The sequence below is a fragment of the Lithobates pipiens genome, unplaced genomic scaffold, assembly GCF_037356315.1.
Source record: "Lithobates pipiens isolate NorthernLeopardFrog02 unplaced genomic scaffold, aLitPip1_a1.2 Scaffold_8, whole genome shotgun sequence".
NCBI lineage: Eukaryota > Metazoa > Chordata > Amphibia > Anura > Ranidae > Lithobates > Lithobates pipiens.
This window is the reverse complement of record NW_027507903.1, coordinates 175,713,494-175,835,389: the sequence shown is the minus strand read 5'-3', so window position 1 is coordinate 175,835,389 and position 121,896 is coordinate 175,713,494. Positions and strand designations below refer to the sequence as shown.

At 42.1% G+C, this 121,896-nt stretch overlaps 1 protein-coding gene across 2 annotated transcripts; it reads right to left on the bottom strand.

Moving 5' to 3' along the window:
• Positions 1–14,055: 14,055 nt before the first annotated feature.
• PIK3CG (phosphatidylinositol-4,5-bisphosphate 3-kinase catalytic subunit gamma) lies at positions 14,056–98,872 on the bottom strand. 2 transcript variants are annotated; one of them, XM_077471656.1, is made up of 11 exons: positions 98,769–98,872; positions 67,743–69,761; positions 65,367–65,432; positions 61,047–61,272; positions 57,112–57,215; positions 49,906–50,052; positions 41,899–41,989; positions 37,693–37,823; positions 33,943–34,054; positions 30,917–31,074; positions 14,056–22,582 (listed from the first exon to the last, which is right to left on the bottom strand). In XM_077471656.1, exons 1-11 carry the CDS (start codon positions 98,769–98,771, stop codon positions 22,301–22,303), a joined length of 3,339 nt encoding a protein of 1,112 aa, XP_077327782.1. In that variant the 5' UTR covers positions 98,772–98,872; the 3' UTR covers positions 14,056–22,300. The 2 variants fall into 2 exon arrangements, with proteins under 2 accessions (XP_077327782.1, XP_077327783.1); XM_077471657.1 differs by lacking the exon at positions 98,769–98,872 and adding an exon at positions 79,808–79,952.
• Positions 98,873–121,896: the final 23,024 nt, after the last annotated feature.

Below are 121,896 nucleotides of genomic sequence, written 5' to 3'. Positions count from 1 at the left end.
CGTTTGAATTGGAAAGTGCTAATTTTAACGGCTACTATGCAAGATAGTGTCCTAAAAAGGGTTTGGCGACCTGCCTCCTGCCTCAGGGGACATGGGTCACTGCAAAAAAAAGTTTTAAAAACTACCGTTTTGGTGGGAGTACTGATTTTAATGACGATTAAAGTGAAAAAAAAAAAGTGAAATATTCCTTTAAATATGGTGCCTGGTGGGTGTCTGTAGTATGCCTGTGAAGTGCCACGTGTTTCCCGTGTTTAGAACAGTCCCTGCACAAAATGACATTAAGCGGAAATAACACCATTTAAAACTGCTTGCGGTTTTAATGTTATATCTGGTTCCTGCAATATGGTTGAAAATCATTCAGAAAAATGGCATGGGTAGCCCTCCCTGCCCATTACCAGCCTATTTGGGTCTTGTACGCATATTAAGGGGAACCCTGTACCCATATTAAAAAAAGGAAATGCGTGTGGCCCCCAGGCCCTATATACTCAGAACAGCAGTATACAGGCGGTGCAAACAAGACTGGGACTGTGTAGGTTTGTTGTGTTAAGTTGAATCTGTTTGTAATTTTCAACTGGTACATTTTTAAAGTGTAGCTCCAGTCAAAAAAAATATTTTTAAGCTTTTTGGAAAACATAGGGAAGGGTTATCACCCCTGTATAATTTGTTTTGTCGTCCATCTTTTTTCATCTCACTTGCTGTTGTCTCCTTCCGTTTGCAAGTAGGAGATGTTTGTAAGTTGGATGTTTGAAAGTAGGGGCCTGCCCTATATGCTCTGCAGAAATGGCGGAACAAGGTGTTGGTTTTGCAACAACATTGTAAGCCCTCAAAGTGACTCTTGGTGGGCGCTGGAGCGCCCTGCTGTGAACGATTATATCAAGAAGAATTGTAATTACATGCCATTGTTGAACAGTGGTAGAAAAATTGACCTTTGGTGGTTGTGGTGCTGGTGCCACAACACTATAAGTCCTCACAGTTACTCTGGGTGGGCACAGGAAGGGGCCCTCCTGTGAAATATTATATCAAGAATTGTAATTACATGTCCCTGTTAAACAGGGGCAGAAAAATTGGGCCTTAGGCACTGGTGCCATCACACTGCAACCTCTGCCATACACTCTAGTTTTATTGCAGGAATTAGCCCTGCTGCAAAGCATTGCATCAAAAATTTTACTTAAACGCCCCTGTTAAACAGGGGCAGAAAAATTGGGCCTTAGGCACTGGTGCCATCACACTGCAACCTCTGCCATACACTCTAGTTTTATTGCAGGAATTAGCCCTGCTGCAAAGCATTGCATCAAAAATTTTACTTAAACGCCCCTGTTAAACAGGGGCAGAAAAATTGGGCCTTAGGCACTGGTGCCATCACACTGCAACCTCTGCCATACACTCTAGTTTTATTGCAGGAATTAGCCCTGCTGCAAAGCATTGCATCAAAAATTGTACTTAAACGCCCCTGTTAAACAGGGGCAGAAAAATTGGGCCTTAGGCACTGGTGCCATCACACTGCAACCTCTGCCATACACTCTAGTTTTATTGCAGGAATTAGCCCTGCTGCAAAGCATTGCATCAAAAATTTTACTTAAACGCCCCTGTTAAACAGGGGCAGAAAAATTGGGCCTTAGGCACTGGTGCCATCACACTGCAACCTCTGCCATACACTCTAGTTTTTTTGCAGGAATTAGCCCTGCTGCAAAGCATTGCATCAAAAATTGTACTTAAACGCCCCTGTTAAACAGGGGCAGAAAAATTGGGCCTTAGGCACTGGTGCCATCACACTGCAACCTCTGCCATACACTCTAGTTTTTTTGCAGGAATTAGCCCTGCTGCAAAGCATTGCATCAAAAATTGTACTTAAACGCCCCTGTTAAACAGGGGCAGAAAAATTGGGCTGCTGGCATCACCCAGAACCAAAAATGTTCTTCCAACATATCAGCGGAGGAGGAAGAGGATAGACAATCAACATAACAGGACAGTCACTCAGCATCAGCATAGGCAGTCTTGAAGGGATGTGGTATTTCAAAAAAAATTATTCGGTTACATCAGCTTCAGGTGCTTGGTAGCTGTGGGTGATCCAAGACTGATTCATCTTGATGAAGGTCAGTCGATCAACTGATTCGGTGGACAGGCGCACCCTGTGATCGGTAACGAAGCCACCAGCAGCACTGAAGGTGCGTTCCGAAAGAACGCTGGATGCAGGACAGGCCAGTAGCTCAATTGCATACTGTGCAAGCTCTGGCCAGTGATCCATCCTCAAGACCCAGTAAGCCAGAGGATTTTCAGTGGGAAAGGTGTCCAAGTCTGACCTTGCCCCTAGGTATTCCTGCACCATGTAAATTAGACGCTGGCGATGGGTGCTGGAACCAATCATACCTTGGGGCTGCGGACTAAAAAATTGTCTGAAAGCATCAGTCAGACGGCCACCTTCTCCACCGCTCCTTCTGACTGATGCCTCAGCAACACGTTGTCCAGGACCAGGAGTTTGTGACCTCCCAGTCTCTGGGAACGCGTTGCACAGAGCTTTCTGCAAGGCCTCCCGGAGATGTCTCATCCTCTGCTCCCTCTGCGATGGCAAGATAAGGTCGGCAACCTTACCCTTGTACCGTGGATCAAGGAGAGTGGCCAGCCAGTAATGGTCCCTCTCCTTGATCCGAAGAATACAAGGATCCTTCCGCAGGCTTTGCAGGATCAGGGAGGCCATGCAGCGTAGGTTAGCTGAGGCATTCGGTCCGGAGTCCTCTGGGTCACTAAGGACAACATGATCCGCAGCTACCTCCTCCCAGCCACGTACAAGTCCACGTGTTTCTTGGGACTGTAAATCATCCCTATAAGACTGCTGCTGCTGATGCTGAGTGCCAGCCTCCACCTCCATGCTGACACAATCATCCTCCTCCTCCTCTTCCTCCTCCTCACCCTCTTCCTGTGTGATGGGTGGCACAGCAGGAACACTGTCTGGATAAAGGGGGCCTTGAGAGGCAAGGAAGTCCTCCTCTTCCTGCCTCTGTTATGCCTCAAGTGCCCTGTCCATTATTCCACGCAGCGTATGCTCCAAGAGGTGGACAAGAGGTATAGTGTCACTGATGCATGCACTGTCACTGCTCACCATCCTTGTGGCCTCCTCAAACGGTGACAGGACAGTGCATGCATCCCTGATCATGCCCCACTGGCGTGGTGAGAAAAAACCAAGCTCCCCTGACCCTGTCCTGGTGCCGTAGTCGCACAGGTACTCATTGATGGCCCTCTGCTGCGTGTGCAGCCGCTGCAGCATGGCCAACGTGGAGTTCCACCTGGTGGGCATGTCACATATAAGGCGGTTCTTGGGCAGGTTCAACTCCTTTTGGAGCTCAGCCAGCCGAGCACAGGCATTAAATGATTGGCGGAAATGCACACAGACTCTCCTGGCCTGTTTCAGGACATCCTGTAAGCCGGGGTACCTGCCCAAGAACCGCTGCACCACCAGGTTAAGGACGTGAGCTACACAGGGCACATGGGTCAGTTGTCCCTGTCGGAGGGCGGAGAGGAGGTTGGTGCCATTGTCGCAAACCACCATTCCTGGCTTAAGCTGGCGTGGCGTCAACCACCTCTCGGCCTGCCCCTGCAGAGCTGACAAAACATCCGCCCCAGTGTGGCTCCTGTCCCCCAAACAAACCAGCGCAAGCACGGCATGGCATCGTTTTGTCTGCGTACTTGCGTAGCCCCTGCAACGCCTACGGAGCACCGCTGGTTCTGAGGACAGAGCACTGGAAGAGGCCATGGAGGAAGAAGAAGAGGAGGGGGTGGAGGAGAGAGGTGTGTCACAACCAATAGTAGCATTTTGGAGGCGTGGTGGCGGAACAACCTCCAATACTACTGCACCTTGTCCTGCATCCTTCCCAGCAGCCAGAAGAGTGACCCAATGGGCCGTGAAAGACAGGTAACGTCCCTGTCCATGCCTGCTGGACCATGAGTCAGCGGTAATATGCACCTTACCGCTGACCGCCCTGTCCAGCAAGGCAAGGACATTGCCTTCCACATGTCGGTAGAGAGCCGGAATTGCCTTCCGTGAGAAAAAGTGGCGTTTGGGGACCTGCCACTGAGGAACCGCACATTGTACAAACTCACGGAAGGGGGCCGAGTCTACCAACTGAAAAGGCAGCAGTTGAAGTGCTAGCAATTTAGCCAAGCTAGCATTCAACCGCTGGGCATGTGGATGGCTGGGAGTAAATTTCTTCCGCCGGTCCAGCAGCTGGGGCAGGGACATTTGTCTGCTATAATCGGACGTGGATGTACCACTAGCAGAGTTCCCGGAAGCACTTGGCTGTGACACACCTAATTCTACACCTTCATTCCTCTCAGAGCAGGTTTCAGAGAGGACTGAAGGTCTAGTGGGGTTGGAGATGCCAGCTGATGAGGAGCAAGGAGAGGTCCGCTTTGTTCTTTGGTGTGGGTCTTTGAGGTATGCTTGCCAACGAGCTGCATGGCAGGTCAACATATGTCTGGTCAAGCATGTGGTGCCCAAGCGGCTGATGTTTTGGCCACGTGAGATACGCTTGAGACATATGTTGCAAATAGCAGCGGTGCGATCTGATGCACTCGTCTCAAAAAAGGCCCACACCAAAGAACTTTTAGAATAACGCGCAGAGGAAGCGCTCTGCGCAGAGGAAGCGCTCTCCTCGCAGGCGGAGCTCTGCGGTGTGATTCAGTCGGTGTGCTGCCCCTAAGCTGGCCCCCGGAGGGCATCCTGCCTCGTTGGACATGTGCCTCCTCCTCCTCCTCCTCCCTCCTTCCAGGCACCCACGTGGAGTCAGTGCCCTCATCATCCCCTCCCTCTTCATCGCTGTAGCAAACATGGCAGTATGCTGCAGCTTGTGGAACATGACTGCCAGATTGCTGTCCTTCTTGAGCATCCCCTCTCTCTGTGCTCACGCTACTGCCTTCCTCTAGCTGAGTGTCATCATCAGAGCCCACCAAACACTGGGCATCCTCCTGGAGCATGTACCCAACACTGTGCTCAAAGAGTTCAGGAGACTCCTCAGGAGGACGTGGTGGGTCTAGGGAAGGAGTCACTGATTATGACATTGAGAGGAGGGACGACGATGTGTTGGCAGCTGCTTTTCTACTACCCTGAGACTGGGTGAGAGAGGATGAGGAGGATGAAGAGGGCTTGGTCATCCACTCTACCAAGTCGTTGGCATGTTGCGGTTCAACATGTCCAGCTGCAGAAAAGAAGGACAAGCATGTCCCATGGCCACGTGCTGATGACAATGCACCGCGTCCACGACCAGCACTGTTGTCTCTAGACACAGAGCCTGCTTGCCCTCTTTTATCGGCTCGCGCCTGTCTGCCTCTCCTTGCTGGCCTTCCAGACATGGTAATGGCCTGAAGGGAGTTGGGTAAAACAGTAGTTGGGTAGTTTATATTGTGCTGGAGGCACACAACACCCACTAACTCCTGCAGATGCCTTTTTTATAGAACAGCAGAGTTAAAGGGGTATATACAGATGTATACTGTGCTGTGCTGGAAGCACACACAACTTCCAATAACTCCAGCAGATGCCAATCGGGCCCAAATAGAGAACAGCTATGTAGGTGGATAATAGCGGTATGTACTGGGTACAGAGCAGGCACACAGCACGCACTATCTCCTGAGTGACACTACTGACTGCAAGCTCTATTGTTAAAGATGGACCACTAGCTATATAGGTGAGGTGAATATCACGGTGTATACTGCGGTCAGGGCACGCAGACAATAACCAGAAAACAGCAGAGTTAAAGGGGTATATACAGATGTATACTGTGCTGTGCTGGAAGCACACACAACTTCCAATAACTCCAGCAGATGTCAATCGGGCCCAAATAGAGAACAGCTATGTAGGTGGATAATAGCGGTATGTACTGGGTACAGAGCAGGCACACAGCACGCACTATCTCCTGAGTGACACTGCTGACTGCAAGCTCTATTGTTAAAGATGGACCACTAGCTATATAGGTGAGGTGAATATCACGGTGTATACTGCGGTCAGGGCACGCAGACAATAACAAGAAAACAGCAGAGTTAAAGGGGTATATACAGATGTATACTGTGCTGTGCTGGAAGCACACACAACTTCCAATAACTCCAGCAGATGTCAATCGGGCCCAAATAGAGAACAGCTATGTAGGTGGATAATAGCGGTATGTACTGGGTACAGAGCAGGCACACAGCACGCACTATCTCCTGAGTGACACTGCTGACTGCAAGCTCTATTGTTAAAGATGGACCACTAGCTATATAGGTGAGGTGAATATCACGGTGTATACTGCGGTCAGGGCACGCAGACAATAACAAGAAAACAGCAGAGTTAAAGGGGTATATACAGATGTATACTGTGCTGTGCTGGAGGCACACACAACTTCCAATAACTCCAGCAAATGACAATCGGGCTCAAATAGAGAACAGCTTTGTAGGTGTATATAGTGGTATGTACTGGGTACAGAGCACGCAGACAGCACGCACTAACACTACTGACTGCAAGCTCTATTATTAAAGCTAGATCACTAGCTATATAGGTGAGGTGAATATAGTGGTGTATACTGCGGTCAGGGCACAGACAGTAACCACTACACAAGAGCAAAATAGTAAATCAGCCAAAAACGATTGGTGTGTAACTGTGTTGAAGGTACACAGAACACCCACTGCTTCAGATGCTAACAAACACTACACGAGGCCGCCTGAAAGGCAGCTTTATATAGTGTGGGGCGTGCACTACACAGTCTGAGCTATGATTGGCCACAGGCAGGATGCCTGTGGCCAACCATTGCTCTCCTCGCTACTGGCGCTGCGATTGGCCAAGCATGCGGGGTCACAGTGCATGCTTGGCCAATCGTGAGACAGCAATGCATTGCGCCATCGCAGTGCATTGTGGGCCACACGAATTTTGCCGCGAACGGCCCAAACGTTCGGAATTCGGCGAACGCACGAACGACCGATGTTCGAGTCGAACATGCGTTCGACTCGAACACGAAGCTCATCCCTACTATGGAGTCACCTGGGCCACCGGTGGCTCAGACACGGTGGTCACTCAATGGTGTCCCATGGACCCTGTATGACAGTGAAGCACATAGGACCAAACATACTGCTCCTGGATTGGAGATCTGTGATGCCTATACCCGGACTGTGACTCCATCGTCCTCTATACGGTCAGGTGAGCGGACTTCTGGTCCTCTATGTGCCTCTTGCATTTTGCCCTACTACAGCCTGTGTTAGCCTGTCTTCATTAACAGTGTTTACTGGTCACTGCTGCTTAACAGCGGGATCCCCAGTGGAATCAATAATTAATCCCTGGACTATTGTATACCTGTGCTTATGGACTGGGTATTTAATGTGGATTTCCACCACCTTTCCATATTTGATTTAATACCAGGTTACAATTTAGTCAATCCACTTCAACTCCAGTATCTTCTGAGGGATTAGTAAACAGTTTCAACTAACCACCCCCTATACAATTTATCTGACCAAATTATTGACAAAGTAGAGAATAATGGAGGGCCGGGCATGACTAAGAGGAGAAGTAGAGGAAACAAGGGGTTAAAGATTTAGGAGGAAGGAAGGGAGGAGAAAAGTGGGCGGGAGGTAATGTGGTGGAGGAGGAGAGCTATAAAGAGGGAAGGCGGGGAGCAGTGAGTGATGAGCGAAGGAAGCGATGGGAGTTTCCCACCCATCCTCCCGATATTGGGGGGATTGTCTTGATAGTTTTTCGTTTGTTCATTGTTTGTGTTCTTTTCTTACAGGTTTCTGGAATTCGGGTTCGTCATAGCAGTGGTAGCGGTGGTGTCTTTGGTCTTTGATGGTGGCAAGAAAACTGATGTGATGTAATGGTGGGGGGCTCATAGGTGGTATGTGCCCCCTTTTGGTGTATTCCAGCGAAAGGGTAGGCTGGAATACGGGAATGGTTGCACTGCGGGAAAGGGGGTTGTCTCCGGGATGATAAACGGCCGGAGGCCTGTTATGTCCCGCAGTGTACTGGTGGAAATTGTTTAAGTGGAAAAGGGGAAGTTCGGGGTGCCGTCAAAGACCAGCAGACTGTGAGTAAGATACTGTCGTAAAAAGGTTGTATATATATTAATTGAGGTTAATTTTATATTGGATTAAATATTTGTTAATAAAAGGCTGCTTTGGCCAGTTACACTTCAAAACTCTTGTGTTGCCAATTTATTTGGGAAAGAAGGTAAAGTAAATGGAAAAGGTGGAAGGGTTGGTTTTTGACAAAGGATGTTAAAGGGGAAATGAGGATATCTTGGATACATTGGTCAAGTGACAGGATGGACATTTTTTTCTTTATGGTGCTTGTCACCAGGATCTGGAATCCAGCTCAATAATTAAAACTGTATTTTGTTACTAACTTGTTTGGGATATTGGTGTGTGTATGCATGTTGTCAGTGTGACACAGCTGATCTTACCAGACAATGTTATCTAATTTTAACATGATTCTGGTGTTGGTGATGGGTATCAGATTTTGGCTTTCTTGTACTTTTTGTAATAAAAGTATCCCTTTTTAAGCAGCTTGGTCCACCCATGTCCCATTTCAGTGGGTTCTTTCTCCCTGTATTACCCTTTTGCAGTTGCCCTATTTAGACACGGAGACCGCACCACCTTACTGATGAGTCTGCACATTTAGGGACACTACACCGGTATGCTCAACATTACCCAGCGTGGTGGTAACAAATAAGTGACTGTTTGTCACTTATAGCAATAGCAATCAGTGCTATTGAAATGCAGTGATTCCTGTGTAAATGACACTGGCAGTGAAGGGGTTAACCACTAGGGGGCGGGAGGGGTTAAGTGTGTGTGTGGTTTTTTTTAACTGTAGGGGGGCGTGGCTTGGCGTCTGATGTCACTGATCGTCTTTCCCTATAACAGGGAACAGACGATCAGTGACAGGCTCAGTAGGAAGCACGGGGAGAGGCTTGTTTACACAGACCTCTCCTCGTTTGCGATCGGGTCCGCTGGTCCCGCGGCCACAGAGCTCAGGACCGGGCTAGGCACTTAAAGAGCAACGTACTTGTACATGCTTGTGCCCAGCCGTACCATTCTGCCGATGTAAATGTGCAGGAGGCGGTCCTTAAGTGGTTAAACCTATCATCAGCCTGTTCTGCAGGGCAAGCAAATTGGAGGTGGAACCCTTTTTCAAAATAACATGGTGTCACAGAACCATGAATTGTGGTGCATGTGAATACGCAACATCTCAGCAGATGCGTGGGGGTGTCATTAACAATTAATGGCACTGCTATGTATCTGCTAAAGAGCAGCATGTTTCCGTGGTGTCAGGAAAGCGATTTTGCATGCGTTCCCGACACACACAAATGTGAAAGTAGGCTAAATGTCTCATTGGTGGTCAGTGTAAATATTCTCATTACATTGGGGCTTGGTGTACAATCCTTTGATTCACACTAATGGCAAGTGTGAAGGTCCCCTTTACATTGGTGGTCAATGTAAATCCCTCCTTACATTAGTGGTATCTGTGAATGCTCCTATTACATTAGATTACATTGGAGTTTTCTGTCTATTGATGGGTTCCCTCACCTCCACAGTCCATGGTGTGCAGACAGTAAGGAGATGATGCACATTAACCTTTAGCAACCAATCAGTGAGCAGTAATGATGTGCACAAACCTCTTGCAACCAATCATTGAGTGGTAAGGATATGCAGTGACCGCTAACAACCAATTAGTAAGCAGTAATAATGTGCAGTAACCTCTAGCAACCAATTTGGGAGTGGTAAGGACTTTCAGTAACCACTAGCAACCAATCAGTGAGCAGTATTGATGTACAGTAATCTCTAGCAACCAATCAACAACAAGCATAAGTCATGTGCCTTAACCTCTAGCAAATAATAAGTCAGCTATAATGTGTGCTGTAACCTCAAGCAGCTAGTCAGTGAGTGGTAGTGATATACTGTAACCTCTAGCAACTAATCGCAATCACTGCCTGATCTCATTCAGGAAATCTGATTTTGAGTCTAGCAGCTATTTATTGTAGTCTCAGAGCAGGCGGAGAGCACTTTTTTGGCTGTAGGCAGAGTTGCATTATAATTAGGGGGTGGGGCATGCATTTATAGTCGTGGCATAGGAAAAGGTGAAAATGTGGCGAGCTGCGCATGCCGCAGCTAACGGTTGGCGGGGTTTACGTAAAATAGTGGGCGTGGCTTAAATGGGCGTGGTTCAAATGGGTGTGGTTAGAGTCTGAGATGAATGCTGGATGGAGAGGGAGAGGGAAAGGGGGGGAGGGATGGAGGGACAGCAGCCCCAGATCCTACACCACAATAGCAATATGTGTTTTCCAGAGTTTGACAATCAGCAGATAAAGATACTCCAAATACCTGGTGTTAGCGCTTTAATCATCCCGGTGCCATCATTGTTATGGTGTCAGGATGATTGAAGCGCATTATTTCTATTATTACATTGTTATATAAAATGAATTCATTCAACTCACCATAATGCATAATCATTGGGAGCCCTGAGCGTGTCACTAGCCACGTTGCCTGCCACCAAATGCAATCAGGTGCCCCCAGCAAAGTCCCTCCTTACATCAGGTGCCCCATCAGCGGAACTTTCCTCACATCTGTGTCCCCGGCAACAGAAACCCCTCCTTACATCTGTGTCTCCATCAGCGAAGCCCCTCCTTACATCTGTGTCTCCATCAACGGAGCCCCTCCTTACATCTATGTCTCCATCAGCGGAGCCCCTCCTTACATCTGGTGTCCCCATCAGTCCTCCTTACATCTGGTGTCCCCATCAGTCCTCCTTACATCTGGTGTTCCCATCAGTCCTCCTTACATCTGTTGTCCCCATCAGTCCTCCTTACATCTGGTGTCCCCATCAGTCCTCCTAACATCTGGTGTCCCCCGTGACATCCAGATTGCCTCCCAGTGGCCCCCCCTGACATCCAGACTGCCCCCCGTGACATCCAGACTGCCTCCGTGGCCCCCCTGACATGCAGACTGCCCCCCTTTGACATTCAGACTGGCCTCCTCCTGTGCCCTCCCGACATCCAGACTGCCCCCCGTGACATCCAGACTGGCCACCCCACTGACATCCAGATTGGCTGCCCTGTGCCCCCCGTGACATCCAGACTGGCTTCCCCGGACATCCAGACTGCCCCCCGTGGCCCCCCCGACATCCAGACTGGCCCCCCGACAATAATACAGCCTTCTACCTCTCCCAGTAGCTCCTTCCCCCATGGTGTCCCCAACACGCAGGCAGCATGGCATAGGGCAGGATCAGAGCAGCAGTGACGCTTATGGCCTGTCTCCCTGAGTCCCACAGCATGCATGTGCCGAGATGATCCGCCTATTAGCATAGCGTCATGAAACACTGTGTATCATGACGCTATGCTAATGGACTTATCATCTCAGCTGGCCATTCCCCTCACTGACCAATCTGCAGTACTTTATGGAGGAGGTGGGGGAATGACAGAGCGGCCCGGGGGTGGGACTAAAGCCAATTTTCGGGAAAAATGCCAGAACAATAAAAAATCGGGACATAGGTCGGATTTTCGGGATTGTCCCAGCAAATTCGTGATTATTGGCAAGTATGGGAGATCAAAATTGCATTGGGGGTTGGGGGTAAGAAAATGTTTTTCCAGGGTCCAATCAATATTAAAGAAGGCCCTGACCGATACCACTCTTTTAAGACTGAGTACAAGTACTGATACTTTTTTCAAATACTCGCTGATACCAATAATTTTTGTGTACCCAACAGAGTGGATTGTGGGATGAATAGTTCTCCTTCAAATAGTTGCTTTGCAACAATGTACGCTAAGCCCTTGTACACACGGTCGGAGATTCCGTCGGAATGTGTCTGATCGGAGCGTTTTGTCGGATATTCCGACTGTGTGTGGTATGCATCGGACTGTTTCCATCGGAATATCCGTCGGACCAAATTTTCCAACTTGCCGGAAATATTTTCCGACAAACTGCTCCGATCGGACATACTCCGATCATGTGTAGAGAATTCCGATCGGACAAAGTGCCACGCATGCTCAGATCAAATTCCTACATCAAAGCTATTGGCTACTAGCCTGAACGTAGTCCCATTGTAACGAAATTACATCATCACGTTCTGAAAGATCGGATTTTCCGACAACTTTGTCCGACCGTGTGTATGCAACAGTTTCGGAAAAGATCCGTCTGACAAAATCCGTCGGACAAAATCCGACGGATTTGGTTGTCGGAATGTCCGACCGTGTGTACAAGGGCTAAGACTACACATCCCAGGGATCTTTGCTGTAACCTGAAGCTTGCTGGTAGTAGCTATAAAGGGAGCGGAAAGCCCCCGCAAATCTTTCTTTTCCTCCTGGGCCTAACACAAGACGGACCTCTCTGTGCAACAGGGAGAGAGGTCGCGGACCACCATGTTTTGCATATATTTACAGTGCATTATACAAGTGGTCACCAAACACCTGGGGGCCAAATGTGTCTCTTTGCTTCCCTTTATCTCTCTCTTGAGACAGTATTCCTTCCACTGACACCAATGATGGGGCACCATTTCTTGCACTCACATCAATGATGGGGCACTATTCCTTCCACTGACACCAATGATGGGGCCCTATTCCTTCCACTGATGCCAATGATAGGGCACCATTTTTTAGACTGACACCAATGATGGTGCCTTATTTCTTTGACTGACACCAATGATGGGGCGCCATTCCTTCGACTGACATCAATGATGGGGCACCATTCCTTCAACTGACATCAATGATAGGGCACCATTCCTTACACTGAGACCAATGATGGGGCACATTTCTTCCACTTACACCAATGACAGGGCACGATTCCTTCTATTGACACCAATGATGGGGCACTATTCCATCCACTGACACCAATGATGGAGCCCTATTCTTTCCACTGATTCCAATGATAGGGCACCATTCCTTCGACTGACACCAATGATGGGACCCCATTCCTTCGACTGACACCAATGATGGGGCACCATTCCTTCGACTGACACCAACAATGATCTATTCTTTCCACTGACACCAATGGTGGTGCCTTATGCCTTCGAATGACACCAATGATGGGGCACCATTCCTTCCACTGACACCAATGATGGGGCACCATTCCTTAGACTGACATCAATGATGGGGCACATTTTCTTCCACTTACACCAATGACAGGGCATGATTCTTTCCATTGACACCAATGATGGGGCCTTTTTCCTTCGACTGACCCCAATGATAAGGCACTATTCCTTACACTGACACCAATGATGGGGTCCTTTCCCTTCGACTGCCACCATTGATAGGGGACTATTCCTTTCACTGATGCCAATGATGGGGCACCATTACTTCCACTGACACAAATGATGGGGCACTATTTCTTCCACTGACACCAATGATGGGGCCCTATTCTTTCCACTGACGCCAATGATTGGGCCCTATTCCTTCCACTGATGCCACTGATGGGGCACCATTCCTTCCACTGACACCAGTGACGGGGCACCATTCCTTCCACTGATACCAATGATGGGACCCTTTTCCTGCGACTGACACCAATGATAAGGCACCATTCCTTCCACTGACACCAATGATACGGTACCATTACTTCCACTGACACCAATGATGGGACACCATTACTTCCACTGACACCAATGATGGGGCCCTTTTTCTTCGACTGACACCAATGATGGGGCCCTATGCCTTCCACTGACAACAATGATAGGGCACCATTCCTTCCACTGACACCAATGATGGGGCACTATTCCTTCAACTGATACCAATGATCGGGCACCATTCCTTCCACTGACACCAATGATGGGGCACCATTCCTTTCACTAAAACCAAGGATGGAGCACCATTCTTTACACTGACACCAATGATGGAACACCATTCCTTATACTGACACCAATGATAGGGCACCATTCCTTTCACTAAAACCAAGGAAGGGGCATTGTTAAATCCCACTGGCCACAGTCTGGCCTCCCTAAAGCCAAAAGGACATAAAAGTGGACCTTTGTTTATAAGGTTTGGAGACCCCTGCATTATACCATGAACTTTTTTTATGTTGAAGATTTGTGATATGAGAAAAATGAGGCTCAACTCTAATATATATTGTTTAACCTTTTATTATGCAGCAAAACAATACAAATTTATACTAAAGTAGCGGCACAACTTCAGGGCAGGAGCCTAATCGCCTGGCAGCACAGCTCCTCCCACCCTCACCAGCATCCGCCAGGACTGTGACATCATGAGGGGCGGGGTCACCATGTGACATCACCCGGTGATCCCGCCCATTGTCCCTATATAAGTCACCGCACAACGCGTCCCTGTCATTGCGGCCAGAGAGAGCATCAAGTCAACATCTCAAGGAAGAAGAAGAGAAGAAGAACAGAAGGCGATGACAGCGACAGAAGACCAGGCCACCGCTAGTAAAAGAGCTAGCAGAAGATAGCGGAGGAGTCCAGCGAGAAGACCCCCCCAAGACGGAAGACCACCGGAGCTGTGCAATAAATTATTTTAAAAACGTGTTGTGGTTTTTTCTTTACACTTTTTTTCACCAGGTGAATGGGTAGGGGTATATGGTACACCAATACTCATTCACATAGGGTGGGCGGCCAGTATCTGGGGCCCCCCTTATTAAAGGGGGCTCCTGGATTCCGATAAGCCCCCATGACCCTGACAACCAATGGCCAGGGTTGTCGGGAAGAGGCCCTTGTCCTCATCAATATGGTGACAAGGTGCTTTGGGGTGGGGGGCCGCAGGGCCCCCCCTTCCCCAAAGCAATCCCCCATGTTGAGGGCACGCGGTCTGGTATGGCTCAGGAGGGGGGCCACTCGCTCATCCCCACCCCCTTTCCTGACCGGCTGGGCTGCATGCTTGGATAAGGGTCTGATATGGACCTGGGGGGACCCCCACGCCGTTTTTTTGGTGTACGGCTTCCCCTTTAAGTCCATACCAGGTGACGGGGCCAGCGATGTGTCAAACATTGACTTCCTTCGCTAGTCCCGTCTACCTGGAGCCGTGTTTAAAATGAACGGACTTTCCTCCATGTGTGGGCAAGTCCATTCATTTCAAAAGTCCGGCGGAAAAGTTCAGTCGTGTGTGGGCAGGACCGCTCGTTTGGAAAGTCCGGCTGACCTCCGCTTCAAAGTCCGGTGGTTTGTCCGCCGGATAGTCCAATCGTGTGTACTGAATATGACTGAATATGATGATGTATTCCCTTTAACTAATAATACTCTCCTGGTGGACCTATCCAGAGAGCTTGGGGAAAGCAGGGTGCAAAAAAAGAGGATACAAGTCATCTCTCTTGATCCAATGCTGTTTGCAATGGACTTAGGGTCCATGCACACTGGACTTAAAAAATGCCAGTTCCCTCAAAATGGAAACCAGAAGGGTTTTCTTTTCTGCCTCTAAACGCGGAGCTTAAAATGTGATTCTAATGGGCATGGACACATAGAAGAACATTGAGCTGCTTTTCAGGCAAAACACAGAACACCTGTAGAAGCAGCATTTTTTAAGCCAGTGTGCAAGGACCTTAATGGCATGAATAAAACTCATAGATGCATGTTCAGCATCTTTGTGTTACTGCTGCACTACATATCTCACCGACTAATTCTGGGTATTTTAGGAAATGCATCAGTCATCTTCAATGTGTGCGACATCATTTCTTTTGAATTAGCTCATGGTTCACTATTTTTGTATGCAAAGTTCAAGTTATTTTTAATGCATCTAATTGCACAATATAATAGTTCCTGACTAAGGGGGGAAATATATGTATTCTTCTTTGCAGTCCGTGTTCCCTCTCAAACCATAGTTCATATTAATGTTTTCAATACTGTACGTGTTTTCTTATACATCACTGTAAACTGCTTAAAGCCCAATTCAAGCTTCAGCAAAAATGACAAAAATTCAAAAGAATAAAAATATTTTTTTTTTAATTAAAATAACAAACATATTATACTTACCTGCCCTGTGCAATAATATTGCATACAGCTGCCCCAAACCTCCTCTTCTGGAATTTCCTGACAACGCTCTAGGCTCCTCCTCTTTGCTGAGTGCTACGACATGTTGCTTGCTATAAAAGCGGGCTTGATCCTGAGCTGGGCTGTGTGCATCCAATGACACACACAGCTTGGCCACGCCCCCAGCTCATTTTTCACTGGATTTGACTGACAGCAGCAGGAACCAAGTGGTGTCAGATAAGTGTTTAGTGGGGGGGGGGGGGGAGAGGCACAAACAGTATAAGGATATTTACCTTGCATTAAAGTAAAAACCTTCTGCCTTTAGAACCACTTTAAATCACTATGCAGCACAAAATAGTTACTGTACTATGTTGTTTTATTTAAAATTAAGCACCAATAGCTCCAGCAGAATTGTCCATACCTGACAGTAAGTTGCAGAGAAGAAGCATGGCATTTTGTGTGATAGCATTGGTCTTTTTGCAGCAGTCCACTTGACTTTTTACTACTACGTTGTTACAATCCACATAACCTGCTCTTCACAGCTGCACATTGCAGTGCTGTATTGGTGACAAGGCAGCGGATATTTTGGATTGCTGCAGAGAGTGCAGGTTACTGTCAGGTAAAGAATTTTCTGATGGGAATGCTTTACAAACCTAACCAATGGTGAGACTGTGAACTGTTATTTTGCTGCATATTGATTACATTTTTGGCATTTGGGCTGAAACTTCAAATAGATTTTAAAACAGAGTAACTTTTTTGGAAAACAAATCCCATTACCCTCTGGGTGATCCATGTCCGTTGCAAAGATTTTAACAAACAGATTAATACCATATGTTATTCCTAAGAAATAGCTGTTTATCTGTGCTGATATGCAAAATGAATGTGAATAGGGGTGATTTTATAATTATCAATCTGCTGCTGCACTTGCAGGGTTTTAATGATGAAATGTTGCAGGGTCTGCATTTCTTTCGACATAATTAACCCTTTGGGAGTATCTCACCAAAATGGCATTTTTGTTGCCGGGAATGCCTAAAATCTGACTGTATCTTAGCGCAAACTTCTGGGAAAATCAGTAAGCCTAACACACAAGCAGGAAATTACATTTCTGGTGTGCATTCTGTACACCATCAGTGTAGAGAACGCCTCTAAGTAGCCATATTGCATTGCCTTTTACAGAAAATTACAGTGCTGCAGACTGAAAAGGAAAGGTAAGGTAATTTTTCATAACATTTAATTACAATATGACTTGTGCCACAAATGTATAGGCTATTATTATTTTTTTTAATTTGCTATTTTTTCCTCATGAAAATGGAATTACCCTTTAAATAACGATGCAATTCTTTCCTTAGTCAATGTCAAAAGACGTTATTGAAAGGCATTCGTCTGGCTAGGCTGGGGTTGGGGCCTCAGATGTTGTGCTGGATATCAGTACTCTATGCGTCTCCTGCTCAGGTCAAGGTGAATGGCTGTTTATCTTCAGAGTTCCCTATCCGGAACGGCACAAGACAAGGGTGTCCACTTTCCCCCCTATTGTTTGCTCTGGTCTTGGAACCTCTGCTCGAAAAAATACGAGCTAATTAAAACATCAGAAGGGTTACTGTAGGTTCTTCAGAATATAAACTTTCTGCATACGCGGATGGATAAAGTCCTATTTCATGTGGTAGATGCTATAGTCTCACCGCCGAACGAGATGGAGGAACTAGCAGCTTATAGCCGTTTCTAACTTTAAGATCAACTATACCAAATCAGAGATTGCCAATTACGATCCCTCCAGTCATGACTACCGCCCTGAAGGGAGCGTTCCCTTTTGCTTGGGTGTCCTCTTCAATGTGGAATCTGGGAATCCAGCTTACTAGTTGCGTGGAAGCTCTATTTACTCATAACTACACCCCATTACTAAAGAAGCTTTTCCTAGATCTACAATCTTGGGATAAGACCACTTCCACTTGGATTGGTTGCACAAATATCATAAAAATGACAATCCTTCCCTGCATATTGTTTCTCCTGCAGATGATACCTATCCACCTACACAGATACTTTTTATGGAGGTCCATAGTCTTTATATCAAGTTTGTGTGGAGAAACCAGAAGCCACAAGTAGCTATGGCCATACTGCAGCGGTCCAAGAGACATGGAGGTCTTGGTCTGCCTAATATCCTCCAATATTATCAGGCGATAGCTTTGCAGCATTTACTCAATTGGGAATTTCACACATCTCTAAACTTTGGGTCTCACTAGAAAAGACTATTGCTGGTCGCAACTTGTCGTCCACCCCCTGGGTTCTGATGGGAGACAGATGTCTCTCGGAGTGAGTGTCCCCGCTGACCGCCCATTCATTAACCGTATGGGATAGACTAAATAGATCCTTGGATCTAGCTTCCCCAGCATCTCCGCTGGCTCCAGTGGGGGATTCCCCTGGTCCACCCCTGGGGAGTGGCTGTCTTCCTTCGGATCCTGGGCAAGAGACTAAGTTAGCTTGGCATGTTTAGTATAGGCCACACCTTTATCCCTCTGGATGTACTCAGAGAGGTATGGGAGTTTCCCCATCGATTTCTGGAGGTACCGCCAGCTGGCAGATTTTGTTGCCTCTACACAATGCCCATGCCACCAAGGAGCCCCATCAGGGTTGCCAGCCTCAATAAAACCAGGGACAGTATGTTTGTGTGTTTTTTTTTAAATCCCGAGATTATAGCTGCCCCGCCTCTCCAGTACCTTTTCAGTGTGTGTATGTGTATTCTGTTTGTATATTGTGTGTCTGTGTGTGTATACTGTATGTGTGTTTGTGTATACTGTGTGGCCCCATAATATATTGCCTGGGGGCCCCATAATCTTCTCCTATTGCCCGAGGGCACCATAATCCTCTCCTATTGCCCGGGGGCCACATGAGTTGTCAGTCCGCCCCTGGTTACAAGCCATTGACCAGGTGGCATTTTGTTCCCACAACTCTAGCAAAAATTTACCCTTCACATTCAGATTTTTTGCTGGAGAGGCAGCGGGCAGAGAGGTACTTTCCTACATATATGGTGGGAATGCCCTCTGGTCCTACCTTTCTGGGAAATGATACGTAAACACGTGTTGGAGGGTCTCAGGGTAGACCTCCCTAATTCTCTGAAATGCTTTCTTTTTCCAGTTCCCCATATGCCTCTTTCTCTCTCTGTTGCTATAAACGTAGCGCTCTCCCCCACATACTCAGTGCTGCTAAGAGCCTCATACCAGTTCACTGGAAAAGCTCTCAAATCCCGGCTAAAATGGAGTGGCTGCTGAAGGTGAGGGAGATTATAGAGGCGGAGGAGTGGCTGGCCACATGTAAAGACAGATGGGAAAACTGGAAGGAACACATTGCCCGACTAATCTCAATCTCATCCAGCCTAGATAAAGCCTTATTGGCGTTGGCAGACCCCACATTTAAACCATTGGCCTTAGCTGACTGTTCCCCGTCCACTATCGCTCAACCAGGCACCACATCTCTGTAGCTTTGAACCTGGTGTGAAGGCCACAACCATATTCTTGGAGTGTGTGTAGGAGTTCAGTCTATGTTCTATTTTATGTGAGTTTTAGACACATTTTCATTTATTTTCCTGAGAGTGGTTCTCTTCGCTCCCCTGTTAGTTTAGAGAGGAGTTGTGTCGACTGGGACCGAAAATCCGAGACACAGGAGTGTCCCCTTGTATTTAATGGTGTCTGTTACATATGTTGTAACTGACGACTCCTGGGACTTCCGTATACTGTATACCTATTTTTTTTTTTACTGTCTTGTTTGTTTTCCTTGTTTTTGGTCCTTTACTTTTGATTTGTTCCCTCACAATGCTGAATAAAATAAAGATTATTGAAAAAAAAAAAAAAGTTGTTGAGATGTGTTGATAAGGCGACTACATACCCAACAGTGATGCTTATAGCTTTTGGTTTAATGCTTGTATTATCATTATTATATATTAATATTATTATTATTATACAGGATTTATATTGCGCCAACTGTTTGCTTAGCATTTTACAATATAAAGGGTGACAGTACACTTACAATATAAATCAATACAAGAGGGTTAGGAGGGTCCTGCGCATGAGAGCTTACAATCTAAAGGGGAGTATCAAATACAAAAGGTAATACCTATGGATTAGCTGATCAAGATGAACAAGTCAAAGTACAGTTTTTTTAGGTGGATGCGGTATAGGCTTCCCCGAAGAGATGAGAGCTCAGGAATTGCTTAAAGACACAGTGGGAGATAGCCAGACATATTGGGGTATTGAATTCAATAGGAAGGGAAAGGCTCTGGAGAAATCCTGCAGTCCCGCATGGAAGGAGGGAAGAAGCTAGACAGCAGGAGGCCTTTGAAGTGGAGGGATTGGCAAAGAATCAAGGGGAAAACCAAATGGCTAGTAAGGCTGATAAGTGTGACCAAAGAATTAATGAAAGCCTGAAGGGGGGATAGCCTGTGTAAATACAAGCCAGTAGTCAGGTGCACTTTCTAGGCAGCACAGCCTGGCAAACAATACATGAAAATATTCACAAATAGCACTGTTTCCAAACCTCAGTCCTCAAGTACCTTCAACAGGCCATGTTTTGAGAATTTCCCTTAGATGAAACAACTCTCATAATGACCAAGTAATTGACACTGCTGTAAAGCACCTGTGCAAGGTGAAGGAAATCCTGAAAACAAGACCTGTTGGAGGACAGAGATTGGGAACCACTGATATAGGATTAGCGTACACAGGTGTTTGCATTCTGCTTCTGATATGTTTGTGGAGCATTTTTGAAGGATCAGGAATGCAGTGCTTGAATTTAGAATTTGAAGTTCTACGTATACTGCGTAACAAGCCACTTATCCCTGGAAGCAGGCTGCATTTGTCTTACCTCTGAGCCCATGTAAACAAACACTTAAAATACTGGCCAGTTTCAGGTTTTAAGGTATTTTCTATCATAAAAACTGACTGAATGGATCAAGACACTAATAGAAAGCGGCTCATACATGTGGCTATTTGATAAAGCAAAAAGAAACACAAGGAGGCGCCAACTAAGTGCAATATTAGTACGTATTTATTCAGATAAAAATAAACTGACAAGTGCAATACAAACAAAGAGAGCTTATCTGCAACCATATTGGATCTAATGTAGCTGGTCGGCCTGGATAAGTCGTGTGTAGCATATAGAGTAGCCAGCGGCGTGTCTGTCAATAGAGAAGCTGGTTCAGCCGATAGCAGAAGTAGGAAGAACAACCCTGGCTTGCAGGAGCCGGATGTGGCATCCCGCTGCGGACCAGCCACATTATATCTATTATGGGTGCAGATAAGCTCTCTTTGTTTTTATCCTTGTGAGTTTGCATTTGGCGATTCATTTTTATCTCATTAAATACCCCCTTGTGTTTCTTTTGTGTTTACAGAGAACGGTTTCTGTCTCAGGTGGAGCTGCCTACTGAAAGAATAGTATTTTACGGAACTTTATGAACTTGAGATACTAAAAAAGTGGCTCCATATACCTTTGCACACTTCTTTAGACTGATATTTAGTAGTTGGATCCCCAGACCCTTTTTTGGGGCTATATGTGGCTAGTGTCTTTATATCCTTTTCTTGCGCCATAAACACACTTGCTATTTGATAAACCAATCAGATTTTTGATTTCATTTTTGTACTAATCGCAAAAGAAGCAAAGACAGTAGATTAGAGGTTTCAATAAACTACAAGATGAAGAGGTCAGAATTATCTCAATTAAACTTGGTGAAAAAATATGATTACTTTCAAAGACAATGCTATAGTTTTTCTCTGTTTTCAATTCAATCTTTCAATGAACAGATTTAAGCTGTCAATTTGTTGTCCAGTTTTTATTTCACAATCGACTGAATTTAAGTGGTCGATCAAACTTGAGGGTTGACCACTGTTTCTTTTCTAGCAATTACTTTTGATTGTATGTGTAATTCCTGGTTGCTAGAAAGTAGTTGAAATTGACTAAAAACAGCCTTGTGTACGGTTAGCTTTACAGTTTAATAAAGAATGTTGGTGGTAAGCTTTCTAGAGATGTTTGTTCATTTTGCAATTGAAATTTGGTGAAATTGCCTGAAAGCAGCAGTAGATGGCCAGCAATAATGAAATGTGCTATTATGTGCAAACCTGTATGATGTTTTTATAACAAGTCTGGCTATTACTACTGCTATTCTCAGGCTGAACAATGCAAGGGATTGGAAGATACAATTAGCAGTGCAAGTAAACTTAGTCATAAGTTTAGAAATTCTTCATTACCCCACTAAAATATTTACATATTAATGCCAGTCCATTACAGTCATGAATGTGCAATGATTTTTCTGGAATTTGTACTTACAGTACATATCTTAATACTTCATAACAACCTCTTTAGAGTGGCCATTCAAGTCATTTTAAATGTGTATTTAGAGGTTTCTGGATGGAATTAGGCTGAGTGTTTTTCCACCCCTTGTTTAATGCCTAATACAAGGTGCAGGAACCAATTGAACTGCACAGTCCAGCCTTTATCCCGACAGACCTCAATCTGGTCAAGAAAATGCTTTTTAGCACTGTCTTCACTCTTCCCAACAGTCAGTGAATCCCGAATGTACTCAATGTCCTCTTTGCTTGTTAGTTGAGGCATGCCTGTCATCAACATCATGGAGAAAAGGATGATCATAAGGTTGGTGTGATGTCGCAGGGTCATGTAAGCTTTCACGCAAACGTCCTAGAAAGAATGTTGGTATAATAGCTTATCATCATGTACAAAAACACTGAAAAAAACTTACTGTCAAAGAACCTATGAGGTTAAAAACTCAGCAGTAAATCAAAAAGCAGTATTGAGAGAAAAAAATAGTAACATTTAAAATACTGCTGATTACTGTGCTTGTACTGCACACAAGAGAGTAACATGTCTCAGCTGCACATAAAGGCCAGTCTCTAGTAATGTCCATGGGTTCCAGACTTCAGACAGTCATTGCCAGTAAAGGATTCTCAACAAAATATTAAAAATGAAAATTTTATTTATGATTATATTCATTTGTCCAATTGCATTTGAGCCCCTGAAAACGGGAGGACTGTGTATAAAAATGGTTGCAGTTCCTAAAATTTGTACTTGATATTTATGTTCAACCCCTTGAATTAAAGCTCAAAGTCTGCACTTCACATTCATTTGGATTGTTTTGTTTTAATTTTATTCTGGTGGAAAACAGAGCCAAAAGTATGGAAATGTAATTATATATATATATATATATATATATATATTGTGGCACCACGCAGGTAAAATCACCTGGTTGTATTCAGGATGGGAAATATGTGTGTCCTAGATTCAGGCTTTATGCAGACTTTTACAATTAGAGGGGAAGAGTTAATGAGCCCAGCTGTAGTAAGTGGGCTCATTAAGACCTCTACAAAAAACCCCAGCATGCATAGGGAGATGCTCCATCCTGGAACCAGTTTTGTGTGTATAGACTGGGGAGTCTGAGATCTGTTCTGTGCGGTGAGTTAACGCCTGTGTGGCAAACCCCTACAATAGAGACAGGGACTGGGGCAGCACAAGGCTGCACCCAGTTGTTAGACAGGGAGTCTACGTGTGTAGTTAGAGGTCAAGCTGACCAGGATTTATTTTCTTGTTTTATTTTGTTTGGCTGTTATATGTATCACTGCATGTAGCCTAAATAAACCGGATCTTTTGTTTTTTGCACCTACACCGCTGTCTGCTGTGCCTGACTTTGTGTTGTGAACCCATCCAGGGGGGTCACACACACCCGCTACCGAGCGAACCCCCTCACAGTTGGTGGAGAATGCGGGCAGTTTTTTTTTTTTTTTTGTTAAGGCCAGCATGGAGGAGATACTGAGACAGCTGGCTCTAGCAAATGCAAACCAGCAGCAAACAAATGCAGCTTTACAAAAGAGCCTTGCAGCTCAACAACAAGCCCAGCAGCAGGCAAATGCAAATCAGCAGCAGACAAATGCAACTTTGCAGCAGAGTTTGGAAGCTCAGCAACAAGCCCAGCAGCGATCTGAAGCCCGCTTCATAGACCTGTTGCAGAAGCAAGAGCAGAATTTTCAACAGCAAATAGAGACATTGATACAGCAACGTCCGCAGACCAATGAAGCAGGTGGTTACAATAATACCGCAACCTTTGGTGTGAGCCGTTTACTGACAAAAATGACTGGAGAGGATGATCCGGAGGTGTTTTTGACCATATTTGAAAGGACTGCTGAAAGGGAAAAGTGGCCTAAGGAGCAATGGGCTGGACTGGTGGCCCCTCTGTTAACTTGGGAATCGCAGAAAGCTTATTATGACCTAGAGCCTGACCAAGCAAAAGACTATGTGGTGCTAAAAGCAGAAATATTGGCACGGCTGGGTGTCACCCTGGCAGTCCGGGCTCGGCGTGTGCATAACTGGACTTTTCAGGTTGGAAAACCTCCCGGGTCTCAAATGTATGATCTCATTCACTTGAGCAGGAAGTGGCTGCAGCCAGAGATTTTGACCGCACCAAACATTGTGGAACGTGTGGTTATGGATCGTTTCCTGAGAGCTCTTCCTACTGCCATCCAAAAATGGGTAAGCCATGGAGACCCAGAAAATGCAGATAAACTTGTGGATCTGGTTGAGAGGTACTTGGCTACAGAGAACTTGACCACCTCTTCCAGGGACTCACGGACTTTCCCCCCTAAGACCAGATCAACCCCAGTGGCGGGTAAGATGACTCCAAGGGGTGAGGGTGGAGAGAGTGAGAGGATGGGAGTTCTACCTAAGGTCTGGCGGGAGCAGCCCAGGAAGCCCATGCTGCAAGAGGCAGCGGAAAAAATTATTTGCTACCGCTGCCGGCAAGAGGGACATATTGCAGCCAATTGCCCAGTTGTGGATGAGCCTATGCAATGTGACTTTATAAGGGAGAGACGTCAGTCGCTGTTTGCGACAGTTGCATGCACTGCCATTCGGGGACCTGAGAAACATTTATGTAAAATGTGTATTAATGGTAGACATGTTGATGTGTTGCTAGATTCAGGTAGCCTGGTAACATTGATAAAAGCTGAATTAGTTACTACAGAGGTCTCTGGGAAGAACAGGGTGGCTGTTATTTGTGTGCATGGGGACACCCGAGAGTATCCTGTAACTTCAGTGTTTTTTGAGACCCCCAAAGGTAACCTCTCTCATCAGGTGGGGTTAGTGTCTCAGTTACCACATGATGCTATTGTGGGAAGGGATTTTCCAAAATTCTGGGAACTCTGGGATTGTCCTGAGGCCCCCATTGGTGCCCCTATAAACCAGGAAGATGACCAGAATTCCTCTGGGAGTGGTGAGGACTCTCCTGAATTTCCCTTGTCGGTATTGGCGGGGGAAACTCGAGAAACTGGGGAGGAGCCAACATCCTCAGATGAAAACATGCCGTCTGTGGAGTTTTCGGATCTTGAGGTTCACAGGGAAAATTTTGCCACAGAACAGTTAAAAGACCACACCCTAATAAAGGCACGGGAAAATGTGGTGAAAATAGATGGCGAGTTAGTGAACCCAGATAAGACTTGCCCTTATCCTTACTTCACTATGGAAAGGGACCTGCTATATCGAGTGGCTCAAAGGGCAGAAGAAACCATTGAGCAACTTGTAGTGCCCAAACCTTACAGGAAGTTGGTGTTAGAATTGGCTCATGGACACATTCTGGGAGGTCATCTGGGGACAGAGAAAACCAGAGAGAGGGTATTGCAGAGATTCTATTGGCCTGGGGTCATGAAGGAAATAGAAAAGTATTGTTCCTCCTGCCCTGTGTGTCAGAAGTCGGCACCTATGCCACATTTCCGTAACCCACTGGTACCTCTTCCTATCATTGAGGTCCCCTTTGAGAGGATCGCAATGGATTTGGTAGGTCCGATAATGAAGTCTGCTAGGGGGCATCAGTACATTTTGGTTATATTGGACTATGCCACCCGTTATCCGGAAGCAATTCCTCTCCGAAATACCTCGGCCAAAACCATAGCCAAAGAGCTATCCCTTGTTTTTAGCCGCGTGGGTATTTGTAAGGAACTGCTTACGGACCAAGGTACACCCTTTATGTCCCGGGTTATGAAAGAATTATGCAAGTTGTACAAAGTGAAGCAATTGCGTACATCTGTGTATCACCCCCAAACAGATGGGTTGGTTGAAAGATTCAACAAAACCCTAAAACAAATGTTAAAGAAGGTGGTGGATAGAGATGGAAAGAATTGGGATTGTCTAATACCCTATCTGATGTTTGCCATTAGGGAGGTACCCCAATCCTCTACGGGTTTCTCACCCTTCGAGTTGCTCTATGGGAGACACCCAAGAAGGCTGCTGGATATCGCCAAGGAAACTTGGGAAAATGAGAGTTCTCCTCACAGGAGTGTGATTGAGCATGTCGCCCTGATGCAAGATAGAATTGCACAGGTAATGCCAATTGTAAAGGAACATTTAACCCAAGCGCAGTTAGCACAGCAGAGAGTGTACAACCGTGGGGCCAAGACACGTACTTTTTCCCCGGGGGATAGGGTCTTGGTGCTAGTCCCTACGGTTGAAAGCAAATTTCTGGCCAAATGGCAAGGTCCATATGAAGTAATTGAAAAAATTAGTGAGGTGAACTACAGGGTTAGACAGCCAGGAAGGCGAAAGCCGGAGCAGATCTATCACGTCAATCTGCTGAAAGCCTGGAGGGATAGGGAATCCCTAGTCGCAGAGACTTTGTCACAAGTACAGCCTGATTTCTTAGTTCCTGAGGTTGGAATAGCAGACACCTTATCGAAACCCCAACAACAGGAGGTTAAAGAGTTTGTACTTCGTAACAAAGAGATTTTCTCTGAGCTTCCGGGACAAACATCTGGCGTAGAGCATGACATTATCACCCCGCCAGGAGAAAGGGTAAAACTAAAACCTTATAGAATACCAGAGGCCCGACGGGAGGCAATACGTGGGGAGGTTCAAAGGATGCTGGAATTGGGTGTGATAGAGGAGTCCCAGAGTGACTGGTCCAGTCCTATTGTACTAGTGCCCAAACCTGATGGGAGCTGGCGGTTTTGTAACGATTTTAGACAATTAAATAAAGTTACAAAATTTGACACCTACACCATGCCACGTATAGATGAGTTGGTTGACCGGCTGGGAACAGCCCGATATATGACAACTCTTGATCTCACCAAAGGGTATTGGCAAATTCCCCTGGCCGAGTCGGCCAAGGAGAAAACTGCGTTTGTAACCCCAGATGGGGCATTCCAATATAAGAGAATGCCGTTTGGGTTACAGAATGCACCGGCAACATTCCAGCGGAAAATGGATAAGATTCTGAGGCCCCATCATAAATATGCTGCAGCTTACCTGGATGATGTGATTATCCATAGCACAGACTGGGTCTCACATTTGCCAAAAGTACAAGCAGTCCTAGACTCTATCCGGGAAGCTGGGTTTACGGCCAATCCAAAGAAGTGTACCATTGGACAGGAGGAGGCCAAATATCTTGGGTACACTATTGGGAGGGGGGTGATAAAACCCCAAGTCAATAAAGTCGAGGCCATACAGAGTTGGCCACGTCCCAACAGCAAGAAACAGGTACGAGCCTTTCTGGGAATTGCTGGCTATTATCGACGATTCATTCCCCATTTTGCTTCTCAGGCTGTGCCCCTCACCAACCTGACAAAAGGGAAAGAGTCGGTTATGGTTAAATGGTCCCCAGAGGCTGAGGAAGCATTTCAGTCCTTAAAAACAGCCTTATGTAGCCAGCCAGTGTTGTACTCACCAGACTTCTCTAAGGACTTTGTTGTACAAACTGATGCATCAGACGTTGGGTTAGGAGCAGTGTTATCCCAGGTCTGGAACGGGGAAGAGCACCCAGTCATTTACCTCAGCAGGAAGTTAAAGTCCCATGAGGTAAATTACTCCACGATTGAGAAGGAATGTTTAGCAGTGAAGTGGGCTCTAGATTCCCTTCGGTACTATCTGCTAGGTAGGCACTTTGACCTGGTGACTGATCACACTCCTTTAAAGTGGATGGCTCAAAACAAGGAGACCAATAGAAGGGTAAATAGGTGGTTCCTGGCCCTACAGGAATTTAACTTTACAGTTAAACATCGCCCTGGTGTTAAAATGGGGAATGTGGATGCTTTGTCTCGGATACATGCGTGTCTGGCTGCTTGTGTTACAACCCCAAGGTTGAAACAAGAGGGGGGGGTATGTGGCAGCACGCAGGTAAAATCACCTGGTTGTATTCAGGATGGGAAATATGTGTGTCCTAGATTCAGGCTTTATGCAGACTTTTACAATTAGAGGGGAAGAGTTAATGAGCCCAGCTGTAGTAAGTGGGCTCATTAAGACCTCTACAAAAAACCCCAGCATGCATAGGGAGATGCTCCATCCTGGAACCAGTTTTGTGTGTATAGACTGGGGAGTCTGAGATCTGTTCTGTGCGGTGAGTTAACGCCTGTGTGGCAAACCCCTACAATAGAGACAGGGACTGGGGCAGCACAAGGCTGCACCCAGTTGTTAGACAGGGAGTCTACGTGTGTAGTTAGAGGTCAAGCTGACCAGGATTTATTTTCTTGTTTTATTTTGTTTGGCTGTTATATGTATCACTGCATGTAGCCTAAATAAACCGGATCTTTTGTTTTTTGCACCTACACCGCTGTCTGCTGTGCCTGACTTTGTGTTGTGAACCCATCCAGGGGGGTCACACACACCCGCTACAGAGCGAACCCCCTCACAATATATATATATATATATATATATATATATATATATATATATATACAGTGGTGGGAAAAAGTGTTTGCCCCCTTCCTCATTTCCTGTTCCTTTGCATGTTTGTCACACTTAAGTGTTTCGGAACATCAAACCAATTTAAACAATAGTCAAGGACAACACAAGTAAACACAAAATGCAATTTGTAAATGAAGGTGTTTATTATTAAAGGTGAAAAAAAATCCAAACCATCATGGCCCTGTGTGAAAAAGTGATTGCCCCCTAAACCTAATAACTGGTTGGGCCACCCTTAGCAGCAACAACTGCAACCAAGCGTTTGCGATAACGTGCAATGAGGCTTTTACAGCGTCCTGGAGGAATTTTGCCCACTCATCTTTGCAGAATTGTCCTAATTCAGTTACATTAGAAGGTTTTCGAGCATGAACTGCCTTTTTAAGGTCATACCACAACATCTCAATAGGATTCAGGTCAGGACTTTGGCTAGGCCACTCCAAAGTCTTCATTTTGTTTTTCTTCAGCCATTCGGTGGTGGACTTGCTGGTGTGTTTAGGATCATTGTCCTGCTGCAGAACCCAAGTTCGTTTCAGCTTGAGTACACGAACAGATGGTCGGACATTCTCCTTCAGGATCTCTTGGTAGACAGCAGAATTCATAGTTCCTTTTATCACGGCAAGTCTTCCAGGTCCTGAAGCAGCAAAACAGCCCCAGACCATCACACTACCACCACCATATTTTACTATTGGTATAATATTCTTTTTATGAAATGTAGTGTTCCTTCTACGCCAGATATACTTGGACACACACCTTCCAAAGAGTTCCACTTTTGTCTCATCGGTCCACAGAATGTTGTCCCAAAAGTCTTGGGGATCATCAAGATGTGTTGTGGAGAAATTGAGACGAGCTTTGATGTTCTTTTTGCTCAACAGTGGTTTTCTCCTTGGAACTCTGCCATGCAGGCCATTTTTGCCCAGTCTTTTCCTGATGGTGGAGGCATGAACGCTGACCTTAACTGAGGCAAGTGAGGCCTGCAGTTCCTTGGACGTTGTTGTGGGGTCTTTTGTGACCTCTTGGATGAGTCGTCGCTGCGCTCTTGGGGTAATTTTGGGCGGCCGGCCACTCCTGGGAAGGTTCACCACTGTTCCATGTCTTCGCCATTTGTGGATAATGGCTCTCACTGTGGTTCGCTGGATTCCCAAAGCTTTGGAAATGGCTTTATAACCCTTTCCAGACTGATAGATCTCAATTACTTTCTTTCTCAATTGTTCCTGAATTTCTTTGGGTCTCGGCATGATGTGTAGCTTTTAAGGATCTTCTGGTGGACCTTACTGTGTCAAGCAGCTCCTATTTAAGTGATGCCTTGATTGTGAACAGGTGTGGCAATAATCAGGCCTGGGTGTGGCTATAGAAATTGAACTCAGGTGTGGACAACCACAGTTATAGTATGTTTTAACAAGGGGGGCAATCACTTTTTCACACAGGGCCATGATGGTTTGGATTTTTTTTCACCTTTAATAATAAACACCTTCATTTACAAATTGCATTTTGTGTTTACTTGTGTTGTCTTTGACTATTGTTTAAATTGGTTTGATGTTCCGAAACACTTAAGTGTGACAAACATGCAAAGGAACAGGAAATGAGGAAGGGGGCAAACACTTTTCCACACCACTGTATATATATATATATATACACACACACACACCATAGTTTGTAGGCACCATAACTTTCATGCAAACCAATCAATGAACATTTATTAGGATTTTTTTAGCAAAATAGTTGCAGAATACAATTTGGTCAATATTTATAAAGAAATTGTATTTTTTACATTTGCTGTATTGGATATGTTTTATAGCAGAAAGTAAAAAGTATTCCCCCCCCCCCCAAATTTTTGGTATTTTTTTGTTTATGTCGCAAAAAATAAAAAACCCAGAGGTGATAAAATACCACCAAAAGAAAGCTATATTTGTGTGAAATAGATTATATAAATGTTTGGGTACAGAATTGCATGATTGCGCATTCGCCGAGTAAAGTAGCGAAGTCCTTGAGCTGTGTGAACCATTGAGAGCCAGTCAATCGGCATCCGATTCGCACTAGTGTGAACCCAGCCTTAAAGATCAAAGACAGGGTCCACCAATTTGAAACCCTGGAGGATGGGATACATTACTAGAGAAAAGACAAGCTTGTGCGTTTGTGGTAGCCCACATCTCAAAACTATAACAGAGTATTTTCTTAATTGACAACCCAGGAAAGAGTTTTCTGTTTAACAAGGTATACATTTAGAAACAAAGTTCATTGTAATTACATAAATATAACTTTACAGCATGACAGATGTTTATTAATTGCATTATATAATACCTGAAATTTATGAAAGTACAAGCTTGACTTCTTCCCTGAGGTGCCCATCACATGCAGAAAATCTGGAGTCAACACAAAAGGTACCCGTTCCTTGTTAATGCCTAGGAAGCTTTTATAGTTGCCAAGAATGTGTCCAAAGTCAATGTGAAATAGATTGCCTAAAATAAATTAAATTAATATTTATTTATGATTTTGAATTCCCCCTTTTACTGACAGTGAAGATTCACAGACCACTTCAGTATTACAGTACCTGCATCACTACTGGTATATAATGTTGGGTTTCAGAAAGTTGGTATTTGGGCATCAGAGAGAGTTTGAAATTGTTTGAACACTTGGTTGTGAGAGCAAACAATAGTGCCATCATGTAATGACCGAATTTCAAACAATAAATTGTTCAATGGACATACATGAATACATTTTTTGTTCATTTTGTTATATATGGGCAGTGCAAACAGCTCAATTTTTAACAGGCAAGAAACACATTAGGCCCCTTTCACATGAACGTTCCTTATGTCCCTTTTTTCATCCATCCGTGGACGGATTAAAAATGGACATACATGTATCTGTATGGGATAACGGACTTAGTGGAAGATAATTCGCTGACATCAAGTAACATGCGTTTTCCCCTAAGCTCCGTCTTTTATGATGGAAGAAAACCCTATTTTTTCATCCGTAAAAAAAAATGAAACGGCTTACATCCGATCCTCTGACATCCATTTTTAACCCCTCCCTCCCACTTCTTTAAACAAACTGTATATAGCTGGTTGCTAAGGAGAGGGCTAGGAAGCAGGCTGCCACGTCTTTAACAACTGATGAGTCATCAGTTGTTTCCCGTTGACAGCTGAATGTAAGAAAAAAAAATTTCAGCACATTTTTCAGGTCTAGTATGGATTTGGAGGGGATCCCCATGCCCCAAAATCCATACCAGACCCTTATCCGAGCGTGCAGCGCGGCAGGTCAGGAAAGGGAGGGGATGAGCGAGCCCCCCCCCCCCCCACACAATTTTTGACAATTCCTTTGAAAAATGGTTCTGTCTTCTCACCTTCTCTTCCTGCCTCAGTCTCTCCCAGGACCTTTTCTCCTGCTGCCATCTTCTTCCTCACCACTGGTTACCTGCTAAAAAAATAAAAAAGCTGCTGTTCTTCTGTTGCCGTCTTCCACCATTGTGTTGTCGTGCGCTGTCTGGCATCTGTTATAAATCCATGGGGCTTGGCTATCCCATGACATCATACAGAGAGCCCACCCTTGTGACATCACAGAGGGTGGGCTCTCAAAAGGACATCATCTGATGGCCACGCCCTATGGCTATATAACAGAGCCAGACAGCAGATGACAACACAACGGAGGAAGATGGCAACAGAAGAACAGCGGCTTTATTTTTTTAGCGGATAACCGGCGTCGAAGAAGAAAATGCGGTGGCAGAGAAGGCACTGGGAGTGACGGTGGCAGGAGAAGATGGTGGCAAGAGAGAAGGCATCGGGAGGGACAGCAAGAGAAGATGGTGGCGGGAAGAGACGATGGCAGAAGTTGGCACCAGGAGAAGACAGAGCTATTAATAAAGGAATTATGTATGGTAGTATGTATGGTAGTATGTACCCGATAGGGGGGGCTGGGATCTGGGGGATATCTTGTTAAAGGGGCTCCCAGATTTCGATAAGCTCCCCACCCGCAGACCCAGACCCCACCGGCCAGGGTTGTTGGGAAGAGGCCCTTTTCCCCATCATGGGGGCAAGGTGCTTTGGGGTGGGGGGGGCGAAGAGCCCCCCTGCCCAAAGCACCCACTCTCCCATACTGAGGGGATGTGGCCTGGTATGGTTCAGAAGTAGGGGGGGGCACACGCTTGTCCCCTCCCTTTCCTGACCTACCAGGCTGCAAGGCTCAGAGAAGGGCCTGGTAAGGACCTGGGGAGGACATCACAGTTTTTTTGCATTTTTTTTTTGTGTTTATTTTTTTCCAGACCACCTCCTTAGCAATCAGCTATATATAGTGTTTGAAGTTCAGTTCAGTCACTTTTTTTTTTTGAAAAGACGGATATCAGTGGATATTAAAACGGATGTAAAAATTGACATACGTATCTGTCTTTAGCCTTTCAATTTATCATTTGTTCAGCAGAAGATTTCCAACCTGCTCCTTTGATTGTTTTTTGCTCCGAAAAGTCAAAATCTATTTTCTATTTGTGCCCATTAACTGGACGAAAAACAAAAACAAATCAACAGTCCAAATTGCAGATTTTCAAAAAAAAATTGTCTAGTGTATGCGGACAATATGGGGGATGCATTGACCCCAATTAGTAACAAACTGACCATAAGTATGTAGGATCTAGACATTTTGCATTCTTACTAACGTTGCAGATAAAAACAGGAACACTACAAGGGTTGGCACAACTAATTAAAAGACCATTTGCAGTTTTTGTACAACTTGATTTCTGATGCTGTCAACTATTTTTTTACTGAGCATAGAAATGCACAGGGCATAGGTAAAGCAGGTCTAAACACAACCCATATTTCTGCTAATGAGGCAGAATACGGATAACTAATGCTGATCATGAAAACGCACCACTGCTTAAGTTTAGCCAGCCAAAAAACGAAGGCACTGTGATGGTCAAACAGGAATTTGGGGACTCTGGGACAACACAGAGACTAAAAAGCTAATGTGTACAGCACATGCCAATATTTTGTGAATGATGTGAGCATGGCCTTATTTGGAATAATAAATTGAGCACTGATGTTTAGGGAAAAGCTGCAAAAGAACATTCCCGGTTTAAGCCTAATCCGTGTTTATTTCCCATGTCACTGAGCCATTATGAGTCGTTAAATATTTTAGTGGAGATTAAATATTTAAAGCAATCCTGTGTTGAAAGACAAAAATAAGACCCGTTCAGTACATGTTCATTTACAAATACAAACCGTATTTATTGTTTACTTCAATTGACTGTGCTAATCTGCAGTTGTGAAAAACAAATCACCAAAAATACGATGGCAAAAGAAATCATGAAAGAAATGATAAAATAACCAAAAACATCTTACCTGTTTCAGTTACCATTATATTATCATTATGTCTGTCCCCAATTCCAAGTACATAAGTTGCAACGCAGTAACCAGCACAGGAGTACACAAATCTCTCCACCGCTGCATTCAGCTATAGAGTGGGAAAGGTCAACAACAATGTGATAAATATGTTATTTTACCATATACATTACATATACTGTACAAACACGCAACCCTTATTCTAAAGCGGAGATCCCCAAATTTTCTAACTAAAGGTCTGATTTACTGCCCATCGTGCCCAAGTGTCAGTGGGTGTAGATAATGTCTCAGGTTTGGCGGACAATGGGAGAAAAAAATGTATACAGCGCCTGGCCAGTAGGAGGTGCCCCATTGTTGGCATTAGTGGGAGGATCAATTCCCCATCATTGATGTTAGTGGGAGGAATATTTCCTCATCATTGGTATTAGTGTTAGGAACAGTGCCCCACTATTGTTATCAGTAGGAGATTCAGTGAGCATTTGGCCTATTGGGTACAGTTTGAAGACCATGGTTCTAAAGCCATAGCTTCAGCCAGAACTTTATTCTAACATTTTAGGGAAGGGTTGCAGCCTTTGTCAGACTACTTATGCTATGTCCCTATCACCACAAAGAATGAGAAAAACCTCTATGACAGGGATACAGACAGCGACAAAAATCTGACAGCATTATTATCTCTTTCTATGTTCAAGGTGCTTTTATTGATAAATGGGTTATATCTAGGAATCATTGTTCTGCCTACTTGGCTTCAAAGTACCCAGTCTTTGGATTAAATATATCTCTTTTTTATAAATACAATTTTGGAGACACATCCCTATTTTTATTGCAACCTCCTCTAACACTATACACCTATTCATATATGGAATGCCTACATTTATAGAAATACTCATCTTAGGGCAAATCACGTACCTTTTTCCTTTGCTCTCCTATTAACAGACCCACGCTCAGTTAAGTCATACTATACTATTCTATGCTATAAGGTAAAAAACCTTGTGTGTAACAGAATTGTCCCCCTTTTACTTACCTGAGCCAATTCCCTATCCAGTGCTGTGGCATATGCGTGGTGGTGCCATTCAATTTTAATGATGGCCCCACAAATCTTGCAAACACATGCGTGTTCACACACACTAAAACATGTGGCATAGTAGTAGCATGTGTTTTGGTGCAGTGGGTTTTTTTTTTTTTTAAATGGAGCAGGCATCTTTCTGTGTGTTTCGCATGCATCGGGCAGCCCATTGAATTTAACAAGCTGCTGTTAATATGCTGTATGGAAATGCGCAAAAAAGTGTGTGTGCTCAGTTGAGCTTCTGTAGTGTTAACAGAGCCAGAGAGAGAGAGAGAATAGAACAGACTTCCACTAAGTGGATGTCAGCCGTGTAAAGGAAAAAACTTCACTGAAGGTCAGTATATTGTCTAAACCATTTTTTTCTTTTCAAAATTTTCGGCTGTTTTTCCTTTGTATAGTAAAAAATATATAAAAATATTGATGATTAAACACTAACAAAATAAAACTCTGTCTATATAAAAAAATATATATAAAAATGTAATTGAGTAATTGTTAGTCAAAGTATTACAGCACTGAAAACTTTGAAATGGTCTGGACAGGAATCAGGTTTAACCTTTCCGGTCTTCAAGTGTTTAGGTAACGACAAAATTATTCCCACTAAACAGGCAGAAATATAACAACTGCTCTGGTACACAGGGGGTGTAGAGATGTGACAGCCTAATTGGTTAAAGGCCATTATCCTTCTAAACACTATCCAACATTAACAATAAAATTGCTGGAGTTAGGTTTTAAAGTTACCTTTTATTATTATTTTATTTTTCCTAGATTATTCTATATTTAACAACTCTAATGTGAGCAGAGCATAACCAAAAAATGCCCTTCAGACTTCTATGTAGTTAAGTGCTTTAAAATGTAACGTATATGTAATGTATAGTTTATCATAACATAGGGCCAAATACTTCTCATCCTCAATACTACCTGCTCCACACAGGCCATATATATTAAATGACTATACAGGTCTGAATAATTTTGGAAGCTGTTTTGTTCTTTAACCTCCCTGGCGGTATGATTATTTCAAATTTTTGGTGCTGAAAGCGGTACATATATTTTGCATGGAAATTTGGCGTTTTATATAGTAGGCCTGTAATTCTTAGGCATAACTCACTTAAATCTGTCCAAACCAGAGTCTAGAAGACATCCCGGGTATGATAAAGTTTGAAAAATGAATCATAAATTATAATATAATAAATAATTATAAATATTTATAACAAATAATAAAAAAAATTATTCAATAATGTAATCAAATCAAAAACACTGAAATTTGCTCAGTTGCATAATTGTAGCTGTCATTAGATTTAGTGTTTGATGACCAATTTCCCCACAAATCATTCTTACTCAATTCTGCAAGTGATTCTAATTTATTATCATTGTTTTCTAGCTGGTCTAAAACCACTTTTGACATAAAGGGACACTTTGGTTGCTATCGACAATCTCCAGATTCCAGCCAGAAAAAACAGAATTTATAATATAAAAGTGCATGCAGGGCACTGCACAGACCACTAGGGACAAAGGGAGTGTGTAATTTTTTTTATACAGTAATGTAATCTGTAAGATTACAGTGTACTGTATGTGTACTGTGTTTTTACTTTTTTGAATTTGGCGGCGTTCTCCGTCCCCGTGCGTCACAACGCTCGCAGGGAACGAGCCCGGGGGAACTCGGTACTGTGTAAATCGAGCGAGGAGACATCTCGTACACACAGCGGAGAGACATCGCAGGATCCAGGGGACAAGGTAAGTAACTTTCCCTGTATCCTGCGATGCAATCCTGAGTCTGGCTCGGGGTTACCGCTAATGGTGCTGAAATCCACCCCGAGCCAGACTCGGGAATACCGCCAGGGAGGTTAATAATGTATAATTAAAAGCCTGGGCTCAATGTTATTTTCTATGATAGAAAGTTGCATACATGGATGGCTGGCTCAGAGAAGATGTAAAACACTGCACAGCATGGCATACACATAATCATTTCACCTAAGTTTTGTGTAGGGTTTATAGTAAAGATTGGGGTAGCGTAGAGAAGTAGTTGGCCCTAAGTTAGTTAAGCTATTGCTATACTTTAATGACTTTAAAATGTGTGACTTTTGTACAAAAATAGAATGAAATGATTGCCACTTTAATTTTGCTTTGTTGTCCTGGTACATTAGAGGTGGTAAAATAAGCATATATATTGATTTTTCTTTCATATCTGTATTTGTATTCTTTTTTTTATGTAAAAAATGTTTACTTTGCATTTGCAATACCTCTCACTCTAACAGAAACTCTTAGCACAGTTCTTTTGACCATTGGCTCTAAACAGCAGACAGTTTCAGAAGACATCATTAGCAAATAATAGGACATTATTTTGAAAGCCTCACACAGGTCGAAATATGCAACAGCTGGAAAACCCAGTCCATGATGTTGGACAAAACATTCCTTCTTTTTTAACCCTTTAGCTTTTAAAACATTATGGAAGGGGAAGGGGGGCGTAATTTTCACAACATCAGAGAATATGGCTTGGATCTCCTAACAATCTCGAATTTAGCTCAAATCTCATGATTTCTAGCAAGCAGATTTTACTTCTAATAACTAAAAGTTCCTACTAGATACCAGTCTGAATAGGATGTGCCAGCCTTAACCAAGTAATTTATAACATATATAATGTACATATCTAAAGCAAAGTAAAATAGAATAAAACAGAAATGGCAACCTACCTTGTCTTCAATTGGACATTTCTCTTTTAACCACTGACTCAGAACCTCATCTTTAAATGCTCCTGTATTGCCCACTATGCTCTGCTGTATTTGGGCAATAGTTGTGGCATCCTTCACAATCTGAATCATCCCTTTGGAACGACAAGAAAAGAAAACTAAAATAACTTCCTACAGAAAACATTGTTATAGTATAATGCAACAAGAAAGGCACACTTATTGCAAATGTTGACAATATTATCCCTAGGTGTATTAAATATAAGCAGCTGATTTTTTTTATTGTATTTTAATAATAATAATATCAAAGTAAACAGAATGGACCAAGCAAAATTTCTGCAATCAAAATACTGGGTCCAGTGAGTGGACACTAAACAGCAGTGCAACATTAGATTGAAAACTGCTATAGATGTAACCTGTTATAAAAAACAATTCTTGAAGTACACCGCTTTGTTTGCAATGTAATGTTTCTTCAGCCATTAATCGCCACAGTAGGATATCTGTCAAGTCCAACTTTAACCACTTGACCACTGGGCACTTAAACCCCCTTAATAACCAGACCAATTTTCAGCTTTCGGTGCTCTCACATTTTGAATGACAATTACTCAGTCATGCAACACTGGACCTATATGAAATTTTTGTCCTTTTTTCACACATATAGAGCTTTCTTTTGGTGGTATTTAATCACCGCTGGATTTTTTATTTTTTGCTCTATAAAAGAAAAAAAGACAGAAAAATTCTGTAAAAAAATGAATCTTTCTTCGTTTGTTATAAAATTTTGCAAATTAGTAATTTTTCTTCATATATTTTGGCCAAAATTCACGGAAGTTCTCGGGTGCGCACCCCAGGGGACGCGCAAGAGCGGAATTCTGGGAGGATGTCATAGTACGCCCTCCCAGAGTTAAGCAACCGCCCTGTAGCCGTCATTCAGCTATGGGCCAGTTGCTAAGTGGTTAATGAGGGTTACAAGCTTACATGGGGTGAGAGGAGTCTTTGCAGCCCCTCCAACAGGGTACCAAGTACACAGCTAAATGGACATTATGGGGTTGATTTACTAAAGCAAAACAAGCTGTTCACATTGCAATGGAATTTCCCCTTTAACTGGATCTGTTGTTGAAATTTCACTTAGCAAAAAATACCCAATCACGTAGAAGGAAAATAAAAAAAATCTTTTATGGGTATATTATTATCATTTTTTTAAACATTTGCTAACTGGGCCATAGATGAATGACGGCTTCAGTGTGGTCGGCTAGTTCTGGGAGGGCGTCCAGGGACGTCGTAAATGGAAATGTCCATGCTCACTGGGTTCACCGGACCCAGCGCGCCATGGATAGCGGTAAAGGGCCAATGACAGTGGTCACTTGTCAACAAACTGGTATATGTCTCTTTTAGCTCTCCCCTCTCCTCGCACAGATTGGTACAGTGTGTGAGGAGAGGAGGTGGCCGGTGCAGAAGCGCTGATGGGCTGGATCTGCAGTGCTCACAGCACTGATCTGTGCAGATTTAGCTTCATCCATGCCTCATTTATGCCCATTCAGCCCCATATATGCTCATTCATGCCAATCAATGCCTCTCCATGCCTCATTTATTCCTAACCATGCCTCATTCATGTTCTTCCATGTCTAATTTTTTGCTCAGCCATGCCTCACTCATTGAAAATTGCAAAACTTTATAACAGAAAAGAAGAAAAATAATTTAATTTAATTTTTTTTTTTTGGTCTTTTTTCATTTATAGTGCAAGAAATAAAAAACCTAGTGGTGATTGAATACCTACAAAAGAAAGCTCTATTTGTTTGAAAAAAAAGACAAAAATTTCATATGGGTACAGTGTTGTATGACTGAGTAATTGTCATTCAAAATGTGTACTGAAAGCTGAAAATTGGTCTGATTAGGAAGGGGGTATAAGTGTCCAGTGGGCAAGTGGTTAAACATTAGCGCAGTTCAATATTTTTTATGTTTACATGAATATATAGTGCCTTGAAAAAGTATTTATACCCTTTGAAATTTTCCACATTGTCTCATGTTCCAACCAAGAATGTAAATTAATTTTATTGGGATTTTATGTGATAGACCAACACAAAGTGGCACATGATTGTCAAGTGGAAGGAAAATGATAAATTGTTTCCAAAATGTTTTACAACTAAATATGTGAAGTGTGGCGTGCATTTGTATTCAGCCCCCTGAGTCAATACTTTATAGAACCACCTTTCGTTGCAATTACAGCTGCAAGTCTTTTTGGGGTGTCTCTATTAGCTTTGCACATCTAGAGAGTGAATTCTTGTCCATTCTTCTTTGCAAAATAGCTAAATCTGTCAGATTGGATGGAGAGCATTTGTGAACAGCATCGTTCAAGTCTTGCCACAGATTCCCAATTGGATATAGGTCTGGACTTTGAATGGGCCATTCTAACACATGAATATGCTTTGATCTAAACCATTCCATTGTAGCTCTGGCTGTATGTTTAGGGTCGTCCTGCTGAAAGGTGAACCTCCACCCCCGTCTCAAGTCTTTTGCAGACTGTAACAGGTTTTCTTCTAAGATTGCCCTGTATTTGGCCCCATCCACCTGCAGCTCTGACCAGCTTCCCTGTCCTTGCTGAAGAAAAGCATCCCCACAACATAATGCTGCCACCACTATGTTTCACAGTGGGGATGGTGTGTTCAGGGTGATGTGCAGTGTTAACTTTCCGCCAAACATAGCCTTTTGCTTTTAGCCCACAAAGTTCAATTTTGGTCTCATCTGACCAGAGCACCTTCTTCCACATGTTTGCTGTGTCCCCAACATGGCTTCAAGCAAACTGCAAATGGGAATTCTTATGGCTTTCTTTCAACAATGGCTTTCTTTTTGCCACGCTTCCATAAAGGCCAGATTTGTGGAGTGCACAACTAATAGTTGTCCTGTGGACAGATTTTCCCACCTCAACTGTGGACCTCTGCAGCTCCTCCATTGTTACCATGGGTCCTTGGCTGCTTCACTGATAAATGCTCTCCTTGCCCGGCCTGTCAGTTTAGGTGGCTGGCCATGTCTTCGTAGGTTTGCAGCCATGCCATGCTCTTTACATTTTCCCATGATGGATTGAACAGTGCCCCTTGAGATGTTCAAAGCTTGGGATATTTTTTTTTATAACCTAACCCTGCTTTAAACTTCTCCACAACTTTCTCCTTGACCTGTCTGGTGTGTTCCTTGGCCTTCATGATGCTGTCTGTTCACTAAGGTTCTTTACCAAACCTCTGAGGGCTTCACAGAACAGCTGTATTTATACTGAGAATAAATTACACACAGGTAGAACTCTATTTACTAATTAAATTACTTCTGAAGTCAATTGGTTCCACTACATTTTAGTTATCAGAGTAAAGTGGTGTGAATACAAATGCACACCACATTTTTCAGATATTTATTTGTAAAAAACTTTGAAAACCATTTATCATTTTCATTCTACTTCACATTATGTGCCACTTTGTGTTGGTCTATCACATACAATCCCAATAAAATACATTTACGTTTTTGGTTATAACATGCCAAAATGTGGAAAATGTCAATGGGGTATGAATACTTTTTCAAGGCACTGTAGGTACAGGCAGTCCCCAAGTTACATACATCCAACTTCCAGACTCATACAGCTCATACCTACAATCGGAGGGAGAAACACTATGAGATATTTTTCATAGATACAAATGTGGATAAAAAGTGTTGCACTTATAAATAAATAACAAAATGAAACACAATACCCACTAGTGTAAAAAGTAAATTTTAAAGTTAAGATAAATGCCCCAAAGATGTCACGTTTGACAAAACATGTAGGTAGGAGCCTCATGCCGACATCATCACGCCACCAGAAAAGACCCGAAAGCGAGTCTGTTTGGACTTTGATTGTTTTTTAGTGTGCAGTACTCTGTTCTTTGGATGTAAGTGCATTTTTTTTTCTTAATTTATACATCTAGTATATGGGATTGTACATGATGCAATTTGCTGAATTGTGTATTTTTTGGTCACTTGCATTTATATAAAGAATTATTAATTGATCACTTATATTGTTTCATCCAGATAGCGCCCTTTATACACACTTTTTCATGAATTATTAGTACACCACTAATTTTAGGTGCAGCACTGGGATATTTAGTCATTGGCGCTGTAACCGTTAATTTTTCACAAACATACAAAGCATACAAAAAATAAACCAGAGAAGCTACATTAATAAATGTTAAACCTAACCAATTTTGTTGCCTGTAGAAATGCAACCATACGGTAGCAAGCAAAGGTCCAATGATTCTGCTTCCCAAATTGATTCCATAATGCGAAGAATCTAAACACAAAAATAAAAAAATTAGATTTAAACATCCTGTTAATAAACATAAATACAATGCATATTGTTCATTAATGATTGAATACATTGATTGATAACCATAACAACTTGACAAAACCAAACATTCATCACAGTCATCTTTAGGGCATTGTCAAATGGGAGATTTTTGTTGCCCTAGAATTAACCACTTGCCAACTGTGCTATAGCAAAATGACAGCTACCGTCCAGTCAGCCAGTTCTGGGATGACATCATATGATGTCCTCTCGTGATCAAGCGCCACGCATGCCCACTGCAGCACGCTCTGTGATCACTGTGTCCTTCGTATACAGCTGATCACAAATCAGGGTAAAGAGCCAATCACAGTGGCGCTTCATGGCAAACTCAGTGAGTCGGGTTGCGGGTCTCACGGACACGATCACTGTGGGCATACCCGCGATTGCCTCACGGGGAGGAAGAACAGGGAGATGCTAATGTAAACAAGCATCTCCTCGTTTTGCCTAGTGACAGGGTCACTGATCTCTGCTCCCTGTGAGATCAGTGACGTGTCACACGTAGCCACGCCCCCCACAGAAACACTCCCCAGGACACACTTAACCCATACACTGCCCCCTAGTGGTTAACCCCTTCACTGCCAGTGTCATTTACACAGGAATCAGTGCATTTGTATAGCACGCTTATTGCATTTTTTTAACCAAAAATATGTAGAAGAATGCGTATCGGCCTAAACTGAGGAAAAAAACAATTTTAGATATATTTTTGGGGGATATTTATTATAGCAAAATGTAAAAAATTATGCGTTTTTTTTTCAAAATTTACGCTATTTTTGTTTATAGCGCAAAAATAAAAAACTGCTGGGGTGATCAAATACCACCAAAAGAAAGCTCTATTTGTGGGGAAAAAATGGATGTCAATTTTGTTTGGGAGCCACGTCGCACGACGCGCAATTGTCATTTAAAGTGACGCAGTGCCGAATCGCAAAAAGTGCTCTGGTCAGGAAGAGGGTAAATTCTTCCGGGGCTGAAGTGCTGAATTTTAGTGCCCATCAGTGCAGCCTCCTCAGTGCCTCCTCATCAGTGCCCACCAATGCTACCTCCTCAGTGCCCATCAGTGCAGCTTATCAGTGAAGGAGAATTACCTGTTTACAAAATTTTATTACATAAAACTAAGAAATTGTTTTTTTTTTTTTTTTTTTGTCTTTTTTCATTTGTTTAGCAAAAAATAAAAAATAAAAAGTGGTGGTTAAATACCACCAAAAGAAAGCTCTATTTGTGTGAAAAAAAAATTATAAAAAAATGTCATATGGGTACAGTGCTGCAATTGTCATTCAAAGTGCAACAGTGCTAAAAGCTGAAAATTGGCCTGGGCAGGAAGAAGGTAAATGTGCCCCATAAACAGCTGGTTAACTAGAAGAAGGGTGTTTACACTGTGACAATTTCTACATTTGTAATATAATGTCAGACAAATAAAAAATCTCTGCTGTTGTTTCACAAGAGCAAGGAAAGTAAAAAAACTGCCAGCTGCATTAGGTCTGTCTGTCTGGTTCGGTATACGTCCATCAGGCATCCACTATTTTGTGGGCACTTAGGCTATAAAAATAAGGTTAAGATATATGCAAACCCTTTTGGTCTGTTACGTATACCACTAAAATATTTGGTTATATCTATTTGATACCTGCAAAAAATACTTAACTCTGTCAGAAATTCAGAGATTTCATATACTGTGCACTCCACCTGTGTTAAAATAGAGCTGAAGGCAAATCTTTATTTTCATTTTAGATAGAGAATGGGGGGTTATAACTCTTTTTTTTTTTTTTGGCCATTTGTTTCCCATTGGGGATATTTCCTTTCATTTTCCTTTCTCAAAGCCACAGCAGAGATAAAATCCCCCCAAAGTGAGGGAATCCCTGTATGTCACCAGAGCCATCACAACTAGTGCCCCCATTGGAAGATTTCCCTTCTATTCCTGTTCTGAGGACACAATTTAGGATTCTCTTTCTCTTTCTGTGATATTGGTAAACATGACAAATAGAGAAGGTGGATCTCCCTAAAGGGGACACAGACAGTAATGAAAACCTGACACATGTTTTAATCTAAAACGAACAAAGTTTTGTCCTTTGTTATACTTTAAAGAGTCTAATTAACCTTTCTAGCTGATTGTGGAGAGAGGAAGGTTTTTGTTTTTTTTAATTATCAAAAGATAACTGGGCAGGGCTGATGCTATTACTTGCAATTTCAGTTCAGTGAAGGCACTGTTTGGCCAGCCAGCAATGGGAAATTAGGCACTGAGTGCATTTCCACCAGGATCAAAATTTATTTTTCTTAGTTTGCAGAGCTTTTAAAAGGGATAAAACATGGAGAAATGTGCATGTATTGCAGATATGTACTGCATATGTTTTTTTTTATGTTATCTTGACATACACGTTTAGAAAACAATATTCTGGCATTTTTTTATATATATAGGTGTGCTAATAAGATTTTATTGTGTGTGTATCTCTTGTATCTTTTGCACATTTTATTTAGATGCTAAATATTTTATTTCTGTTCACTGGTTAAAGCATGGCATAATAATGTGCCTTACAGCAGTGGTCATCAACCCTGTCCTCAGGGCCCACTAAGGCTGAATTCACACCTGCGCAATTTTTGTGCTTTTTGCATTTTGCAGATTTGCACTACAGAACATGTTCCACAGGAAACCATGTTAAATGGACTGTAGTGAAAATCTGTAAAATGCAAAAAAAAAAAACACTAAACCTGCATAGGTGTGAATCCAGCCTAACAGGCCAGGTTTTATGTATTACCTTGGGGAGATGCAGACTAGAATACTGCAACCACTGAGCAGACAATGATATCACCTGTGATGTATTTCAGCTATCTTGCAAACCTGGCCTGTTACTGGGCACTGAGAACAGGGTTGATGACCACTGCCTTACAGGCATTCTAGATCTTTCTTGAAAATCTAGAATAAATTATAGATTACATGAACCACATGTCATTAGACCTAAGCCCCTGTACACACGGTCGGAGATTTCCACAACCAAATCCGTCGGATTTTGCCCGTCGGATTTTGTCCGTCGGATCTTGTCCGAAACTGTTGCATACACACGGTCGGACAAAGTTGGCGAAAAAATACGATCTTTCAGAACGTGATGACGTAATTTCGTTACGATGGGACTACATTCAGGCTAGTAGCCAATAGCTTTGATGTAGGAATTTGATCTGAGCATGTGTGGCACTTGGTCCGATCAAAATTCTCTACACATGATCGGAGTATGTCCGATCAGCCCAGTTGGTCGGGAAATATTTCCAACATGTTGGAAAATTGGGTCCGACGGATATTCAGACGGAATTAGTCTGATGCATACCACACACAGATGGATTATCCGACGACACGGTCCGATAGGACACATTCCGACGGATTCTCCGACCGTGTGTACAAGGGCTAAGGTGTTCTACTGTCTTTAGATTATGAAGTGACATTCTCCACAACATAATATAAAAAAGGGAGAATCTGAATATCTGTAACATGTAATCTCCAATGTTTTCAAAACATCCATGGAGCCACATTTTTCTCTCTGTTCGAAAATTTTAATCAAGTTTTCAAGGTTTACATATAACAAACAGGAAAGAGCTCACATTTGAAAACACTGACAGCAATCACAAGGCTGAGGCCTACGGATTTAGGCCAAATAAGCATACAGACAGTTAGAAACCTATACATCATTAACCAATGAGTACAGTGAGGATGGTATATGCAAAAATGAGGACATCCCAAAAATAATAAGAAAACAGGTGGGGATAGAAAAGATAAGCAATTAAGTGGTAGGGGAGAAAGAGCTGGGGAGGAAGGGGGGCCTGTGTCAGAGGGAGAAGGGCCTTAATGGCACCAACCAATAGCAGCATGACATTAAAGCTCGAGCAACGTGTGATCCAAATTCTCAGGAAGAAAGTTGTCTATCCATGTTTGCCAAAGTTTGGTAAATTTGGGAATATGGTCGTGTAGGGTGGCATCAATCTTGCCATGCTATTGTCAATCTGCCACTTCCATTAAGCTAAACGTGGGGGTTTTCCAGGCTACCATTGCCTGTCTGGTTGCTGTAATAATTTGCAGAAGATTGAACTGGCCAGTGATTACATTTGGGGAATGTAGATTGAGTATAGTGATACTGGGATCTGGAGCAATAGTCTTGCTCAGCTCAGAGAGAACAGCAAAAACTTCTGTCCTAAACCTGCAATCTATGGAGCACATTCACCAGACATGCAGGCATTTCTAAATCCTTGCAGCCCCAAAAGCATTCAGCTAGTGCGATTCATATTTAAGGATGCGAGTTGGGACCAGGTACCAGTAGGAGAGAACCTTGAATGAGGTTTCCTGTGCGTCAACATTGACTGAACAGGAACTGGTGGCATGCCAATATAAGTACAAACGTTTGGTTGAACAATGATACAGAGTTTAGACTCCCTCCCATTTACTAACATAGGGTGGGGGCCTAGGGAAAAGCTTTGAAAGCACTGTGAGATACAGAGTGGAAATCTGTCCTGAAGCGTGGGGGTCAAACACGGTAAACCGGTTCATGGATGAGTGGTGGGGATTAGGAGAGAAAAAATTGAAAGTGATGTAAAAGTTCAGATGATGCTAACTAAGGGCACTGGTTGGAAAAAGAAGGATCCCGTCCGGGCCTGATGTGGAGCCTCACTTTTCTTAACCAATCCTGTTTGCGCATTACATAAAATAAAGTAGATTATTCTCCAATAGGTGATAAAGCAGGAGAATGACAGTTATTTACCTAAATTACAAGGGGATTAAACAAAAGGTAAAATATATATAAAAAAAAGATGTAACAGTTTATGAAATATATTAAAGGGATTGTAAAGTGAATTATTTTTTTTTTTTTTAAATAACAAACATGTTATACTTACCTCCACTGTGCAGCTTGTTTTGCACAGAGTGGCCCCGAACCTGCTCTTCTGGGGTCCCTCGGTGGCTGTCTCGGCTTTCTCCTGCAGGTGCTTCTCACATTCATGCGAGCTCCCTCGCATGGTGAGAAGCATCTGCGGGCGCGCTCCCGTGATACAGCCGGTGGCTATAGCCGCTCGCTCTATCACACGGCCCCGCCCCCGGCGCTCCGCGTCAGTGGATGTTATTGACAGCAGCGCGAGCCAATGGCTGCACTGCTTTCCATCCATCCACTCCAGTCAATCAGCGGCCAGGCTAAACGGTGGAAAGGACGTCGGGGGACGAGCGCGGGATTTTCGAGGGGTGAGGAAAGTAAAACGGGGGGCTGGGGGCGCAGGCACTGTCAGATGTTTTTCACCTTAATGCATAGAATGCATTAAGGTGAAAAAACATTTACCTTTACAACCCCTTTAAATGAGAACAAACTATAAAAAAAAAGATTGGATTTTACTATGCAAATTGCTACATGTGAAATCTTATGATAAAAGGCAAAAATGACCAGATCATAGGTTATTATTTTGTATCGTTAAAGATGTAATAAATCATAGTATATTGTTTATTGCATTTGTTAAACCTCTTTATATGTTAGGGGAATTTGATCAGCATCAGTGGGATCACAGCAACATATAAGGTTGATTTATACAGGTATAGCAGCTTCTAAATTAAGTGAGCATACAAACAGAAACATTAAGGCGATCCCAATTCTATTCGACTTCTTTTTACCATGGAAGTACGTTGTAGTTCCCTGTCATTTTTAGGGAGGTAGCCAAGATGAAGAGTTTTTTAATGTTGAATCTCTCATACTGCTATAACTCTATTAGAATTAAAGTGGATATTAACCCAATTCATGAAATTTGACCAAGGCACATATATCTGTAATGTTTATCTCTCTCCAAAGCCCTGAGTCCTGTGTCTTTCTGCTGTTTCGTTCCTCTGTTATCAGTACAACTTCTGACAAGTTCTCAGAGACAGAAGATAAAACCTGCCTGAAATTTGTGTCGGGGAAGGTGCTATATATAGATTAGCACAGAGCTTGTCATGTCACAGCACAGCTCTGCAAGTATCTTCGTTCTTCTGCCTATGCGGAGTGGGGGGGTGGGTGCCTTTCTTCCAATCAGCTGTCACACAGTGTATGCCTAGACTATACTCCTACTGCTGAATGAGGAAATAAAAATTCTAACACGATTTAAGAATTCTAAAGAATATAGCAAGCTGAAGACAGTAGATATGCATTTAAAACGTATGTTGGGAGATTTGTTTATTTTCTGTGCATCATCTGAGACTGTTCACTTCACTGAGTAAAGGAGAGGCTTTACATCCACTTTAAAATTACAAAAATAAATGAAATATTTAGTTTTTCAGAAAATAAACTTTGTTTTTAACAAATTCTACTGGTTTAACACAATGGAAGGTAACTAGAAAGTTATCCAAGTGAATAAAAGGAGGTGCTTTGAAGAAGCTCACTGTGTTTATTTGAATGAGGTGTGATGTTTAACAACATCTAATGCCAATCACCATGGAGTCTTTGGTACATTGTTTAGGCCCCATTCATACTTGTGTGACTTATGCGACTTTGGACCCCAAAATCTGGTCTGGTATGGAGTTTGGGGGGGACCTCATGCTGTTTTTGCAAAAACTTTTGGAGTTGTATGCATGGGGGCCACATGCTGTTTTTTTATTTTATTTCCGGCATTCTTTTTTCTTACATTCAGGTGTCAGTGGGAAAGCCCGCTGACAGCTGATGAGTCATTGGTTGTTAAGGACATGGCGGCCGGCTTCCCAGCACGCTTCTTAACAACCAGCTATTCTTCACACATAATTTGAATCGACCGTTTCGAATTCCAATCATTCTGAAAATTTGGAATTTATTAGAAAATAAAGAAACCTAATACATTTTTCAGTTCAGTTTCAGTTGCACAGTAAAGTCGCAATGGAAATGGCATGATTTTTAAGTTGCACAAGTGTGAATGGGGCCTTACAGCAATTCTCCTGCGCTTTCAGGCTGGATGCAAGCAATATACATGTGAGTGATACCATTTGTGTGAATACATTTATACAGTCTTTTAATTCCTGCACCCTTTTTGTTTATTTTTTTCACATGCTGTGGATGGATCAGCTTCCCAAAATGTGTTTCTGCTGTGTTGCAGGAATTGCTCCCCCCTGACTTTATTCTGGGACTTTGCTACAGACTTTTGACAAATTGTATTTTGGCAGATATTGATATTCATGTGCATTGAGTGGTTACATACTGTATGCACGAATATTATACATATATTTGTGGAAGGAAGTATTTTAGGTCTACAAAACACTTCCCTTTTCCTCATCTCAATAACATAGGAAGAAGTGTTCTGCATTTTATAAAAAAAAAAACTGTGAGCAACCGAGAACAGTACAGTACACACAAAGCGCACAGGAAGATTTCCACTCCCTATTTTCAACTGGTATTTTGTCGAACAGAGATATACTGTAACAAAACACTTTGAATGGTATATTACCAGACCAAAGGGGAGCTAATACAAGAAATTCGCTATTATGGTTTACCTGCACCTAAAACAGTGAATCTAGGATAAGTTACTTTCTTCTTGCATTGGAAGCATTGTGTAACAGCTAGGGACTTTATACATTATGTACTGCCCTATGCAAATAAACATTTTTTTAGCAGGCCCTATGGACATCCTGCTACAGGGATGTGACAGAATCTATGGCTACTGGGAAAAGCTGTATATCACTCAGTTAGCAAAAGTATTTAAAAAAAAAAAAAAAGAGCATTTTGTTCTCTTTCATAATGCACCTGAAAAATAGAAGATTCAGACTGGTTTATCTAAAAAGACTATTGAATAAAATAAAGCTTCAGGATGGTTATTAGGAACACACACGGAACGTACAGACACTTGGATGGGGTGCAATTTGTCATTTTTACACAAAACGAAACAAAGTACCTTTAACTGAATACACTAAGTACCTGTAAAATGAGCATGTCTTGCCGGAGGTCATCCCCATGTTTAAATATAATTCCAATGGTTTCATTTGACAAAGCAGTTGGGTCTGCACATTTAAATTCCAGCCATAAGGGTTTCTTTTTTGAGGCCATTACCTTGCATTTTTCTACCTTGTAGGACAAAAACAATTAAAACAAGAAGTTAATAACTCAAGGGTGCTGCAAATCTAAAGGCATGGCACTGGGATGCAGTTTATATTTTAAACCAGGGAGTGATCATATGATTATAGTAGGCAGACCTTCACACTTCACAAATGCATGTCTACAACTATTAAGCTAATTACAGAATGGACAGGGGTTTTATTTCAACCTTACTGCTCACATACCTAATAAATTACTGTGCTGAATCTAATGGAAACATTTCTAATATACAGCCTATTGCCCCTTTCACTGTTAGCAAGGTAACATGTTCTTAGTGGCTTTCTTTCCTGTGAGTAGCCAATGGCAGATTTGCTACATCTAGGCAATGAATCAAATCAATTAACAGGACTCAAGACTACTTGCTCCACTTGGTAAACGATTGCATAACTAATTGTTTCGTCCACAATGAAATGCGTCAGCAGTTTTGGAAGTGGAGTCAATGGTTTTGGAAGTGCACTTGGAAGTTCAGTTGCTTTAGATCTGAGGGGAAGATCTGAAATGAGGGGAAGCTCTGCTGATTTTATCATCCAATCATGTACAAGCAAAAATTCATTTTTTTTTATTTTCCTTGCATGTCCCCCTCAGATCTACAGCAACTTTACTTCCAAGTGCACTTGTAGTGCAAAGTGGGTTTGCCTTTAGTAAATAAACCCCATAGTTACTTTGGTATTCCTGCAATAGATTACCAAGCAGAGTGAGCAGCCTGGAGTCCTGTGAATTGATTTGATCAGATTTTCTAATTGTATAGTTTTGAGATGAGTGCATCAATTTAAGATATTTTTAACCACTTACGGACCGTCGCACGCCGATATACATCCTAAGTTTGAAGAGGAATATCGTTGTTATGGCTGCAGCTAGCTGCCATAACCCCGGTATCCTCTTCTTCAGCCGGCAGTCTGCTTTCCGATAAGAGTGGTCTCTGCGGCCGCAAGATCACTCTTAACGGCTACGGGAGTGGGCCCCTTTCCCTCCTGCCATGCTGCGGTGCCCTCTGCAACTTACCAGAGCCGTCGGCAGCAATCGGATCCTTTCTCCTCTGTGGCACGGAGACAAGTGAGGGGAAGATGGCCCCCACCCATCTCCATAACATTGCGGGGGGAAGCGACATCAAAACGTGACTTCCGCCCATAGCTCTTAAAGGGGCATTTTCAAAAAATATATATTTTAAGTGACAAAAATTTGATTTTTTTTATTGCATTTTAGTGTAAATATGAGATATGAGCAATAATTCTAGCCCTAGACCTCCTCTGTAACTCGAAACATGCAACCTGTAGAATTTCGTCACCTATGGAGATTTTTAAGGGTAAATATTTGTCGCCATTCCACAATTTTGAAGTGGGACATGTTGGGTATAAATTTACTTGACGTAACATTATCTTTCACAATAAAAAAAAAAAAAAAAAATCAGGCTAACTTTACTGGTGTCTTATTTTTTAATTAAAAAAAGTGTTTTTTTTCCCCAAAAAAGTGCACTTGTAAGACAGCTGTGCAAATACGGTGTGACAGAAAGTATTGTAACGGCTGCCATTTTATTCTCTAGGGTGCTAGAAAAAAATATATATAATGCTTGGGGGTTCTAATTAATTTTCTAGCAAAAAAAAAATGTTTTTAACTTGTAAACAACACATCTCAAAAAGTCGTTAAATAAATGTGTTAAATGGTAGAACACTATGAAGAGTGCTTTTCTCCCTTTCCTTTTGAGTGTAATTAAAATTTTTGAAGATAAATGGAGGAGTTTTATATTAAGAATTGGTAAAAGCTCTTTTAGATCTTGTACTAATTAAGGTCAAGAAATTCTGGTGAGTCATTCTTGTAAAGCACTGGGTGTGGTGCACAATATTATGAAGGTGGATTGTTGTTTTTTGGAAGGAGAAGAAGATATATTGTTTCCAGGAGTGGTGATGCACAACGGTATTTGAAGAAGAACAAGAGGATATATCATTTCTTTTCACTTTGTTTTTTCTAACACAAGATTGTGAATTTTGGGAAACTTTATATTTCTGGACACTTAATTTGCACATTTTTATTATATTTTTGTATTAATGAATTTCACACTTACTTATTTATTGGTTTCAGTAGCTGTTTGTACACTTTCATCATAGCAGCATTTAGTGATTTATGGAGGTAATAGCGCAAAACTATATACGGTATTTATACATCTAGGGTTATGTTCTAAGCCCCTAGGCAAGGAGACAGAAAAGCCAGGGATTGGTGATTCAATCGCCCTGATCTCCAACTGCAATGTATGCAAAAGACATCAGGGTTTAGTAAGGCCTCTGATTATTCAGTAAAGCAGATCTGTACCACATTAATTAAGGCCTATCCATATATAATTGGTTACATGTCACCGTCCCTGTTCTTGGGACTAATATTGGAAAGAACTTCCCTGTTCCTCAGGCTCCTGGTATTCTTGCTAAACCAATGGTATGACTCATGTCGTATTGTTACCCTCTTAGCTGCTCGAGTGAAGGGGATATAGATCCATTATGGATGTGTATATATACACCTATCTGGATGGTACCGAGTTTCTTGTCCACGATTGAGAGCTAATTAATTTTTTGTACATACTTGTTTTGTTTCAACCTACCCCCCGATATGTGGGGTGGGTATTAGTAATATTGATCTTACCTACGAAGCATTTTATGTGTATCTTAGCTAGTGTTATTGTAATACTCCTAGTGAGATGATTATGGACCTGAATCCCGGGTAACTTTAGGATTAGAAGGGGTGGGATTTAGCTCTGATTTAACCTGGAGACAGCTCACGGTCTTGTATGTCCTGACAAAGTTCTGGTGGGCAGCACAAAACATAGGGACGGCCCCCCTCCTCCCTGTGTTTCTGCACAACCTGTTCTGGATTTTTTATGATTGATTTTTTAATTTGAGACTGCAACGAGAACCGACACCCCAGGATACTTACCCTCTGGAGAGCAGTTGAGACATACCACAGCAGAATGAGCAGATTTTGGATGGACCATAGATATCACAGACCCTAGGATTCCTGCCAATGGTCATATCAGCTGTATGCTGACACAGGGGAAGGCTTACCCACAACTTGGGACCATCCTAGTCCTACAAGCCGGACCTTAAAAAATTAGAGAGTCTACATCAGGGGTGCCCAACCAGTGGCCCGGGGAACATATGTGGCCCGCAGAGCCATCTGTTGTGTCCCGCAGAGCTATCTGATATGGCCCGCGACCTCCTGCTCTGGGATGGCTGGTTGGCAAGCCCAGATCGCGGATTGCCAATCCGTCATCCCAGAGCATCAGTGTTGTGAATGATGCTGGCAGTAGAGTAAGCAAGCAGCTGCGAAGCAGAGCCACATAAGCCGATGCTTCCAGTATAGCATCAGCTCCTGTCACTGGTGGAGTGATACCAAATATGGGCATATCTGTTCTGCAGTGGTTACTGGGTTGCTTTCAAACTGATCCGCAGTTGCACCGCCTACCTCCAATCCGATTCCCTAAAAAAAGCCAGAAGAGGACCCATCGGATCTAAGGGCCCATAGGGTAGAGTGGGCTGTGTCCGTGTCTGCTCTCCATATGCAGAGTGGACACAGACCTGTCATCCCCCCGCTCCACTCATTGTGGCTTCCAAGTCACTTAAGTGGCCTTTGCTCTTCAAAAGGTTGGGCATCTCTGGTCTACATTATATAACACTCAGCTGGATTTGATGGTTTTCTCCTGCTATTGCATATCATAGCTCTATTCCCCACAGCATTGACTTTAACTGCTTTTGATATGAACAGCGGATTTTTGCATCTCAAACGGATAGAGCTATAGAACTCACATGGCTATCAAGCAGCCTATGGGCACATCACATTATCCCAGTATATGAACTTGGTTATTTTTCTTCATATTACAGTCCATTGTTTCTATACGGCCGGTTATGGTCTTACCCGTATATGACACTGTTTTTTGTTTTTGACTAACATTTTGGGTCATGGAACCGGATTTACTATCTACGGACTCTTTTCTCAACATCACTTTTTTTGGGTCATATGTGTTATAGGCTTGCAAGACAGGCCCTGGATTCTGGCCTCTACTGTGTAGAGCTTTAGCGCCTCATTTACCCATCGTGGTTTTATGGTGGGATCCTGGCTCCTCAGGGTACAGGCAAGTCACATTTATTTATTACTTTTATGTTTTATTTTTGTGTGCAGGTAGATAGGCAGCGAGTTGGGGGCTCTGGGGGAGAGAGACACCAGCTCTCACTGGAGGATTCATTATTAGTAAGGATGAGCTCCGGCGTGTTCGTACACCCCACGTGCAGAGCCAGCCAAGAAGTCGGCACTGCGTTGCGCTAATCACAGGCTGCGAGACATTTCCCCGATCTCTACAGTCACGCATCGGGACAATGTCTCACTGCCTGTGATTAGCACAGCGCGGTGCCGACTTCCTGATGGGCTCTGCACGTGGGGTGGACGAACATACTGGAGCTCATCCTTAATTATTAAGAAGGTTGCATTTAGGGAGGGTTATTACTGGTTAGGGTTGCTATGTGTAGTGGGGTTCACATGGGAGGTTATATCATTGGGAGGGTTTTTGGGTTCTGATGCTGACTTTTCTGCATTGTATATGCCAATAAACCTTTGTAGAGGTATTTCATAAGGAGTGTTTATATTTTCTTTTATATTATTTTACATTAGAATTTTTGACTACACCCTTCTCATATTATTATAGGCGAGTAACTCTCTCGTTTCCTTGATGGTGCAGAGCTCCCAGGATCACCTTCTCTTTTTTGTTTTTATTAATAAAGTTATACCCCTGAAAGTGAATAATCAACCTGATAGCCATTTTACCATGCCATGGGGCCTTAAAGTGAAACTAAAGTCAAATGTTTTGTTAAAAATAATAAACATGTTATACTCACCTACCCTGTGCAGTGGAATTGCACAGAGCAGCCTCAATCCTCCTATTCTCAGGTCCCTCTTTGGTGCTCCTTGCCCCTCCCTCCTGATGTGTGCCCCCACAGCAAGCAGCTTGCCCAGCCTTGCCCCCCTCTCTCTCTCTCCTTATTGCCTGACTGACTTTGATTGACAGCAGCGGGAGCCAATGGAGCCGTACTGCTGTTTCAGCCAATAAGGAGGGGAGTCCAGAGCAGCCAAAACAATCCTACATTGCTGGACAGAGATGGGGTTCAGGTAATTATTTGGAGGGGGCTGAGGGGGTCTGCATTAAGCTGGCCATACATGGCTCCTTTTTTTTGGTCAACCAGCGGTCAGAATGAAATCAACTGAACAGATTTCCACATCCATCCATAAGGTAGGTAGGGGAATCCTTCCCACTACACTATTGTATTCTGTCAGTGGGCGGATTCCTTCGCTGTCAGAATACAAAGATCAGCACTGCAGCCATTGGCTTTTTTGGTCACCTTTAGGGATCTTTTAATAGTTTGCTTTGGGACCTATGTTTCATCTATGGGCAGCCGGATGTTAATGAAATTGCATCCATTTACTTCAAACTACATCATGTTTAGCTCCAAAAATATGGAAAGGAATGCAGATCTTCTCCTAAATCTGTTTGTTCATTAAAATAACATGTTTAAAATGATGTTCACTTGGAATTTAACCACTTGTCCATCAGTGCTCACATGCACGACGTAGGTCCCTCACGCATATGTAAACCCCAATGTCACCACACGTGTGAGGTATTTCCGCGAACATCAGAGTGAGAGCAATAATTCTATCTCTAGACCTCCTCTGTAACTCCTAGAGCGTTAGTATGGGCGTTGGACTTGCTTTAATAAGCTTTAGTATCGGCTTTAGACTGGTGTTTTACAAGTGTAATGAGGACTTAAAAATGTGCCCCAAATGCCCTATGGGAAGTTTTGAAGCGTTTGATGAGCATTAAGGCGCATTAAAACTGCTCCACAAACGCCTATTCCATTAGTTGATAAGTTAATCTTAATGCCCCACAACTTCCTGACACAGCGTTTGTGAGGCATTACCATAGACTTGAATGATAGGCGTTGAGAGGCTTTAAACGCCTCCTAACTCGACATAAGGCTTCAGTTTTGAAGCAACGTGACGCTAACGCTTCATGTTTTGATAGTGTGAACAGCTGTCCATTCTATCATTTTCATAGGCGTTTGAGAGGTGTTTTAATGCCAGTATGAACTTAGTCTAAGGCTTCCGTCACACTAAATTCGACTTTTAAATCATGCGACTTCGCTTAAAGTCGCACAATTTCAAAGTCCCGAAGTCAGTACGACTTCAGGTGCATCTTAGTAGACATCTGTGCGACTTCATGCACAGATGTCTATGCAAGTCGCACCTGAACTTGCAAAAAGTAGTACAGGAACTACTTTCAAAAATATTTCACTGCTTCAATTGCAGACAATAGGGTGCAGCTTGTCATGCGATTTGAAACGATCAAATCGCATGATAAGTCACACTGGTGTGACCTGGGGCTAAATTGTTAACCTGTAAAGGCTTTTAAGATGTCACCTATGGATAATTTAATGTACTGTAGTTTGTTGTCATTCCACTTGTATGTGCAATTTTATCATGAGACATGTTAGGTATCTATTTACTTGGAGTAACATTATCTTTTATTTGTAGTCAGTCTTCAAATGAGAAATGCGATACTCCTAAGAACCAAGGCCTGAGGTGTGCCATGGCCTAGCTGGTCAGTATGCCTGAAAAGAGGGATTAACAAAAAATTGGGTATTATATTGTGTTTGTGTGCACTAAAATTCAGTGTATTTTTTCCTGAAAAATCTGCGTTTGATAAACTGCTGTGACATAAAAAAATACAACAACCACAATTTTTCTTCCAGTGCCTCTGATTAAAAATATATGTATAATGTTGTGGTAATGGGGGGTGTCTAAGTAATTTTCTTGCATAAAAAAAAGGTACATTTTTACATGTATGTGAGAAAATTCAGAATTGGCCCAATTTTGAAGTGATTAAAAACAATAGAAAATAGCCAATAACAATGGTATGGTGCAAAGCATTAAGTCCCCCTTTAGAGAGGGATGTCAGGCCTGTCAAAGAAAACAAATTTGATGAAGTTATGTTTGACTTACAACCAATGCACCAGCTCTCAGTCCAGGGTCATAGGGCACTCTAAAGCTTTCTGGAAGTAGAGATCCCTGGAGTTTTTCAAGCTTTTGGCGTAGTTGTGCGATAACTGAAAAGTAATATGACAAAATGCCTCAAAAACTCAACACAATACAAATATAGTATCCAGTAAATTAGTTTATCATGCATCCGTATTCCTTAAAGCGGAGCTTCACCCTACCTAACAACCATGTTCCTATTAGTAGCTATAGCCTCTGTCTAAAATATTTGGAAATTACTTTTTATTTACTTTGGCATAAGTACCTTTTTTATTTAAAATTCCTGGCACTTTGACTCTTGGGATATTGGTGTCATAAAGCTCAGGAGTCAATGGGCATCCTCTGCTGCCTCGCACAGTGTTGTTACCGCGCATGCGCGAGATCAGGATATGCATGCTATGTAGCCAGCTGTACAAAATACAGGAAGAGAACAGCTGGTGGCTTCAGATGCCAGTAGATGACATGGCCACTAACCAGCTGTTCAAGAGTACCAGTTCAGGTAGGGAATTAAATATTTGACATACCATTATTATTTATAACAATACCCAATGTGGGAAGAGCGATAATTAAGAAGAACAAAAGTGTTTATTTAAAATTCTTCTGGAATACTGTAGCTCCTCTTTAAAGAAGAATTCAATCACAACATTTTTCTATTGTTGGGCAGAGTTTCATAGTTTCATAGTTAGTTAGGTTGAATAAAGACACCAGTCCAACCTGAGTGAGTGTCTGCAATTGTCCCTATCCTTGTACATTGAACACTCATGTCTGTCCCTACCCTCAAGGAGCCCACAATCCAAGGTCCCCATTCATATACTAGGGCCAATTTTGGACAGAAGACAATTAACTTACCTGCATGTCTTTGGATTGTGGGAGGAAACCGGAGTACCCGGAGGAAACCCATGCAGGCACAGGGAGAACATGCAAACTCCAGGCAGGTAGTGTCATGGTTGGGATACGAACCAGCGACCCTTCTTACTGCTAGGTGAGAGTGCTAACCACTACACCACTGTGCTGCCCCAGAGTGATTGCAACTCCATTGATTTTTTTTTTATACCTGTGTCCCTGTGCTTGGTTGATTTTTATTCACCTGACCAAAGTGCCAATTCCAATCAATCCAAAACTAAAACAAATTGAAAGAGATTTATCAAAACTGGAGCAGCCAGAATCTGGAGTGGCTGGGCGTGGCAACCAATTAGCTTCTATATTTCACTTTCAAAGCTTAAAGAGGAGTACCAGCCTGGGTGAAAAAATAATTAAAAGTTAGCAGCTACAAATACTGGAGCTGCTGACTTTTAATATACGGACACTTACCTGTCCAGGGAGCCCACGATGTCGACACCCGAAGCCGACCCGCCCATCGGCTCCGGCTACAGGCGCCGGCATCCCTACTAAGGAAAACAGGAAGCGAATCCTTGCGGCTTCACAGCCTGTTTCCTACTGCGCATGTGCAAGTCTCCCAGTGCTTTTTGAATGGTTCCCTCGTCTTCTGGGACACACAAAGGTCCCAGAAGGCGACAAGGGGGAAGGAGGTGGGCAAAATAAAACCATGGAAGTGACTATGTCACCGCGGCCCTATGGGACAGAAGCCCAAAGAAAGTAGAAGAGGTATGAAAAAAAGTATATATATATCCAAAAACGAGGGTGGTGGGGTGTGGTTTTGTTTTCTAAGGAGTTAAATTTTTGCTTGCAACTCCGGTTTAACTAAACAAGCTGAAAATAGAAGCTGAATGGTTGCCATGCACATCTGCTCCAGATTCTACAGTTTTGATAAATGTCCCCCATTATCTAGAGTTTATCTTTTAATAATCAAATAATTCACACTCATTAACTAAGAATTAGTTTCATATACTAAAAAAAAAAACTGTTGAAGGTATCCAAAATATCTTTGCACAGAAAAGTGATATCAACGGAATTCTCCCTCATATACAATTTTTGATTTCAAAGCAGCTGCAGACATATGGGGCTGCTGGGCATTAAACCCCACTTTTCCTGCAGCTGCATGTACGTATTCTGTTGCCAGTGAAAGGTTAATATCTATGGAAAATTCATTCATAACAAAATACAATTATCTTTCCTATTCAGGCAGATCTATTAATGTTCTCCAATATTCAATGCAGTATGGTAACCTGGAGGCATCTGTATACAGCTGGTCTCCAAAAAACATAATTTACTGCTTGTGTTATTGGTTCACTGATTTTCAGTTTCCAATAAATACAAGCCAGATTTTAGGCACCCCTTTCAACAGAAATATATGTTTTGATGAGATACTTCCCGAGAGTTAAATCACTTCTAAAGTGTGTCAGACACTGCAGCTTTTCTCATTAGAAGACAGAACGTACATCAGCTAATTCATAATGAACCAGCCCCTTCGAGTCAAAATGAGTGATTAGTCCGGTGAAACCAATAGCTATTTTTAACTGCAACTAAAGGTAGGAATCTACTACAAAGTTTTTTTAAAATCCTTACAATCTTGATACTGCGTACACACGGTCGGATATCCGACGGGAAATGTTGGATGTGAGCTTGTTGTCGTAAAGTATGCTCCATCAAACATTTGCTGTCGGACTTTCCGCCAACAAATGTTTGATAGCAGGTTCTCAAATTTTCCGCCAACAAAACTTTGTTGTCGGAAAGTCCGTTCGTGTGTACACAAGTCCGTCGCACAAAAGTTCACGCGTGCTCGGAATCAAGCAAAAGGAGTCGCACTGGTCATTGAATTTACTTGTTCTCGGCTTGTCATACGTCTTGTATGTCAACGCGTTCCCATGTTCGAAATTGTTGGCCAACATTTGTGTGACCATGTGTATGCAAGACAAGTTTGAGCCAATAACCTTTGAACAAAAATCCATGGTTTTGTTGGCGGAAAGTCCGATCGTGTGTACGCGGTATACACTTAACATTGATCACCCAGAGGGGTTTTTTTTCAACAAAATTGGAATTACTCTTTAAACTAGACTTAAATGCAATTTTTTTCATTTTGGATAGAGTAAGGGAGGGTTATAACCCTTGTCGGGTTTTCTGTATCCCATTTACAGGGGATTTCCCTTCACTTTCTGTCCCATAGTCTAAACAAGAAGTAAGAGGAAATCTCTTCAAAGAGAGGGAATCTCCAGTTGTCATCAGTCACCACAACCAGTGTCCTCTTTGAAAGATTTCACCTCTATTACCGTTTTTAGGATTTTCTTTCACTTTCGAAGATAATGGTAAGCAGGACAAATAGAGAGGGTGAATCGCCCTAATGGGGGCACGAACAACAATAAAAACCTGATGTGTATTATAATCTTTCTCCCTCCATACAAAGTTAAAAATACATTTTTAATGCCGCATACACAAGACCGGACTTTTCAAGGGACTAGGCCCAACGGTCTTTCCGACTGACTTTCGGCGGAGTTCCGACGGACTTTCCAAATGAACGGACTTGGCCACACACAATCACACCAAAGTCTGACGGATTTGAACGGGATGACATATGACCGGACTAGAATAAGGAAGTTCATAGCCAGTAGCCAATAGCTGCCCTAGCGTCCGTTTTTGTCCGTCGGACTAGCATATACACGAATGGATTTCTCGGTCCGGCGGAGTTCCGGTGGGAAAATTTAAAACATGTTCTATTTCTAAGTCCACCATATTTTTGGCAAGCAAAGGTTCGATGGAGCCCACACACGATCGAATTGTCCGACGGACTTGTTCCGTCGGACCTTTGCTGTCAAAAAGTCCGGTCGTGTGTACGTGGCATTAGTTATGCTTCAAGTCTACATAGGTGGCAAACAATCAAATGTCTAGGCATAACTTGGATGGCATATATAATTTATAATCTGCTGCTCATTGGCCAATTTGAATCACAGAAGGTCTGTTGAACTGTGCTTTATGCAACCTACAAAGAAACAGTAATCAGCATTTACCTTGTGAGGTAACATCGTACTTCTCAGCAGAGACACTTTTAATCTCCATGGTGACTTTATGTAAGACTTCAGTAATCTGAACCTGTTTAATGAAGTCATTTAGCATAGCAGTTCCGCAACCTCTTAGGTAAGCTTCCAGGATGACAGCAAACCTCTGCTGATAATGCATTGACTGCGCAATCTCACTTCTCAGAAACCAGAACAAGAAGTGACCTATTCTCTTGCTCTGCAAAAAGAACGACATTTTGAAAATTGCCTTTAAAACAGATTTTTGTTCATGCAGTAAATTGAAAGAAACTATATTATAACTACCAGCAAGGAAAAATATTGTTTTGTTATCATATCTATGCATTTCTGTGGAACTCCCCTTTAACTTCTCTAAATCCTCATGTACACTGCTGCTGCTAAATTGACGTTTAGGAGCAGTTTAAACTCTCCTCTATGTTATCTTATTAGTACATGTACACAAGGCTGTTTATAGTTGTTTCTAGGCAGTTGAGTTTAGAGGCTTTTTGGTAACGCAAACAAATGGGTTCAGACGCTGAGTTTAAAGGCATTTCAAACGCCAATCGCTTATAACCGTGGCTAAACGCAGTAACTCGTGTTTAGCCACGTTTCATTTACAGTCATTTTTCATTTTTGGCTATTTTGAAAAAAAAAAAGATATAAAAAGTCTACACACACCTATTAACTACTTAAGCCCCGGACCATTTTGCTGGCCAAAGACCAGAGCACTTTTTGCGATTCGGCACTGCGTTATTTTAACTGACAATTGTCATGCGAAGTGGCTCCCAAACAAAATTGACTTATTTTTTTACCCCTCAAATAGAGCTTTCTTTTGGTGGTATTTGATCACCTCTACAGTTTTTATTTTTTGCGCTATAAATAAAAAAAGAGCGACAATTTTGAAAAAAAAAAAAAAACAATACTTTTGCTATAATAAATATCCCCCAAAAATATATAAAAAAAATATTTTTTTCCCTCAGTTTAGGCCAATACGTATTCTTCTACATATTTTTGGTAAAAAGCGTTTATTGATTGGTTTGCGCAAAATGTATAGCGTCTACAAAATAGGGGATAGTTTTATGGCAGTTTTAAAAAAAAAATTTTTTTTTACTAATAATGGCAGTGATCAGAAATTTTTATCGTGACTGCGACATTATGGCGGACATGTCGGACAATTTTGGCGAGATTTTGGAACCATTCACATTTATACATCGATCAGTGCGATTAAAATTGCATTGATTACTGTGTAAATATGACTGGCAGTGAAGGAGTTAACACTAGGTGGTGCTGTAGGGGTTAAGTGTGTCCTAGGGATGTGTTCTAACTGTAGGGGGAAGGGGTTGTGTGTGGTACATCACTGATCATCGCTCCCGATCACAGGGAGCAGAGATCAGTGACACTGTCACTAGGCAGAACGGGAGATGCTTGTTTACATTAGCATCTCCCCGTTCTTCCTCTTCGTGAGACGATCGCGGGTATCCCCACGGATATTGAGTCCGCGGGACCTGCAATTCTACTCATGGAGCTCCCGGCGTGCACGCGATGGCACGGCAGCAAATTCAAAGGGACAGACAGGTACACCCATTTGCGTAGCCATGCCATTCTGCCAACATACATCGGCGTCGGGAACCAGTTAAAATGTCAGTCTGTGATGTTTCTGTGATGTAAAAAAGTGAAAGAGATAAATCATTTCAGAACTTTTTCCACCTTTAATGTGACCTATAAAATGCACAAGTAAATTGAACAGCAAACTGAAATCTTTTAGGTAGAGGTAGTAAAAATGTAAATCTAAAATGATGTGGTTGGATAAGTGTGCACACCCTCTTATAACTGGGGATGTAGCTGTGTTCAGAATTAAAGAGGGTTTACTTCCTCTTTCATTCCCTGCAAAGGTAAAGCATAATGGACTACTATGCATCGCCTGTCTTTCGGCAAATATCTCCTAAACCGTGTAGGTTTAGGAGATATTTCTTGGACCTACAGGTAAGCCTTAATCTAGGTTTACCTGTAGTGGTTTACAAGCAATCACATTCAAACTCATGTTAAGTAGGAGTCAGTACACACCTGCCATCATTTAAAGGGCCTCTGATTAACCCCAAATAAAGTTCAGCTGTTCTAGTAGGTCCTGACATTTTCTTAGTCGCATCCTACAGCAAAAGCCATGGTCCGCAGAGAGCTTCCAAAGCATTGTTAAAAGTTAATATACCATGGAACACAGTTATCCTCAAGTGGAGAAAATATGGCACAACAGTGACATTACCAAGAACTAGACGTCCCTCCAAAATTGATGAAATGACGAGAAGAAAACTAACTAACGACTAAAGCATACATCCAAATCAACAAAGGACTGGCTTCACCATAAGATGATTAAAATTTTGGAAGGGCTCAACCAGAGCCCAGACCTGAATCAGACTGAAAATCTGTAGGGTGATCTGAAGAGGGCTGTGCACAGGAGATGCCTTCGCAATCTGACAGATTTGGAGCGTTTGTGCAAAGAAGAGTGAGCAAATATTGCCAAAAAGATGTGCCAGTGGCAGCTGGTGCTCAAATTTTTTTTTGCTGGGGGGGGGGGCGCAAACAACCTGAAAAATTCTGAAAAAAAACCCATCAATTGCAGCCACTGTGTCCATCAAACACAGCCACTGTGCTTATCAAACCCAGCCACTGTGCCCATCAAACCCAGCCACTGTGCCCATCAAATGCTGCCACTGTGTCCATCAAATGCTTCCACTGTGCCCATCGAATGCCGCCACTGTGACCCCCCCCCCCCCCCCCGCCCGGCACTTACCCTGTGTCGGTGGGTCAGCGGGTGAGGCCGAGCAGTGTCCTCCATGTGTCCCCTCCCATCCTCTCCTCCTGATAGTTGTCCAATCACAGCGCCTGTCGTTTCAGCCAATCAGGTGACGGGTAACAGACCCAAGCATCTGATTGGCAGAGAGGCAGTTCAGTGTTAGGAAAGTGAATATCAATTCGCTGTTCTAACACACCTAGGTGAACTGCGAACAACAAGCATGGCGCTTGCAGGTCACCTTTTTTTGACCCTATTAGAAGATATGACTCTAATCAGGTGCTTCAAAAATACCCCCTGCCACTGTAATTCAGGCACCCGGCGCACAAAAAGGTGGCAGCGGCGGCCATGGATAGATTCATGCTATGCATGAATCTTTCAATTGGTCACAGAGGGGGTGGCTGGAGAAAGGGGGCAGCGTCCGTGCGCCCTCATGGACGCACCGCCACTGAGATATGCCATGCTGATAGACTCATACGCAAAAAGACTGAGTGCTGGAATAAAATCAAAAGGTGCTTCAACAAAGTATTAGTGTAAGGGTGTGCACACTTATGCAGCCGTATTATTTTAGTTTATTATTTTTTTTCCCCTCCACCTAAAAGATTTCAGTTTCTTGTTCAACTGAGTTGTACATTTTATAAGTCACATTAAAGGTGGAAAAAGTTCTGAAATAATTTATCTTTGTCTCATTATTTTACATCACAGAAACCTGACATTTTAACAGGGATGTGCAGACTTTTTATATCCACTGTATATATATATATATATATATATATATTTTTTTTTTTTTTACTTCTTTCTCGTCTTTCTTTTTTCCTTCCCCTTTACTTACTGGTATTTAAAAGGACAAGATGTGCTTATGCCATGCAATATATGTGTAAAGTGCCTAAAATACTTCTTTACTCCTCATATGTACTCTATTATGGTCTCCTGAGTTTTCTCTGAGCGTGACTATCATTTAAGTGCTACTGCTTTTGAACTCGGTGTTGTGCAGATTGCTATTTCTAATAAAAATGTTTATGGAAAAGAAAAAAAAAATTAACTAAAGTTTCCCTTTTAGGTACATTTTCCATCTGCCTGCATGTACCATGCTATTATAGATTGGTGGGAGTTTCAAGCAGAAATACAAAATATTGATCAGCATTGCCAGGAGCTCAGAGATTATTGCCAGGAGCTCTGAGGTTAACATTACTTGCAGCTGTCCACTTCTGTGCAACTACAGAATCCAATTGCTATTCACTGCAAGGATGGACATTACATTTTATATACCAGGGATATGCAATTAGCAGACCTCCAGCTGTTGCAAAACTACAAGTCCCATCATGCCTCTGCCTCTGGGTGTCATGCTTGTGGCTGTCAGAGTCTTGCGATGCCTCATGGGACTTGTAGCTCTGCAACAGCTGGAGGTCCGCTAATTGCATATCCCTGTTATATACGGTAGCTAGGAAGCTGCACCATACCTAAGAAATTGACTTGCCGAGATATATATGCATGAAAAATAAAATAAGTCACCATCCATAGCTTACTCTCAATGCACGCTTCAACAGGAACCTTGATAGAGCACTGTCATGGTATGGCTCAAACTTAACAGCCTGTACATGAGAAAGAAAATGAAGAGAACTGAATCAACATATTTTTTTACAAGCCAATACAATGGAAAAATTAGAACAGTTGTATAAATTTCTGTTCAGTGAGGCTGCCAGATATTTTTTTGGGCCGAAGTCTACAATAAATGTAACCGTCAAAATACTAGCATGCAGACGGATTTCACCTTAGGCAACATTTTCTTACTGTACACATAGTTCTTAGCGTTCCAAAAAAGTGTGTTTTTTTTTAAATGCGCATGGGTCTATTTTTATTGCATTTTTTTATTAGGAGAATGTAGCTCCTCATTAACTTCATGTAATCTTTTCCCAAGTCCTCTGCAACTTAATGGGGGATATGTGGCTCATTCCCAGATTGTGACGTGTACTGACCAGGTCAGTGCAGTGTGTTCTTGTCATTTGGCTGGGACCACATAGAGCACGATAAATGCTCTGGCGGTCATTTGAGAATTTGTTGAAAAAAGAATATCCTTCTAAATATCTATAAAATTCCTTTACAAAAAGCCCATAAAACTAATAGTTATTTATTTTCATTAATCTTCATTTATTTTAGAATGAAAACTTGGTAATCTTCTTAACCGCCAACGTGACACTACTGTGCTGTTCTGAACAAAAATAATATGCACTGGTAGGATCACCAGATATTCTCTGCTGATCTAAATTTTAAACTATCATCCATCACAGTTAGTTAGGTAAAATAAATTTGAAGCAAAAGGGGCAAAATATTTTTTGAGGTATTTATTACAATAGACAACATTACATTACCATTACTGCATCTCAGTCTCTCACTTTATCAAAACGTTTGTCCATGTGTTCTTCACCGTGGTATGAGTTGGTTCTACACATAAGAAATGGGTCTAATATTTTGCTCTTTAAATTTAAAAAGACACAGGCACCTTTCTACTTCGCAGTTGGGGGAAATACTCAACACTTTTGGGAGTGGGGAGCATAGGAGCAGTTTCAGATGACCGGGTAATTGATGTCCTGATCTTAGCATCAGCTCCTTTCCAGAGATCCTGTTACCTTCCCGTGCATGGGCAAGGTGACAGTGGGGGTTATTTCTGAAAGGCAAATCAAGTTTGCACTACAAGTGCACTTGGAAGTGCAGTCGCTGTAGATCTGAGGGGAAGCTCTGAAATGAGGGGAAGCTCTTCTGATTTTATCATCCAATCCTGATTTTATCATCCACAGCGCCACAATCTCCCAGTTCTGTTCCTCGTGTTAGACACCTCCTCTAACACGAGGAACAGAACTGGGAGATTGTGGCGCTGTGTTTAAACTGTGAGCTCCGCTGTGAGGTATCTAACAGCAGAAGGAAGGGTGAGAGAAAGTATCTGTGCTACTAATCTAACCAGTATCCACTGTGACCACCAATGCCTTGGAGTAGAGTGCGCTGTTACTAAGGAGTGGAGTGATTTTAAAGTGCTTTCGTTCAAGCTGTGTCCATGTGAGTGCATTAATGAGTGGATTTTAATTTTGGAATTAAAGATCTTTTACAGTGTTGCACTATAGGAGGTCTCTGTGTTTCTTTCTGAGGTACTTTGAGGGGTAGCTCTATTGAAGCCTTAAAGGAGAATATACATTGAGTGCTGAATATCTGCTGTCATCGTTTGAGAGACCTAACGCCCATCTAGCTTGGCACGAGAGTGCTGGGCGCCGCAGCTGGTGAGTGCTCCGACGAGGGGGGTCACGGACACTGATGGTGTGTGTGGTGAAGGCTTTACCATTACTATATGGACACTGATAAGATTTGCACATGAAAAGGATTTGATTTTTCAGATTTTTTTCCTATGGACTATTGTTTTTGTTTTAAAGGATATAAACACTTGCATTGTATTATTATTTTGAGATTATCACATTGAGTTTGTTACTCACAAATCTATATTTTTTTATATCTGGTTCTAGATATGTTTTCGTGAGAAACACAAATTATTGTTTGAGGGGTAATTTTAATGTGATTATATTTTTTACACTAATTTAGCGCTACAAGGTGATATTTTATGGTTATTTGGATGGGCAGATTTATATTCACCTTCTTATTTATTTATTCATACATTTAAGTAGCAGCTGGGGGAGGGGTTGTGTTGGCGCGGTGATGATACACTTAGGTGGCGAGTTTTGAGGTGTGTATCGAGTTTATAAAGAAATACTATGTTTATAAATGAATAATAAAAGCATCTACAGTATGCCAAGGAAACAAAGCTGCATACTGATAAAATATTAGTAAGCCTTTGTACTCATGCAAATAAAAAGAGGTACTAAGAAACTACATGTGCTTTTATGCAAAGTATGGATTACCTGTACCAGCTGTAGAAGATAATGAAGGACTTCATCATTCTGCAAACACTCCAGTTTCTGAACTGCCATGGCCCGTACATTTTCATCAGAAAAGTTGCAATCAAGTAGCTGAATTGTTAGGCCGACATCCAGAGAGCAGTCATCCCATGCTTCCCTTTTATTTAATAGCTGATATGTTTTGGCCACCATCTCCTGATCTCCCCACTTTACTGAATTTAGCAGTTTAGGGTAAGCCTCTGGGTGCTTCATAACTTCATATCTAAAATGCCACATGAGCTCTTGGTCTTCTGGTGTCAAGGGATGCAGGGGATCTGTGGATATAATTTCTTCAAGCTGCTTCCGTAGCTGGTTGGGCATTTCAGACCTTGCCCTGTCAAGTTCAGGATCAGACACGGACTTGTGTTTAGGAAGGGCTACCGGATGGCAGTATTTGTCTAGACTAAGAGAAATGGCCATTGAAGTATCTTTATCGGGGTTAGTGGCAGAAGTCAGTTTATCTGCATTAATACTTCCTTGCTCTTCCCCTTTACCAGGTATTTTCCACATGTGAAGGACAAATTCCCCCTGTCTTAATAAGAATCTGTGATCAATTAATAACAGGTTTACATAGTAAAGAAGCTGGTTTTTACATTTTGAGTCTGAGCCAGTAGCGTCTGATGCATGGGGAGTTCCTTTGTTTGAGACAGTCTGAGCCTTACAGCAAATAATCTGTAGATTCAGAAGGGCTCCTTTAGGCAAATCTTTGATTTTTATATCAAATTCAAGCCATGTGTTCCAAAGAACTTCTTCTGTAAATGGCTTACAAGATGTCCTCCTTTGGGAAAGCACTTGCTGTCCATGCTGAATGTTGGCTTCAACAAACACTATAAGTTCAGTATTTCTTGGCAAAACTGGGATATCAATTCCAATAATTTTTACTCTGAACTTTCTATTGCAATCCCAAAGAGATATTGTAAATATCTTCTCATGGTCTTTTCCCTCAATGGTAAGCTGTTCGTGATAACCTGTTACTCCAGTGCAGTCATCAACCAAAGGCCACTCTTCTTTCTGGACAATGTCTTCAGATGGATCAGGAGGGAGATCAAGAACAAAATGGATCTCATCTGCACTCTTAATACATTGTCTTATGTAAAAAAAATCTTTAAGTGGCGAGTTGCCAATAATGTACTCATCTCTCCCACAAACTCTTAGTACAAAATCTTGCTCACTGTGTTCCTCTGAAATGTCCAGCAATGATTTCTTCTTGGCCATTTTTGTAAAGAAGGACTGAAGTACTTCATCTGGTGTGTCATCAATGGAAACCCTGATTGTATGGCTTGTCATGCCCTTGTGTATAATTATGAAAATATTATTGGAAGAAAGTTTTTTAGACAAATGCTCTGAAAGTGGCATTGATGTTACCCAAGGGTCCATAGAATATAGCCTGGCATCTCTTTTAACAAGTTCAATCATACGTGGAGTGACTAGTCTACGGCGGGTGAATTCTAGTTCATCATCATGTACATTGCTGACATCTGTCACATCATAGCCAATTAGATAATTTAACTTTTTCTGGTACTCCACTGTCTCTTCAGAGGGCTTTTGCTTTTGGATGATATAAATCTTTCCTACAGTTTTTTGTAAAACCTTCCAGTACATTATGCAGTCTAAAGTTTGAATCACCTGATGTTTGTCATATATTTCATACCACTGGCCTTTTTTCTGATACTGCAAGAGGAACTGGTCTGGACTAAGTCTGTGGTAGAACTCACTATTGTGACTTTTCTCTATTGCATTCATCCACACTTGTGCTTTCATCTGTTCAACTGTGCAATTTCCAGCAATTTCCAAGAGAATTGTATCTGGAGCCTTGCTATTCTTATGGCTAGTGGGCAGAATGAATTCTATTGGTATAAGCTCCATGGAGAACACGTTGGATGTTGCAGCTGAGTGGGGTCTCATTTTTCTTCTTCTCCTTTTATTTTCATCTCTTAGTACAACAGGCTGATCATAATTCTCCAGCGCCATGCCAGCTTCAAGCTGTGAACAGAAATAGAGTATAAAATATACAAATTGCCATTTTTATTTTGCTATGATTTCATTTTTGGCACTTAGCTTTTATTTTTGGTACTTTATAAATAATTAGAATAGCAGAGTCTTGTACACTGTTAGCCATCAATTATTGCAGAAAGTTGGGAGTTTAATCACCTTAAGTCTGGCTCTTTCACCCCGCACCATTTTTCAGCTTTAAGCACGGTCATACTTTGAACGACAATTACTCATTCATGCAACACTGTACCAAAATTAACTTATTTTTTTTTGTGACAGATAGAGCTTTCTTTTGGTGGCATTTAATCACCTCTGGGTTTTTTACTTTTTGCTCTATAAATGAAAAAACATTATAAATGACAAAAATTTGGGAAATTCTTAGTTTCCATTTAAAAATTCTACAAATAAATACTCTTTATTCATATACAGTAAAACCTCGGATTGCTAGTAATGCTGTTTACGAGTGTTTCGCAACACAAACAGTTTTTTTTTAAATCCTGACTTGGCTGGCGAGCGTTGTCCCACAAGGAGAGCAGAATTCTAGCCTCTGGGGTGTGCAGTACTGCCTGTGGCCAGAGGTGCGGGGGTGCTGGTGATGCTCAGAAACACTCCATTCCCGAGTGTCTCTGAGCATTTCTGAGTGGCTCCGAGTGTTTCCGTGTGTCTCCAGCACCTTCCCACCTCTGGCCACATGCAGTACTGCATACACTAGTAGTTACACTGGAACGAATTATCCATTATCCACGAGCTTCCATTATTTCCTATGGGGAGTGCTTTGGATTACAAGCATGCTTCTAGAACGGATTATGCTTGTGGTCCAAGGTACTACTGTATTTAGGCCAAAGTATATTCTGCTACATATATATTTGAAAATTGATCAGTCCTGATGTACTGACTTCCTATCTCTATTCTTGAGGCCCTAAAATTCCAGGACAGTACATTTACCTCCCAAATGATTCCTTCTTGAAAAGCAGACAGTCCAAGACATTTAGTAAGAGACATGGTGAGTTTTTTGAACTTGTAAATTTTGGCACAATTTTTAGGAAAATTGTAAAAATAAAATGTATTTCATTTCTTAAAGTTGTCAACTTAATTTGCCTTAACAAGTTATTTCTCAAACACACAATGGGCGTACATACAATTGCACCCAAAACTGCATTCTGCTACGCCTGAGTATGGGGATACCATATGTTTGAGACTTTTTCAGTGCCTGGACTTATTATGTACCAGACATTGTATCACACAAATCAACCAATGTACTGTAAGCCCTTGTACACACGGTCGGACATTCCGACAACAAAATCCATTGGATTTTGGCCGACGGATTTTGTCCGAAACTGGTGTTGCATACACACGGTCGGACAAAGTTGTCGGAAAATCCGATCGTTCGGAACGTGATGACATAATTTTGTACGACGGGACTACGTTCAGGCTAGTAGCCAATAGCTTTGGTCTCAGAATTTGATCTGAGCATGCGTGGCACTTTGTCCGATCGGAATTCTCAACAAACGATCGGACAAAGTCAGATTGGATCATGTTGTTGGACAATTTTATAGCCAAGCTCTCAAAGTTTGTCCATCGGATATTCCGACGGAAACAGTCTGATGGAGCCCACACATGGTCGGATTATCCGACAACGCGGTCCGATCGAACATTTTCCGTCGTGTGTACAAGGGCTAATGGTTGCCTCTGTGAGAGAGTGGTTGGGGAATACATCTCAGTTTAGCTTCACCTATAGCAGTCCCAGTTCCTATAAGTCAAGCAAGGAAGAACAAAAGAGGACCTAAGGTTCCAGGAGTGCAGTTGTCTGCAGGGGATGGATGGGACTGGTGTCTCACAAGAACATAGTCAATGGGATGTGCAGATGGTTCAGTTTAGGCGCAGGCAGCAACATAGTTATCAAGAAGGCAAAGGCAACAGGCAGAAATGTGGTGAATAAACAGGCCAGGATTGGTGCAGGCACCTCTCCTTCAAATACCTACAATATTTTTTGTGTGAATGCTGCAGGGGTGAATGTAAGTGACAGGCTGGGCACACAGGATGTGGGCAGAGTGTCATTCTAACCTCAATAGGACTTCCAGCGTTGGACCAAGGAGAAAGTTAGGGACAGTGCTGGAGCACGAAGGGGATAGGTAAAAATTGGGATATTTCTTAACACAAGGGGTAGGGGGAATAAAATATATACAGTATATATCAGTGGTGGCCTGTCCATTAGGGGCGCATTATTAGCCGAAAGGAGATCCAATTGGATTGGCCGCCAGGGGGAAAAGAGTGGAGAGGCAGGGGAACCGAGAAAGCAGAGAAACAGACACGGCCCGGAGCGCTGCCCGTGAGATTGGGTAAGTGCAGGGCACCGTCTGACCAACCAGTGCGGAGGAATGCCACTTGTGACCCAGCCAACCAGGGAGGAGGGGTGGCAGCAGGTGGATTGTTTGCTGCCGCCCCCTCCCCCCCAAAAAAAAGAAAACAGCCGCCACTGGTATACAGTATCTCACAAAAGTGAGTACACACCTCATATTTTTGTAAAGATTTTATTGTGTGTTTTTCATGTGACAACACTGAAGAAATTACACTTTGCTACAATGTAAAGTAGTGAGTGTACAGCTTGTATAACAGTGTAAATTTGCTGTCCCATCAAAATAACTCAACACACAGCCATTAATGTCTAAACCGCTGGCAACAAAAGTGAGTGCACCCCTAAGTGAAAAAGTCCAAATTGGGCCAAAAGTGTCAATACTTTGTCTGGCCACCATTATTTTCCAGCACTGCCTTAACACTCTTGGGCATGGCGTTCACAAGAGCTTCATGGGTTGCCACTGGAGTCCTCTTCCACTCCTCCATGATGACATCACGGAGCTGGTGGATGTTAGAGACCTTGCGCTTCTCCACCTTCCATTTGAGGATGGCCAACAGATGCTCAATAGGGTTCAGGTCTGGAGACATGCTTGGCCAGTCCATCACCTTTTCCCCTCAGCTTTTTTAGCAAGGCAGTGGTCGTCTTGGGGGTGTGTTTGATGTCGTTATGTTGAACTACTGCCCAGTCTCCGAAGGGAGGGGATCATGCTCTGCTTCAGTATGTCACAGTACATGTTGGCATTCCTGGTTCCCTCAATGAACTTCAGCTCCCCAGTGCCGGCAGCTCTCATGCAGCCCCAGATCACGACACTCCCACCACCATGCTTGACTGTAGGCAAGACACACTTGTCTTTGTACTACTCACCAGGCTGCCGTCACACACGCTTGACACCATATGAACCAAATACATTTATTTTGGTCTCGTCAGACCACAGGACATGGTTCCAGTAATCCATGTCCTTAGTCTGTTTGTCTTCAGCAAACTGTTTGCAGGCTTTCTTGCGCATCATCTTTAGAAAAGGCTTTGTTCTGGGACAACAGGCATGCAAACCAATTTGATGCAGTGTGTGGCATATGGTTTGAGCACTGAGAGGCTGACCTCCCACCTCTTCAACTTCTGCATCAATGTTGGCAGCACTCATACATCTATTTCCTAAAGACAACCTCTGGATATGACGCTGAGTACGTGCACTAAATTTCTTTGGTTGACCATGGCGAGGCCTGTTCTGAGTGGAACCTGTCCTGTTAAACCGCTTTATGGTCTCGGACACTGTGCTGCAGCTCAGTTTCAGGGTCTTGGCAATCTTCTTATAGCCTAGGCCATCTTTATGTAGAGCAACAATTCTTTTTTTCAGATCCTCAGAGAGTTCTTTGCCATGAGGTGCCATGTTGAACTTCCAGTGACCAGTATGAGAGAGTGAGAGCGATAACATCAAATTTAACAAACCTACTCCTCATTCACACCTGAGGCCTTGTAACACTAACAAGTCACATGACACCGGGGAGGGAAAATGGCTAATTTGGCCTAATTTCAGAAAGGGAAAATTAGTCTTTTCTTCCAGAAGCACATTTGTGGGGTTAGGCACTGATGTGGACAAGAAGGCCTGGCTTGCAGTCTCCGCTATAATTCATCCCAAAGGTGTTTTATTGGGTTGAGGTGCAGGCCAGTCAAGTTCCTCCAACCCAAAATCGCTCATTCATGTCTTTATGGACCTTGTTTTGTGGGGCCATCCACAAACTGTTGGGAGCATAAAATTGTCCAAAATGTCTTGGTATGCTGACGTATTAAGTGTTCCCTTCACTGGAACTAAGGGGCCAAGCCCAACCCCTGAAAAAAAAAAAACACACTATAATCTCTCCTCCACCAAATGATTTGGACCAGTGCAAAAATCAAAGTCCATAAAGACATGGATAAGCGAATTTGGGGTGGAGGAACTTGACTGACCTGCACAGAGCCCTGAGCTCAACCCGACAGAACACCTCTGTGATAAATTAGAGCGGAGACTGCAAACCGGGCCTTCTTGTCCACATTAGTACCTGACCTCACAAATGCGATTCTGGAAGGATGGTCAAACATTCCCTTAGACATAGTCCTAAACCTTGTGGACAGCCTTCCCGGAAGAGCTTAAACTGTTATAGCTGCAAAGGGTGGGCCAAATCAATATTGAACCCTACGGACTAAGACTGGGATCCCATTTAAGTTCATGTGCATGTAAAGGCAGGCATCCCAATACTTTTGGTAATATAGTTTGTAATATATATATACACACACACACACACACACACACACACACACACACAGCAAATCATAATCTCAGTGCTGGTATAATGTAAGTGAAACTCTAGTTTACATCCTGATCAACTATGTACATGGCAAGTATTTTAGCAAACATTCTTGTAGATTATTACCTACTTCAGTTCTAGAGATAGTCATGTAGGTTTACAATGTCCTTTCTCGAAAAATTACCACAAATTGGAGGATGATTCCAAACCAACTACCTGAGCAGTCTAACTGCTGTAATAGCAGTGACAAAAGTAATCAGTATATTGCATTAAAATTAAAGCGGAGGTCCACCCTAAAATGGACCTTCCGCTCATCGGATTCCTCCCCCCCTCCGGCGCCACAATTGGCACCTTTCAGGGGGGAGGGGGGTGCAGTTACCTGGATAATCCAGGTAACTGCACCCACTTCCGGGCTAGCTCTCTGCGGAAAGGGGCGTACATTACGCCCCTTTCCGCAAGTGCCCACCCCCTTCCGCAAGTGCCCCGCTGCCTGCTGGGAAACACACAGATCCCAGAGGCAGCGGGGACCGTCCTCATTGCGCAGCGCGGCTCGTGCATGCGCAGTAGGGAACCGGGAAATGAAGCCGAAAGGCTCCATTTCCTGATTCCCATACCCAAGATGGCGGCGGCAGCACTCGAGTGTCGATCTAGAGATCGGCTTCGGGTGCCGACATCGCGGGCGCGCTGGACAGGTAAGTGTCACTATTTTAAAAGTCAGCAGCTGCAGTATTTGTAGCTGCTGACTTTAAAAAAAAAAAAAAACGCGGAGTCCCGGCGGACTCCCGCTTTAAGTACTTGCTGTAAAGGATGTCTTTAATTTGGCTCCAAGCTCTGGGGATGGGGAGTGACCCTGATTAAATCACACCAGATATTACTTCTGAGGGTGTTTTATATACAGTGTACAAAACACCTCCAGGTTGCCATGGTTGCAAGAAAGTAACATTTGAATTTACAGTAGAGTTGTAGGCATGTGTTTTTTTTTTAATTTTGGATTAAGTAAGAGAGAGTTACCTTCCAATGGGAGATTTTTCTTCCCAACAGGAAGTGAAAAGAAATTCCTCCAAATGAATGGAAATTTGATCACCAGAACTTGTTTCCTCATTGGAAGATTGCCCTTTTATTTCTGTTCTGGTGACAACTGACAATTTGGGATTTTCTTTTACTTTTGGTGATAATGGTAAACAAGACAAATAGAGAGGTGAACCCCCTAATGGGGACACAGACAGCAAAAAACGAAAAGGTGTTCTACTCCACCTCCATTCTAAAACTAAAAAAATAATTTTTCCCTTCCTTATAAAGTTATAATTTAATGACAATGGAAATGGAAAGGCCATTTTATTAACATAACAAGATAACTTGAGCAGGAATTTTATACTTTATTATTTTTTATGAGGGTGCTATTTCCATGTTAAATATTTAACCCATTAACAACTTTTTGTGAGGCAAAACATAGAAACATAGGTTGAATTCCTCCACCCTAAATGTCATATGGGTCGAATTACTCATTTTTTTTTTGCAACTGAAGGGGGGTGCAATGGGGACAAAATTTTCCCCAGTCTCACTAATCTCTTTATGATCTTATGGGAGGAGGATGTCGCCTATGCCCTACAAAGACCATAATTGTTGCTTTGGGCTCAATATATAGACAACATCCTCCTCCTATGGAAGGGAGATGAGGAATCTTTGCATGACTTTATGGCCACCCTTAATAATGACAGAGGCATTGGGTTAAGTTACGAGACCAGCTGCACCTGCATACATTTTCTGGATTCAGAAATCTCTATTGTGGACCATCAGTTCGTCACTAAGGCTTTCTTTAAACCCACTGACCGAAATGGTTAAAATTTCGGTCGACACTTGTCATTACAGCCCGTGGTTAAAATCGGTTCCACATAGCCAACTACTACGGATTCGACAGAACTGCACTAATTTGTCGGAATTTTAGCTACAGGCCCGCATTCTGAAATCTAGATTTGTCAAAAAGGGATATCTTCTAACAACTATAGATGAGGAGATCAATAGGGTCTCCTTGATAGACAGGAGCACGTTAATTACTGAACACCTGATACCAAGTTTAAATGGTCGTTTATCACTGAGTTCTCTGAAGAAAACAAACAAATAAAAAAACATTATCAATCGTCACTGGAGGGTACTCAAAAACTATCCATTCTTGGGCCCCACCCTTCCAGATACAGGAGGGATTGTATATAGAGGAGCGCCATCTTTAAGAAGTCAGATTGCTCCAAACGTAATAGACCCTCCCACCAGACCTTCTTTTTTCATAAGGCTATTATCCTTGTTGTAAATGTAATGTCTGTGTACATAACCTATATAGGAGGAGGAAGTCAGAAACTTTTGAGTCCACTACCACTTTACCACCTGTGCCACCCGCCATATTGTATATCTAAGTACGTGCCCATGTAAGAAGAAATACCTTGGATGGACCATTAGATGTTTTTCAGTTAGGGTAAATGAGCACATTGCGAGTATTAAGAAAGGCTGCATTAACCATAGTGTACCTAGACACTACCTCCACTACCATAATAAAAACCCTTTAGGTACTAAATTCCAGGTTATTGACAAATTCATCCCTCTTTGGAGAGGGGAGTTGAGTCTGAGAGGCGTTTCAGTTAGAAACTTTCTGGATCCACCAACTCAGATGTTACTCCCCTCACGGGATGAACATTGACCGGGATATCAATGCCTTTATTAATAAAGCTTAGTTCCCGTCTCTATTTTAATTGATCAGTTCCCTATATTTTTTTATATAGCAATAATCTTTTGATGTAGGGTATTGCAGTTTTAAGAACATATTACTGCTTATTGCAGTTTCCACGCGTCTCCATTTTCACATTGTGTGTATATACATAACTTGTCATGAACAGTTTGTTAATTTTTGCATTATTTGTGGCCTTGAGACATTTCTATGCTTTTTAGATCTTTTTACAATTGTTTATTAGCGGTTCATATTGGCCAATCATTATCATCAGTTGTATGGGTGTTCATAATTTTTTTATATATGCTATATATCATGGTGAGCTGTGTTGTTTGCGCTTCTTGAGCGATGATGCCCGCCATATGAATGGAGTGGTTTGTTTACCTGATTGCGTGTGAGTGTTGCTCTTTGTCGCCTGGCTACGCAGGGGATAAAGGTGGATTACACTTCTCGTCATGTGACATGTATTGCGTGACTTTGGAGTGGCCAATGATCGGCTTAGTATCGCGCTGACCCTGGTTGTCGAGTTATATTGTAGTTTATTACCGGCGACACATCTTTGTCACCCGACACCATTGAACTCCCTTGAGGGGAGGCGCCAACCCGTCGCCGAACATTAGCCAACCTATCACATTCTCTAAGCTCTGACTCATACATTGGGGAATGAGAGAGAGGCTTGGAACGCAATCTGTGCTCTGTAATAGCGTGACAGACGGCGTGTAATTACGTAATACGGCGGCAACACGATGACGCAATTTTGACGTTTGATTCCCCCGGTTGGTGAAATTGAGCAGGGTGAGTCGCAGACAACAGTTGTTCCTTCTCAAATCCTAAATGGCACATATGACGTTTGTATGTATTCTATCAGTATATATATTGCGTGGTGATTGTTAGCAGGTTTATGCCCCAGTTGAAGTACGTTTGTAACATGCCGGGTACATAGCCTGCTCAGTTTTACACACCACGCTTGTTATGACTGGTTTTGTGATCACTTTTTGGACGCATCTGTTGCGATGTTTGTACCTTTTACCTTTTTTTCAAATACATTTTTTATACGTTGGATTCATCTGCACTATCTGGAGGCCTTCTTCCCTTTTTTTTACTATGATCCATGCTGCTCCTTGGATGTGATGAGTATCATCTGTATCGGGGACATTTCCATTGAACTCCATGTTTTCGTATCACTCTTGCTTGAGGGATTCAGGTGTCTTCACATGCCAGTCCATTTATGCGAGTTCATGTTGGAGTTCCAGTCGAGTCGAGTTCCTGACTGCTGTTTATGCCTGTTTGACCCACTGCCGCTGGTGTGTGTGTCCACAACTTAGGGTAAGAGTACCCATCCCCTTCCCCTGGTGTTGGAGGCACATCCCAGGGTGTCGTGCGTAAACATCACTTTGTATGAATTGGCTTCACTATTACATCTTATGAATTTTATTATTCAGTGACCATATTTGAAGGACTGAACACAACACTTTTTGAACTTTATTATTTGTTAATGACTCTTTCTTCCTCTGCACATGATGTGGTTTCTTTCACAGGGAACATTCTATGTGATTTTTCAGATGCAATTATTTTCTAGTTATCTTAAGGCAGTTTATTTTGGCTGTATTGTGGTATTATTGTGAATGTTCTATCCAATTTCTAGGTTTACTTCTGGAAATACCTAAGCTGCACATAGCACATCACTTTGTGTATTAATATTTTTTTATTTCTAGGTTTATTCCTTGAATCCATAGGTATCTAGCACTTTACATAGCACTTCATACATTTTGCATTATATCCCTGGATATCTATCCGAGGTATGTTCACTTTTTTAGCGCTGCATTACCCTTGTTTTTTTATATTTTATGCAATTACGGTAGTCTTATTGCTGCTGGCAGCTGTTGTACACTAGTAGCACAATTTTTTTCACTATTGTTTTCCTAAATCTCATATTAACTAATTAAATTTTTATTAAATTGCATGGAAGATGGACCACAACAAAAAATATTATTATAGGATTGTTATGGCAATTGATAATTATATAAATCGCCATGCATTATGTTAAATAATTTCAAATAATAGTGATTAAGAAAAGGCAGAAATACTGCCAAAGTGATACTTTTTAATGACTAATTAGGAAAGTAAAACAGTGCAATTAAAATGCATCTGGCAAAGGGACATTATCCTCCAAAAGCTTGAATCAAAAACATTTTTTCTAGTTAATCATACAAGTATGACCTTTAAACTCCTTCTACATTTTTAATATCTGCATAAATTGGATTATGCATTTGCTCTCCGTTATTATTGCACAATAAAAAAAATGCATATGGTAACCATATTGTACATACATGCAAAGAAAACAAAATTAGAATAAGAATAGTAAATACTAATAATAATATTTTTTAAATATTCAATATACAAAATATACCAGCTGAAATAGTTTTGTGATGGTAATCTTATGTCTAGTTACTAATAATTACGTCTAAATTGGACACTGAAAATACACTCTGACATTGATGTTGCAGGAAAACAGCTAGGACAGCCAAGAAAAAAAGAACATAGATAACAATGCTGATCAGAATGTCTATTCATGCAACAACGTACTCAACCCAGCAAATACCATTGAACTTTAGATAATCAAACATCCTTGGCAAATGAATGAGCCCCACACACAAGACGGGATGCAATAAAGATAAATTACCTGCTTATTGGAAGGAGGTGTTGGCCCTGAAGATTCATTTGTGTACAGTTGTAGAGACTACAGACTGCCTGTGTCGTTGCCTGTCAGGAGTGTGTCACAGCCACTGGAGCTGTAACTTTATTTCTCCTCTTTACATCTACAGAGGAAGTACTGCTGGTATCAGGAAGGAAGCTTTAACCACATTGATTATTCATTTGATTACATATTTAGAAAAGCTACGGACCACTTCCCCTGGCTACAGCCTAGACATATCTGATATATCATCAAAAACTATGTTTGTACAATTCATGCAATAGTATGATAAGCTGTACAAAATAGTGATATTTATGTCAATCTATGCTGAGTGGTGATGTCATTTCTAATATTTAGAAGGTAGTTATGTTACCCACTAAACAATATCTAGAACAACAAAAGAGGTTGGCTATGTTTCTTATTAAGAAAAAATGACAACTACCCTAATTTATAACTATCTTGTAGAGTAAGGTGCACACATGGAAAGGCTTTGCACTGAGAAAATAAAACAAAATCTACAGTATTTGCACACTTATCATCAAGCCAGAAGAAAAAATAAATAAAAGCTAAATTCACATTTAAGGGAATAATAACAAATGCACATTTTTTAGCAATAAAATGCCTTGTTTTTTTCCCCATGGAAGCCTACAAAGCATTGCACCCACAAACAGTGGATGATGGGTGTAATGTCAGCCTTCTGCTCCGACACATCCTCCAGCTTTCTGCTTGTACCTCTGTACAAGCTTGTGTTTAGAAAGCTGGAGGACATGTGAATGAACTACAAACTTGCTGATCAGTGCGCTTGAAGTCCATTGAGAACAACAATAGGTCTGCTGCAGTATGTGGCAGGTGGGACTTGTAGTTTATTCATTTACAGATCGTCGTGAATGAATGAAAACAGCTGTGTGGGATCTGCTCACACAGCCATGCCAACTTTAAATGTGGCGGCGGCTGCGGGGTGGGAACCCATGAGCTAGAAATCAATGTAGCTAGAAATCACTATATATGAAAAAACCAAGCGCAGCTTCTATGCTTAATACATAATTTCTGTGCTCTTTCCAATAAGTCAATAAATGTGTTAATTAACTCAATAGTACAATAAACAAACTCATAAAGTGTTTATACATACACAATAGATAATGTAAATTAAAGTGCCAGTACAACAATCTTAATTTAAATTGCCCATAAGGGCAAATCAAAGTGCCAGTGCAGATTCATCTTTCAAGTGAGAATACGCAGTGCCATGCTCCCCGTCTGTTTCTGAAGATGCCCAGTGGGAGGGGAGAAATGCGCGAAGCAGGATAAATAGTGACATAATTTCCAGTAATTGGAACATACGCCGAGGTGGCGCTCTGACCCTATAATACACGTTTGTATTACAACTACTTCTGTAAGTGTAATTGCTTTTAAAGTTTTTTTTAATAATAACAAATGGTATTAAGCTATGGATATCTCTCTGTTGATCCATATGCCATGAATACACTGCATCGTTACGGACCGTACAATCGAAGGTGTGGAGCATACAGATCATCCAAACCATACCAGGATATTAATTAACAATTCTGACACTGTCGGTGAGTGGGGAATACAGGCGGGGAGCATAGTACCGGGGGTTCTCACTTGAAAGATTCATCTGCACTAGCACTTTGATTTGCACTTATGGACTCATGGTTGTGCACATCATTGCTATTTCTGGGAGGAAAAGTGCACATAATTGGTGTTCCTGTGGGGGAATAGTGCCCCGTCATTGGTGTTCCTGGGGGGGGGGAATAGTGCCCCGGCATTGGTGTTTTGGGGAGGGGAATAGTGCCCCGTCAGTGGTGTTCCGGGGGGAGGGAATAGTGCCCCACCATTGGTGTTCCTGGGGGGGAATAGTGCCCCCCCGTCATTGGTGTTCCTGGGGGGGGGGAATAGTGCCCCGTCATTGGTGTTCCTGGGGGAGAATAGTGTCCCATCATTGGTGTTCCTGGGGGAGAATAGTGCCCCATCATTGGTGTTCCTGCGGGGGAATAATGCCCCATCATTGGTGTTCCGGGGGGTGCCCCATCATTAGTGTTCCTGGGGGGGGGGGTGACCCATCATTGGTGTCAGTTTGAGGAATACACAGACCTCTCCTTCCCACACTCTGGTCCAGTTCCTCCACCCCGCTCTCCCCCCTTTTGGGTCTGGTCCCCTGTCCAAACAAACTCCCTTTCTATTGCAACCCCCTCTGGTCCAGTTCCTGTCCTACATGCCTCTCTTCCAAACTCCAAACTAGCTAACTTCCTCCCACCCTTAAAGTAAGGTCCCCTCTCCCATTCAGGGTCAGCCCCCTCACTACATTGTCAGTAATGAATGAGGAATTTACTTTAGTAGTTATGTTGTGATGCAGTTTGAATGTAACACTCAGTTTGTTCATTTTCTGAAATAAACGTAAAAATGGCATATTCATTTTTTTTATGATTTTATCAGATTAATCAAAACAATAATCAGCCAACTATTCGAAGAAAATAAGTTGCAGCCCTATTGTATAGACACTTTGGTGACCGTTTTATGAAGCAGTGAACAGCGGTGATCGCGAGGATTGCCACTGATCACAGTTTATGAAATAGAGATAATTGGGGGAGAACAAGCTTGAATATGTTCTCCCGCCAATGATCTCTGCACACTGAGAATCCTCATTGACTGACACAGAAATGGTCAGTTTATGAAGCCGAGATCTCAGTACTTCACTGGTGATCTGAGTCAGAATTCACACTCCCTGATTCACCAGCTCAGAGGTGAAGAATCAGGGAGCGAAGAGGATAGAATCCCGGAGGAACTGGGGAGGAAAGAGGAAGATTATTAAGATCCCTTTCACACTGAGGGCGTTTTGCAGGTGCTATAGCGTTAAAAATAGCGCCTGCAATCCACCCTCAAACAACTGCTCCATTGTCTCCAGTGTGAAAGCCCGAGGGCTTTCACACCGGAGCGGTGCGCTGGCAGGGCATCAGGAAAAGTCCTGCCAGCAGCTTCTTTGGAACGGTGAAGGAGCTGTGTGTTTACTGTTCTTCTCCATTGAAATCGATGGGGCAGCGCGGCTATACCACCGGCAAAACGCCGCTATTGCTGTGCATTGTGGGCGGTTTTAACCCTTTCTCGGCCGCTAGCTGGGGTTAAAAGCACCCCACTAGCGGCCGAAATGTGCTGCAAATTCGATGGTAAAACACTGCTAAAAATAGCGGTGTTTTACCACCGACGTTATGGGCGGCACAGTGTGAAAGGGGTCTAAGTTCCTTTTACCTTGATCAGACCCCCCAAGACAGTAACCATGTCCACCAGTCATATGACATCTCTGTGTTTCTGTGATTCTTTGGTACTTTAATCTCGTAAAGTCTCACGAGATTCCAGTATCAGGGGCCGTTCTCCACTGTTTGAAGCTTTTGTAGATCACTTCACCCCAAAGGAGTAACGATCTACAAAGCTTCATAAACTTTATAAACTTCATAAAAATTCTCCTCTGAGATTGCCAGAGAATGAAGCAGTGAAATTTCTTCACGGCTTCATTTACGGATACCTGAGAGCTTTTTATAGTCCATTCAGCCAGGAGATGTTGATATGGTGCCATGGCAACCACTCGTGGGAAGGGCTTCTGAATGGGCACTGATGTGTCAGGCTGGATTGGACTGATCAAGGTCATTTGACCAAAGATGAGCTTTTTTGTACATAACGATGAAGATAATGAAAGGGGGGGGGTGATAAAAAATACTTTTTTTATATATAACAAGAATTTAAAATTCTATGATCTGGAAGCAGCTGAAATGGGAGATAGGTGATCTGAGGTAAAGGAAAAAGTATATAACTAAATGAGTAAAGGTTAAAATTAAAAATAAAAATGGACATGAAGACCATAGAGGTCATGGGCCTAAAATGATTACTGACAAATCATAACACATGTTAGTACAGTGATCACCCACAGCTTTCAGGTCTTGCGATGAGTGGCTGCCCTGTTGCTAGTGAACACAGGAGGTTGCTCACTCAGCACGAGTATCATTCACTGAATGCTGTATAGTCTGAACGGAGGAATCTGTTGGATTTTTTTTTTCGTTCAGCCCACAGTGTATGAACAGCCTTAGGCAGCACGTTTAAATGTAAACGTTTAAATTGCCTGAAAAGTTGACTTTTCAGGCAAGAAGTTTGTCTACAGGCCTCTTTCACATGGGAGCGTGTTAAAAAACAGGTGGCTGAGCCACAGATATACCACACCCTGATCACCCACTAAAAGCCTACAATACAGCTGATGGGGGCTGTTTAATCACTTAAGTACCGCCTCACGCCGATAAACGTTGGCACAATGCCATGGCTGGGCACAAGCATGTACAGGTATGTTGCCCTTTAAGAGCCCGGCCGTGGGTCACGCGTGCGCCGCCGGCGCACTAGCGACCCGGTCCTGAGCTCCGTTACCGTGGCCGCGGGACCCGATTCCTGGTGGTGTCCCGCGATTGGGTCACAGAGCTGAAGAACAAGGAGAGGTAAGTGTAAATAAAGTTCACTAGTGCTTCCTAGTGAACGTGTCACTGATTGTCTGTTCCCTGTTATAGAGAACGACGATCAGTTATTTCACACGTCAAGCCACGACCCCTACAGTAAGAAACACAAATTAGGTCACACTTAACTCCTACACTGCCCCCTAGTGTTAACCCCTTCACACTGATCGCTGTATTAATGCCAATGGTCCCAAAAATGTGTCAAAATTGTCCGACGTGTCCACGATAATGTCGCAGTCACAATAAAAATCGCTGATCGCCGCCATTACTAGTAAAAAGAAAATTATTAATAAAAATGCCATAAAACTATCTCCTATTTTGTAGACGCTATAACTTTTGCGTAAACCAATCACCAAACGTTTATTGCGATTTTTTTTTACCAAAAAAACACATCAGATAGCAGAGGGAAGTTTAGGGGCTGCTAGAAAAAAAGCCCAACTGCTCCTAAACATGAGATTAGCAGCTGCAGTGTATATGAAGCCTTATATTAACCACTAAACAACCGCCCCATAGCCGAATGATGGCTACAGGGCGGTTTCTTAACTCTGAGAGGCCGTCATATGACGTCCTCCCAGAATTCCGCTCTCGCACACCCCCTGGGGCGCGCACTTGAGAGCATCCATGACCGCCGAGTCCACAGGACCCTGCGCATCACGGTAAACGGCCGATCATCGCGTCCGTTTACAACGTGAACGCTCCATCAAATGACGGTGTGATCACTTGTAAACAAACCGGCGTCATGTTATGACGCCGGTTCCTCCCTCCTCTCTCTGTACCGATCAGTACAGCAGAGGGGGAAGAGATCGGTGTCAGCAGCACTGTGGGCTGCATCAGCAGTGCCCACATCGCTGCTCACCGAATTTAACCCCTCAATTCCCTGCCAATACTCTGCAATACCCTGCAATACCAGCCAATACTCTGCAATACCCGCCAATACTCTGCAGAACTCTGCCAATACTCTGCAATACCGGCCAATACTCTGCAATACTACCCGCCAATACTCTGCAATACTACCCGCCAATACTCTGCAATACTACCCGCCAATACTCTGCAATACCCTGCCAATACTCTGCAATACCCTGCCAATACTCTGCAATACCCTGCCAATACTCTGCCATAAATTGCCATACCCAGCCATACTCAGATATACCCAGCCATACTCGGTGATACCCTGCAATACCCAGCCGCCCTACGGTGCTTCTACCGACTTGCCAATACGATCGATCAAAGCCAGAATCTTTTTATTTATTTTTATTTCAGGCTTCCCAGCCTAGAGGTGAGATGCAGGGTCTTATTGACCCCAGATCTCACTGTAAAGAGCACCTGTCATGCCATATTCCTATTACAAGGAATGTTTACATTCCTTGTAATAGGAATACAAGTGATCAAAAAATGTATTTTTGGGGAAAAAAATGTCAAACTAAAATAAAGTAAAATGAACAATAAAAAAAAAAAAAAGTAAAGCGCCCCTGTCACCATGTGCTCGCATGCAGAAGCGAACGCATACGTAAGTCCCGCCCACATATGAAAACGGTGTTCAAACCACACATGTGAGGTATCGCTGCGAACGTTAGAGAGGGAGCAATAATTCTAGCCCTTCTCTGTAACTCAAAACATGTTACCAGTAAAAAAAATTAAATCGTCGCCTATGGGGATTTTTAAGTAGCGACGTTTGGCACCATTCCATGAGCGTGTGCAATTTTGAATAGTGACATGTTGGGTATCTATTTACTCAACATAACTTCATCTTTCACATTATGCAAAAATTAGGCTAACTTTACTGTTTTTTTTTTTTAAGCACAAAATAGTTTTTTTCCCAAAAAAAGCGTTCGAAAAATTGCTGCGCAAATACCGTGCGAGATAAAAAGTTGCAATGACCACCATTGTATTCTCTAGGGTCTTTGATAAAAAACATATATATAATGTTTTGGGGTTCTATGTAATTTTCTAGCAAATAAATGATGATTTTTACATGTACGAGAGAAATGTCAGAATTGGCCTGGGTGCTCCAGAACGCCTGATGGCACTCCCTGCATGTTGGGCCTCTGTATGTGGCCATGCTGTGTAAAAGTCTCACACGTGGTATTGCCATACTCTAGAGTAATAGCAGAATGTGTTTTGGGGTGTAATGTGTGGTATGCATATACTGTGTGTGAGAAATAAACTGATATAATGACAATTTTGTGAAAAAAAAAGTAAAAAAAATCTTGGTTTTGCAAAGAATTGTGGGAAAAAATGACAACTTCAAAAAACTCATCATGCCTCTTACTAAATACCTTGTAATGTCTTCTTTTCAAAAAGGGGTCATTTGGGGGGTATTTGTACTTTTATGGCATGTTAGGGTCTCAAGAATTGAAATAGGCCGTCAGTACTTCAGGTGTGATCAATTTTCAGATATTGGCACCCTAGCTTGTGGACTCTATAACTTTCACAAAGACCAAATAATATCCACCAATTTGTACTTATTTTTACCAAAGATATGTAGTAGTATAAATTTTGGCCAAAATTTATGAAGAAAAATTACTAATCTGCTAAATTTTTAACAGAAACGAAGAAAAATTCATTTTTTTTACAGAATTTTCGGTCTTTTTTCTTTTATAGCACAAAAAATAAAAAATCCAGCGGTGATTAAATACCACCAAAAGAAAGCTCTATTTGTGTGAAAAAAGGGACAAAAATTTCATATGGGTACAGTGTTGCATGACTGAGTAATTGATATTCAAAATGTGAGAGCACCGAAAGCTGAAAATTGGTCTGGTTATTAAGGTGTTTAAGTGCCCAGTGGTCAAGTGGTTAAAGCACTTGGCCTGTGGTCCTATGTACATTATTCTGAGTGAACTCTTCCATGATAATATTTCCACTTACAGTTTGCAGTACACAGTATTTACAGTAGCACAGCTATGTGCCAAATACAGAAACTCATTGCAACCAACTAAAATTCATGTTTCCATTAGAAAATTAAAAATGAATATAATCTGAGTACTGTAAACTGTAATCTAATACTTTGGATTAGTACATTAAAAACACGATTGAAAAATATTACCGTATTTGAGATACACAGCATTTCACTTTTCCACGTTTTGTTATGTCACAGCCTTAGGCTGAATTCACACCTATGCGGTTTTAGTGCTTTTTGCATTTTGCAAATCTGCAAAATGCGAAAAGCACTAAAACTGCATAGGTGTGAATCCAGCCTTATTCCAAAATGGATTAAATTAATTATTTTCCTCAAAATTCTACAAACAATACCCCATAATGGCAATGTGAAAGAAGTTTATTTGAAATCTTTGCAAATTTATTAAAAATGGGGGAAAAAAAATCACATGTACAGTATGACACTCAAAATTAAGCTTAGGTGCATCCTGTTTCCACTGATCATCATTGAGATGTTTCTACAACTTGATTGGAGTCCACCTATGGTAAATTCAGTTGACTGGACATGATTTGGAAAGGCACACATCTGTCTATATAAGGTCCCACAGTTACCAGTGCATGTCTGAGCACAAACCAAACCATGAAGTCCAAGGAAGTCCAAGGAAGTCTGTAGACCACCAGGACGGGATTGTATCAGGGCACAGATCTGTGGAAGGATACAGAAAAATGTCTGCAGCATTGAAGGTCCCAATGAGCACAATGGCCTCCATCATTCCTAAATGGAAAACGTTTGGAACCACCAAACTCTTCCTAGAGTTTCAAACCACTCTTCCTAGAGTGGGCCACCCAGGCTAAACTGAGCGATCGGGGGCAGAAGGGCCTTAGTTAGGGAGGTGACCAAGAACCAGATGGTCACTCTGACAGAGCTCCAGCTTTTCTCTGTGAAGGGAAGAGGACCTTCCTGAAGAACAGCCATCTCTGAAGCACTCCACCAATCAGGCATGTATGGTAGAGTGGCTAGACGGAAGCCACTCCTCAGTAAAAGGCACATGACAGCCCACCTGGCGTATGCCAAAAGGCACAGAAGGACTCTCAGACCATGAGAAACAAAATTCTCTGGTCTGAAGAAACAAAGATTCTACTCTTTGGCCTGAATGGCAAGCTTCATGTCTGGAGAAAACCAGGCATCGCTCATCACCTGGCCAATACAATCCCTACACTGACGCATGGTGGTGGCAGTATCATGCTGTGGGGATGTTTTTCAGCGGTAGGAACTAAGAGACTAGTCAGGATCGAGGGTAAGATGAATGCAGCAATGTACAGAGACATCTTTGATGAAAACCTGCTCCAGTGTGCTCTGGACCTCTGACTGGGGCAAAGGTTCATCTTCCAACAGGTCAACAACCCTAAGCACACAGCCAAGATAACAAACGAGTGGCCACGGGACAACTCTGTGAATGTACTTGAACCCGATTGAACATCTCTGGAGAGATCTGAAAATGGCTGTGCGCTGTTTCTGCATAGAAAAATGGGAGAACCTGCCAAAAAATAGGTGTGCCAAGCTTGTAGCATCATACTCAAAAAGTCTTGAGGCTGTAATTTGTGCCAAAGGTGCTTCAAAAAAGTATTGAGTAAAGGCTGTGAAAAAGTATGTACATTAGATTTTTTTTCATTTTCTACTTTTAATAAATTTCCAAAGATTTCAAACAAACTTCTTTCACACTGTCATTATGAGGTATTGTTTGTAGAATTTTGAAGAAAATAATGAATCTAATCAATGTTGGAATAAGGCAGTAACATAACAAAACGTGGAAAAAGTGAATCGCTGTAAATACTTTCCGGATGCACAGTAGCCGTCGCTTTTAAAAGGTTGAGCACCCCTGTTGTACAGAGATTAATCCAGTGTTCAGACATGAGTACGAGCAATCCCGCCATCTTGCAAAGCCAACAGCCATTTATAGGAGGCAGAGGCATTCTGCACCCCACAGCTGCTGTTGTCATGCAGGCAGGAAAAGGCATTCAAAATACATGTACGTGCATTTTTCATGCGATTCCTTTGAAGTCTATGGAGCCAAAAATGCACTGTGCCGTGTGTGTAAAAAAAAAATTCCCTGCCCCTTTCCATAAAATGCACCAGTGAAAAATGCATAGATGTGAACGTGACCCATAGAAACGAATGTTAAATGAACTGCAGTGCGTTTTTTTCTGCAAATCTAAAAAATACACAGGTGTGAACCTAACCTTACACTTGCCCCTTGCATACATGTGATTAGGGGGAATGCCTCCACCACCTAAGATGGGCTCAAGGCTTTGCCAGCTTCTTTGTGGGATAGCTCAGGCAGGTTTGGACCTATGTCCAAACATTCTAAATTGCATTACAAAGGACATGATTTAAACTGAGGGAACTTTCTGACATTAGTACTGGATAACATTAGATCTCATTAAATGCTTTCACTTATCACCTTACCATAGAAATCATGGGGGTTTCTGAGCCATTCACTTCCTAGCTACAGCTCTTTGTTTACTAGAAGACTTCACAATGTTTACTTCCTCTTACATTTTTGAACTCATCCCAAGACACAATTCACCATTCAACTCCAACACCTAGTTACAATAACGGGTTACATTCACGTGTTTAGATTTCCAAAAAGTTCAGTTAAAGTGCAAATCTACAATAACAAAACATGACTGCATTACATTGTATTTCCATTACAGGCTTTCTACAACCTTGCAGAGATTGTTGTTTTGGTGACTGTCACAGCCCTGAACTGTATGTGCTGCGTGTTTAGAACACAAGCTGACTGTGAAATCACATCATGGGATCAGCCCTGCAGATGCTAAAAGAGGATATTCAAACAGAAAACAATATAGTTATTGTGCAACATTTCACTTATCCTACTCTATGCCAGATTTTAAAGAGACAGAGCAATGCACTAAGATTGGCGTTAGCTCGTGTGCTTTCTCAGGAGCAATAAAAATTCAGCTTAATAATAATTGTAAAAAATCAGCTTAATAAAAAACTGTCCCAATTCAAATAGACTGAACATTAGTCAGCTGGGTGGGCCGACGCACCTTCATTTACTAAAGTCACCAGACAACTATTTCTGTCCATTAATAAAATGTAAAATACATATATAAGTTTTGCTAGCAGTTTAAAGGCAAAAATATCTGTACCTTTTGACAAAGGGGTTGATTTACTAAAGGCAAATAGACAGTGCACTTTGCAGTTGCTACAGAGCTTAGTAAATGAGCAGAAGCTCAAAAGAGAAACAAGAAAAAGAGGGCGCACCAGCCTTGTGCATTATCCTTATGCACGATCGGACATTCCGACAACAAAATCCATGGGGTTTTTTCCAACGGATGTTGGCTCAAACTTCAATTGCATACACACGGTCAAACAATGTTGTCGGAAATTCCGAACGTCAAGAACGCGGTGACGTACGTCGAGCCGAGAACATTGAAGTTCAATAGCCAGTGCGGCTCTTCTGCTTGATTCCGAGCATGCGTAGAACTTTGTGCTCCGGAATTGTGTACACACGATCGGAATTTCCAATGGATTTTGTTGTCAGAAAATTTGAGATCCAGATCTCAAATTTTGTGTCGGAAATTCCGATGGAATATGTCTGGTGGAGCCCACACACGGTCAGAAAATCCAACCCTGTGTTTGCGGCATTAGACGTCTTTTTATTAAAAATAAGGTAAAAACTACTCACAAACATGTGAAAAGGTTTGCAATACAAATGATCTGCAGATGGCAGCAATAAGTTAACTTACAACAGACTCCAGATGGTAACAAGGGAGATTTCAAGGGTCACTGCCGGATTTCGTGTTTCAAAGGGATACCTTCTTCCTCAGAGCTTAGCAGTCTAACTACTAGGTTCAGAGGAAGAAAGTATCCCTTTTCGAAACGCGTCAGTGGAAGTGGCCCTTGAAATCTCCCTTGTTACCATCTGGAGTCTGTTGTCAGTTAACTTATTGCTGTCATCTGGAGATCATTTCTATTACGAGCCTTTTCCTACATGTTTGCGAGTAGTTTTTTATCTCATTTTTAATAAAAACACATTTAAGGATAATGCACAAGGCTGGTGCGCCCTCTTTTTCTTCTCTTTTGACTATTAGGATACCTCTATCCTTGAGGGCAGCAAGGCCTGAGGCACTATCCACTACGAACTTTAGTCCACCTGGTCACTGACTTGTGCGCAGGAGTGTTTGTCTTTCTGCTATGAGCAGAAGCTCCACTGACTTCCATCATCCAATCATGTGCAAGCAAAAATGCATTTTTTTTTATATTTTCATTGCACATGACTGCGTATTCTTAGCAAAGTGAGGCTTTACCCCATTTACTAAGCTCTGGAGCAACTGCAGTCCGCAAAGTGCACAGTCACTTTGCCTTTAGTAAATCAACCCCAAAATGTCACATTCTGCTGCTCAGGAAAATACATTTAAAGGGTTAGTTCACCTTAAAAAGAAACACCTTGTGCAGTCCAAAAACATAATTTCAAAACGCTGAACTAATCCGATTTAAAAAAAGTATTTACAAGCTTCACATACCTGTAGGCGATTTATGCATATAGTGGAGCCTGCTCCACATGCTTCAGTTTTCATAGCTGCGTCCTGTCCTCTTCTCTAAGGTGGAACAACCGTTAGGAAGTATGCCCCCTAGTGGTAAAAGAGTGAGCGCCATCCTTCTAAGCACTGCACATGCGCAGAGCTATATCTTGTCATTTCAGATGTCCTCAACAGCTGCAACACTCTCTCTCCCATTGCAGCCAATGAGGTAATCCGCTCAGCAGCGAGCACAATGTGCATGTACAGGGTTTGGAAGCACTTGCTCCTGTACTGCAAGGGGGCGCTCATCCTATCAAACCAAGATTCAGTCTGTGCATAAATAAAGAGCATAAATGCATATTTGTAAATTTGGATTAGTTTAGAAATGGAATGTGTCTGTGGACTGTATAGAGTATTTATTTTAAAGTGAACAAATCCTTTAAACTCTTGCTAACTGAGAACAGGCCTGTATGTATCAGAGTGTTAATACTACACACTACGGGGTCTATGTATAAAAAAATAAAAATTAAAAATCTGCTCTGTCAATCACTTGCACAGGCTCCACAAATCTTCACAGTCATTTTCCTATTAGGTTTATTCCCCAGAAGCTCAGTGCCATCTAGTGGCAATAATGCAGTATTTTTCCTTTTCTCAAATTGCAGAGACTGCAGCCTGAGAACATTTACCGGTAGTTTTGCCCCATTTACACAGAAAACATTTACAGTGCATGAAGTATTCAGTCCCCCTTCACTTTTTTTGTTATGTTGCAGCCTGATACTACAGTTTAAATTATTTTTTTCTCATTAAGAAGGACAATCATCATTGCAGCCCTCCACCGATCTGGGCTTTATAGCAGGATGGCTAAATGGAAGCCTCTCCTCAATGCAAAACATGAAAACCTGCTTGGAGTTTGCAACAAAAAAAAACACCTGAAGGACTCTCAGACTGTGAGGAACAAGATTCTCTAGTCTGATGAAACCAAGGTTGATTTGGCCTCAATTCTAAATGTTATGTATGGAGGAAAACAGGCACAGCTCATCACCTGCCCAATACCACCCTAACAGTGAAGCATGGTGGTGGCAGAATCATGCTGTGGGGGTGTTTTTCAGCAGCATGGACTGGGAGATTGGTCAGGGTTGAGGGAAAGCTGAATGGAGCAAAGTACAGCAAGATTCTTAATGAAAACCTGTTCCACAGCACTCAGGACCTCAGACTGGGCCGAAGGTTAACCTTCCAACATGACAACGATCCTAAGCACACAGCCAAGCCAACACAGAAGTGGCTTGAGGACAACTCTGTGAATGTCATAGAGTGGCCCAGACAGAGCCTTGACTTGACCACTATTGAACATCTCTGAAGAGACCTGAAAATGGCTGTCCACCAACAGTCCCCGTCCAACCTGACTAAGTTTGAGAGGATTTGCAAAGAAGAATGACAGAAAATCTTCCAATCCAGGTGTGCAAAGTCAAACCCAAAAAACACTCGAGGCTACCAAAGGTGCTTCAACAAAGTACTGAGTAGGAGGTCTGAATACTAACCACTTGCTTACTACACATATACCCCCTCCCTGCTCAGGCCAATTTTCAGCTTTCAGGGCTGTCACTCTTTGAATGACAATTGCGCGGTCATGCTACGCTGTACCCATATGAAATTTGTATCACTTTTTCACACAAATAAAGCTTTCTTTTGGTGGTATTTAATCACCACTGTTTTTTTTTTTTTTGCTAAAGAAACATAAAAAGCCAAACAAACATTTTGGAAAAAAAAAAAACAGTTTTCATAGTTTGTTATAAAATATTGCTAATAGGTAATTTTTCTCCTTCATTGATGTGCGTTCATGAGGCGGCACTGATAAGGCGGCACTGATGGGCACTGATGAGGTGGCACTGATGGGCACTGATGAGGTGGCACTGATAGGTGTGAACAAAATTAAAACCACTAAAGTGTAGAGAATAGCGGAAAGAATAGTGGCGCTCAAAGTAAAATAATAAATATAAGTTATATTTTTTCTTTTACTTTGATCGCCACTATTCTTTCCGCTATTCTCTACACTTTAGTGGTTTGAATTTTGTTCACATTTTTACTTTATTTTAAGTGGCAGCGGTAGGAGGCATTTTTTCACTTATCCAGAAGCGCAGTAGTGGTGGTAACACACGTGAGGGCTTGTGAACCATTAGTTTGGCACTCATAGGTGGCACTGATTGGCAGCACTGGTGGGTACTGATAGGTGGCACTGGTTAGCAGTACTTATGGGCACTGGTAGGTGGCACTGGTGGGCACTAGTTAGCAGCACTTGTGTGGAAGCCGGTGTCTTGTCATATAACGTCCTCCATCCGATAGTGTCCGCATGCGCAGTACACAGCAACACAGATTCCGAAAACTGCCGAGGATGAACGGCGCCTGCGCCGTGAGTCCAGGTTCTAGCCCCACCATCCAAGTGGACATAGAGAAGGAATAAAAAAGAGCTGAGCGCAGTTAGCCCGAAGCGTGGCGAGCGAAGCTCGCCGCGAGGGGCCCTCTAATATTCTCAACCCTATGTCCGCTTGGATGGGGGGCTACCACCTCCACTCACGGCGCAGGCGCCGTTCAGCTTTGGAGATTTTCTGAAGCTTCGTCTGCATGCACAGTACGGGGCGGACGCTATTTGATGGCCGGACACTATACGCCAGAACACCGGCAAGTGGCCTTCTAATTTTTCTTCTCACACTGTCAGAGCGAGAAAAAAAAAAAGCAGATTACCAGCTTCTGTTTACATCATGTGAGCAGTTGTCATTGGCTTGACAGCAGGTCACGTGGTAAACGGTCGTAATCGTCCATGTACGACCTCCCGGGCAATGTAAGCCTGCCCTGTAGCCGTCTTTTGGCTACAGTGTGGGCATCAAGTGGTTAAGTACTTATGATATTTCAGTTTTTTATTTTTAACCACTTGCTGACCACTGTTGGCATTTATACGTCGGCAGAATGGCACAGCTGGGCAAAGTAACGTACCTGTACGTTACTTTGAAATTCCCGCCCTGCGCACGTGTGCGCTCCGACGGCGGCACGCACCTGGCCCGAGCCTCCGTGACCATGTCCGCGGGACCTGATCGCAGCGGGATACCTGCGATCGTGTCATGGCACCCAAGAACGGGGAGATGCCGATGTAAACAGCATCTCCCCGTTCTCCCTAATGACAGGACACTGATCGTCTGTTCCTTGTCATCGGGAGCAACGATCAGTGTTCACGTCACACAAGCCCATCCCCCAGTCAGTTAGAAACACTCCCCTAGGACACACTTAACCCCTCCCCACCCCCTAGCGGATAACCCCTTCACTACCAGTGACATTTTTACAGTAATCAATGCAAATTTAAAGCATTGATCACTGTATAAATGACAATGGCTCCAAAAAATGTGTCAAAAATGTCCGATGTGTCCGCCATAATGTCAGTCACGATAAAAATCGCTGATTGCCGCCATTACTAGTAAAAAAAAAAAAATATGAATAAAAATGCCATAAAACTATCCCCTAATTTGTAAACGCTATAACTTTTGCGCAAACCAATCAATAATCGCTTATTGCGATTTTTTAACCAAAAATATGTAGAAGAATACGCATCGGCCTAAACTGAGGGAAAAATTTTTTTTTTATATATTTTTGGGGGATATTTATTATAGCAAGATTTTAAAAATAATGTGTTTTTTTTTAATGTTCACTCTTTTTTGTTTATAGAGCAAAAAAAAAAACGCAGAGGTGATCAAATGCCACCAAAAGAGAGCTCTATTTGTGGGAAAAAAAGGACGTCAGTTTTGTTAGGGAACCATGTCACATGACCGCGCAATTGTCAGTTAAAGCGACGCAGTGCCAAATCGCAAAAAGTGGTCTGGTCTTTGGCCGGCAAAATGGTCCGGGGCTTAAGTGGTTAAGTAACACACAGAGTTGGGGGGGGGGTCAGGATTATGTAACATACAGAGTTCAGGGGTTACAATTGGGTAACGCACTGAGTGCAGGGTCAGTATTATATATTGTGTAGAGTGCAGGGGTCACGATTAAGTAACACACAGAGTTCAGGGGTCAGTATTATGTATTGCACAGATTTCAGGATTATGTAACGCAGAGAGTTCAGGGGTCAGGATTATGTATTGCAGAGTTCAGGGGTCACCATTAGGTAACACACAGAGTGCAGGGGTCATGATAATGCAGGGCTCGACAAAACCCGGGCGCCAGGTCGCATTGGCGACTAGAAATAGCGACCTCGCGCCTGGGGCAGCACAGCTGGGGGTATCCTGTCTCTGTGGACCCCCCCAGCGTGATCGCGTCAGGCCGTTCCGCCGGCGGCCGAAAATTTAGGCCGCGGCTTTGAGGCCTTCTGCGGTCCTATGATTCCATATGGAATCTGGCGCCCTCTTGTGGTCGCCGTTGGTATGACAAACCAGCAATGCTAATGACTGTTTTATATTACCTGCCTCTTCTTCCCTTTATTTAGAACCCCCTAAACATTATATATATTTTTTATTCTAACACCATAGAGAATAAAATGGTGGTTGTTGCAATACTGTCTGTCACACCGTATTTGTGCAGCGGACTTACAAGCGCACTTTTGTTGGGAAAAATAATTTAGTTAATAAAAAAATAAGACAACAGTAAAGTTAGCCCAATTTTTTTTTATATTGTGAAAGATAATGTTACGCCGAGTAAATTGATACCCAACATGTCACGCTTCAAAATTGCACCCGCTCATGGAATGGCGACAAACTTTTACCCTTTAAAATCTGCATAGGCGACGTTTAAAAAAATTCTACAGGTTGCACGTTTTGAGTTACAGAGAAGGTCTGGGGCTAGAATTATTGCTCTCGCTCTACCGATCACGGCGCTACCTCCTATGTGTGGTTCGAACACCGATTTTATATGCGGGCAGGACAGGGCGCGTTTAAAAATTATTATTTTTTCTGCTTATTTTAACTTTTTTTTTTTTCCACTGTTCTTTTAAAAAAAATGTTGTGTCACTTTTATTCTTATTACAAGGAATGTAAAAATCCCTTGTAATAGAAAAAGCATGACAGGTCCTCTTAAATATGAGATCTGGGGTCAGAGAGACCTCGGATCTCATATTTACACTAAAATGCAATTGAAAAAAAAATTGTCATTTGAAAAAAATAAATAAAATGTCCCTCTAAGAGCTATGGGCAATGACTTGGAGACGGGGGGCCGGCGACGGCGGCGCTGCTATCTTCCCCTCACTCGTCTCCATGTCAGGCCAGGGACAGGTCCGGATCGCCATCACGGACCTGGCTCCTAACTTTTTAAGCTGGCTCCTAGATTCCAAGCAAATTTGTCAACCCCTGTGATAATGTATTGCACAGAATTCATGGGTCAGGATTATGTAATGCACAGAGTTCAGGGGTCACAATTAGGTAACACACAGAGTTCAGGGGTCAGGACTATGTAACGCACAGAGTGTAGGCGTCAGGAATATGTAACGCACAGAGTGCAGGGGTCAGGATTATGTGACGCACCGAGTGCAGGGGTCAGGATTATGTAACGCACAGAGTTCAGGATTATGTATTGCACAGAGTGCAGGGGTCAGGATTATGTAACTCACAGAGTTCAGGGGTCAGGATTATGTATTGCACAGAGTGCAGGGGTCAGGATTATGTATTGCACAGAGTTCAGGGGTCAGGATTATGTATTGCACAGAGTGTGGGGATCAGGGTTATGTATTACACAGAGTGCAGGGGTCAGGATTATGTATTGCATACAGTGCAGGGGTCCGGATTATGTAACGCAGAGTGCAAGGGTCAGGACTATGTAACGCACAGAGTTCAGGGGTCATGATTATGTAACGCACAGAGTGCAGGGATCAGGATTATGTAACGCTCAGAGTGCAGGGATCAGGATTATGTAACGCTCAGAGTGCAGGGATCAGGATTATGTAACGCTCAGAGTGCAGGGATCAGGATTATGTAACGCTCAGAGTGCAGGGATCAGGATTATGTAACGCTCAGAGTGCAGGAATCAGGATTATGTAACGCTCAGAGTGCAGGGATCAGGATTATGTAACGCTCAGAGTGCAGGGATCAGGATTATGTAACGCACAGAGTGCAGGGATCAGGATTATGTAACGCTCAGAGTGCAGGGATCAGGATTATGTAACGCTCAGAGTGCAGGGATCAGGATTATGTAACGCTCAGAGTGCAGGGATCAGGATTATGTAACGCTCAGAGTGCAGGGATCAGGATTATGTAACGCTCAGAGTGCAGGGATCAGGATTATGTAACGCTCAGAGTGCATGGATCAGGATTATGTAACGCACAGAGTGCAGGGGTCAGGACTATGTAACTCATAGAGTGCAGGGGTCAGGATTATGTAATGCTCAGAGTTCAGGACTATGTAACGCACTGAGTGCAGGGGTCAGGATTATGTATTACACAGAGTGCAGGGGTCAGGATTATTTAACGCTCGGAGTTCAGGTTTATGTATTAGAGTGCCGGGGTCAGGATTATGTATTACACAGAGTGCAGGGGTCAGGATTATGGATCTCTTGTATGGACAACAGTCTGAACCCACCTGAGCTATCCCACCAGGAAGCTGTCAAAGCAGACAGCCAATCAGAGGGGGTGAATGCATTCCCCACCCTAGTCTCATGCATACACACCCCATGTGGGGTAAGGTATTTCAGGGCTCAGGATTCCAGGGACTGTCCCTGGGAAAGGGGGACAGATGGTAGTAATAGAGTTGAGCTGTAGGAGCGGAGCGCCCCCAGAGGAGAGGCGGGCTCCCCGTGCAGCACACAGTGAGATGACAGCTCCTCATTATCAGAGTACAGCGTTGAGCGGCCCGTGTGAGGAGGACGTTCCATCCGGGGCCCTTCCTCAGCTCCTGTACTATGTCATCTGAACGCGCCCATTTTACACAGGAAAAGCCGCCCAATCACAGCTCACACCTCGGACATAGCGTGCGCTCACTGAATACGTGTTCTGACTGATTAATCTGCACCAACATCAATAAAAAAGACATTCCGAGCCGCCTTCCAGCCTACTTACCATATTTCCTCCAGCACTTGCCTTCTCTTCTGGATGTTGTCACTTCTTCCGTTCTTGTAAGGTGTTTGCTGAATTATTTTATGGACATCGGCGCCATCTAGTGTACATATTGAGGAACTGCACGTGATACAAAATGATTCCCACTTGAGATTTAGTGATTGTGGTCTCAGGATGCATTCTATGTATTAAGGTGAAAACCTTCTGTGCTGCAGCTCCCCCCAGAGCCCCCCCTTTTTCTTACCTGAGCCCAATCCATATCAGTGATTTGCACAAGCTCAGGGGCTCCAGCCGTTCTCTCTCTCCTTATTGGACAAATTGATAACAGCAGGAGCCATTGGCCCCCCACTGCTGTCAATCAAATCCAGTGACACCAGTGTGGGCGGCAGGGCTGAGTTCCGCTGTCTGTGTCATTGGATGTAGCAGTAGGACTCAGGAGTGAGCCTACATGGGTGCCCCTTATGGAAAGCTGCTTTCCGTGGGGGCACCCGATGAAGAGGCAGGGCCCCAGAAGAGGAGGATCGGGGGCTGCTCTGTGCAAAACAATTGCACAGAGCAGGTAAGTAAAGGCATGTTTGTTATTTTTATTTATTTTTTACAAAATGAGATTTTACAACCCCTTGAATGTAAAATTAAAGGCAAAACTTTTTTCATTTGGACAAAACTGCAAAGCCTAAATTTTTGCCATCTTTGTCCCATTACAAAGATTTCCCTCTACTTCCCATCAAAACAGGAAGTGGATGGAAATCAGTCCACAGTGAGAGAATTCTTGGTTGTTACTAGAGGCACTGCAATTAGGGTCCCCATTGGAAGAGTTCCTCTGTTTTCCTGTTCTGGTGACAACACAAAATGTCAGATTTTCTTTCCCTCTCGGTCTCTGTGATAATGGAAAAGAGGACCGACAGAGAGAGTGAGGATACAGACAGCAATAAAAAAATGAATGGGGTTTGAATCCCTCCCTATTCAGAACTAAAAAAAAGTTTTGCCTTTAGTTATACTTGAATGTATTTGCAATCCTATTACTAAATCCATCATTTTTGGGATTTGTAATGAAAGTGAGACCTACAGATAATACAAATTCTATTTGTATGTGTGCTACTGGGATCTGTAGAGTTTGGGGTCACCTGGAAATGTCACAATTGTATCAGTAGAAATACATTCCTGCTTTTAGGACCGCAACAGACTCATAAAAAACAAAAATGTGCTAACAAATATTGTATGCTATATAGCAGTGATGGTGAACCTTGGCACCCCAGATGTTTTGGAACTACATTTCCCATGATGCTCAACTACACTGCAGAGTGCATGAGCATCATGGGAAATGTAGTTTCAAAACATCTGGGGTGCCAAGGTTCACCATAACTGCTATGTGCTATAGTAACAGGAAGCATTTTACAATAAAAACGTGACTGTTATTCACCCATCAATCTGCATATTTGTAGTCATTGACTAGAGATTATTTTCAGTGATGATTACAGGCGGTCCCCAAGTTACAAACATCTGACTTACGAACTACTCCTACTTACAAACAGAGGGAGACAACACGAAGTGAGGGGAAATCTACCCCTAGGAAGGGAAATTTACTCCTATAATGCCCTGTACACACAGTCAGACTTTCCAACGACAAAATTTGTCGGGTTTTTTCCAACGGGTTTTGGCTCAAACTTGTCTTGCATACACAGGGTCACACAAAGTTGTTGGAAAATCCAATCGTTCAGAACGCAGTGACGTAGAACATGTACGACGGGACCATAAAGAGGGCAGTAGCCAATAGCTTTTGGCTCGTAATTCATTCTGAGCATGCGTGGCACTTTGTCCGTCGTAATTGTCTGCACATGATCGGAATTTAAACGATCGGATTTTGTTGTCGGAAAATGTTAGATCCTGCTCTCAAACTTTGTGTGTCGGAAATTCCAATGGAAAAAGTCAGATGGAGCCCACATATGATCGGATTTTCCGGCAACAAGATCCGATCACACATTTTCCGTCGGAAAGTCTGACCGTGTGTATGGGGCATAAGAGTTATTATGGGAAAATGGTGTCTCCACTGATGCTTTGTCACTAAGGCTTGTTTCCACAACAACCCAAATCTTCTGAACAGGGGCACAGGCAGCAAAACAAACATTACAAGGGTGATAACCCTTCCCTATGCTATCCAAAAAGCTTAAAAATCGTTTTTTGGGCTGGAGCTACACTTAAAAAATGTACAAGTTCCAATTTACAAACATATTCAACTTAAGGACAAGTCTACAGACCCTATCTTGTTTGTAACCCAGGGACCACCTGTAATTGTACATGTAGAACCCTCCTAGTTGTGTTTTTGACATGTAAATTTAGTTGCCAACACTGTAGTCAGTGTGGTTGTATTGTTTTGTTAGGTAAAAGCATATTCTGCTCACTGTATTTTTCATGAAGCTGCAATTTGCTAGTCAGATCTGCTCAGTGTGTTCAGATGCTGCTAGTCCAGTCTATAGCTTCCTCTGTATCCAAGGAACTTGAGAAGTTTCTAGGTGATAGGTGTGGAGCTATGCTGATGAATATTGATACAGCCATTGCCTATCCCAAAGAGGCAGGCTCTGATGATATGCTGGGAGACTGTATATATTCTGTGAGCACACTGTTGTGGGTCTATTTAAAGGGTATGCTGGCTGGTGTCCTGAAGAGCTTTGTCCACCTAACCTACTACTTAAAGGGACTCTGCTCATAGTTAACTACTACTACTGCTACCTTAAAGCTTAAAGGGGGTTGTAACGGCTCGTGTTTTTCACCTTAATGCATCCTATGGATAGGAGAATAGGTGAATATGTGGACTGTTATTTACAGCCCATTGTACAAACCTATCCATCCTACTTGAGATCATCTCGTGAATATCCTAAAAGATACCCCAATGAATGACAACATGTTGATTGTTACGATAGATGGTGGATCATTGTACACCAATTTGGGACAACAGGATGTATTATTCACCACCAGAAAGGCCCTAGACCTTAAAGTGTAAGTTCACCTTTACAGAAAAAAGGTGAACTTATACAGGACCTGCATGTTGGAAATCACCAGTTCTGAGCCCCGGTATAGCCACCTCACGGCTCTGGTGCTTAGAAATCTTCTCAGCTTTCTCTCTTCACTGCTGAGAGGATGGGCTATGTGGCTTCTGATTGGTCCGCGCTGCCCATGTGATGACGCTGACCAATTAGAATGCCCCTAAACATACCTCCTGATGGGGTACGTTTAGGAAATTAAGCTCTGGAGATTTCTAAGCCCCAGGGCCATGAGACTGCTATACCGGGGCTCAGAACGGACGATCGCTGCCATGCAGGTCAGCAGGACTGGGGGGGGGGGGGGTGAGGTGCGGGTCCTGTGTAAGTTCACCTTATAGATTTTTATGTAAAGGTGAACTTTCCCTTTAAATCTGAATCTTAGGTGGGAACAAAAAGATTTTTTGATAGAAGCTCTCAATTTATGTCAAATAACTATTTTTGGCATGAGGGTACTCACTACAATCAGATCAAGGAGTGGCCATGGGAGCTAAGTACGCTCCTAGTGTGGCCAACATACTAATGAGCCAATGGGAGGAAACAAGTATTTTTGTTAAATACCAGAAATATCTTTGTACAAAAGATATATTGACAATATAATTATATTATGGTATGGCATAGAGGAATCTCTAAGTACATTTTTAGCTAGTATTAACAATAACCGGTATGGACTTAAGTTCTCTGGGAGTTGGGATTCGCAAGAACTCAGCTTCTTGGATCTGGTTTTGATGAAACATAATGGACAAATCATTACCAAAACTGTTTGCCAGTTGCCATCATCCCAAGTTGCCTGGGGGGGGGGGGGGATCCCAAAGGGTCAGGTAATGCGCATTTGACAAAACTGTGACAGTCTAGGGGACTATTTGCAACAGTCTGATATTGTTGTCAATAAGTTTAAAGAAAAAGGCTACCATGACCAGAGTTTGGTACCCATACAAAAACAGGTCATGGAAATGGATAGAAATAAATTATTGGAGGATAAACCAAAAAAGACAAGAACCAGAGAGCACCTGACCTTCCTAACTAATTTTAACCGAGACTACAAAACATTAGAATGTATTGTCAATAAACATTGGCCAATATTGTTATGGGACAAAGCATTATCAAATTGAATTCCTAGACATCCCTAATGTATATATTGTAAAACACCTAAGCAATAGACTAGCCCCTAATATTCACAACGCTCTAAAAAGAGAGTCACTTTCCTCGATCTAACTGGCTGCTATTACTGTCGAAAATGTAAAGCATGTAAAACCAGATGGAAAAATAAAAATAAAATAGACACATTTAAATAATTTAGTATTGGGAAGGAATTTAGTATTGAAAAGTTGAATTGAAAGAAAAAATAGAAAAGTATTTGTAAATTGACCCATGTAACCTATCTAATAACCTGTCTTTGTGGGTTGAAATATGTTGGGCATACCACAAGGAATTTGGGAACCAGAATTAATGAGCACCATTAAATATATAATATAAATTAATTAATATATAATATAAAGAAAGGGTTCCCAAAGCATAGCCTTTCAAACCATTTTAGGATATATCATAACAAAGACCCAAGTTTAGCTACTTTTTTTGCCATTGACAGGGTGGAACCTTACTGGAGAGGGGGTAATATGACCCAAAGGATATAAAAAAATAAAACTGAGTGGATTTTTAAAAAATTAAATACACTTAATCCTGCTGGTATTACTGTAGATGTAGATTTAAGCATTTTTTTTAATCTAATTATTAGGTTGCTGTTTTTATTGTTTATTGTATATTGTTTGTTTGAGTTGGACTTAATCCATTAAACATCATTGAGTAATAACCCATATCACCACAAGATGGTGCAACACCAAACTTAACATTGGGAGCAGATATGCCTCTTGTTTCCACTAGGGGTTGTATGTCAAATAGATGTTTTATAATTAATGTAAGAATCATTATAACCAATATGGGCTATAATCCCTACCACCACAAGATGGTGCAATACAAAAATTTAACATTGGGAGCAGATATTCCTCTTGACTCCACTAGGGGCTGTATGCCAAATAGATTTATTATAATTAATTTAAGGACTATTATAACTACTTAGAATAATTTGTATCAGACCAATATAGCAAAAAATTGTTGGGAATTGGGCTAAATGTTGCATTGCCAAATCGAGTATGAGCTTGTTTTTCACTAATTGGAAGGATTAACCACTTAAAGAGGAGTTCCCCTTAAAAAAATAAAATAAAAGTCAGCAGCTACAAATACTGCAGCTGTTGACTTTTAATAATCGGACACTTACCTGTCCCAGGGTCCAGCGATGCAGGGGAAGGAAGCCCTGCTTATTCGCCCCTCCGCTCGGCAGTGCTTGCATTCTAACTGTTGGCACCGGCTGTGGCTTCACAGCCAGGCACCCACTGCGCATGTGCGAGCGGCCGTGATTGGCCGAGCAGTCATCGGGGACCTGTCACATGTCCCAGATGACTGACAGGAGGGAAGGGGCAGAGCTGAGCCCTTCCTGCGCCAAGGGGAAGTGATGTCACCAGCCCGGGCACTGAAGGAGGCAGACTACGAGGGACCCCCTAGCAACAGGCATTTAGAGGTGAGTTAAAAAAATAATAATTTTCACAAATATTTTTTTAATTTTTTTGGGGGGAATTTTGATGAATTTTCATTTTTTATGTGCAACACCACTTTAAGGACCGGAAAATTTTCCCCCTTAATGACCAGCCATTTTTTGCGATACAGCACTAGGTCGCTTTAACTGACGACGATGTGTGCGGTTGTGCGACGATGTACCCAAACAAAATTCATGTGCTTTTTTTCTCACAAATAGAGCTTTCTTTTCGTGGTATTTGATCACTTCTGCGGTTTTATTTTTTGCGCTATAAATAAAAAAACTTTTTGAAAAAATTTTTTTTTTACTTTTTGCTATAATAAATATCCCCCCAAATTTTTTTAAAATAAATTACTTCAGAAGTTTAGGCCAATATGTTTTCCTCTACATATTTTTATAATAGATAATAGATCTATGGCACTTATTATTATTTATTCATTTTTTTTTACTAGTAATGGTGGCAATCAGTGATTTTTAGCGGGACTTCGACATTGCGGAGGACTGATCGGACATCTAACTAACATTTTTGCAGTAATCAGTGCTAAAAATATGCACTGTTATTTTATTAATGATACCGGCATGAAAGGGGTTAACACTAGGGGAAATCCAAAGAGGTTAAATGTGTTCCCTCAGTTTGTTTACTAACTGTATGGGGGGTTGTGTGACTGGGAAAATACACAGATCCGTCTTCCTGCATAGCAGAAAGACATGATCTGTGTGATCTCTCCTGTCAGAACAGAGATTTGCCTTGTTTACACAGGCAAATTCCCATTCTATTACTGCAGGGAACAATTGCGGGTGGCCGGTGGACATCGAGTCCTCCCCACCCGCTAATTGGCTCCCCCCACTGGCGCACCCACAAATCGGCATGTATGAGCCGACGTATAATGACAGCGATTCCTGGGAACCAGCCACACTGCAGCAGTACAACTGCGTGGCTGGTCCTTAACCGGTTCCCGACCGGCGCTCGCCGATGTATGTCGGCAGAATAGCACAGGCAGGCATATTGGTGTACAGGTACATCCAATGTTCAATGCCGCCCTGCCATCGCTCGCATGCCGGTCGGGACCCCCGTGAGTCCGGTCGCGGGTCCCACGGACTCGATCGCTGCGGGGATACCCGGGGTCGTCTCACGGGGCGGCTGAACGAGGAAATGCCATTGTAAACAGCATCTCCCCATTCTGCCTAGCAACTAGTGACGCTGATCTCTGCTCCATGTGATTGGAGCAGAGATCAGTGTTCATTAAATGAAAGCTCAGCCCCCCCACAGTTAGTAACACACCCCTAGGAACACTTAACCCCTACACTGCCACCCACTGGTTAACCCCTTCACTGCCAGTGCCATTTACACAAGAATCACTGCATTTATATAGCAGTGATTGCTGTATAAATGACAATGGTCCCATAAATGTGTCAAAAATGTCCGATGTGTCTGCCATAATGTCGCAGTCACAATAAAAATTGCTGATCGCCGCCATTACTAGTAAAAAAAAAAAATAATAAAAAATTATTGATAAAAATGCCATAAAACTATCCCTATTTTGTAAACGCTATAACTTTTGCGCAAACGAATCAATAATCGCTTATTGCGATTTTTTTACCAAAAATATGTAGAAGAATACGTATCGGCCTAAACTGAGGGAAAAAAAAGTTTTTTTATATATTTTTGGGGGATATTTATTATAACAAAAAGTAAAAAATAATGCGTTTTTTTCAAAATTGTGGCTCTATTTTTATTTATAGCGCAAAAATTTTTGTTTGGGAGCCACGTCACACGACCATGCAATTGTCAGTTAAAGTGACGCAGTGCCGAATAGCAAAAAGTGGTCTGGTCTTTGACCAGCAAAATGGTCCGGTCTGTAAGTGGTTAAGCAGTTAAATTGGATTGGATATGCTTGATGGGTGGTAGTATTTCATTATAAAAGCGACGTGTCCGGTCATGACCCCTGATTACGTTGGCAGTACTGACGAAACGCGATGGATATGTAATTCATGTAAATGTATCAAATATTATATATCTTGCATGTTCACTTATGGTAATTAATCTGCTGGGGACATCTAGTGATCGTTCTTAATATTGCACGTTATGATGTTAATGCTGTAATAAATAGCAGGGTGCACGGTTCATCGCTGGTCATTGAAAAAAACCTGTGAATGAGCCTGTGTGCCTGGCAGCAGGGCAAAGCCTGTGGGGAAGAACTGGACATCCTGCAGCTCCTACAGGAGTAGCGCTACCTACAGAATATATACAGTATATACAGTATCTCACAAAAGTGAGTACACTCACATTTTTGTAAATATTTAATTCTATAACACTGAAGAAATGACACTTTGCTACAATGTAAAGTAGTGAGTGTACAGCTTGTATAACAGTGTAAATTTGCCGTCCCCTTAAAATAACTCAACACACAGCCATTAACGTCGAGACCACTAGAAACAAAAGTGAGTACACCCTTAGTGAAAATTTCCAAATTGAGCCCAATTAGCCATTTTCCCTCCCCGGTGTCCTGTGACTCGTTAGTGTTACAAGGTCTCAGGTGTGAATGGGGTGCAGGTGTGTTAAATTTGGTGTTATCGCTCTCACTCTCTCATACTGGTCACTGGAAGTTCAACATGGCACCTCATGGCAAAGAACTCTCAAAAGTTGCTTATTTAATTGACTTCTGTGAAAAGAACATATTGTAAAACATTCCTACGATCAGGGACTTTAGCCACTGATTAGTGTACGTTGACAGCAGTGGGTGCTAAAACTGGTGTAGCACCCTAGTATATAGGTGCTAGGAATAGGTCAATTTAGTTCTGTCTCTCTGTATCCAGCTACTGGTTGGTTTGTTAGGTAAATTTAGTGTTGCTCATTGTAATCAGTGGATCTGTGTTGATCATTCTGGCATGTTCAGTGTTTCATCTGCTGCAGGTTTAAATGCTCTCTCTGCCTTTTGGAGAACCGTAGATCTCTCTTAAACATAGTTGTGGAGCAATGCAAATGGCAGCATAAATATTTATGCAGCCCTGGACGGGGTGGCCCAGATGGCCACTGGGAATCTTTATAAATACAGGGAGATTCTGAGCTTCAAGGTCTTTTTCCTGTAGGAGAAGAATACAGCCTAAGGGGAATTGCTTGCCCCTTAGACTATCCTGCTATGTGCTTGTTAGGTGTTGAGGCCTCCAGTGGGGTACCTGAGGGCCTAATTTGCTGAAGTTACAGAGAGCTGACTAAGGGGATGTTATCTGAAGATCTAGTCTGGTATCACAGAACAAAAGGTGTTGCCTGTATGTTGGAAGGAACCAAATTTCCAAGGAGACTTTGCGACTATAGACTGCTGTGAGGGATCTTAGAGACTATGGGCTGCTGCCATCCCTCTGGTGCTAGAGAGTCAGCTGTGTGTTTGTGAAAAGAGGACATCAGCTGGTGTCCTCTAGAGTTCAGTCTATCTAGTTCTTTGGGAAGAGACTCTGCTCAAAAGAAGAGGTTTATGTCCCTGTATTTGCTAGTACTACAAAGCCAAGTCCACAGCATTGCTGTAAGTTTAACTTGAATTTTCTATTAAATGGTACTTATCAGAATTATGCTATGGTGAGTTCCCTTTTTATTTTGGGTAACATTTGACCATTCCTTATGGGACTTGCTTGATCAGGGTATCCTGGCTGTCTGCTGGATATATTCTTTACAACATAACAACCATTTGGAGGTACTGTTGTACTGTTTGCAAATCACTCCCAGATAAAGGCCCTGGCTGGGTAATTGGCCACAAGCTCATCTAGCTGGCCTTGTGGTAAGTGTGCATTTCGTATGGTGTCAGCACACTGTTTTCGGGGGAGGAATTTGTCACTGATTCTTCAACTACTCATGCACACCTATATTCACGGACTTTGCTTTCACAATACCTTAATTGTGGATGTGTAATTTATCATCACAAATGTTATGCAATTTTGGACTTTATCTATGCAAATGTTGCATTTATTTATTTATTAATTTAATTTTTTGTTATGCCCCTTGGCATAACCATACATCATTAACTGGTTCATACTCAGTGGTTCATATTTATAATTGCATTTTGTATATGTTTTAGAGCTGCTACAATTTTTTCTTATTTTATTTAGTGTGTATCTCACTTTTAGTGGCTGCTTACCTTTAAAGAAAAAAAATGTCTTTCACATTTTATGTTTTGAAGTAGCGCGGTATTTAGTTGATTTACCAAAACTGGAGAGTGCAATATTTGGTGTAGCTCTGCATAGAAACCAATCAGCATCCAGGTTGTTTTGTCAAAGCTTCTGAACCTCCCTGGCGGTATGATTATTTCAGATTTTAGGTGCTGAAAGCGGTACAATTATTTTGCATGAAAATTTGGCATTTTATATTGTAGTCCTGTAATTCTTAGGAATAACTCACTTAAACCTGTCCAAACCAGAGTCTAGCAGACATCCCGGGTATGATAAAGTTTGAAAAATTAAATCATAAATTATAATATAATAAATAATTATACCAAATAATAACAATAATAATGTAATCAAATCAAAAACACTGAAATTTGCTCAGTTGCAGAATTGTCACTGTCATTACTTTTCAGCATTTGATGACGGATCTCCCCACAAATCACTATCGCTCAATTCAGCGAGTGATTCTAATTTATTATCGCTGTTTTCTAGCTAGTCTAAAACCTCTTTTGATGTAAAGGGACAGTTTTGGTTGCTATGGACAATCTCCAGTTTCCAGGCAGAAAGAACAGTTTTTATAATATAAAATTGCATGCAGGGCACTGGGCAGACCACTAGGTACAAAGGGGATGTGAAATACTACATACAGCAGTGTAATCTGTAAGATTACATTATACTGTATGTAATGTGTGTGTTTTACTTTCTAAATTTGGCGGCGTTCTCCCTCCCCGTGCGTCGCAACGCTCGCAGGGAACGGAGCCCGGCGATGTGATGAATCGAGCGGAGGACAAGCCGCTCACAGTGCGGGGAGACATCGCTCGATCCAGGGGATAAGGTAAGTAAACTCATCATGGATCTTGCTCGGGGTTACCGCTAATGGTACTGAATTTTCACCCCAAGCCAAACTCGGGAATACCACCAGGGGGGGTTAAACAAGCTGAAGTTAGAAGCTGATTGGCTACCATGCACAGCTACACCAGATTTTGCAGCCTCCGGTTTTAGTAAATCAACCCCTTTGTTTTATTGAAAATAAAAACACCAAAAAGAACACCCCTGGACTGCTTATTGAGCCAAAGAGTGACTGTGATTGTGTGCCTGGCTGCGGGGCAATTACTGGGAAACAGAGCTCGGGTATATTTCCAGTGGCTTCTATGGGGGTAATCGCTACACTGGAGAGTGCAAAATCTGATGTAGCTCTGCAGAGAAATCAATCCGCTTTCAGATTTTGTCAAAGCTTAAATTAACAAATTGAACTTAGAAGCTGGTTGGCTAACACGCACAGCTGCACCAGATTCTGAGTGCTCCATTTTTAGTACGTCTCCCCCAATGTCTCATATGTGCTTGCAGCAGACTATTATTATTATTATTATTATTCAGGATTTATATAGCGCCAACAGTTTGCGCAGCGCTTTACAATATGAGGGCAGACAGTACACTTACAATACAAATCAATACAGGAGGGATCAGAGGGCCCTGCTCGTTAGAGCTTACAATCTAGAAGACTACATGTTTGGCCTGTTAAAGTATATGTCAAGGAAAAAACACACACATGCAGTATATCTCAGTAATACATGCACATTTCTCCATGTTTTGTGGCCTTAATTATCCTGCAAGTACAGAAATACCCGTTGATCTGGTAGAAATACACTCAGCTCCTAATTTTCTATTGTGGGCTGACAACATGCAGCCTTTTTCTTGACTTGAGTAATGTCAGTCCTACCCATTGTCCTGCTAATCTGCTCACCTATTCCCATTGTCTTTTTATCTACAACCAATTGACTTGGAGTCCAAGATAAGGACAGGGAGGGCTAAAGCCTGGTGCACACTAGTAGTGTTTTTGTTCAACCCAGCGAGCTGAAGGAAAAAATACTGAAGAGCTCAGGGGGAGCCGCTGTACTTACAATCCGATGTTAGTACAACTATGATTGTGTGGGAAAAAATATTTCTAATTTAGTAGGGGTAAAATAGATTCTGATAAGAAAATTGGATTTTATAAGGTGATCTTGTGCCGACACCAACCTAGAAAGGGTAGGTCCGCATATGCCATCCTAATCCTCACCATCCAGTTGTGGAAATCTGTCTTCCATGCAGTGTGACAAGATAATAGAACCTTAGGGGTATTCATGAATAACTGTTTATAGATAGTGGATAGAGCTTTAGTGAGGTCCCCATCCCTAAGGAAGGATTCCAGGTCGTTTTACACTCAGATTTGAAGAACCAAATAAAGCGTGTCTAAACTGGATATATCCAAATAGATGAAAATTGGGGAGCTGGTATTGGTGTTTTAGGGTATCAAATGGCGGGAGCAACCTATTTTCCACTACTGAACCCACTGTCTTCATCCCAAGCCTTCTCCAAATAATGGGGTAAGGGTGAGAATAAAAATAGGACAGCTGGGGATTTTTCCACAGTGTCATTTAAGGGGACACCACTCTGTAATCACTAATTTCATCTCTCCTGGTCACTTCCCATGCCTTGACAACAGATCGTTTACACCCTGTGAGGTAATATGGTACCCTGCATCCACGAAACACTAGGTGGGATAATACCTCGTAGGATGCCACAACTGCTGCCTCCAGTGACACAGCTGCATCATCCTGTGGCTACGTTAGCCACCTGTGTGCAAAGATTAACTGTGTGCTAAACAATATCAATTAATATCGGGTACCGCTAGCCCCCCTTTTTTCCAAGGCTGCTGCAGCACTTGTAATCTGATAGGAGGGGCACCCCCACACCAAAGGAAATCAGACACTGCTCTATCGATAGTCTGAAAAAAAGTTTTAAGAATTCAGATGGGCGAGTTTCTGAAGATGTATAGAAAAACAAGGAGAAATTTCATTTTCAACAAATTAATCTTCCCAATCAAGGAAAGAGGCAAATTACACCAGGCTTGGGTTCGGTGTTTAAGGGCTTGGGTTTTTGGCTTAACATTTAAGGGAACTAAGTCTGAGACAGAATTTGATAAAGTTAAACCCAAGCATTTCACCCTATCAACCCGCTGGAGCGGATAGGCCGTCGGGGTCCTACACTTTTAAGGGCTTACCTCAGGTTAAGAGCATGCCATTTGCCATAATAAGCTGCTGCTTTTCACACAAGCCTTTTGCTTTAGAGGACTTTTTGCATATGGCTGCTATACAAATAGAGCATGTGTAGATCTTAGGAGATAATTTGACACTTAGCTGAGAAGAGGCTATATCCTGCTGGGAGGATAATTAGAACTCGCCGAATTTACATACATACCAGTGTAATTTGGCTTTTACAGTTAACATCAAAAGATCACGTACCTTTCTTATTGCAAAGAAGGACTACAGGAATTTACACCACAGTCAGAAGATTTCTACAAAGAGCTATAAGAAAACTATATTAACTGCTCAAATGGTGTGATGAAAAAAAAAAAAAATACAATTAGTTACTACATGAGTGGTCGTACTTGGACATTATATATTCGCTTTACCTTTCATATAAAAGTATATGTCCTGTTAGATGAAGATTAGGTCATTGATGGCTTGTTTATATGTTACCTAAAATAAGCTACATTGGTCATGCTCCAAGATAAGGATATCTCCTTCAAAAAAATACAACATACAACCATCTGATTGCAAGTCAATGAAATAATTGTTACCTAAAAAATGATAACACTTGACTGTCTTATCAACAGTCTCCCAATTAGGAAGTTTTCATCCAGACGTGATGATAATCTAATATCTGCAAGTTGATTAGTGATGAGACAGTTTGAAAACTTTATCCAGTCAGTCTTGTTTTCCTCCTGATAAGCTGGCACCAGTTTATCAGATACTGTTCTTTTAAACAGCTGATGTTAAGATAGGGACTTATTTTCTTTTTTTATTTACTCAGTTTGCCTCTCTTGGGTGGAATATACCCAAATTTTGGGTGTGGCAAGTGGGCATTTTTTTAACTGAACCTATATAATTATTTTGTGGACAGCCTGTGTGGTACATTTTATAGTGAAGGGAAGCTCTTTCCGTAAACACTGTATTTCTAAGGTGCAAGCAAGTGTAAGACATTTGTCACCTAATAAACACCGGGTAACTTCCTAAGACGGATTTTTATTTTTCGTGTCCTGAGGACAATAATAGATAGGGAGAGCAGAAACTACATAGCTGTGGTATAGGAATTAATTAAATGTAATCTGTTACATCCTAATAAAGTTTAAAAAAAAAGAAGTAAAAAGTTCCTTGCGTTGTAAGAACGCAAGGCTCTGTCCACCACTGATAGACAATGACTGGCACATTTAAGCTAAAGCTAAGTTCACACTTTGTAAGGGCACTATCACACTGGGGCAGACGGGCGTTGGTGGTAAAGTGCCGCTATTTTTAGCATAGTTTTTGCAGCACTTTTTGGCCGCTAGCGGGGCGCTTTTAACCCCCACTAACGCCCGAAAACGGGTTAAAAGCTGGCGCTTCGGCCACACTGCCTATTAAATTCAATGGGTAGGGGCGTTGTAGGAGTTATGTATACCCCGCTCCTACAGCGCCTCAAAGATGTTGCTTGCAGGACTTTTTTAAGCGTCCTGCCAGCGCACCGCTCCAGTGTGAAAGCCCTCAGGCATATTTTTTGCACTATAGCACCTGTAAAGTGCCTCAGTTTGAAAGTAGCCTAAAAATGCTAAGGCTGCCAGTAACATGAACTAACGCGCATGTAGTGATAACAGGTTTTCTATGTGTTTAACATTCATTTAATGCGAGTTTAAGGCACATTAAAAAACATTTCTGTATCCGCTGATGTTTTTCATGATCTTTTTATGAATTTCGTCTGCCACCTCACATAATTTTATTCTGCTTTCAAGTTCACGTTTTGTACTTAAATAAAGAGTCAATTGATACATTTAAAAAAAAATGCACTCCAGTGATTTTTTTCCACCTCACTGATATTAAACCTTCCACCTCACTGATATTTGATACAGTATATAAAGTATAGTTAAGTATACCGCACCAGGATCCTGCAATGCAATTCTGAGTGTGGCTCGGGGTTACCACTAATGGTACCAAAATTTAACCCTGAGCCAGGTCAGGAGGCTGTAATGGTACTCCAGAACCTTCACTTTATTCAGCTGTAGCCAATGACAGGTCGACTTGGCCTTGTGTTTTGGGTCATTGGGCGTTATTTACGAAAGGCAAATCTACTTTGCACGGCAAGTGCACTTGGAAGTGCAGTTGGTGTAAATCTGAGGGGTAGATCTGAAATGAGGGGAAGCTGTGCGGATTTTATCATCCAATCATGTGCAGCTAAAATGCTGTTTTTTATTTTCCTTGTCTGTCTCCCTTGGATTTACAGTGACTGCACTTCCAAGTGCACTTGTAGTGAAAAGTGGATTTGCCTTTTGTAAATAACCCCCATCGTCATGTTGGAATGTCTAAGTACGTCTCATGCGCAGCTCCTGGCTGATGAATGCAAATGTTCCTCCAGTATTTTTTGATAACATACTGCATTCATCTTGCCATCAATTTTGACCAAATTTCCTGTACCTTTGTAGCTCACACATCCCCAAAACATCAGCGATCCACCTCCATGTTTCACAGTAGAAATGGTGTACCTTTCATCATAGGCCTTGTTGACTCCTCTTCAAATGAAGCGTTTATGGTTGTGGCCAAAAAGCTCAATTTTGGTCTCATCAATCCAAATGACTTTGTACCAGAAGCTTTGAGGCTTGTCTCTGTACTGTCTGCCGTATTGTAAATGGGATACTTTGTGGCATTTGCGTAGCAATGGCATTCTTCTGGCAACTCGACTATGCAGCCCATCCCATCTATCTTCAAGTGCCTCCTTATTTTGCATCTTGAAACAGCCACACCACATGTTTTCAGAAAGTCCTGTATTTCAAAATTGCAAAAAGAATACCGGCAACTCGATTGCTTCATTTTAAATCTTTATTGAGCACAGACAGCAGTGCGACATCAAAACGCTAACATGTTTCGGCAAAAGCCTTCCTCATAGCATACAGATTTACAATAAAATCTAGTTTATATAGGAAAAAGTATTCATTCCTCCTAAAGGGAGGCGGTACAATCCAATTATCCAATTTAAAATCAATTAACAATTAAAATCATGTGAGTTTGGTAGAGCCAGAGAAAAGGGGGGAGGGAAAGAATGGAAACAGACTGAAAACTCTAGGGCAAACAATTATTACAGTTCGCATCCATTCTACTGTTCATTCCACTAGGAAATCGAGTATTCAATCTGTGTATCCACCATCCCTCCTGCTGAAGTACGGCATGGTGTGTATCTCCCCCCTCTACAGATCTTCTCACCCATTCCAGAACGCAAAAAGAAAAAGACTCCAGATTACCACCATGGACTGTTCTAAAATGTTTAGATACAATGGAAATATTTTTTGCATTACTATTTAAAGTGTCACTATAGTGTTCTGATATTCTAATACGTAGATTGCAGATAGTGCATCCCACATACTGTACTCTACAAGTACTGCAATCAATTAGGTAGACAATCATTTTTAAATTACAATTTATAAATCTTTTTACTGGATATGTTTTACCTGTTGGAAAAAGAAATAACAGACTTGCTTTTTTCTGTGTCTTTTATACTGTTTGCAGGTGTTATAACCACAGGGATAGGAGCCCACTGTCTCCAACCATGAAATGGAAGGGGAAGTGGAGCGAAATAGAGAAGGCGAAAGCATAGTACCCAAAGTAGGCGCTTTCTTACTAGAAAAACTGCACCCCTGTCTTAAAATATGATGCAAAGTTTTGTCCACATATAGGACAGGAAGGCAGTGTTTTATGATAGAAACAATCTGATTGTATTGTTGTGAGTAAGTGGTCACAAAGTGAACACCTCCCCTTCCCTTAGACCGTGCCTTCTTACTGGCAGTAGAAGAATTGCCAATCAGATACCACGTTCTCTCTTTTCTGCCTCTATCTATTTACTGTCTGCTATATCCGCACTCTCTCAACCTACTGGAAACAGTATTCCTTAAGAAAATCCTTATCAGAGGAACAGTTTCTCCTTGCCCTGATGAACTCACCCATTGGCAATGCCCGCACTGTATGCGCTGGATGACAACCCGATGTCAACAAAATTTAGTTACCTGCACACTGTTTCCTATAGGTTCTGGTAGAGACTATTCCACTATCCTCACATCTCACCAAAGTCAAATCCAGATAATCAATACTGACTGGATCCGAGGTGTGGGTAAACTCCAAATTCAAATGATTGGTATTGAGATAAGCCAAAAATGAGTCCAATACACTGGCTGGCCCCTTCCATACAAATATCAAATCATCCAGGAAGCGACAATACCAATCAATGAATTCTCCATATGGGTTATCTTGGGAGAAGAGAAAAGTCTCCTCCCATCAACCCATATATAAATTTGCAAGAGAAGGGGAAAACTTTGAACCCATTGATACACCACGGCATTGTAAATAATATTTAGAGTCAAACATGAAATAGTTGTATTTTACCAGAAATTCTATAGCCATGTACAAAAATTCACTTCATTTAATAGCTTGGAGTGCCAAGTGGTATGGTATGCAGGAATATAATGTTTTAACATCCACTGTAATCCAACAACTATTTGCTAACCATTTTATCTCATGTACATGTACCAATAAATGTCCTGTATCCCTAAGATAGCCCGGTAAACATTTAATCAAGGCTTGTAAATGCTCATCCATCCATTCATTGAATCTTTCTAATGGGGATCCAATACCCACTACTATTGGGCATCCCTGAACAGGGGATGCTTGCTTATGTACTTTTGGAATATGGTGGAATATTGGGGTCACAGGTTTATCTGTAAATATAAAATCAATAATCTTCTGTTCTAAAACTCCCATCATTTCTCCACCATCATCCAAAAGTTGCAACAAGCCCCATTGAATACTAACAGTAGGATCTGAATCCAGTGGCCTGTAGGTGCTTATGTCATTTAATAGTCTAAGGCAGGGATATGCAATTAGCGGACCTCGAGCTGTTGCAAAACTACACATCCCATCATGCCTCTGTCTCTGGGTGTCATGCTTGTGGCTGTCAGAGTCTTATTATGCCTCATGGGACTTGTAGTTCTGCAACAGCTGGAGGTCCGCTAATTGCATATCCTTGGTCTAAGCCCTTGTACACACGGTCGGAGATTCCATCGGAATGTTTCCGATTGGAGCGTTTTGTCGGATATTCCAACTGTGTGTGGTTTGCATCGGACTGTTTCTGTCTGAATATTCCTCGGACCAACTTTTCCAACTTGCCGGAAATATTTTCAGCCAAAATGCTCCGATCGGACATACTCCGATCATGTATAGCCTACTCCGATGGACAAAGTGCCACGCATGGTCAGATCAAATCCCTAGACCAAAGCTATTGGCTACTAGCCTGAACGTAATCCCGTTGTAATGAAATAACGTCATCACGTTATGTACAATCGGATTTTCCGACAACTTAGTCCGACCGTGTGTATGCAACATCACTTCCGGACCTGGTCCGGATTTGGTTGTCGGAATCTCCGACCGTGTGTACAAGGGCTTAGAGCTTCTGACGTATAATCCTCTGTATTAAGAGCTACCACTGCTTCACCCTTATCTGCATGACGGATTGTTATATCAGTTCTAACCTTAAGTTTTTGCAGACGCTCGTGTTCCCCTTTACTTAGATTATGTTTAACACAATGTGTTTGAGACTCTGTCAGCTCCTGTATTTCACCTGAAGTTATTTGTGGGTTTTTCTTTGCATCCTGAACAATTTTCCTGGCAGTTGTGGCTGAAATTCTAGTTGGTCTATCTGACCGCGGTTTGGTTTCAACAGAACCCCTCATTTTCCACTTCTTGATTAGAGTTTGAACACTGCTGATTGGTATCCTCAATTCCTTGGATATATTTTTATATCCCTTTCCTGTTTTATACAGTTCAACTACATTTTCCCGCAGATCCTTTGACAATTCGTTTTCTTTCCCTATGACTCAGAATCCAGAAATATCAGTGCAGCACTGGATAAAAGATGCAAGGGTCTGTCAGGAGTCCAGAAACTCACTGACTTTTTACACACACACACACTAATTACAAGCAAACAGATCACAGGTGAGTATGGTTACCTTTAATAGCCATTCAAACCCCTTTGTGTCAACTTGTGAGCTTCAATTTGCTGCACAGCGATGTGGAGTGATGCAAATGCTGCATGTTTTTCAGATGTGAACAGCTCTGTCCATTGTCCATATCATCCACTGTAGGCTGCTGTATTAGGCATCCGCAAAGTGGCACAAACCCTCTAATGCCAGAGGGCCTAAAACAGATTATTTTAGCATACGGGTTGTTGTGGACATGTTTTAAAGAGTTTATCACCAAAGAGGTGTTAAGAGAACATCCATTATTCATAGTGAAATGACAGGATAATCCACTGCATCATTCATTAACCGCTTTCCCACCAGCCACAATCATTTTACTGAGGCAGGTCAGCACAATCTCGCGAACCATCCTAGCTATATGTCGGCTCGCGGGACCGGGATAGCAGGCGCGTGTGCGCCACGGGAGGCATGCACATGTACTTGCTGCACAGCAGGGGTGCCCATGCTCGTGGTCAATGGTCATGATGACCACCGGCCACGAGCGATCGTGGGCAGGAGAGGCAGAACATGAATGTGTGTGTGTAAACACACACATCCCTGTTCTGTTCTGTGAGGCGTGACAGATCATGAGTTCCTATTAGCTAGGAACCACGATCCGTCACTTCCTCTAGGTGAGTCCCCTCCCCCTACAGTTAGAAACACACAGTCAGGGAACACAGTTAACTCCTTGATCGCTCCCCCTAGTGTTAACCCCTTCCCTGCCAGTGAAATTTTTACAGTAATCAGTGCATTTTTGTAGCACTGATTGCTGTATAAATGTCGATGGCCCCAAAAATGTGTCAAAAGTGTCCGATGTGTCCGCCATAATGTCGCAGTCCCAATAAAAATCGCAGATCGCCGCTTTACTAGTAAAAAAACAATAATAATAAAAATGCTATTAATCTATCTCCTATTTTGTAGACGCTATAACTTTTGCACTAATCAATCAATATACGCTTATTGTGATTTTTATTACAAAAAATATGTAGAATACTACATATTAGCCTAAACTAAGAAAAAATGTAAAAACTCAATTTTTTCCCCACAAATATAGCTTGCTTTTGGTGGTATTTGAGCACCTCTGCGGTTTTTATTTTTTGCGCTATAAACAAAAAAAGAGTGATGATTTTTAAAAAAAAAACTATATTATTTACTTTTTGCTATAATAAATATCCCCTAAAATAAAAAAAAACTAAAACAAATGTCTTCATCGGTTTAGGCCAATACATATTCTTCTACACATGTTTGGTAAAAAAAAAAAATTGCAAAAAGCGAATATTGATTGGTTTGCACAAAAGTTATAGCATCTACAAAATAGGGGATATATTTATGGCATTTTTATTATTATTTTTTTACTAGCAATGGCTGGTGATCTGCGATTTTTAGCGGGACTGCAACATTGTGGCGAACACATTGCACACTTTGACACTTTGAGACCATTGACATTTATACAGTGATCAGAGCTAAAAATAGCCACTGATTACTGTATAAATGTCACTGGCAGGGAAGAGGTTAACACTAAGGGGCGATCAAGGGGTTAAGTGTGTTCACTGTGAGTATTTCTTTTTGATCCAGTAAAATTTCAAAGCATAATGCATACATACTATCCAAATACAACCTTGATACAAATCATAAAAAAAGAAAAAAAGGGGAAAGAAACTCCCCCCAAAGGAATCTGCTCCCCCCACTCCCAAGCTCTGTCCTCTCTCTCCATATCCCCTCTCATACTATTCTCCAAATAGTCTCAAATTTCCCTTGGCAATCTCGATGTAAAAAAATTAATTTCTCTTTTAGCATGGTTTCTTTTATTTGCATTCTCTATTCCTCCATAGTTGGTGGGTATACGGTACGGAGATCCATTTTTGTGCTATTAGCTTCTGTGCTTGAAACAGGCTTCTTGCTATTGTAATATAAACACACTCCAGAAAGCTAGATTCCTCCATTATATTTAACAAACAAATGCCAGGGTCTAATGGCAATTTAATTCCAAGCAGACCTTTAATAGTCTTAATTATACCCTGCCAATATCGGTGGAGTTTGGGACATCTCCATAACATATATATTAAGTTTTCCGGGTCTCCCCTACATCGGGGACAAAGAGGGGAATCTCTACATTTCCATTTAAATAGTTTCTCAGGAGTATAATATGACCTATGTAAAATGAATAATTGCGTTCGTTTGGACAACGATACCTTTGGGACCGCGGACAGAGTCATTATCCAATGGTCATCTGACAGTGGTCCTAGGTCTCGTTCCCACTGGACCCTTGAGGGAATATCTACAGATTCTTTAAACATATTATATAATATCCCATAGAGTCATGATATAAGACCTTGCTTGCTCTTTATCGTTTAATAATAATATTATTTTAGAATGATTGAGTTTGAATTCAAAAGTGTGGGCCTAAGCCTGTAAGGCATGCCTGAGTTGCAGATATTTGAAAAACCTCTGCCTTGGAATTCCAAATTCATCCGTTATTTGAGTAAAGGATTTCAGACTATCATTCCAAAACAGATGTTCCAATTATATCAACTAGGCTTGTGCAATTTGTTTCATAACAAATCAAAATTCGTCCGAATTTTCCATCTTTCGGACATTCGGATGCATCTGAATGTCCAAAAAAATAAAAAACAAATTTCAACTAATACGAAAGAAATTATAGCAGATGTAACGAATGAATTCAACATGATTCGGTAATTTGTTAAAGATCTAATGAAACAAGTAAATCTTAGTCTAGTCAGCTGATTAATTTTGTGCTGGATGTTGGATACTGCCAAAGTGCATTCCTGAGAACTGAGTGAGAAGGGTGTTGTATTGTATTTGAGCAGAGGAGAAGAGATATTGTTATTGTGTGTGTTAAAAGATTCAATAAACAAACGACTTCCAAACTACGAATCATTATCACAAATATATATATATATATATATATATATATATATATATATATATATATATATATATATACACACACACACATAAATATCGAATTTCAACGTATACAAACGAAATTATAGCGCATATAACGAATTAAATCGACATGATTTGAGATTCAGTATAACGAATATCGACACTCGACAGAATTAACAAATTATCCGAAAACGTATTAACGTGACATAACAAATATAACAGAACGAAATTATGTATTTTACGAATGACAACAAACCGAAACTAAATTTTTTTTTCCGTTGTGCACAAGTCTAATATCAACCCATGTTTTTGCCATAATTCGAACCCTTAGCCCTTGTACACACGGTCGGAGATTCCGACGGAATGTTTCCTATCGGACCGTTTTGTCGGATATTCCGACTGTGTGTGGTCTGCATTGGACTGTTTCCGTCAGAATATCTGACGGACCAAGTTTTCCAACTTGTCGGTAAAATTTTCCGACAAAATGCTCCTATCGGACATACTCCGATCATGTGTAGCCTACTCCAACGGACAAAGTGCCACGCATGCTCAGATCAAATTCCTAGACCAAAGCTATTGGCTACTAGCCTGAACGTAGTCCAGTCGTAAAGAAATAACGTCATCACGTTATGTACAATCGGATTTTCCGACAACTTAGTCCGACCGTGTGTATGCAACATCACTTCCGGACCTCTTCCGTAATTAATCCGTCGGAATTACTCCGATGGATTTGGTTGTCGGAATCTCCGACCTTGTGTACAAGGGCTTACAGTTTCTACAATTCCTCACAATTTGCATTATTCCAAATTGGGGTATGGCATGTATACCCCGTAATATTAGTAATATTTTTCATTTATTGCCAGACTTTATCAAAAAGTTTACCTGTCAGAAACTCTTTATATCTTTGCAGATTTTTTGTCTCCAACAAGGAGATCAATGTATATTTCTTGCACAGCGGTAATAGCAGACCCTGTATAGGATCAGACTCCACAACCTCCATCCAAACAAAAAATTGCTGTAGTTGTGAAGCTAAGAAATGACTTTTGACATGTGGGATAGCAAGTACCCTGCATCTTTAGCTGGCATTAGCTAAAGAGGTAGATCTGAAATGAGGGGAAGCTCTGCTGATTTTATCATTCCAATCATGTGCATCTAAAATGCTGTTTTTTATTTTCCTTACATGTTCCCCTCGGATCTACAGCGACTTCACTTCCAAATGCACTTGCAGTGCAAAGTGGATTTTCCTTTAGTAAATAACCCCCATAGTGCTATTAATGCTCAACCTTGCCTTTGATCTTTATACCGTAGTTTCAATCAATATAAAAATCCTGGACCTATACCGAAAGCAGTTAGTACCGTGCACAAATATTCCCA

Coding starts and splice junctions, on each gene's coding strand:
- PIK3CG (XM_077471656.1), bottom strand. Junction 61,273..65,366: donor TGTTGAAGCGTGCATTGAGA/GTAAGCTATGGA, acceptor TTCTTTTTGCAG/AGCAAGAGAATAGGTCACTT. Junction 31,075..33,942: donor TATAATGGTAACTGAAACAG/GTAAGATGTTTT, acceptor AATTTATTTTAG/GCAATCTATTTCACATTGAC.